Source organism: Trachypithecus francoisi, unplaced genomic scaffold (assembly GCF_009764315.1).
Source record: "Trachypithecus francoisi isolate TF-2019V2 unplaced genomic scaffold, Tfra_2.0 Lachesis_group0, whole genome shotgun sequence".
Taxonomy (NCBI): Eukaryota; Metazoa; Chordata; class Mammalia; order Primates; family Cercopithecidae; genus Trachypithecus; species Trachypithecus francoisi.
Genome location: NW_022681453.1, coordinates 165201506 through 165314468, shown reverse-complemented (window position 1 = coordinate 165314468; position 112963 = coordinate 165201506). Strand labels below are relative to the sequence as shown.

The 112963-nt window shown below is 42.7% G+C and overlaps 1 protein-coding gene and 1 long non-coding RNA gene across 2 annotated transcripts; one reads left to right on the top strand and one right to left on the bottom strand.

Moving 5' to 3' along the window:
* Window positions 1-6172: 6172 nt before the first annotated feature.
* Window positions 6173-105305, bottom strand: LOC117078814 (raftlin-like). The gene is made up of 4 exons (XM_033202305.1): window positions 105161-105305; window positions 85174-85329; window positions 13491-13677; window positions 6173-6254 (listed from the first exon to the last, which is right to left on the bottom strand). Exons 1-4 carry the CDS (start codon window positions 105300-105302, stop codon window positions 6173-6175), a joined length of 567 nt encoding a protein of 188 aa, XP_033058196.1. The 5' UTR covers window positions 105303-105305.
* Window positions 66922-76880, top strand: LOC117084216. The gene is made up of 3 exons (XR_004437352.1): window positions 66922-67004; window positions 68255-68358; window positions 76792-76880. It is a non-coding gene; the product is annotated as an uncharacterized LOC117084216 (long non-coding RNA).
* Window positions 105306-112963: the final 7658 nt, after the last annotated feature.

The window sequence follows — 112963 nt, the reverse complement described above, 5'->3', positions numbered from 1 at the left end:
TGAATAAAGCAGTCTGCCTGACATTTACTGGTTCAGTAAAGTCACATATCTGCAAACAAAAATAGCAATAATAGCTTTTTGCTATTATTAAAAAACACACTGATAATAATTAGCAAAGCAACATAGGAATGATGTTCATAAGACTCTCTCATGGGCCCGTCCAGTTAGGTTACAAGAAGCCTCTTCTCTATGTGCATTGAACACACATGTTCCACATTAAACTTTGCTGATTGTTTTCTTCTTTTCCAAAACATCCCACCTATACCCCCTGACTGAGTTAGGTGAGAGAAATGTTCTATATCTGTACAGTTCAGTAAAATAGCCACTACCCATGTTTTGCTACTGAGCATCTGAAATGCAGCCAGTGCAACTGAAGAAATGAATTTTTAATCTTACTTAATTTTAACAATTTAAATGGCTATACATGGCTAATGGCTGTGTTACAGGAAAACACAGCTTAATTCTGTTCTCAAACTTTAATGTGTGTACTAATTATCTGGAACCTTGTTAAAGAACAGACTCTGATTTGACAGGTCTGGGTAGGCCTGAGAGTCTCCATCTCTAAGAGCTCTCAGGTGATGCTGATGCTGCTGGTCCATGGATCACACTTTGAGTAGCAAGATTCTGACTGCTTCAGGAACCACCAGTTCCAGTGAGTCTCAAATGCTGAGTGGATCAATTGTCTCCAAATTTTTCTGATCACACAGCCTGCCAGAAAAAAATTCCTGAGTACCACTGTACTAACATCTTACATATGTTATAAAACAAAACATACAAAACAGAAAATTGTAAACATGAGAAATGATGAAATAAGCAATATTTTATAATGATGATCACAGTGAGTTCACACTATTAATAGCTAATACCTCAAGGCAAAATATACACTTGAAATGAGATTCATTGTTAAGAATAATGGAACTATAATCCACTTTTCTTTTTTTTTTTTTTTTGAGATGGAGTCTTGCTCTGTCGCCCAGGCTGGAGTGTAGTGGCATGGTCTCCGCTCACTGCAAGCTCCACCTCCTGGGTTCACGCCATTCTCCTGTCACAGCTTCCCGAGTAGCTGGGACTACAGGCACCTGCCACCAAGCCCAGATAATTTTTTGTATTTTTAGTAGAGACAGGGTTTCACTCTGTTAGCCAGGATGGTCTCGATCTCCTGACCTCGTGATCCACCCACCTTGGCCTCCCAAAGTGCTGGGATTACAGGTGTGAGCCCCCGTGCCCGGCCCGACATTGTGTTTTAATCTCACACTATGTCCCACAAAGCTCTTACAGGGAGAGATGGGTCAGTGTAGCCATTTCTACATATGTGCATGAGAGAGAGAGAAGGATTTGACATTTACATCACTGGTATTCCCTTCAATCTGCAATCATTTCACAGATATTTTTTAAAGCCATGTTAATATTTCATGAGAGTTAATTTAGCTAAAACTACAAAAAGCGATCCATCAATTCACCTCACTAAGATCTTAGTTGGAAGTGCTTCCCTGAACCCAGCTCTTTTGCAGTCCCTCCTGCTCCATACAGCACAGGTGACCTCTGACGTACACATCAAGCCAGGACACCACCTTCAACCTGAATGCGAAATATTATGATACATCATCTCTTTCCTAATTTTTCAATAAAATATATAAAAATGGACACCTCAGTTCTCCTTCAAGATTAAATATGTCTACCCCACTTTGGTAACCACTGTTTACATAGTACATAGAATTTTCCAGAATTATTATGAAGTTCTGAAATAAAATTTACCTCCAACAATAATATTGAACATTACGTTCTTGAAAACACAAGGTGGAAATTCTTCTTAAATTAGTATGTTAATGTAACTACAATTTCAACAGAGTTTACCAGGAACTGAAGAAAATTACTTCAGGCTTTATATGGAAAAATCAATGTCCAAAAGTTGTCAAGATCCTAAAAAAGAATAGTGCCCTGGCCAGGCGTGGTGGCTCATGCCTGTAATCCCAGCACTTTGGGAGGCCGAGGCGGGCAGATCACGAGGTCAGGAGATCGAGACCATCCTGGCCAACATGGTGAAACCCCGTCTCTACTAAAAATACAAAAAAATTAGCTGGGCGTGGTGGCACGTACCTGTAATCCCAGCTACTCGGAAGGCTGAGGCAGGAGAATCACTTGAACCTGGGAGGGAGAGGTTGCAGTGAGCCGAGATTGCGCCGCTGCACTCCAGCCTGGTGACAGAGCGAGACTCTGTCAAAAAAAAAAAAAAAAAAAAAAAAAAAAAAAAGAATAGTACCCTACTAGATGTTAATATACATTACAAATTTATTATCAAAATAACATGGTTCTGGCACAAAAATCAATAAGTAGATCAAAGGAACAATAAAGAATCAGGAATAGATTGGGATGTACCTATAGAAACCTAACTATAACAACAATAAAGGTGGCATTTCATTTAATGGCAAAGTTATGTTAACTTAGTAAGTGCTGTTGGCAAAGGTGGCTACCTAGAAGAAAATTAAAGTTAGATTTCCTGTCCCACTCCCTAACTAACCCACTGACTCTCAAATGGGGGCAGTTTTGCCTGTCAGCAGACATTAGGCAATGTCTGGAATCTGTCACAACTGCAGAGATGGGGGGTTTGCTAGTAGAATCTTGTGAGTAGACACCAGAGAGTCTGCTAAATGTCCCACAATGTACAGGACAGTCCCATACACAAAAACGTCAATAGTACCAAGGCTGAGAAATTCTACCCTTACCTACCTTAGCCCTCATAGCCAAACAATTAAAGAAGAATGCTATTAGAAGACAGGTGCCAATGTGAAACCTGGTTTCTCCACTCACGAAATGTGTGGACACTGGCTTGGACAAGTACCACTCTGAGTCTCATTTCCTTCATCTTGGCTTTTGGGAATAATGATAATGCATATCATGAAGCAATGACCAAGGACTCCAGCCAGTCACAGCAGTAAATAAATAGTAGCTATGACGGCTGTTATCAAAAATGAGAAATCATATGAAGAAGTACCTGCAAACACATAAATGTTATTTACGAGAAAAGGGGGCATTATGTTCCTAAGAGATCCAGGTTGCTTGACGGAGCAATTTTGGAGACATAAACTATAGCAATATATTACAAATTCCCTGCGAGCAGGAACTGTGTCCATCTCATTCTCTCTAACAAAGACTGCTACCTTAGAGGACCCAATAGACATGTAATAAATACATTTTTATTTAGTTTTTAGGGAGCAGAGAGAAAAAAACACACTGATAATCCTAGAACCATTATTTACATATAATCATTTGGTGCAGAAACTGACAAGACCCAGCCAGCCTGCTGAATGGGGCCATGTGGGGAGCTCTAAGTGGTTTGCACTAGCAGCCCTATATTCTAAAACCAGCTGGGGAATTAGCAAAGCCTCTCACCCCACAGTGTAGCCATGGGGACTGGGGATGCTACAAAGCCCAGAAAATTCTCAGAATTCTCTGAGGATGTTTCTATAAGCTCTGGGGCCTCTGAGTTGAAAGACGATGTATTTCTGTGCCATGAGTCTCAAGATGGAACTTGAGTTCTATACTCACCACACACTCCCACTACCCACTCTAAACTTCAGAACTGAGAAGTCATTAAGAACTTCTTCAGCCTCATTTTCCTAGACATAAAATAAGAAGTGGGGAATGAGGGAAGACCATGGTACCTTTCAATTACAAAAGAGTGCATGTCTAAAACCTCTGCTGAAAGCACAATAATGTTTTTGACAAATATTAACAACAAAAACAACCATGATGAGGACATAGTGAGAATTAATTATAATACTGAAAACATACAGGAATGAAGCAAAGTGCTCTCAGACTCTCAGAAACAGGTGTTATGTGAATACAAGTTGCTAATTTGGTTTTTAAAGTCTTTGTAGCCATTTTAAGTTGCAACTCATGGTCGATGAATAGGAAGTGAATGAAATGATGTACTCATGTTTATCATATCTTCATATACTTATAGCATTTTTATAGCATTTACATCTTTGTAAATAGTTCAATCTTTCAATCATTTAAAATGTAAAATTTGGATAGATTTTAGAGACAACCATTATATCAAAATCTCAAGAACACTTAAATCACTAATAATGTACTTACATGCATCTGAACATTACATCTCACCTACTTCTGCATTCATATCTAAAAGTGTAAAACTCTATTACTAGTCTTATCCAGGACCCATCACTGGTAATGCCCATTATATCTTTTCAGCTTGAAAAACACACACACAAAAATCTAAGTTACTTCTGATTGACAAAGAGGAAAAAATTTCAATTTTCAATTCAACAGAGTTGAATAGATAGACTATTCAATACAAGACTGCCACAAAGATTTAAAGTAAGACAATCTGGGTTCCTATATTTCATATGAGATAGACATGTAAATAGAAAACTCAAATGCTTTAGTAAAATTATTTGCAACTAAATTACCTACACTGTATGCATACGATTCTCAAAATCATGTCTCAGTGTCCCTGTAGTCTACCTTGCAATGCTACCAAATAAATCTTTCTAGAGAGTCAATTTTTATTTAAAGATTGTATGTACATGTGGGAAGAGGAGACCTCTATTTTATTTAAAAAACAAATATAGACATTTCATGGTAGTGAAGTATTCACCCGAGTTTTAAGATTAACAGGAAATTTCAAAGAAATTTAGTGCTTTTGCTTTTGTTTGGGTACCTGCTCGCTGTTCTCTGTCATTTCAAAATCGTTCTGGGGAGAGGTTGGAAATCACTAGTGTGCTAATTCTTTCAGAAGAAACAAAAAAATAAAAATAAAAAATAAAATGTGGGGAAAGACACAGGTCAATCAAGGACAGCTATAGAACAGCAGTGGGAAAAATGAGCTCTCACACCAACCATGCACGTCTCTCTCGTTCTCTCCACCGGGATAAGGCCGATGCTTTGGAGGAAGAGAATAAGAGTAACTTGGCAAGCCATTTAGGAGTGTGGATTGGAAAAAATTCTTTCCCCCAAGAGAATGTGGCTTTACGCTGGCATATTAGATTGGAAGTGCAAACACAATAATTAACGGTGAATCCTGAAACTTCAACACACCAGAAAAAGGGTGTCACTCCACAGTGAGATGGGAAAATAGGAGGAATAAATTGAGGTAGTCTTGGTGATGCTGGACAGCTCCTCAGGGGGTACGGTGGCAGCCCTGAGAGCTAATCAAATCCTCCACACCCCTCAGGAAGCTCGAGAAAACTGATGAGGAAAGATAGGACACCAGAAAGGAGGGGCAGCTGCCAGCAACGGGTGTTTGCCCTTCCTAAATCGGAATCCAAAATAATGACCCACTAGCTAAACAAACACCTTCTCATTCCCCACTCTGCCTTAAGCAAGCCTCTGAATTCACCTTCCTCAGTGTCTGCTCTCTGGGAATAAACCAGTGGCTGCAGTTTCCCATCACAGTAGCATGCATCAATCAGTGCTAAACCCACCGTTACTTTCTTCCCCACGTGTGATTCCAACAATCAGCGCACTCCAGGGCTGATCCTCGGCCTCGCGTGTGAGCATTTTCTAGGGCACACCCCAGTAGGCGTTACCACCCGCTGTGTATTTCGCTTAATTATGAAACCTTTTTCTAGAAGCCCTATAATTCTCCCAAGAGTCAAGGTAATTGGTAAAAATTAGACATGAAGAGACACAAGACCACTTAAAGAGGACACTTTCGACTATAATTTTTTAAAGGATTTTCTTTTTAGTTTCAATATAATTTTGTACTTTCCCAATTTTGCCCTTTTCAAATGCCAAAGAAAATGTTCATATTATCTTGTAGGCTATAAAAAAAAGGCAATATAATGCGTTTGTACTTCACTTAAGGTCTGCAAAGATTTCCTTTCTTTGAAGGCCATCCTTTGAATGTCTTTTAAAAGAAAAAGAAGAGTGAAAAATAATGGACATCTATTCTTGTGGCAAATCACTGTTATTTTGGCAATGAAAGGATTGTGTGTGTGTGTGTGTGTGTGTGTGTGTGTGTGTCCCATTACTTGAGGTCTGTGCTATGTGGCTGCATTATCAAGATATACTTTTGTTACTGATAAATATGTAAACCAAAGACAGATCTATCTTATAATGAATTTAGTCCTTTAGTGAAAATCTGTAGCAAAATTCCAGGGCATGGTTTTATCCCACTCAATTCATGCAAAATCTATTGAGCAACATCTATTCAAGGCCTGGCACTCTGAGCAAGCAATCCAAATCCAAAGATGGAAGAGGATTCAGCAAAGGGAGTGGAGGTGGGCAGACATCTGAAACACAGTAACAGGAGAGACTGAGATTCCAGCAATTGCTGTGTGTCGAAGGCAGGATGAGCAGCTCAAAGGGTGCATGATTACCTCTACTGATGTAAGCATTACACAGAAATCTCAGAGGCTGCAAGATGGCAGCCAGTGGCATGGGTTACGGGCAAACAATGCTACTTTGGAAAAGTGAGGCTAAAAGAGAAGTTTTCACATAAAAACCCAGATTTCTGGCTTTTCTTGAAAAAAGTACAAGACCTGGCAACACCTGATAACCATAGGACAGAGGTGAGGCATTGACTCACCACTTCCCAAGAGTCCCCATTCAATGAGTCAGGCCGCTGTAGGGATCTGATTTTGCAAGCTCTGTCTTAGAATAAAGACAGAGTCTTCAGGATTTTAGGTTCTGGGCCTCAAGAGGAGGAACAAAGGATAAGGGCTGAGCATTCTCTGAGATTTACTTTCCTGGAAATAAAACAGCAAAAGCCAAAAGAATTGTTTCTCTTGCATCACTTGACCCTGGGTGGTCAAGCCTGACTCAGTGAGTCATCTGTGTTGCTGAGTACAGCTTGCTGATATGGCCTAAGAGGAAACATTTCACAGACTCCAAGCATATGGTCAATTTGGGATGCAGCAGCTCACTGTAGCTCTCAGCAACCCACTGCATCTCTGCTAAGGATCACTGGAGGAATCTGTTCTAGAACAAGGACTAGAACAAGCCTTGGCTAAGTCAGCAGCTATAGAAGTGGGCCCCGGCCTGAGGGGCTCACCACAGCTCCACACAGAGCCTCCCCCAGGCTTGTTTCCAGCATCAGGCCCCCAGACTTCTCATGCCTGCCCTCCCACTGTTTCCCTTTGGACACCACGTTCCACTTGTTCCACAATGTCAATAATGGGGAGGCCCTTCCCACTATTTCTCTCCCTATTCCTATCTACCCATCATCCCCAACTCAGAGCAAATGAGAGCCACAGAGCCTCCTTTTCTAAAACATTCTTACTAACAAATTTCAGGTTAGAGATTCAAACCAAGACTTGTAGACTTAGCTGGGCAATTATATAATTTGTATATATATTTTTTGCAGTGCCCTAGTAGATAGATACGTTTCTTGAAATCTAGGAGCTCCTTAGAGTCATCTTTGCATGGTGAATTACATACACATGCTTACCTTAGAAAAATCCAACTAAAAGGGATAAATGTTTACCACTTAAAACAGTGCCAGTTATTCTATTCAATAGGCAGATGTGCCCCAGAATGAACTCGAGAAGGGAGACGTGCAGTTCCTGTTCTCTCAATGTCAATTCCCACAAACACCTCCCTAGGTGCAAACATTTCACCACCCTAGGTGTGATTCCAATGAATACTCACTATAAACCCAAACCAGCTTACCTCCCCACGGGGTTCACTGTTGGAAAAGCAATCTGATCCAGTCCTGAAGGACAACATGCATCGGTCAGGTAGAGAGATGCCACAGTATTACATTTTATGGGCATTTCAAAAGATTTTCAAGGGTAACTTTGATTGTATACATTTTCCACCTTCCAAAAGAGTTTTAGAATTGCAGCCTCTGCATTAACTATAGCTCCTCCATGTGCCCCCATCCAAGTCCTAGGCCAAAAGGTGCCTGATAAATGTCCACAGAGTTCCTTAGTGTCCTGGTCCCTGGACCATGTAAGGCATTACTCTACGAAAGCTATAGCCAAATGACTTCAACTCATCCATGATGAAAAACACACCAATGACACCCTAGCTCCATGTGTGAACAATGACAATTCAACAGCTGAAAAATGACCAGCACTATGCATTTTGGTACTGCACTTACATCTAAAACCATGAAACAACCTAGAATTAAACCCACACTCGTGAAACATCAGAAGTGACGTTCTAATAACTGACTTCTCCTAGCCATCAAGTTTCAAGATCTTTAGCAACTCATTCTAAGGAAAACTGCTTGAAAAAATGAAGGATCACTTAACTATACTTAGAATTCAGAGTGAGTGCAACTATATTGTCTATTAAAAATCACTAAGTGTTCCAAAGAAAGAGTTGCGAAAATGAAGTACAAACTCTCTTTCTACTTGTTCGCTAAGTATTTCATATTCAGCTATTCATTCTTGAGTCAAAGTAACTTGAGTCAAAGTAACTGACTTGCCTAAATTCAACGCACTTAGAATTAAGAACAATTTACAGTTAGATGTGTGGCTAGGCCTGCCATGGTAAAATGAAATGGCAGTTATTAGAATATTCAAAAGAAAAGATCAGGTAATTTTTCATGGATGTAAGTGAAATCTGTCAAAATGGCAGTGAGCTCAGAGGAACGTTACTGCTTGAGAACTTGAGAACTACTTTTGGAATGACTCATTAATAATTTAGTTAGACTGTCAACGATGCTCTCCAATTACTCAAATACCACTAGAAAACATTTCATTAGGAGATTTAAATAAACTCTTCCTGCCTCATGCTCATTACTCCCCACGTCTGCCCAAAAGAAATCAGGCCCAAGTTAAAAGCTGCCCCTCCTGAAACATTTCCTTGGTTTCCCTTCCAGTGAGAAGTGGCATCTCCTTCTCCCAAACTCCTGTGGCATGAGACACACATCTCATTTACTTAATTAGACTGCAAGTGCCTGGAAGGCAGGCTCCACATTCAACTGAGCCTGGTACTTGCATCCTCTAACTTCCCACGACATAGGGCTCCTAGCACAATACCCTGAAAAGAGTACACACCCAGCAAGTGTTCGTGAATGGGTAAGGGAATAAATGCAGGCTTGAGGGGTTCTGTTTGGTGGTTCTGACATATCCCAAAGCCCAGTTATTTGCTAAAAATTTTATGTGAACCCTTCAAACACATTAGGTTGATATCGAAGTTTCACACAGTCATCTCATGGTGATTCTTGGTAATGAACTTCATTTGGACCAACAATAATTGAGAACGTGTATCTACATCTCTTTCAATGTGTGCCACTTGAAAAATGTTAGCCAAGTATTTCTTTCTCTTTTAACAGCTAACTCATTTCATTTAACAGCATCTATAGCTGTCAGAACTTTGGCAGACTTTGTGAAAAGTATCACTTTAACTGTCTGAATTAAAAATTAATCACAAAAGTCTTCCTTTGTTTTGTTTTTACCACTTAAACTCCCTATTGATAAAGAAAAAGTACTGTGGGTTTTTTTGCTTTTGTTTGTTTGTTTGTTTGTTTGTTTGTTTTTTGAGACAGGATCTTATTCTGTCACCCAGGCTGGAGTGCAGTCACACAGTCACATCCCAGGAGCCTCCAGCTCCTGGGCTCAAGTAATCCTCCCACCTCAGCCTCCCAGGTAACTGGGACTACAGGCATGCGCCACTACACCCAGCTAATTTTTAAAATTTTTAGTAGATACTAGGTCTCACTACATTGCCCAGGCTAGCCTGGAACTTCTGAGCTCAAGAGAATCTTCTGCCTTGGTCTCCCAAAGTGCTGGGATTATAGGTGTGAGCCACTGTGCCTGGCCCTGATTTTTTTTGTTTGCTTATTTTTAAGATCGTTGAGGTCTTTTCCTCACAATACAAAAAAAAAAAAAAAAAAATGCAGTTATTGCATTTGCTAGGAGAGAAAATCCTGTACTTTAAAATTATATGTTACAATGACTCTGCTTCCAACCTCCACCACTCCTCCCATCCAATACTATTGGGGCTAGAAGTGGGGGTGATCCTCTTGATTATTTTTGCCTTGTTTTACATGATAAATTGTCAAACTTTTGCTTTTTTTTTCTTTTTTCCAAAAAAGGCGGTTCCAAAGACCCAACACAAAGTTACCCAAGGAATTTCCTTCTCTGGATCTGCTTGTCCAGGAGCTGAAATGTTCACTGAGGTCACCAGGCAGGCAGTTCAGGAACTCTGGACGAAAGTGAGCTCAAACCCAAGGAGACTGCCAACTTCCCTTTCTTGAAAATCCTCCTGCATACAATGTCTCATTCCTCTCAATAGTTTGCTCATTTTTGTCTTCTGGAGAGTAAGTTCATTTGTTCACGCTACCTCAGTGGAAGTAAATAGCCCCTATTGAGCCCCCAGCTTCACTGCTGGCTTGTGATGCACTATTCCCCAAAGTGGTGGTTCTTATTTCTGAAGAGGGGCTTCCTCACCCATCTTGTCCCATCAGATAACTCAGAGTTTGGTGCAAGCCTTGCAAATCATGTAGTACCAGCCCCTCATTGTAGCAGCTAGAAAATGGAGGCCAAGAAAAATCCACTGATGTGCCCCTTGCACAACACTAGTTACTAGTAGCCAAGTGCAGCCTAGAATGCAGGCTCCTGGCCCCGAGTCCTGTGTTCTTTCTTACGTAGCCTGGTGCTTACAGCTCTCCTAGGAGTAGAATGGCAAGCCCCAGCAGTGTTGCTGAGTGCCAGGCATGAAGCTAGGCAAGAATTAGGTCCTCTACACCCTTGCTACTCAAAGTGCATGCCACGGACCATCAGCATCTGCCCTATCTGGAAACCAGTTAGAAATGTCGAGTCCCAGGCCTCCCCCGAGACTTGCTGTATCAGACTCTGCTCTTTAACCATATCCCCAGGAGACTCACAGGCACATTAAAGTTTGAGAAGTGTTGCTCCACAGCAGGGAGAAAAAAAAAAAAAAGATACGCCTTCACTTTCTGAGTTAAGCTCAGACCATGTCCTGAGCTCATGTCACCTCCTATGGCAGATCACACTGAAGGACGCGCCGGTGATCTGACCCAAATGGACTTGTCTCCTTTAAACGCTAAGGCCGCTTGGATAATCTGCAGAATAGAATCCCGGGAGCCCCGTGGATGCCTTATGTAGTCCATACAACACATCTGTCTGTTTTGTTTCCTTGCTGAAAATCTGATTTACTTACAGACTACTGAGGGGTAAAATGGGGGAAATGTTGAGTAATAAAAGTACTTCTTTATGGAAGATCAAATATATCCTCCCCCACTTTTTTTTTCCTAACGTGGTTCTCCGTAAGAATTGTGGGTAAAGGAACTCAGCACATGCTTCATGCCGATTAAGAATGCAGGTACCGGAGTCAGCCTTCCTGGGAGCAAGGCAGAGCTCTGCTGGCTGCCATCCGTGCGACCTTGACAACTCAACCTTTGTGTCTCAGTACTGTGGGTTTTTTTTGCTTTTTTTTTCTCTTTGTTTGTTTGTTTGTTTTTTGAGACAGGATCTCATTCGGTCACCCAGGCTGGAGTGCAGTCACACAGTCACATCCTAGGAGCCTCCAGTTCCTGGGCTCAAGTAATCCTCCCACCTCAGCCTCCCGGGTAGCTGGGACTACAGGCATGCGCCACTACACCCAGTTAATTTTTAAAATTTTTAGTAGATACTAGGTCTTGCTACGTTGCCCAGACTGGTCTGGAACTTCTGAGATCAAGAGAACCTTCTGCCTTTAAAATGGAAACAAAAATAACACTTTTGCTTTTCATCGCAGGATGCTAGGAAACCTCATAGGCATATGATACAGATGAAATGATAATGATCAAGCCTGGCATACAGTGAGTGCTCACTAAATATAAGCTACTGTCATTATACATATCCTATGTGTCAGTGTCATTTAAAACCACTGCGGCCCCCAGAATAGTTTCTTCTCGTGATTGACCTAGATAATGATCAACAGCCAATCAACATAAAGGAACCAATAATGGACTGGGTGTGGTGGCTTACACCTATAATCCCAGCACTTTGGGAGACCTATGTGGGAAACTCTCTTGAGCTCAGAAGTTCCAGACCAGTCTGGGCAACATGGTGAAACCTGGTCTCTACCAAAAATAAAAAAATTAGCCAGGTGTGGTGGCATGCACCTGCAGTCCCAGCTACCTGGGAGGCTGAGGTGGGAGGATGGCTTGAGCCGGAGAGGCAAAAGTTGAAGTGAGCTGAGATCATGCCACTGTGCTCCAGCCTGCGTGACAGAGTGAGACCCCATCTCAAAGAAATAAAAAAGAAAATAAAAGAAACCAATATGCAGCCAGGCTCAGTGGTTCACACCTGTAATCCCAGTGGTTTGGGAGGCCAAGGTGAGAGGATCGCTTGAGGCCAGGATTTCAAGACCAGCCTAGGCAACATAGTGAGACCTCGTTTCTACGGGGAAAAAAAAAAAAAAAAAAAGAGAGAGAGAGAGAAAGACAAACTAATACATATAAAAGGCAGACATTGAGAAAAGTCTCACCCTACCCAAAAATGTGTGAATTCTGGGTTTGAGCAAAAACATGCACCACCTTTCACTTCAAATTCTAATGTGTGTTGATGTAGTCTAAGAGCCCCAGAGCTTGATCAACCATGAAGAAATAAAGGAAAGGAAAGAGGAGTCAGTCTTAGTCATGCAACCTCATGCCTCACAGCTGTCCCTTGTGAGCACACCAGCCAAATGCTTTGTCTACCTGCAAAGTGACTTTAAAAAGAGAGAACAAGGAGGAGCTGCTCTGCACTCCCTTTTAAAAATGTGGCACATGCTGTCATTCCTTCTATGATAGTTGGCCAAAAGACAAAATTGATTTCCTTTCCCAGACTTCATTTTAATTTTAATTTTTATGAAAGCAGGAAAAACATACTGCTCTCTCCATCCCACCCTCATTGTTTATTTTAAGAAAAACAAAATTAATATTGTTCCTTTTGAAAGACTAACCCCACTTCTTTTTTCTTAATTAGGCTCAATTGAAATATAGGCATAAACATTCAACCGGGCAAGCCAATCGGAAAAACATCCCCAAGCCCTGAAAATCTAAATCAAGACCAAACCAATTATAGCATTTCATTTAGGCGGTGTTTATTTTTTGTATTTTTTTAACTGTCAAGCGATTGACAGAATTTATGGTAGGCGCAAAATGTTCAAGTATTTCTAGACTTTGGGGGAAGCCATTAAGTTTGTATATAGCCTCTAAACAAAATCATTGTGTTTTCCGGCCATGCCTTTCAGTTTAAGAGTATTGCACTTTTACTGGCCGCATCATTCTGGGTATACACTTCTTCTAAGGAGACATTTTTCTAGCTGAGTTTAATCCAGTGAGTTAAAAGAGAGAAAGAATGCAAAATGGAACTCTCTACTTGCAGTTGGACATGCATTTGCTTTTCACCGCAGGATGCTAGGAAACCTCTCTGGTTGTCTAACTTTTTGCCTCATTTGTCTGAGGGCTGAGGCTCTGAGGACAGCATGCAAATTTCAACCCCCAACCTCATCCTCTCACTTCCCTTCCTCTATTGAGCATACCTTAGCCACAACAGGATGCTACTCATTCACCCATGGAGCCTTACCTGTCAGTTTTCTTGATCAGGATGGCTCTAAAAATGTGCTCCAGGGGCGTCTTCTCCCGCTCATGAGTGGGCTGCACGAAGGGGTGCAGGGCTGCCAGAGAGAAGCCCTGCTGGTACAGCTCCAGGAGCTGGGCGGGCAGGTCACGTAGGGAGGCCAGCCTCACCGCTGAAGACGCAGGGAGCTCCGCTGGAGTGGAGAGAGGAGAGGCTCATCAGAAACCCACCACATCGCCCACCCAGCCCTGCCCAAGCCCCGCTTCCCTTGCCCTCGGGGAGGATCCTCTAGGTCACTGCTAAAATGAGTTTGTCCCAGTTTTTACTGTCTTCAAACAGACTTTATAAGCAGCCTGTCATTTTCCAAATCACCCAAAGGCATTAATAATTGGATGTTGACCAGGCATGGTGGCTCAGGCCTATAATCCCAGCACTCTGCGAGGCTGAGGCAGATAGATCGCTTGAGCCCAGAAGTTTGAGACCAGCCTGGGCAACATGGTGAAACCTGATTCTAAAAAAAAAAAAAAGAAAAAATCCCTCAAAATTAGCTGGTGCTTGTGGTCCTGGCTACCCAGGAGGCTGAGGTGGGAAGATCGCTTCAGCCAGAAACGGGGAGGTTTGCCGTGAGCCATGATCGGGCCACTGCACTCTAGCCTGGGCAACAGAGCAAGACATTGTCTCAAAAATGAAATAAAATAATAATGGAGAAAGATGGCCGAATAGGAACAGCTCCAGTCTCCAACTCCTAGTGCGAGCGACACAGAAGACCAGTGATTTCTGCATTTTCAACTGAGGTACTGGGGTCATCTCACTGGGAAGTGCTGGACAATTGGTGCTGGTCAGCTGCTGCAGCCCAACCAGCGAGAGCTGAAGCAGGGCGAGGCATTGCCTCACCTGGGAAGCGCAAGGGGGAAGGGAATCCCTTTTCCTAGCCAGGGGAACTGAGACACACAACACCTGGAAAATCGGGTAATTCCCACCCCAATACTGCGCTTTAAGCAAACGGGCACACCGGGAGATTATACCCACACCTGGCCAGGAGGGTCCCACGGCCACGGAGCCTCCCTCATTGCTAGCACAGCAGTCTGCGATCCAACCGAAACGGCAGCAGCGAGGCTGAGGGAGGGGCGCCCACCATTGCTGAGGCTTAAGTAGGTAAACAAAGCCACTGGGAAGCTCGAACTGGGTGGAGCTCACAGCAGCTCAAGGAAACCTGCCTGTCTCTGTAGACTCCACCTCTGGGGACAGGGCACAGCTAAACAACAAAAGGGGAAGCAGCAGAGGCCTGTGCAGACGTGAGCGACTCTGTCTGACAGCTTTGAAGAGAGCAGTGGATCTCCCAACATGGAAGTTGAGATCTGAGAATGGACAGACTGCCTGCTCAAGTGAGTCCCTGACCCCTGAGTAGCCTAACTGGGAGACATCCCCCACTAGGGGCAGTCTGACACCCCACACCTCACAGGGTGGAGTACACCCCTGAGAGGAAGCTTCCAAAGGAAGAATCAGACAGGTACACTCGCTGTTCAGCAATATTCTATCTTCTGCAACCTCTGCTGCTGATATCCAGGCAAACAGGGTCTGGAGTGGACCTCAAGCAATCTCCAACAGACCTACAGCTGAGGGTCCTGACTATTAGAAGGAAAACTATCAAACAGGAAGAACACCTATACCAAAACCCCATCAGTACGTCACCATCATCAAAGACCAGAGGCAGATAAAACCACGAAGATGGGGAAGAAGCAGGGCAGAAAAGCTGGAAATTCAAGAAATAAGAGCGCATCTCCCCCTGCAAAGGAGCACAGCTCATCGCCAGCAACGGATCAAAGCTGGTCAGAGAATGACTTTGATGAAATGAGAGAAGGCTTCAGTCCATCAAACTTCTCAGAGCTAAAGGAGGAATTACGTACCCAGCACAAAGAAACTAAAAATCTTGAAAAAAGAGTGGAAGAATTGATAGCTAGAATAATTAATGCAGAGAAGGTCATAAATGAAATGACAGAGATGAAAACCATGACACGAGAAATACGTGACAAATCCACAAGCTTCAGTAACCGACTCGATCAACTGGAAGAAAGAGTATCAGCGATTGAGGATCAAATGAATGAAATGAAGCGAGAAGAGAAACCAAAAGAAAAAAGAAGAAAAAGAAATGAACAAAGCCTGCAAGAAGTATGGGATTATGTAAAAAGACCAAATCTACGTCTGATTGGGGTGCCTGAAAGTGAGGGGGAAAATGGAACCAAGTTGGAAAACACTCTTCAGGATATCATCCAGGAGAACTTCCCCAACCTAGTAGGGCAGGCCAACATTCAAATTCAGGAAATACAGAGAACACCACAAAGATACTCCTCGAGAAGAGTAACTCCAAGACACATAATTGCCAGATTCACCAAAGTTGAAATGCAGGAAAAAATCTTAAGGGCAGCCAGAGAGAAAGGTCAGGTTACCCACAAAGGGAAGCCCATCAGACTAACAGCAGACCTCTCGGCAGAAACTCTACAAGCCAGAAGAGAGTGGGGGCCAATATTCAACGTTCTTAAAGAAAAGAATTTTCAACCCAGAATTTCATATCCAGCCAAACTAAGTTTCATAAGTGAAGGAGAAATAAAATCCTTTACAGATAAGCAAATGCTTAGAGATTTTGTCACCACCAGGCCTGCCTTACAAGAGACCCTGAAGGAAGCCCTAAACATGGAAAGGAACAAACAGTACCAGCCATTGCAAAAACATGCCAAAATGTAAAGACCACCGAGGCTAGGAAGAAACTGCATCAACTAACGAGCAAAATAAACAGTAATATCATAATGGCAGGATCAAGTTCACACATAACAATATTAACCTTAAATGTTAATGGACTAAATGCTCCAATAAAAGACACAGACTGGCAAACTGGATAAAGAGTCAAGACCCATCAGTCTGCTGTATTCAGGAGACCCATCCCACATGCAGAGACATACATAGGCTCAAAATAAAGGGATGGAGGAAGATCTACCAAGCAAATGGAGAACAAAAAAAAGCAGGGGTTGCAATCCTAGTCTCTGATAAAATAGACTTTAAACCATCAAAGATCAAAAGAGACAAGAAGGCCATTACATAATGGTAAAGGGATCAATTCAACAGGAAGAGCTAACTCTCCTAAATATACATGCACCCAATACAGGAGCACCCAGATTCATAAAGCAAGTCCTTAGAGACTTACAAAGAGACTTAGACTCCCATACAATAATAATGGGAGACTTCAACACTCCACTGTCAACATTAGACAGATCAACGAGACAGAAAGTTAACAAGGATATCCAGGAATTGAACTCATCTCTGCACCAAGCGGACCTAATAGACATCTATAGAACTCTCCACCCCAAATCAACAGAATATACATTCTTCTCAGCACCACATCGCACTTATTCCAAAATTGACCACATAATTGGAAGTAAAGCACTCCTTAGCAAATGTCAAAGAACAGAAATTATAACAAACTGTCTCTCAGACCACAGGGCAATCAAACTAGAACTCAGGACTAAGAAACTCAATCAAAACCACTCAACTACATGGAAACTGAACAACCTGCTCCTGAATGACTACTGGGTACATAACGAAATGAAGGCAGAAATAAAGATGTTCTTTGAAACCAATGAGAACAAAGATACAACATACCAGAATCTCTGGGACACATTTAAAGCAGTGTGTAGAGGGAATTTATAGCACTAAATGCCCACAAGAGAAAGCTGGAAAGATCTAAAATGGACACTCTAACATCACAATTAAAAGAACTGGAGAAGCAAGAGCAAACACATTCAAAAGCTAGCAGAAGGCAAGAAATAACTAAGATCAGAGCAGAACTGAAGGAGATAGAGACACAAAAAACTCCAAAAAATCAATGAATCCAGAGTTGGTTTTTTGAAAAAATCAACAAAATTGACAGACTGCTAGCAAGACTAATAAAGAAGAAAAGAGAGAAGAATCAAATAAACGCAATAAAAATGATAAAGGGGATATCACCACCGACCCCACAGAAATACAAACTACCATCAGAGAATCCTATAAACACCTCTACGCAAATCAACTAGAAAATCTAGAAGAAATGGATAATTTCCTGGACACTTACACTCTTCCAAGACTAAACCAGGAAGAAGTTGAATCCCTGAATAGACCAATAGCAGGCTCTGAAATTGAGGCAATAATTAATAGCCTACCAACCAAAAAAAGTCCAGGACCAGATGGATTCACAGCTGAATTCTACCAGAGGTACAAGGAGGAGCTGGTACCATTCCTTCTGAAACTATTCTAATCAATAGAAAAAGAGGGAATCCTCCCTAACTCATTTTATGAGGCCAACATCATCCTGATACCAAAGCCTGGCAGAGACACAACAAAAAAAGAAGATTTTAGACCAATATCCCTGATGAACATCGATGCAAAAATCCTCAATAAAATACTGGCAAACCAGATTCAGCAGCACATCAAAAAGCTTATCCACCATGATCAAGTGGGCTTCATCCCTGGGATGCAAGGCTGGTTCAACATTCGCAAATCAATAAACATAATCCAGCATATAAACAGAACCAAAGACAAGAACCACATGATTATCTCAATAGATGCAGAAAAGGCTTTTGACAAAATTCAACAGCCCTTCATGCTAAAAATGCTCAATAAATTCGGTATTGATGGAACGTACCTCAAAATAATAAGAGCTATTTATGACAAACCCACAGCCAATATCATACTGAATGGGCAAAAACTGGAAAAATTCCCTTTGAAAACTGGCACAAGACAGGGATGCCCTCTCTCACCACTCCTATTCAACATAGTGTTGGAAGTTCTGGCTAGGGCAATCAGGCAAGAGAAAGAAATCAAGGGTATCCAGTTAGGAAAAGAAGAAGTCAAATTGTCCCTGTTTGCAGACGACATGATTGTATATTTAGAAAACCCCATTGTCTCAGCCCAAAATCTCCTTAAGCTGATAAGCAACTTCAGCAAAGTCTCCAAATACAAAATCAATGTGCAAAAATCACAAGCATTCTTATACACCAGTAACAGACAAACAGAGAGCCAAATCATGAATGAACTTCCATTCACAATTGCTTCAAAGAGAATAAAATACCTAGGAATCCAACTTACAAGGGATGTCAAGGACCTCTTCAAGGAGAACTACAAACCACTGCTCAGTGAAATAAAAGAGGACACTAACAAATGGAAGAACATACCATGCTCATGGATAGGAAGAATCAATATCGTGAAAATGGCCATACTGCCCAAGGTTATTTATAGATTCAATGCCATCCCCATCAAGCTACCAATGACTTTCTTCACAGAATTGGAAAAAACTGCTTTAAAGTTCATATGGAACCAAAAAAGAGCCCACATTGCCAAGACAATCCTAAGTCATAAGAACAAAGCTGGAGGCATCATGCTACCTGACTTCAAACTATACTACAAGGCTACAGTAACCAAAACAGCATGGTACTGGTACCAAAACAGAGATATAGACCAATGGAACAGAACAGAGTCCTCAGAAATAATACCACACATCTACAGCCATCTGATCTTTGACAAACCTGAGAGAAACAAGAAATGGGGAAAGGATTCCCTATTTAATAAATGGTGATGGGAAAATTGGCTAGCCATAAGTAGAAAGCCGAAACTGGATCCTTTCCTTACTCCTTATACGAAAATTAATTCAAGATGGATTAGAGACTTAAATGTTAGACCTAATACCATAAAAACCTAGAAGAAAATCTAGGTAGTACCATTCAGGACATAGGCATGGGCAAGGACTTCATGTCTAAAACACCAAAAGCAACGGCAGCAAAAGCCAAAATTGACAAATGGGATCTAATTAAACTAAAGAGCTTCTGTACAGCAAAAGAAACTACCATCAGAGTGAACAGGCAACCTACAGAATGGGAGAACATTTTTGCAATCTACTCATCTGACAAAGGGCTTATATCTAGAATCTACAAAGAACTCAAACAAATTTACAAGAAAAAAACAACCCCATCAAAAAGTGGGCAAAGGATATGAACAGACATTTCTCAAAAGAAGACATTCATACAGCCAAGAGACACATGAAAAAATGCTCATCATCACTGGCCATCAGAGAGATGCAAATCAAAACCACAATGAGATACCATCTCACACCAGTTAGAATGGCAATCATTAAAAAGTCAGGAAACAACAGGTGCTGGAGAGGATGTGGAGAAATAGGAACACTTTTACACTGTTGGTGGGATTGTAAACTAGTTCAACCATTATGGAAAACAGTATGGCGATTCCTCAAGGATCTAGAACTAGATGTACCATATGACCCAGCCATCCCACTACTGGGTATATACCCAAAGGATTATAAATCATGCTGCTCTAAAGACACATGCACACGTATGTTTATTGCGGCACTATTCACAATAGCAAAGACTTGGAATCAACCCAAATGTCCATCTGTGACAGACTGGATTAAGAAAATGTGGCACATATACACCATGGAATATTATGCAGCCATAAAAAAGGATGAGTTTGCGTCCTTTGTAGGGACATGGATGCAGCTGGAAACCATCATTCTTAGCAAACTGTCACAAGAACAGAAAACCAAACACCGCATGTTCTCACTCATAGGTGGGAGCTGAACAATGACATCACTTGGACTCGGGCAGGGGAACATCACACATCGAGGCCTATCATGGGGAGGGGGTAGAGGGGAGGATTGCATTGGGAGTTATACCTGATATAAATGACGAATTGATGGGTGCTGACGAGTTGATGGGTGCAGCACACCAACATGGCACAAGTATACATATGTAACAAACCTGCACGTTATGCACATGTACCGTAGAACTTAAAGTATAATAATAATAAAAAAAAATAATGGAATGTCTTAGATCTAGAGTCATCTTCTCACTGATCACAATGAAAAAGTCATTTTCACCCTCTAAAAACAAAAACCAAACAACAACAACAAAACAGAAATAAAGAAAGAAAGGAAGGGAAAAGAAGAAAAATACATTGAGCAAATATAAAAACACTAGGTGGCAAAAAGCAGCATAAACAAAGTCAAAAGACAAACTGGAACAAAATTTCTGTGACCCTTAAGACAAAGGGCTAATTTCCTTAATTTGCGAACCCCACCTCGACCCCAAAATAATTTTTAAATGGGCAAAATATATGAATAGGCAATTGCCTTAAAAATGTAAAAGGCTAACCAATATTTGAAAAGACACTCTAATTTAGCATTAGGATTACACAAATCAAAACCAGGAATATCTTTACCTATTGAATTATTTTAAAATTTGGATTTTTAATTTACTTATTTTTGAGAAGGGCAAATAAGGTTCAAAATCAAAAGGTACAAATGTGCATTCAGTGAAAAGTCTACATCCTAGCCCTATCCTCTACTTCCTACATTTATTTCCTTAGAGGCAATCAGTATTATCTTTTTGTGTGTATATGCATTAACAATCAAATAATTCATACAAAATTAAATAGGTCTATATATTTCCCTCCTCTTCTACACAAATGTCAGCATAACACTAAACACCTAGCTTTTTAAAATCAATTTTTATCAATTAACAGTATACTTTTCAGCCAGGGGCGGTGGCTCACGCCTGTAATCCCTGCACTTTGGGAGGCCAAAGCAGATGGATCACTTGAGGTCAGGAGTTTGAGACCAGCCTGGCCAACATAATGAAACCTCATCTCTACTAAAAATACAAAAAATTAGTTGGGTGTGGTGGTGCATGCCTGTAATCCCAGCTACTCAGGAGGCTGAGGTGGAAGAATCTCTTGAATCCAGGAGGCAGAGGTTGCAGTGAGCCGAGATTGTGCCACTGCACTGCAGCCTGAGCAACAAGAGCTAAACTCTGTCTCAACAAACAAATAAACAACAAAACAAAACAGTATACTTTTCTTAGAGACCATTTCATAGCAGTACACAGAGTTCTTTCTCATTCTTTTCTACAGATCCATTGTGTGATATACCATGGAGTATGCAAACTTCTGCTTTTGTAAGTAATCTTTTAGTGAAAAATATTCCTACATGATTTCATGTGTGTGTGCTTATAGTACATATAAAAAATAAATTCCTAGATGTGGAATTGCTGGGTTAAAAATACATGCATTGTATGCCTGCATCAAAACATCTCATGTATGCTGTAAATATATACACTTACTATGTACCCACAAAAAATAAAAAAATTAAAAAATAAATAAATCAGAGGTGTAAATATATATATATATATGTCACACACATATATATGTGTGTATTGTAATTTTTTTCAGCGAGTGCTACATTTCCTCCATAGAGTAGTATGGATTTATCTGCTATCAGTGATGTATAAAGTCGTTTCTTTTCCCATACTCTGGCTATTCTCAGTGGAAAAAAAAGATTCCTGTGAGATGGTAACTTATATTTCTCTTATTATGTGATTTGTATTTTTTTCTTATTAAATATTTCATATTTAAATGCTGTGTTTCCTTGTCTGTGAACTCTCTGTCCGTTATCTTTGCCTGGTGTCCTATTGGGTCATTGGACATTTTTCTATTGGTTTGTAAGAACTCTGTACATATTAGGAAATTTAGTTTTTACTTATCTGTCCCCAATTTGGTGCTTGCCTTTTGACTTTGCATATGGTGGGTTTTGCCATGAAAAACCTTTTTTTTTTTTAGATGAAGTCTTGCTCTGTTGCCCAGGCTGGGGTGCAGTGGCACTATCCCCGCTCACTGCGAACTCTGCCTCCTGGGTTCAAGTGATTCCATGAAAAACTTTTTAAATGAAGCTGAATTTACCAATCTTGCTTTCAGTGGCTTCCGAGTTTTATGTCATAACAGAAAGACCTGGGATTACAAAACAATTTTCTTGTGAATTCTCATAGTACATATTTCATTTTTTGCATATAAATCTTTCATGGATTTGGCATTTCTCCCACGTAAAGTGTGTAGTATGAATTTAACTCCCCCTACCACAGGGGTTTATCCATTTTTTCTCATTGATTTGAGATGCCATATATCATATGCCATTTGTCATTCATTATATTCCCAAATATCAGTTTATGACTGTGATCCATGAATCTATTTGTATAAAACCCTAGTTTAAACAATTTTAATTTCGTATTGTGTTTTAATATCTGCTTAAACTATTTGTCAGATCTTCCTATATTCCTGTTTATATTTTGAATCTTCCTAATTTGTTTTTCTAAATGAACTTTAAAAATCAGCTCAGTAAATTCCCCTTCCTCCACTAAAAAAGCTTGTGGGTATTTTTTTTTTTTTTTTTTTTGTTGAGACGGAGTCTCGCTCTGTCGCCCAGGCTGGAGTGCAGTGGCCGGATCTCAGCTCACTGCAAGCTCCGCCTCCCGGGTTTACGCCATTCTCTCGCCTCAGCCTCCCCAGTAGCTGGGATTACAGGCGCCCGCCATCTCGCCCCGCTAATTTTTTGTATTTTTTTTTTAGTAGAGACGGGGTTTCACCGTGTTAGCCAGGATGGTCTCGATCTCCTGACCTCGTGATCCGCCCGTCTCGGCCTCCCAAAGTGCTGGGATTACAGGGTTGAGCCACCGCGCCCGGCCGCTTGTGGGTATTTTTATTGGGTCACATTCAAATCATAGCTTAACTGAGAATGAGTATTTTCACCATTCTGCAAGTTCCCATGCAAGAAACTGGCAAAATTTTGATTTGTTCAAGTCTTCCTTTGGGTCCCTCTGGAGCATACTAAAGTTTTCTTCACACAGATAGTACATATTTATCAGGTTTATTCCTAGTTATTCTATATTTTATTGTTATTGGAATAATATGTTTTCCTTTTACACTTCTGTAATACTCACTGCATGCAAGGGTGTTGGGGAAACATGCATGGCCCTCATCGTGGTGGCAGTGAACCTTTCTTGAGGGCAGGATGGTATTGGCCTTCAAAACTAAAAATGCACACGCTCTTTGTCCAGCAACCCCACTACTGGTAGTACTTCTATGACTGGACTCACAAATGTCTTTCAAGATATATGGACAAAGATATTTACTACTGGGTTGTTCTAATAGCAATCTTAATTGCAGGACTAGTTAAACACTGGAATACCCCAGTGATTAATCCTAGGAACCATTAAGAAGATTAGAGTAAATCTGTTATGTGCTGATACAGAAATGAGTCCAAGATACATTGCTAAGTTAAAAAAAAAAAAGTGTCTAACAGTGTTAATGGTATGGTCACTCTTGTGTAAATAATATTAGGAGGATGGACAGATATAAATAAAAATCTTTTTTTTTTTTTCCTGGAAGAAATCACAAAAACATCAGCATTGAAGAGAGGGACTGGAGTAGGGAGGAAAGGGTAGAAAGTCGTTTTTACTGTATTTTATACTTTTGATCCCATTACCACCAACAGGAGTCATTTGGGTGGAAGGCTTATGAGCCATTTTTATTTTTCTCTTTATATATAAAAACAATATTATTAAAAAGTTTTTAATGTACCTTAAAAATAATGTGCTTTTTAAATTTTCTAATTTTTCTTAAATTTATTCTTCTTTATTTATTTTGAGACAGAGTCTCGTTCTGTCACCCAGGCTGGAGTAAAGTGGTACAATCACAGCTCCCTGCAGCCTTAATCTCTTGGGCTCAAGCGATCCTCCTATTGCCTCAGCATCCAGAGTTGCTGGGACTACAGGCACATGTTGGCATGTCCAGCTAATTTTTAAATTTCTTGTAGAGACAGGGTTTTGCCATGTTGCCCAGGCTGGTCACAAACTCCTGGTTTCAAACGATCTTCCTGCCTGGGCCTTAACGTACTATTTTTTTTTGGTTTTTTTTTTTTTTGAGACAATCTCCCTCTTTGTCCCAGGCTGGAGTGCAGTGGCACAATCTTGGCTCACTGCAACCTCCGCCTCCCAGGTTCAAGTGATTCTCCTGCCTCAGCCTCCTGAGTAGCTGGACTACAGGCACACGCCAGCATGCCTAGCTAATTTTTGTAATTTTAGTAGAGATGGGTTTCACCATGTTGGCCAGGATGATCTCGATCTCCTGACCTAGTGATCTACCCACCTCAGCCTCTCCCTAAAGTGCTGGGATTACAGGCGTGAGACACCATGCCCAGTCAATGTCCTCTTTTTAAAAACAAATTTAAAACAAAACCTAGGGGTACTTAAGAACCACCTAACATCAGATACTGTAACTCTCATTTCCATACATCATGCAATAAATTTATAGGAAAAAAAAATCTATAGCAATGACTGACTCTAACACAAGCATTCAGTATCCTGGAGAAGGTTCTATTAATAACAGTGACAAATGTAGGACTGGTCAGGAAAGCAGAAAAGTATGCAATCTTTCTCCTGAAAGGTACATTCAGGATATGCTGCTAGATAAACAAATCCAAAGCTAAGTATGATAAAGAATCCCGAGCCTCTCCGTATTCCCCGTGCACGGAAACCTGTCAAGGAGTCTCACAAGCAGCTTCTTGGATGCAGGTGAGAGGGACCCCTCCTCTAAACCTTGTTACAGCAGGGGTCCCCAAGCCTGGGGCCACGGACTGTCCGTACTAGAGGCTGCACAGCAGGAGGTGAGCGAGCATTATCACCTGAGCTCTGCTTCCTGTCAGATCAACAGTGGTATTAGATTCTCTTAGGAGAGTGAACCCTATTGTGAACTGCGCATATGAGCGATCTATGAGATCTCCTTATGAGAATCTAATGCCTGATGATCTGTCACTGTCTCCCATCACCTCTAGATGGGACCGTCTAGTTGCAGGAAAACAAGCTCAGGGCTCACACTGAGTCTGCATTATGGTGAGTTGTATAATTATTTCAATATATATTATAATGTAATAATAATAGAAATAAAGTATACAGTAAATGTAATGCACTTGAATCATCCCAAAATCACGGCCCCGCCCAACCCTATCTGTGGAAAAACTGCCTTCCATAAACCAGTCCCTGGCGCCAAAAAGGGTGGGAACTGCTGCTTTAGAGCAAGGGTCCTCAAAGTACACACCCTGGTCCAGCAGCACTTGGGAACTTGTTAGAAATGAGAAAACTTACCCAGGCGTGGTGGCTCACACCTGTAATCTTAGCACTTTGGGAAGCCGAGGCGGGCGGATCATAAGGTCAAGAGATCAAGACCATCCTATCTAACATGGTGAAACCCCGTCTCTACTAAAAATACAAAAAATTAGCCAGGTGTGGTGGCACACGCCTGTAGTCCCAGCTACTCGAGAGGCTGAGGCAGGAGAATCGCTTGAACCTGGGAGGCGGAGGTTGCAGTGAGCCGAGATGGCACCACGGCACTCCAACCTGGGTGACAGAGCAAGACTCCATCTCAAAAAAAAAAAAAAAAAAAAAGAAATGAGAAAGCTTGGGTCCTACCCTAGACTTACAGAATCAGAATCTGAGCCATCTGTGTCTCACAAGCTCCCGAGGGAGTTCAACTGCCCCAAAGAGTTTCACCTTGGCCCTCCTCCACCCACTCTTCTCCACAGGCAAGAAAACCTGTTACCAGCACCCAGCTTCACATAGCCCAGCCCTTAGAATCCCCTGCCTTGCCAGCCCTGGGCCCAATCTGGGGGCCATGCAGACTTACTCCTCAGTCTGCAGGGAGGGTGGATGGTGCCCTTTTGTCTGCACTCCCAGGCCCAAGGCAGGGCAGAGACTAAGAGCTAAGAGGAGGCAAGTGAGGAGATAACTCACCACAGGTACAAACTTTAAAGGAGCACCAAAAGCTCAATATTCAAGATAAATAAATATTTAATGTAATATCTGATAAAATAAAAATCAGGGCAAAAAATTAATGATGAACAACATATCGAAATTTTTGATAAAGATCAGGCTGAATGCCAGTAGCTCACGCCTGTAATCCTAGCACTTGTGGGAGGCTGAGGCAGGAGAATCGCCTGAGCCCAGGAGTTTGAGACCAGCCTAGGCAATACGGCAAAACTCCATGTGTACAAAAAAATACAAAAATTAGCTGAGTGTGGTGGCATGTGCCTGTAGGGCCAGCTACTAGGGAGGCTGAGATGGGAGGATCACTTGAGCCCAGAGAGGTCAAGGATGCAGTGAACTGAGATTGCACCACTGCACTCCAGCCTGGAGTGACAGAGTTACCTTATAAATAAATAAATAAATAAATAAATAATAAAGGATAGGATCGGTGTTTTTTCCTTTCACCTTAAGCCCCAATACAGCTCGCATAGTACTGTCACTAATCCTGTCTTTATTTATTATAAAATGTTGCCTCACTCCCCTGCCCCTAATCCTGGCCCAGCCCAAGATCTTTCGTCCTCTTGTCCCAGATCCTGCAAATGCTGGGTGTGGACCTTATGGAAATCAGGGGCAAGTTTCATCTGCTGTCAACAGATTACAAAGCTGCTGAACCAAAAGGGCAAAACCACATGTGGCGGAGACACTGTTTTATTTGAAAAACTGAATGGACTTTTGGTAGGAGTGTAAGCCTTTATGGAGGGCAACCGCACGTTGTCAATCAAACCTAAAACTACTATCCAGCACCGAGATCCCTCTTCTTTGATAAAACTATATACAAACAGCATCTGTGAGGCATCGAATATGAGCCTTCAAACTCAGCCAGTCTCTACAGTTCAATATTCTTCAAACGTTTCAAATTTTTCAAACTCTTCCTGCTATAATAAAATAAACCTTGAGAGTTCGATAATTAATATATTTGTTTCCTCTTATGCACCACACTAAAATAAAAAATAAAAGTAGTTAATATGTTTAGAAGACAGGGTTCTTGCTGGGCATGGTGGCTCACACTTGTAATCGCAGCACTTTGGGAGGCTGAGGCGGGTAGATCACTTGAGAGCAGGAGTTCAAGACCAGCCTGGCCAACATAGTGAAACGCTGTCTCTACCAAAAATACAAAAATTAGCCGCGCATGTTGGCGTGCACCTATAGTCCCGGCTACTCTGGGGGCTGAGGCGGGAGGATCACTTGAGTCCAGGAGGCGGAGGTTGCAGTGAGCCGAAATCACACCACTGCACTCCAGCCTGGGAGACAGAGTAAGACCTCTGTCTCAGACAAAAAAAAAAAAAAAAAAGAAGACAGGGTTCTATACCAGCTGCTCTCCTCACTGCCTGCTAACCCCAGGCATGTGAACACTCCATTTCTTTGTATGAAATGGTGATAACAACATCAACCTGTCTTCCATCATAGCATCATTGTGAGGATCAAGTGGGATTATGTGCGTGTAATCTATAGAGCACAAAACAATCACAGGCGGTGGCACTGGCTGTGGCAAATGGGAGGACTGGTCATCCTGGGATGGGATGACAACATGATGTGGGGCCATGAAATCCTTCCCCATTCCCACCCACACCCCTTAACCTCCATGCTCCCAAATCGGTGCACTAAAAATGTTAGTCAATCAACCACTTTATATTTAAATGCTTCCTGAATAAAACGTAATACCTTTTAAATTTTTATCTTAAAATCTAAAGATGTATCTCCTGTCAAAGCTAAGCAATTTTATGGCTTTAATTTTTGGTATGCATGCTGTCAAAGTAAGTTTAGCTTCATGGTTGAAAGAAACAAATAAAAATGAATCTCAATGATCTTAAAGCAATAAAAAAAAAAAGGCTCCTATTGTAAGTATGATTAAAGGCCTTAATCTCATGTTTCTATTTGAACCCTAACCTTAAAAATACAAAAGAAAACACAGTTCTTACGAAGTGACCAATTCCCCAGTGTTGCTCCTAGGCAAATAAACAAAGGAATGGTTTCTCCATTTGGATGGCCATACCAATTGTAGCCTGTTGGTCTCTTTCTCACCCTACTTATCAGAGTAACCTCTCCACTATTTTGTTTTGTAATAGTTGCCTGATTTCATTTACAAATTATGTAACCTTGGGCAAGCTATATAGCTCCCTCCCCATCTCTTGGGACCCTCATTTACAAAATGAAGACTTTGAATGGGCAATTGCAAAAGGCGCTTTCAACTTTAAAATGCAATAATTTTAGTATTTCAATTTGGAGGCTAAGGTACCAGTTTCTAACTGAAAAGTAACATTGGATAATATAACAAATGTTTTCAATGTTCACTGAAAGAGTTCCCCCAAAGCAGAGCTAGAATTGGAATAAGGAACACCCACATGGCATGTGTGGGTGGCTGCAGTGAGGAAGGACAGGCTGGAAGATACCCGCTGCCAGTGGGCGGGAGAAACATCGCTGCTGCCCGAGGGTTCCGGCCTTCTGCCTGCCCAGGCACTAGGGATTCTGGTTAACCGTCCTCCGGGGCAGTGTGGGGAGCTTTTCAGAGGAGTTCCAGGGAAGAGAGGCCTGCCCGGTGGTGGGAGAGAAAACGAATGTTTTAAGTGTCACTGAGGATGATGGGTCTCCTTCATCCTAGAGGAGAGCTACAAGGAAACGGCATGAGTTACTCTGAAGTTACTTTGGCTGCCTGGCCTTTGACCAGGACCTGACTATACGGCTGAACTACATGAACTGTCTCATGTAGTTAAATAAGTTAAAATGTCTAATTATAACGTCATAGTCTGAAGACAAGGGACACTGGTGAAGCTGTCTTAGCCACCGTTACCCTCCAAAAAGAGAAAATGCCAGCCTACTCAGAGTGGGCTGCTGCCGTGAGGGCTGACCACACCTTCTTCTCCACTTTCTAATCCGTCAGGTTCTGTAGTCTATCTATAGTGATCCCACTCGCCTTATCTGGGAAGGACACCCACGTGCTCCCACACTGCCACAATCTTGGCTCACTGAAACCTCCGCCTTCTGGACTCAAGTGATCCTCCTGCCTCAGCCCCTTGAGTAGCTGGGATTACAGGTGTGTGCCAACACGCCCCGCTAATTTTTGTATTTTTAGTAGAGACAGGGTTTCACCATGTTGGCCAGGCTGGTCTTGAACTCCTGCCCATCTTCATCCCATACCAGGGCTTCGTCCTGCTGCAGTGCAAAGGACAGTTCTCTCCTGGCTTCTCCCCAACCTGGGCAGGGGCAGAGTCTCATCTCCTTACTGGACAGAGGGCTTGGTGCAAATCCCAACACCAGTAACAGAGATATCTGCGAGCCAGGGAAATAAAGTAAACAAGAGACACGAGCCAGGGGGACAGCAATGAACACCCAGGCCCCATCTTGCCCAAGGGGGCAGCATCTTGTCCTTCTTGCCTGGTTGCTGCTAATAGGCAAGTGGGCCCAATGGTGCCAGAACTTCTCACTCTTACTTTCAAGAAGTCTGAAATCTTAATCTTCCTAATCTTCAAATGTGGCAAGTAATTATAATTTTATTTTCAATCCCATATGGCCAAAGCCAAGACCTGGCAGCCTGCAGAGTATGGATGGGGGCATTTGATAAAGATGGGGGATGGATGCCCTGCACTCCTTCCTATCGCTGACCCTGGCACTGTCCAGGCACAGTGTGAGCATCAGTCATCATGCATGGAGGAGGATGCCATTCTGTTCATTCCCATATCATCACAAAGTACATCAAAAACTTCAAGGACACATCTGCAGGTATTTGACACTGGCCTCTATTTCCTAATTCCTCTTTTTTCTGTATTGGCACTGAGATGAACAAAAAGTTTAGACTCACATGATTGCATTTTGAATCTCTGGGAAATCTTTTTTTTTTATTCTGGACTCTATTACCAATAACAGACTTTTCTAAAATCAAAATATAGAAACTACTGCTGAAAAGGTATTTTGGGTGGCATGAGAGTCCAAACGTCTTTTGAAATAAGTGTTTTGTTTTTCTTTCAGAAAATAATTCCATATAAATAAATAAACCATTATTCCAAGAACAAAAAAAAAAAAAAAAAAGGAAAAGAAAGGAATGAAAACAGAGAAAAAACATAATCCACAAAACCACACATTTCTTAACACTCCTGGGATAAAGTAAATTTTGTTTTTGCTATGACTATGTTTTGTTTAGCAAAAACATTCTGCAGCCCCGTTTATTCCCTGGAAACGAAGCCCTTCAGACATTTGCAAAGGGCCAAAGTGAGGTCTTTGCTATTTCAAACTTTATTATTGGGAAAGTATCAGCCTCCAACACAAGAAAGAAATCACTGCATACAGCAACTGCCCATTTCACTCAGCTCTGTAAAGCAGGAAACAGCAGGCTGAACTGCAACAGCTTCTATTATTTTGCCCAGAAATCATTTGTGACTTTAACCTAATTACTCAAAGTCCAACTTTGCTTTTCTAATTACATTTGCTAATGGATCTGTCAATACGAAGGAGTGCAACATGAGACAGACACCGTCTCCCTCGGGAAATTTCCCTCACAGGTGAAGCTGATAATGACACTGCTCAACCAAATCTCTCTTTTTAAAAAAGTTCCTTCAAGACTGCTGGTGCTATAACATCAATCTGCCTGGGCTTTGCAGTAGATCCAATTTAGCAAAACACTAAAATCCATCACTTTTCGATGCAGGACTTTTTATTGTATAGGTAGGAAATAGGAGTCCAATTTTTAAAATAATGTTTGCAGAAGACAAAGCCCATGTCTTCTGTATACGTCATTTCTAAATCTGTGGAATAAGTTAAAATGTTTGTTCCAGGGCTTTAAAAATTTAGACTTCTGTCATTTTCTCATTAAACAAATTCATGTTTCTGAAACTTAAAACACACACACACACACACACACACACACACACACATCCAGGCTCAAGAGACCACATCATTAAAATACTATTTTTTAAAATTTGAAGTGAAATTTCCATAACATAAAATTAATCATTTTAAAGTGAACAATGTGGTGGCATTTAGTACATTCATGATGTTGCATAACCATAAACTCTATCTATAGGTTCTGAAACATTTTTATCACCCTCAAAGGAAACCCCATGTCCATTACGCAGTTACTCTTCCCATTCCCCTCTCTCCCCGAGCCCTAGCAATCGCCAACATGCTTTCACAAAAGAACTATTCTTTTTTTAAATTTTAATTGATTTTTGTTGTGTATATTTAAAGTGTACAACATGATGCTTTGATGTACATATACTTAGCTCAAATGATTACTACAGTTAAGAAAACCAACATAACCATCATCTCACACAGTTAGTTTTCTTTTTTGTGTGTGGTAAGAGTACCTAAAATCTATTCTCTGAGCAGATTTCCAGTATATGATGCTATTAGCTATAGTCCCCGTGTTGTACATTAGATTTCTAGATTTACTTATCATACACAACTGCAACTTTGTACCTTTGACCTACATCTCCCCATCTCCCTGACCCCCTAAACTACAGCTCTACTCTCTGTTTCTGTGTATTTGATTTTTAGTTTAAGATTGCACATATATGCGAGATTATGTAGTATTTTTCCTTCTGTGTCTGGCTTATTTCACTTAGCAGAATGTCCTCTAGGTTCACCCATGCTGTTGCAAATGGAGGATCATCTTCTTTTTTAAGAGTGAATAATATTCCATTGCGTATATATACCATAGTTTATTTATCCAGTCATCTACTGATGGACATGTAGGTTGTTTCCATATCCCGGCTATTGTGAATAATGCTGCATGGAGCACAGATATCTCTTCAACATACTGATTTCATTTCCTTTGGAGAAATACCCAGTAATGGGATTGCTAGATCATATGATATCTCTATTTTTAATTTTTGATGAACCTCCATATTGTTTTCCATAATGGCTGTGCTAGTTTACATTCCCACCAACAGAGTGCAAGGGTTCTCTTATTCTCCATATCCTCACCAGCACTTCTTATCTCTTGTATTTTTGATAGTAGCCATTCTAACAGGTGTGAGCTGATATCTCACTGTGGTTTTGATTTGCATTTCTCTGACGTTTAGTGACATTAATAAGCATCCTTTCACATATGTGTAGGCCACTTTTATATCTCCTTAGGAGATATGTCCATTCAGGCCCTCTGCCCATTTTTCAAGTTGGGTTATTTGTATTTTTGCTATTGAGCTGAATGAGTTCTGAAACACTCTTCTTAATAACTTAATTAAACCATGGACGAACACACAGGGAAATCTCAGTAAGACTAAAAGAACTTCTTCAAGTTTATATAAACCTAAGATTCTGCAGGTCAATTAGGGAGTAACTGGCAAAGCGACAGATGCCTCATCAAATGAATTAAGTTGCCAGACACCAGACCACAAATGACTGTTAAAGCATCAGGCTGTGGTGACAATGGGAGGGCAGGGAGAGTTAGATTGTTATTGGTTTGCTTGTCATTTCGGAGAATCACACATAGTCAATGAATTACACACACACACACACACACACACCCCACTGTACCATAAAAATTCAGTGTCCAGGTATTTGTAAGGAGACTGCCTCAACAATTTCCATTGACTGTATCCATTAATAAAACCCAGAAGATAGCATTATTGCTCATCTCACCAGTACATTTTGTCAGAGAAGACACAGGCTAAGATACATCAAGAAGCCTTTTTAAGAAACACCAGGTCCCCTGATGCTTAGATTTACTAGTGGGTACTCAAATATTAAAAGCAACCAGCTAGAAATGGAGCCTTGAGTATTAATAAAATATTTCATACATTTAAAAGTACTTTTGTTAGAGAAGACACAAAGGATCGCCAATTATTCAGAATCGGTAACCAAACTCATCCATACCAAATCCAAGAAGAGCTTTTTGTGAGTCAGAAGAAAGCAAATTATGATGTTTTAAGCCATTTTCCTAATGAATATGATAGCTGACATTCTTGGTAGTTCTCCTGATTTTGAGAGTACATTATGCTGACGGCATCAAAGACTAACCACTAATGAATATGTACAAACAATATAAAAATTAAACTACTGTATTTACAATGTAAAATGATTTGTCATAGAAATCCTGTATGGATTTTCTATTATAAAATCTCAAGACTTAATTTCTCCATGTCCTTATGGGTTTTTTCCAGGCACTGCGGCTTCCTCCCACATCCCAAAGATGTGCACGTTAGGTAAACAGGCATGTCTACACTGTCTCAGTTTGAGTGATTGTGAGTGTGTGTGTGAGAGTCGTCCTGCAATGGAATGGCATCCTGTCTAGGGCTGGTGCCTGCCTTGCATCCTGAGCTGCTGGGACAGGCTCCGGCCACCCAAGACCCTGAACTGGAATAAGCGAGTTGGAAAATGAATGAAGGAATGAATACAAATAATTGTAAAATAAAAATGTGTAAAGTCCATGATAATCACACAGATGCACAACAATAAACAATGTGGAATGAAAGAACTTGGCGAGCCCACCAAATTTGTTATGTTTTTGAACTTCGTGTTGGAAAGAAGTGCTCCTTACAAGTTTCACTTTGCAGACATTTATTCCTTGATTTAACCCACCACCGCTACAACCACCATCACTCACTGTTTTACCAAAAATTGGGTAAGTCAATTCCTTACTTGTTTTTATTAATCTTTCTTAACTGTATGTACAGCTCACATTTATTTCCATGTTTAGCATTAGAAATGTTTTGGTCTTTATGGAGAAGTTTGGTAATGTTTTTGTGGCCAGAAATATGCCATAGGAATTTAACTCTTGATTTTCTCAATTGCCTATGGTAAAGTTGGTTTCATTATACACTGTTTCACTTACAGTTGCAGTTTCCAAGAACCTACTGACAATGTTAAGTGAGGACTTACTATGCAGAGGTAAACAGTACCAAAAACAATGCTGTTGCAGCCAAGCTCTTAGAGAAAACATATAAGAAAAATAATGCATCTTTACAAGGCACTTTTGAGGAGTCTCAGATTCAACTAAGAGTATGATTGCTCTGATACCTCCTCAGACAGGTGTGTTGAAGGCAGAGGATCCCACTAAAGGAGCGCCTTTGATGGGTAGCAGGTGCTGAGGCTGCAAACACACTCTGACCCTCGAGTCCACAGAGCCCCTCACAGCCCACATATATTCTCACCTACCCACCATCTGAAAAGTCGAACTAGGACCCAGGCAGGCCATCAAGTCTTTCGGAACAAGAAGAGCCATGGCAGATTTTTCAAGTCTGAAACAACCAAGCACCATTTTAATTCCCCACATCCAGGCAATACCATTCATCAGCAGTAGAACTGCTAAGACACTACAGCTCATCCATATTAGACTATTAAGTAGAAATACTGAAAATGAGTTGGATCCATAGCTTTGACCTGGAAGAATATCCAGCACAGATTGAGAAAAACATGAGGCAGAGTGACACACATATTCTATGTGCTCATTGTTAGAAAACCAAACCGAACCCCTGTAAATGTGTCTAGGTACGCAGCGGGTACAGGGAAGCTATAGAAGGAGACCCACTTGGAGGTCAACATTATTAAATCAGGGGGTTGGGGACTGGGGCTGGGGCAAGTAGAGATCAACGGTTTTTTTAATAACTTACTTTCATGGTTTCATTTCAAAATAACAGAAATAATGTTAATGAGACAGAACTGTATAAGGGGACAATGACAATGGAATAACACCATTAAGTGTTTCAACCACCAAAGTCAGGGCAGGAGTCATCCTCTAAACTTCATGGGCCTAACAAATTCAAGGAAGAGAAAAAGAGAGAGAAAGAGAGCGAGACAAAAAGGAGATACAGGGAGGCTTTCTTTTTTTTTTTGAGACGGAGTCTCGCTCTGTCGCCCAGGCTGGAGTGCAGTGGCCGGATAGGGAGAGGGAGGCTTTCTTTATCCACACCATCTAAAAATGAGTCCCCCTCCTTCATGCATACAACTATCTCTCTTCCTCTCTCTCTCTCTTCCCCTCACTCTGTCTGTCGCCATTCTTTCCCTCTCTCTCTCTCTCACACACACACACACACACACACACAAACACACACAGATCTCTACCTGTGCTATCCAAGACATGTGGCTATTGAGCACTCAAAATGTGGCTAGTGTGAATGAATGTGCTATAAGTATAAAATGTTCAACCAATTTCAAAGACTTAGCATGAAAAAGAGAATGTAAAATATCTAAGTAAGAAGTTTTTTATATTAATAACACTGAAACAACAATACTTTGGATATATTAAGATTAAATAAAATATATTGATATTAATTTCATGTGTTTCTTTTTACCTTTTAAAAATGTGGCTTTTAAAAAGTTTAAACTTACATATGTGGCTCAAAGTATATTTCCATTGGACAGCTCTGTTCTGTATCATTAATTACCAATCATTTGTTTCATAGCATCTATCACAACTTTTAATTCTACAAATTGTTCATTGAAGTTTTTTTTTTTTTTCCTGTCTTCCCTATTAAATAAGCTCCACCGGGCCAGAACCCATGCTGAATTTATTCACCAACAAGCTGGCCAACCCAAGAGTACCTGGAGAAGGCTCACTAGTAGCCATCATTAAATGAAGAAATTCTCCTCTGATAAGGCCACAGTCCACGTCAGGACTGCAGTAGCACTCTCTCCGTCAAAGAAAGTCCAATGCAAACTGCTATCTGCAGTCACTCTGGTGGATGGTGAACTCTGGGGTCCCCATACTCCCTGGGCCCTAAAGCAGATTAGCCACAAGGCCAAGATGAAAGAACTATAATGAGTCCTGGAAAAGAGCCAACCAGTGTAAAGCTCAGAGGAAACCTAGAAACCTTTTTAAAAAAAACGTGGTAAAATATGCCTAACATCAACTTTATTATTCTAACAATTTTAAGTTTCATTAGGGAAACTGACATTGTCGTGCAACCATCACCACCATCTATCTCCAGGAAATCTTCATCAGCCTTCTCTCTCAGTCCACCTCCAACAAGCAGAAGGGACACCTCACTTTCAGGTCACCAACTATCCTTCTCTGTCCCTGCTAGTGTGAGCAGGAGTTACAAAAGCAACAGGAAGAAAAAAGAAGCTGCTGAGTTCGGATAATTCAAAAACATGCCACTGGGAAAATCAAAGGTTGATATGACAACAAAAGCAAAGGAAGAATGTAAAAATTTCACTTTGTAAAGATGACCAAATAATAACAGGACAAAGACCATGGTTATATACAAGAAAGTGACTGTAAATCTCAACTCCAAACAGCAGAAAATGGAAAATAAGAGATTTCCCAAGAAGTATGATGCCCGAGGGTATGAGCACACTTGAGTTTGGCATCTACACAAGAAACGAGGTCATGTCTTTTTTCTCCTGACTTATCATCAAGGTCTCAACTCTGTAACAAAATTTCACACTGGTTTATCAATAAAGTCTTAGGTGCATTTTCCAAAGTTTCTGAATAATATAAAATGATGAATTATGGAAACTGGAAAGCATAAAGACCACATGCAAGACCAGTTTCAAGAGACTTATGACAGAATAAATTCCACACTCTGGGGGCTTGGCACAACTTCTATCCACAAAAGAAGCCCACTCATTTGTTCAAAGGCACCACACAAAGACACATCAGCAAATTCCTGTCAGTGGATTCTCCTTTTCCTCCCTGTAGTGTAGACACACCATATATTCAGCAGTGCAGTCACATAACCATTCACTAAGTCTACACAAAGTTCTATGCATTGTAACGCATCTTAACAAATAATATTCCTCTGTCTTATGACATCACAAAAGATTCAACAAAACTCAGTCAAATGAGAACAGGACCAGACAGTTCTTGTGCTCTAAAACAGGCTCCCACACCTGCATTTTCACCTTTGCATGAAGGATTACCACCTTCCTGTGTAAACTCCCAAATTGGTGCATGGAAATAGAAAATCATACACACGAGTTGAGCAGCTCTGGCTCCATTAACCAATTTGCATGCAAAATCGACATCAGCACTCTCTGGTCTATTTTGTGCCTATGTAAGAGATGGCATTTAGGATGCCTGGGAGTCTGCTTTTCAGAGGCATTTTGGTTCCCATTAAAAAAAAACAGGGTCCCTAATGGTGTTTGGGCGCACGTGCACATGTAACTCCCAGCTGCCTTCTCAGGCATTCCAGTGAAAAGGAGAAAAGTTTGAGAATGAGATCAAGTAAACAATTAGGTGACAGCCAATGGTCGGGGGATGCTCTTCAGACTAATACAACGAAGCAATCAGGTGAAAATCATTTCTAATTATACCCAGAAGAAAAATAAATCTATCAACAGTTGGCACAAGAAGGGAAAGAAGGATTTTTAATCAGGCAAAGGAATGTACTTTCTGGACTTGCTAGTGATCATTTACTGAGATGGACCATGGAGAAGTTTGGCCTTTGAGGTTGCGTATGAGGCATTTATGTGCTTATAAGGAATCTTTAGATTTTCTCTAATATATTATTTCTTCCCTCTCTTCCTCTCTCCTTCTTTTCTTTCTTTATGCTTTTCTTCCTCCCTTCCACCCAGGGAGCCACCAGCCACGTGTGGCTATTGAGCATCTGAAATGTGGCCAGTGTGACTGAGATGTGCCCAAAGTATAAATACACAGAGGGTTTCAAAGACTTGGAAAAAAAAGACGTCTCCCAATAATAATTTTTTATTGATTCCATATTGAAATGATAAATTGTCTAAGATATTGGATTAAATAAAATATATCTGAATATTAACTTGCCTGTTTGTTTTTATTTTTTAGTGTGGTTACTAGAAAATTTTTCAATGGCATTCACAAGTCATATTGTATTTCTATTGGACTGTCCTGTTCTAGAACCTTTTGTTTTAAATAGATGCATTTTCTTACAGTCCAAAAAAAGCATGATCCCGTGTTGACTTTTATGGAGGTGCCAATTTAATTACTTTTTCAACATTCTTTAGCTACAGCTACAAGTTGAGGTCACTTCTCTTTCCCAAAATAAATTCGTAACACCAAGGAATGGGGACAAGCTGTCACAACCCTTACAATGTGGGGTCAAAAGAGTAACCTTCCTTGAGGCACACTAAATCTTTGTGTTTTTTTTTTTTTCTAACTGTCGCTATTCCAAATTGGAGGAAAAAAAAAAGTACAACTTTTTACTGCCTTTATGTTTGATGGTTTGCTCCCTGTGTCCCTTAAATGCCTGCTCTTCAAGAATCTCTAGTAACACAATCACACGGCTTCTAAAGTGTTTACCTCTCAGAAGCCACTGCGTTCCCGATCTTCTTCTGCCCCGTTGGCAGGCCCCAAACATCCTCCTGAGTCACATATCTCACCCCATGCGGGGATTACAGGCTGCGAATCACTGCTCTAGCAAAACTAGAAATAACTGCTGGAGGCAAGCAGCCAGCCGGCATCCCACAGAGATTATTCATAGCAGAAATATCAATAGACAGTAGGCCCTCCAGTTGGTTGTGCTGAGTCCTTGGAAATGCTTTGTACTGAATTTTCTAGATGATTTATGTTATGCTCCAGAATGGCAATGTCTCCCTCACACACTTAATAAAATGTATCCGTGTGGTATTAATGTTTCAACTTAACATAGCTTTCGCCTTCCTGTACTTTCTGGTCTGGTTCCTTGGGGAGTGGAGTGGGAAGGTTTCATGATATCTGAAATCCCCACAAATTCATAAGAAGTGAGTAGGATTATTGCTTTGTTTTAACCAGAGTGCACTTTATCTTAGTTCTAAATTATGCAGATCCTATTAGGCAAATAAAGAACAGAAATCTGGAATTGAATTATAGGAGAGAAAGTTGATTATTCACCAAATCTGGCTCAGGCAGATGGGTGGTATATTGGCTCCAGTTCCTGATCTGGGGCCAGATTACCTGGGTTCAAATTTCAGTGCCATCCCTTACTAGCCATATGACTTTGGATGAATTCTGAATGCTAATGGGCCTCATTTTTCGTCTACAGAGGATAAAAATAACACCTTTCTCATCGGGGCTGCTATGAGGATTGAGATAATGCACATAAAGTACTAGAACTGCGCCTGGAAATGGTAACTCCTCCATACATGGGAGCTGCTAAAATCATTGTTGTTACCACCATTATTCATAACCCTAATCACCTCACACATTGTTACTAAGAGTGACAGACTGTCACGTCCACGACTTGATCCTTGTGTCTTGAAACCACTCCAGCTTTGCATCAATATTCTTCAGGTTTCACACCTGACTTTAACTTCTCAGCCATTTCTGAATGTGAGCCAAAAATGGTCTAGAACATCAAAACTCAGAAAAATCAATGAGGCAAAAGCCATGTTGACGGACTGCTGCCTCTGACTTGCACCAAACTCCACTACAGGCTGCTGAAATACTTATGGAAAGGGCATGAGGAGGAAGGGGCAGGGCATGTCTGCAGTGGAACTGCAGAAGCCTAGAGAGCTGGTTCTGGAAAACAGCCCCATCTCTAGAAGTGACCAGGAAGCAGCAGGAGGAGGGGTGCAGGAGGCCCCAGGGAGGCGCAGCAGGGGAAAGAAGTGGAATCGTGGCAGGAATACATTTAGGACACAGCACACAAAGCAAAGGCAGAAGACTTGTCACCCCCATCCTGACCATTCTCCACGCTGTCTCAAATCCATCCCAATTTGTAAAATTAAATGTGCAAACAGAAAATATTTCTCTGAAAGAGTCATAAAATGTCAGCTTTTCCACTTTCCTTCCTAACCCACAATTTTTAATTTCCTCTACTAACTGCCAGAACAAGGGCTCATATCTTAAATTGTCCTCCCACCTTAGGCCTGCCTTGCCTGCAGCTCTGTCTGGGAGCATTTCAGGCAAAACATTTAAAATGAAAAAATAAGCCCTAAATGTCTATCCTTAGCTATGGCATAGAAAGGGAAGGCTGAAGAGATAGCGTCTGGCCACATCCAGGCACACAGAGGTGGTGGCCTCAGAGAAGGAAGGAAGGCAGGGTGAGAACCTGAGGCCCGTCCAAGGGCTCTCCCACTGCACCATGATGCTGCATGACCTGAAGTCCACCAGCATCCTGTTCAGGTTAACATGTCTCCCATGTCTGTGCTCCCTCAGGTGGCTTCCACAGGCAAATTAGCTTCATCAAACAACACTAGGTAGGCCTTGGCCTGTTTCTCCCTCCTGTCTCTAACTGCTCCTGAGGCAGGACAGGTACTCCTAACCCAGGACTAAAGCAGTTAGTTTAAGAAACGCTATAAAACTAACCTAGTATCTGTTCCACATGCATCAGAGAAGGTGTTATTTTGCCTTCTCTTACCTTTTCATCAGACCCTGTTCTCAAGTCTCTTTCTTTCTTTTCTTTTTTTTTTTTCCATCATAAGAAAACAAAGCCAAAGAGATGGCTGGGAGATGAGGGAGAGGACGGCAAAGACAGCTCCTAGGTCTTTGGTTTGCATGGACCTGAACAGATGATGGTGACTTTCACCACTTGGTTTTGGTCATGTTGACTAAAGGGCCTCTGTGACATCCCAGAGGAAACAGTAGTCAGGCCATTAATATAGGATCTTCAACTCAGAAGGAGAACTCTGGATTGGGGATAGAAAACTGAGGCTCGTGTACCCATGCATAAATGCTCACTAAGGTCAGAGGCTTGGATAAACTCTCCTTACAAGAGAACATGCAGACAGAGGAGCAGGTCTCCAACCAAGAATTATCAAACTCTCAATATTTAGTGGCCGAGCGCAGATGGGCAGATCTGCAAAGGGGGCAGAGGAGCAGCCCAAGAGGCAAGAAACAAAACAGAAGAGTGCTGTCCTAGAAGCCAAGGGAAGACAGAACAGCAGAACATCTTGCCAGTGACCTCCCCTTACCCACCGTGCCAGATCCCCTAAAGCCCTTCATTCCTTCCAGGACACACGGCAGATGCCCCTGTACGCTGGACACGAAGTCTAATAGGTCTCCAGTACACCCATGACTTTCTGTTTCACTAGCTGGGTTGTGGGCTAACCAACAGCTGGCTAAGTGTAGTCTCAATCCTGTTTAGGCCAGTTGCACTGGTTATAATGAATAAGCCTGATCAAATATTATATGAATACAAACTGAAAGAGAGTGGTCTCCTCTTCTCCACAGGGGATATGCCTGGAACCACATAGCAAAGAACCTGATTGCTGCCAATCAGAGCACATTTCTCTTCATGTCTTCCACCTACAAATTTAATGCCTTTTTCATCTTCACTAAGCACTTGTCATGCACTATGGCCATAACTTTTGCAGCCTGAGGTGTGACAGCAAAACTACTAGCAAGATTTTTTTTCCCTTCCTCACAATTTCATAGATAGAAGATTCATTCTTACTGTAGATCTTAGCAACTTCAGCATATGAGTGTTTTTTTTTCTCACCTAAAGGAAGCACTTTACAGTTTCATTCTGGCATATCTGAATTGCCAGCATCACTAGCCTTGTGCTTTGGGGCCACTGTTGAGTAAAATAAGGGTGACTTGAACACAAGCAGTTCAATCCCAAGACAGTGGAACTGATGGCTGAGTGGCCAGTGAGTTAACGGGTAGGTATTAAGGACAGCACGGATACACAGGATAAGGAGATGATCCGCGTTCTGGGCGGAATAGAGCGGAATGGCACGGAATAGAGATTTCACCATGCTGCTCAGAAGAGTGAGCAACTGAAAACTTATGCATTATTTCTAGAATTTTTCATTTCATATTTTGGAACATGGTTGACCACAGTTAACCAAAACCACAGAAAATGAAACCAAGGATAAGGGGGAACCACTGTACAAACAGTGAATGAGAGTTGTTCCTAAGAAACCAAAGATTCTAAAGAAAACTGTAAAAAAAATAGCTGTCAAGGTAGATGAAGGTAAGGATATAACAGAAGGGGAAGGGAAAAGTAATTTTAAAATGTGCGGGGTTACACTCAGATATTTTGTACACATCTAAGGTCTCCCTTCATCTTCACAACGTTGATTGAAATGCTTAGCTGCTGTATCATAGGTTTACGCCAAAAGATAACGCAGATCGAGTCAGCAGAAATACTGTCAAAGTCCACAGTTCTGCACCTAACGATGGGCAGATGAATGTTTTCAATGAATTCATTGTGAAAACACAATCAGTTTTTGTGTTTTAAGCTAAAATAAAATGTTTACAATATATACTTTTAAAAAATAATTCACTGTTCCAACCAACCTTTTTCATTTACTGACCAACTATGGTCTTGACTGTGACAGTGAAGGAGTGGTCAGTGTTGCCAGGCCCTTCAGTAAGATGAGGAATGGAGACACTTGCTGGATTGAGAGATCACCGGGAGTGGAGAAATGCAATCAAGTCAGGCTCAAGACAGTCAGCTGTTATGTGACAATGTCATGAGTCATTCTTCTCTATCAAGTTCTTTTGCACTTAGTGTTTTAGAATTTAAATGCTGCTTTTTAATCTCCTTTTTTGAGCAATGGTTTCAATGTATTTTACAGTGGAAAAAGCCCTTAAAAATGAGAATGAGGATGATGATGATGAAGATAGAAGTATTATGGAAAAATAGTAACAACAGTAACAATGATAGCTAGCTTCCACTGGATATATATTGTCCACCAGACATTGTTTTATATGCTTTACAAGCATCCTTGCTTAATGCTGAATCTCTCAGCTGTGTACTATTATTACTTCCATTTTAAAGATGAGAAAGCTCTGGATCAGAGAAGTTGAGTAACTTTCCCAAGCCCGCAGAGCCACTAACAGTTGATTCTGACTAAACTATGAAGTCTCCCTAATTAACTAAGCTAATGTTCTCATTCTATAGATCATAAAATGATGTCCAGAGGGATTAAACAATTGGTTAAAGAAACATAGCAGCACCAGGACTATAGAAAATGCCCTCAGATCCCAATCCTATGCTTTTTCTACTATACCACAGTAGTGCAGCAAGTGAGTGCAGCGAGATCAGAACAAAATGCTGTTAATCCTAAAAAACTTGTTGATCCTAAAAACCAACAAGCACTGCCTCCTTGCTTCTACACAATTGTGTGCCTCCAAAGTGTTCCTTGCTAGGCTCTGCTTTTTGTTTAAGTTCCATCAATAGTCAGCTTCTTGGGCTCAGGTTTTCCTCAAAAGGTTGATCACAGCTAAGAAAAAGAAAGTCTTTTAAAAATGTAATGTTTCTTTCCTCGGTGAATTTAGTGGTATAATTGTAATTGGAAAAAAAGCATGAACGTGTGTAACATGTTTACTGCCAAGGGAGTCTACAATGGAAGAACCAGAAAAATAAGAATAGTTACACAGTGATTACAAATATCCAGCATAAACCAGACATTCTTAATTTCAGGGTATGATGCAAGAAAATAAATGAAGCAAATATTTAAAAGCAAATTCAACTTTCCAATTTTAATTTTAAAAGTGTTATTCAAAGACATTTATAAAGAGAGAGTGACCTAATTAAGGCAAGCAAAATGCAAATAACATGTTATTGACCTTCTCCGTGTCCCAGGACTTCCTTCCCACAGTGCAGAAATAGAAGGCAGAAGACAAAAGTCAAAGCCGGGGGTGAACAGGGCATCATGCCAGACCTCTATGAGGAGTATGAGCTCCACCTGATCTCAGCTTCCCTAGATGACAAGGCTGCCACTGTAACCAGGTCTCCTTAGTCACCTCTCTGCTCTCCTAATGAGAATCATTTCCATAGTTTCCAATAGTTTCCATCACAATGATGCTTTTCTAAAAACCCACTCTTATATATCTTTACAGGGTCAAATTTAATTGGAATTGCCAAATTGCCCCACATTGGTCTTATCAATTCACAGTCCATCTACAGAGTGAGACCATGCCGCGCTGACTTCTCAGCAAAGTAGCAGCTGCTGAGCACACCTGCATCAGGATCATCCAGGGGTGGGAAAGGTGTGTTTACATTAGGAATGCGGGTCCCAGGCTATCCCCGGATCTACTACATCAGACCTGCATTTCAATAACCAGGGCCATTGATTTGTTTGCTCACTCAAGTCTGAGGAGGATTGTGTGAGAGGCTGTCTGGAGCCAAGTCTGGAGAAAGACTGTGAAGCCAAAGGTGAGCTCACTAGCAAACAGTTCCCAATCAATTCATAATGCCTGCATGGTGGCAGGAATGGGGGAATCGGGTAGATGGATACATAAGACACCAATCTCTACTTTCTCCTCTCCTCCTCATCCCCTGACTGCTTGGAGAACTCCTTCTCATCCTTCACAACTCTTCCTAGCAGACACTTCTTTAACCTACACGCCAAGGCCTCCCTCCTTGTGTCAAGGCACCATCTAGCACTCACCATTTCTGGCGTGTCTCCCAGGGAAGGCAGGGACTTTGTCTTGTTCATTTTGTTCTCCTCACAACTAGCTTTTTGCCTAGTCCATAACTAGAATTCAACAAATCCTTAGCAAATGACTACGTGATTGAAAAAACAAAAACAAAGGATAGAGCAAATACAGAACCAGTTACTGGGTAGGACAAGATGGAAAACCCCGGCCTCCTCCTCTCCACCATGCTGTCTCCCATGAAGATTCCAGGTCTTCCAAGGGTAAGGGAAAACAGGCTGATAAATGAGGTCTGGCAGCCAGCAACCCTCCCACTGCAGCCAGGCTTTGTCTCCAGGCCATAAACACCTTCTTGCTCACAGGAGTTGGACCTTGTTGGGATTAGCAAACAGCTGCAGCAACAGCAGCACATGACCCGTGCAGTTTGTTTAGGTGGCGTGTGTCTGTGAGGAAAACTTGCTCTGTGGTGTTTTTCTATAACGATTACTTGGAGAAACGATGTTATTTTCAGGGGGTGAGGAATACCAAAGAGGCTTATTTGGCAAAAGCCATCATCTGTTCACTTCCACTTTGTGTGTTTATGTGAAAACCCTCACACTAGTAGCCAGGAGTTTTCGAATCCACTGGGAAGAGACTCTAAAAACAGGTTGGAGGCAGGAAAACAAAACCCTAGGATGCCAAGCGTGCAAATTAACACTGAAACCAGGCAAAGGACTAGTGCTGACAGATAAAAACACTCAAGCCAGCTCTATGTAAGGATTAGGAAAATTCTAAATAGGGAAGCATTCTGCCCACAAGTTTTGTTAGGAGAGGACATTAACACCAGTCATTTACGGTCCTCAAAGCCCAGTATATTCGTATTGGGAGTGGAGGTGTCTGCTGTGTTCACAGGACAGTGGCACTGAAAACTCAGAGACACTCTCCTCTTACCTCCTCAAGCTCTCAGATAATCAACTAGTAGAGTCAAAATAATCTAATCATGGACTATTAATGCACATGGCAAAAACTCAACTGATATCCTAGTCAACAGAATTCTACATTGGCTGTTCTGTCAAGATGATAATGAAACATCAGACAATCTGTGAGAACACGATGCCAAGAAGAAGAAATACAAATTGGGCTCCTCCATTCCTCATGGAAATTAGAAGATTCTAAACTAATCAATTAGCTTCACATCCCCCGCCACCTACCCCCGTCTCTGCATTATCATTCCACTTCATGAAATTTCCTAGGAATCCACTTACTATTCTGTGATCATGGACAGCAAATGAAAATCAAGTTCTCTGCAGAACATGAGAGAAACTTTACATTGTAATGTAAAACGAGCTGATTAAGGGCACTTAATCCAAGAACAGCTAATTCTTAAGACCTCTAAGCAGAGTGGATGAAATGTCAGGAAGGAGGAATGCAGCCGGGTTCTGATCACACAGAAAAATGGATTCCGGCACTCGACAGGCTGCCTTATTAACAATTACAGTAACTAGGGTTGTTCTTTTCAAAAGAATGCTTTGCACGTTAGGATAAAGACCCATCTTTGGAGATCTGTGGTAGAAAGAACAACCCTCTTTTTAGAAAATAAGTTACTCCGGGCTTTGGGAGCATCCTAAAAGATGAGAGGAAACTCAAGGAGAATGGTTTATCTTTCTGAATGTTTTATCTTTCTAATTTCATCTCATTCAACTTCTTACACATTGGAAGGTGATTGTAAACTCAGGTATGTTAGGAATAAGTTTATTATTAAAAAGTAATAAACAACCTCTGCTGACCAAACTCTTAGAAAAGGATGACAGAACCACTTTTCACTTTGAAAAATTCTTGAGGACCTCCCTGTGAACTTTCGTGTATGTGGGTTACATCTATCTATATTCATCACATTAGAACGTTGAAAACTAAGACATTTTAAAAATAAGAATATCCAAGCACATATTAATTAGTGATGATGCCATTATGTGTCATGTAGCCACTGGAAAACTCCATTGCACGCCTGTCAGAGAATAAGAGTGGAAAAGGCAAACAAAGGTCTTAGTATCATTCTGAAAATAGTTGGGACCTTAAGAACTCCCAGGGGTCCCCAGACCACTCTGAGAACCACTGACCTAGAGTCATGTCTGGTTGACATAGAAATGTGTGAGAGTTATACAGATGTCAACTCTTTCAAGAACCACTTCTGTCAGAAAAACAAACACTCTGTGTATTATGTGTCAATAAAAAGGTATTTTTAACGACAGATGCCATTGCTATAAGAACTTTAATAAGTGTATGTGAAACTTTCTGGTAGCTGGCAGGAAAACTGGCTCTTTAATCTTTTACAGTTCACCACATTTGTTTTACGGCCTCTGCAAGTACAGATGACTAACTGCTTCTACGCAGAGCTGTGCAGTGTTTCTACCAAGGGCCAGGCCTCTCTGGGTAAATCCATTCCCTTCAGTAAACACGCAGGGAGGCAAGTCACCTTAAGAAGCAGTTTAACCCAGTGGTTAAGAGCCCAGGCTCTAGATTTAGACTTCCTGGGTTCAAATCCTGGCTTGGCCTCTTGCCAAGTGACCTTGGGTGAGTTCTTAATCTTCCTCCAAGTATAAAAAGGGAGAATAACAATATTTACCTGGTAGGATCTTCATAGGAATCCTATGAAGGGTTACATTTCTAGGACATAGTATTATTCAATAAATGCCAATTATCATTATACCTTCTTTTACGATATACAAGGCATCCCAAAAGCCTCAATATGGTTTTATGCTGAAATTTCAGAAATATAAGCATTACAAACTTACCTCAAATACCATTTATTTAGTTCTGTAAATTTTAAGTCATAAAATTTTAGTTTTTTGTTTCGGTGCCTCTGATTGAAAGTGGCAAGCGCTGCCTGAAACAAAAATTACATTATTAATCTCATAGTGGAGCAGGGAATAAGTGTGCACACAACTATTAGACAAAGGAGACTTTTTACCATTAAGACTTAATTCGATAGACATGGTTGTGGTCTGAATGTGTCTCCCCCAAATTTATGTGTTGGAAACTTAATCCTCAATGCAATAGTGAAGGGAGGTGGGTCCTTTTGAGAGATGTTTAGGTCATGAGGGCTCAGCCCTTATGAGTGGATTAATATGATTATAAAAGGGTTTCACAGACAGAGTTTGGTCCTTTTTGCCTTCTGCCTTCCACCATGTGATGACATAGCATTCCTCCTCTCTGGAGGATGCAGAAACAAGGCACTATCTTGGAAGTGGAGATCAGCCCTCACCAGACACCAAACCTGCCAGCAACTTGATCTTGGACTTCCCAGCCTCCAGAACTGTGAGCAAAAAAATCTCTGTTCTTTATAAACTACCCAGTCTTGGGTATTTTGTTTCAACAACACAAAGTGGACTAAGACAGCCATTCACTGAGCACCTACTATGTGCCATGCTTGTGCTAGGTACCAGAAAGATAAAAGGAAACAAGATGAGATGATTAGCCAATAGAGGTGTACAAAGCCAGCAGGGGCAAGTGTGGAAATAGATTGTCACAGCATGTGTTCTGCTGTATTATTCAGGTCCAGGTACACTAGGGGTGCTGGGGTTTTAGGCAGTAGGGTGCTATGCCCAGGATACAGCAGAAAGGAAAAGGAAAAGTGATCCCCTCACTGACATTTGGAAGACATTTTCCCTCCTCATCATGTGAATTTTTCCTTTCACTTGTCATTAATTCTGTTCATCTGCAAGAAGCCCATCTATCTATAGCTTTCCTTTCACAGTAGCTTTTCAATAGTGGATCTTTATTGAGCTTTTCCATCTTTGCAAATCATAAATTGTCCTTTCAACATGCATAATGACAAGCATTTCGACCCACACACTCTATTTACATATCATAGCAACAGCCTCTTATTTAGATGTCAAATTCCAGCAACTAAAAACTCAGATCCACAAAACAGCAAGAAGCCAAATAATTCTCAACGCCATGATACTTTCCATAAACTTCAGTTCCCTTTGGGCAGTCCTTCAGGCCATATAGCTGTTCTTTTTAAATACACATTTATAATGAATCTGTTCATCTGTTTTTCTAGCAGATTAGAAGTACAAAAATCAGGGAGTCATTTGAAAACATGGTGCTTAGCTTCATGAATTCCCTAAAAGTTACAACCCAGGGCTAATGGGTTTTCCTTTCTTTTCTTTTCTTTGAGACAGTGTCTCACTCTGTCACCAGGCTGGAGTGCAGTGATGCCATCACAGGTCACTGCAGCCTTGACCTCTCAGACTCAGGTGATTCTCCCACCTCAGCCTCCTGAGTAGCTGGCACCACAGGCATGCGTCACCATGTCCAGCTAATTTTTTGTATTTTTTGTAGAGATGAGGTTTTGCTGTTGCTCAGGCTAGTCTTGAACCCCCGGGCTCAAGTAATCCACTCGCTTTAACCTCCCAAAGTGCTGGAATTACAGGTATGAGCCACTGTTCTGACCACTACTGTGTTCTCTGAAGGAAATTAGTTTTAACAGAACCAGAAAGGACTAAGTAGTACCCACAAAGTATATCAGACACCTAAACTCTTACATGAAGAGTTATGTGCCCTAGTGAAAAATGATTTTCCATTTTCTCATATCTCAAAAGATTGAAAATTACAAATCCTAGCACTTTGGGAGGCTGAAGCGGGAGTCTCTACTTTAAATTTAAAAATTAGCCAGGAATAGCAGTGTGTGCCTTTATCCTAGCTACTTGGGAGGCTGAGGTGGGGCATTGCTTATTAAGCTCAGGAGTCCAAGCTCAAGTCCAAGGTGACAGAGCGAGACCCTGTTTCTAAAATAATAATAATAATAAGTAAATAAATGAAAATTAAAAATAAAAGTCAACTCTACAGTCCATGTGCAGAATTCACTTGTTTAAATAAGCTATCACTTATATCTAGTCAATATTATCATGTTATAGAAAAAAGTTGAAAAAGGAACATATTATAGAATTATTGGCCATTGTTGTTTATTTAAATGCTAGAAAAAGCCTCTAAGATTTATATACAATAAGTTTTGAGAGAAGTTTATCATTTTTTGGTTCCTATAATTTTTAGTTATTTGACATTTGCAAACTAAACTGGAAAACTGAGAAAATTAAATGTGATTTTTTTTTCTTCTCAGATAACTGAAGCCAAGACATTTTTGAGAACATGAATTTTCCATATGATTGACTTATTTCAATGCTTTGAGTGGGCATAGCTTTATTCTAAATTTTTATGAATTTTAGAGTTGATTCAGAAATTACAATGTGAATACTATATAAAATCAGATAATAATGTAGTATGTAAAATACGCATGGTGGAAGGAGTAAACTGTGTGGATTATTCTGGCCCTGCAAAACACAGAAGTGTCTCAATTTCTCTTTTTCCACTGTGATTTTTATCTATTGTGCTATTTTGACATTTGTACATTTACTGGGAGCTGGCAGGATGAGTTGCACATGGGTAACATTTATATTAACTAAATTTGGTTTTCATTTTAGAAACAAATGAAATTCCTCCGCTCTTCTTTTTTTCTGCTGCCAAAGCCCAATAGGCTTATAAATAAATACACAGCCTACAGGAAAGACTTGAGGAGGTTCAGGTAGACATTTCATTTGAATTTCCTAACCTTGGTTTTATCTCAACAGCCCTCATACTCTTTGGACCACATCTGGGCAAGTAAAGTGAAGTGGGAAATAAAATAGTTGGATCAATGACGTCAACAACCAACGCTGCTGTCCAAAACCAAAACCTCACATTTCAAGCAGAGACTAGGTGGGGAATATGTATTTTTTTTAACCTAAATCTTCTTCTCATTTTCTCCTTTTTTGGTGAGGGTAGAAATATCATGTAAGAGGCGTGTTACACAGATAACTAATGTGAGAGACACGTGATCAGACATCACTTGAGCCTCATTTTCCATGCCAAAATTCAGGATTTAAGGTCTAAAACCATAGAGAATATTTTAGAGCCAGATGGTTCCAGAAAATCTGAGACATGTGGCCACCACAGCTGTGATGTGGCCCACTCTCTCCTACCTACCCACCCCAGAGTTTCTTACCCCTTAATAAGGCAGCCTCTACTCGAGGCTGGCCAGATTTCTTCAACAAATGAGAGACAAAGCAGGCTTGGTCCCAGTGTAAAATGAAGTCTCAGAACCCACTGCCCAGCCGTTTTGGAGAGTGAGATGAGGAGGCCATGCGACAGAGGCCCTCGGGCAGCAGAGCTGCCGTGACAGTATGGGCCGGTGCCAGGAATAGGAAGGATCAAGTTAAATGTTTGTGATCCAATAACAAGATCACAACACGGGCCCCATTAAGCAAGGTTTAGGTAGAAGCTAATGAACTGAATCTGATTTTCTTTTGACCATCTTTGACAAGGAATAAACTCTGCTATAATGAGTTTCCTAGGCAATGCAAATATAGACATTACAGTGGGGCTCAATAAAAAACAAACAAAAAAACTCTCACAAAGGAGCCGATCTCCTCAAATAGACTCTAAGGTGGTTTAACTTGGAAGCATATATTTCTCTAAAACTCTTACATGAATAATCAGGAATAATCATCCATTTAAAAATACTTTTTATATTTCCATTGTTAATTAAAATATATACACATACATAAATACATACACATACATGTACGAATTTTCCACCAGGAAACCCACACTAAGTACCTAGCGTTTGTCTGTAATAATTGAACACACTAACACACTATAACCCAATGGCCTGGCCACAGACAATAGCAGATGCTTCAAGAGAAAGAATAGAGCCCTTTCAGCCAATTTTACAATGACACGATATGACCATGTTTACATTATCAACGGGAGGCAGACCAAATTACCTAGCTACTTCAAATTAATAACCCCATTTACCTCCATTATCTGGCAGGCAGGGTCTAAATAACCTGAGTAATTACTTCAATTCATTCATATGGTATACATTTGGCCTGTGTGTCCACAAGTAATTTTTCCTTCCAGTACACACACCTTAAACCATCAGCAAATATCAAAATGCACAACGGCAAACTCCTATCAGTTTCATCTATAAGCAGTGTCAGCACATTCTCTCCATTATCTGGCAGATTAAAATTTGTTATACTCTTAATAATCCAGGTTGAGGTTTTCTTTTCTGACAAAAACTCACTGGACCACAGAATTTTAGAGCTAGGAAGTACCATCCAGGGCCCATAGTGTCTAAAAGCCAGCTCCTGGAAGCAGTCCAACCAGAAATCCAGTCTGCTCACTCATAGCACATAAGGCAAGGAGGTCTGATGTCCAAATGCTTGGGTTCAAATCCTGGCTCTGCCCCTTACTAGCTGAATGGTCTTGGCAAGTTCCTAAACCTTGCCAAGCCTCAGAGTCCTCTTCTGTACAATGGTGGTAATAAAGGAACCTGATTTATAGAGTCAGAACAAGGATTAAATGAGACAATCCACATAATGCACTTAGCATGCTTCTTGGCACATAACTACTATTGTTAAACCCGTACTATTATTACTCTTACAGCAGCACCACCTTTTATAGGTTTCCCCAAAGGATATGTCCATGTCCTAATCCCTAGAACCTAAGAATATTACCTTATATAACAAAGGATGTGATTAAGTTAAGGACCTTGGGAAAAGGTACTTATCCTGTTTTATACAAGTAGTTCCTAAATGCAGTCTCATGGATCCTTATAGTAGACAGGCACAGAGAATTTTGAGACAGACACACAGGAGAGGACATAGGCACATGGAGCAGAAGGCAATATGAAGACAGAGCAGAGAGCTGCAGCTATGAGCCAATGAATGCAGACAGCTGCCAGATGCTGGAAGAAGGAAGGGATAGATTTTCCCTCTCGAGCCTCAAGAAGGGGTACGACTCTGTTGACACCTTGATTTCAGACTTCTGGCCTCCAGAGATCCAAGAGACTACATATCTATTGCTTTAAACCACCACATGTGTGGTCATTTGTTACAGAGAGCAGCCCCAGGAAACTAATACACTACCTCAATGGGTGCAGCTCTTGTTTGACCTTTAAACTACAATTTGCAGATGTTAACAATGACAATGATAAGGCCAAAGGTAAAGGTGCCTAAGAAACGAGAAACACCAAGGGCTGGTGTTATGAATTGAGCTTAACAAAGTTGAGCTTAACAAAGTAAAGAAGCAGAAGAATGCAAGAGACAATGAGCAAAGAGGTTTGGTTGAAGGATACACAAGGGTTCGGGGAAGGAAACACAGGAAGCATGAGGCTAGAACCTCATCCTGTAATGGGTCTCGTCCACTAGAGACAGAAATCTACAATGCCAGTGCATTGTTTGTTTCTAAATAACATGTTTATCAATTTCAGTACTCTATGCTTTTTCTTTTTATTTATTATGCTTGGAGTTTGTACAACTTCTTGAATGTATGGGTTGATCTCTCTTACAAATCTGGGGAAATTCTTAGCCTCAAGCACTGCTTCTGTCTCATTCCTTTCCTCTCTGCTCCTTCTGAGACTCCAGTTATACATATCTTAGACTTTTCATTGTGCCCAACTTGTCTCTTATGCTTTTTTCTATGTGTCCCATTTTCCATTTTTCCCTCTGCAGTTCAGCTTAAATCGTTTCTATTAACCTTTCTTCCAGATCGCTATTCTTGTCTTCTGCTGTATATGATCTTTCTGTTAAAACCCCATCCAATGAGTTCTTAATTGCAGATATCTTTTCCAAGTAATAGAAATTCCATTTGATTCTTTATACATTCCAATTCTTTGTTTAAATTTTTCATATTTCATCTATTTTATCCATTAAAAATTTATTTTCTTGAACATATTAATTAGTTATTTTTAAATCCCTCTTTCGCTAAATACAATTCTATTCACTCTGGATCATCTGTGAATTTGTTTCTGTCATTTGTTTTCTCTCATTTTTAGGGAATGGTCACATTGACACACCTAATAATTTTTTATTGAATACCAGACATCATGTATTAGAAAGATACCTTCTGATGAAGCTATTTTCCTCAAGAGATGGCTCTCCTTTCTTCTCTCAGGAAAATAGAGTTGGGGATGGGGGTGCAGGCTGATGACCTAAACCAATCAGGCGCTATTACAAGACGCAGGTTGCTCCTGGCTTAGACCTTTTGCCAGGACTTAGCCCTCCTGGCAAGGAGGCCTCACTGAGAGCCTGGAGTGTTCACCATGCCCCCACCCCTCCCAACCTCCAAAAGCCAGTCCTAAACTGTAAATCCTTATTGTCTCAGCACCAGAAAATTACTCAACACCCCTTTAGATTTCCGGAGAGATTCTGCTTATCTTTTGAACCTCTCGTCCCACGCAGTCCAGAATTTAGCAACTATCTTCAAGGGAAAGCCAACTGTGCATTTCCGGCTCCTCAAGTCTCCAGTTTTGTCTCTCCACTCCAGTCCCAAGAGAACACCAAAAGCTCTGCAGGTTTATTTTTCCCAGAGCAGCAACATTCCATCCAAGCAAAGCCTAGGTCCCCATTATTTTGTCAGCACTCAGAATTAGAAATCTCCCAAAAATGAAGTAGCTACAGATCGTCAGCTCACCTCTCCACAGTTCTCTTCTTCCTGATATTTTAACCCCCCTACTCCTCATTGTTTCAGCACTTCCCAGATTTAAACAGAATGTTGCTTTCTATAGTCTATACAGTTTCTGTTGTTCTTCTTGGGATCATTAGTTTCCCTCAAACTACCCAATCCTAGCCAGAAACAGAAATCTCTTGTTTATATTTTTCAAAGTGCTTTCATAGTCATAATTAATTTCCCCCTGTATACACCAATAATAATAAGAGGGCAGTATTTTTTACTCTAATCTTTTAGACCACAGTTTGCCAGTCTTGGGCAAACTATGGCCCACAGGCCAAGTCCAGCCCACTGCCTGGTTTTGTAAATAAAGTTTTATTGGAATACAGCCATGTCCACTAATGTGCATATTGTCTATGGCTGCTTTGGCACTACAGAAGCTTTTGCAGATTTGAGTAGTTGTAACAGAGACCACATCACCCACAAAGCCCAAAATATTTACCATCTTTCCCTTTACAGAAAGTTTGCCAGCCCCTGCTTCATCAGTTAAAGCTCATTTAAACTGAAGCTCAGACACATTCAGTGACTCGCAAGTTAACTTTGGAGCGAAGACTGCATGTAAGGTCCCCTGATTCTTATTCCAGCCATCTCCCCACTCTTCTAATTTGCTTCCCATTGCAATGACTTATTACAATTATTTTTTAAGATTAACACAACAAGGAGAGAGATAGAGGGGAATGAGTTTGAAGCAGACAGTCCCCGTAAGGAAAAGGGAGGTGTCTCAGCGAACACAATTAAGGGTCTTTCTATTTCTGGAATATTTGGGGAATTTTGGCAGTCACCTTGGAAATCTGCTAACACAAATAATGGAAGGCAACTATTCAAGGATGCCACATCAAGGTAAAAAAAAAAAAGCCTTAATATTTCATAGAGGTTTTTGTTGTTGTTGTTCAGAAAATGAACATGTAAGGAAGAACAATGAAACGGATCCTGAAGAATGTGTTCAATTTTTATCCATTTGATTGCTGAACGCTTTCATCAAGGCAATTCTCTGAGCAGAGGAAAAAAATATCCCCAACAGAGGATGGCAGCTCAGAGGGACATACACACATACACACACACACATGCCTGATTAAACAAAAGAATTTTTAAAAATCCAATACAGTTCCAAACTTCACAATAACTTAAAAGAAAGGCCAATTGTTTCATCTTCCCTTTTTCCCTCTTCTGCTTAATACAAGTACATGGTAATTTGCTTCTTTTTAATAATTTGTACAATCTGATGAGTGGTGCAATTTAGCTCCCATGTCAATTATGGATGCTAAAAATTTCAGAATTACAAGATCACCAAAATTATCACATCCACCAAAGAGACCTGCTGGGGACAGCTAGGTCTTTTTTTCCTCACTAAACCTTGTGCAGAAGGCTGAGCAGGGCATGTCTGCATCTTGCCAACCCTGGAGCCCCATTTTCCCAGGGACGACTTGAGCAGGAAAAGCAAGATGTAGGATAGAGAAAGACTAATTCATAAAAGTAAGGGAGTCATGCTCTTAGAAGAGAAACACAAACTCCTCTAAAAGGTGAGAAACCAAAGGCTCTCGGGCCTCCCTGACAAGATTCCATAGTTGTTTCTCTCAGCACTTAGATTTCTCCAGAGGCAGAAAGGCAGAAGCAGAACTTAGCTCACATTTCTTTGAATGAGCCATTTAAATGCCCATCACTCCATGCCACTCCCATGCTCCGAATTCTTCTGTGGCTCCCCATTGCTCAATTTTGGGGTCCAAGTCCTTGAATGCAGGATACACCGTGTACCACAATCTTGTATCTCTCATCACATTCAGTTTTCAGCCACTGTCTACCTAGCATGTCCTGCTCTTGCAATGAAGAACACTTTTAACCTGCATCATCCTGTCATCCCAGCTTGCAAAGGAACAGGTACCCATGAGGATTGCATTCCTACTTCAGGGATTTACGTGGGGTATAAAAATCAGTGTTTTACTTTACTTTTAAAGATGTAATATCTACGAAATCTCTGTTGTCATTTACCTATGATAGTAAAAATACTGCAAAAGTTACTGAATTATGAAGTGTGAAGGGACCTCCAACATCATATACTCAACTGGTGGTTCACGAAGCTCAGAAAAGGATGCAGAGGATTCCTTCTGCTCTCTGATGAACACTCAAAGGCCGTTTGAGAGAACCAGCCATTACACCCCTTTCCTTCTGGGCCTGAACTCAGACTCCTTCCTGAATTTAAGGAAAAAGTAAAACACCAACCATCCTCAGAAGCCAACTTTCTTTACAGGCAGAAGTTTCTTCTAACCTGTTACCTGAGAACTTCAAAATCATACCTCCTGTCTGCCAAACAAGACTGCCAGCTTCTCAAAGCAAGAACTATACTGAGGAAGGTATAGACACTCATGTACACGGAGACACACAAAGACACACACACAGACGGACACACACCTACACAGACACACACATGCTTCTCACAGTTGAAAGCATGGAGGGCAGTCCAGGCATTAATTTGAGCGCCTATGAGACATAATCCTATGAAACATAAAAAGGGCCTCTGAGCCCAAGAAACTCATGATGTAGCTCAGGAATTAAGATATTTTTTAATCCTGAAATTTAACTATTGTAACATATAATAATTTAAAGAACATCTTAACTATTGAACAGAGGTTATTATGAGAGCAAGGAGTTCAAAATCTCCAACATATAAACAACTTCAAAAATCAGTAAGCAAAATTCATGCATCCCAATAGAAAATGTTGAAGACAAAAAAAAAAAAAAAAAAAAAAACAAAACCCAGTCATTTATTTTTAAAGATACAAATGGATGGTTAGCAACCAGATTAAAAAAAGAAAGTTCAACCTTGCTAGTCAGCAGAGAAATGCCACCCTGGAAGGAAAAGACTCAGGGAAACAGGCACTTCTGTGGCCTGCTGGAGGTGGATTAATCTCTAGCACCTCTAGTTAAATCTTTAACTTTTCTGGAGGACATCTCAGAAAAAGTGCACATCCTCCTCTGCATAATACCTCTTCTTGGGACATAGTAAGTATTTAACAAACCTCAAGTAAATGAATGAAAGCATACTACTGTGGTTACTGAAACCATTGGTATTGTATTAATACTGTCATACCTGTCAAAATTAGCTGCCCCCACCCCTTCCATTCCTGTATGCTCTTCCCACCAAGAGGTGAAGTCTATTTCCCATTCCATTGAGTCTGGGCTGGCCTTGTGACTTTCCTTCACCAATAGAATAGAATGGTGGTTGAAGTGACACTGTTCCATTTCCTGGCCCAGTTCTAAAATCATGGCAGCTTGCACTTTTACCCTCTTAGGAGCCAGCTCAGGCTGGACTACTGAAAGACTAGACATTCAGTCGAGAGAGAGACCATTTGGAGGAGCAACAAGAGGCCACAATCAACAGTCAGCATCAATTGTGTGCAGGAAGCCATCATGAGCCTTCCATTCAAGTTCCCAGCTGATGCAGTCATGTGAGTGACCCCAGCTGACAACATGTGGAGCAGAGGAAGGGCCCTGCTAAGCCCAGCCAACCCATAGCATCATGAGAAATAAGGCATTATTTTAAGCCACGAACTTCGGAGTCGTTTGTGACACAGCAAAAGATAACTGCAACAATATTTATCATGTTCTTTCTAGACAGTGAGTGTCTAATATAAGTCAAGACACAGTAATTACGCTACAGAGAAAGGGAGGGAGGATAAAAAGGAAGGTCACTCTGATTGAAGGGGAGATGGTTAGTAGGGGGATGGATGCAAAGGCCAGATGCGGGGGGGAAAGAGAGTGACAGGCCTAAGGTCAATTCTTATCTTGTCAGTGTGGAGAAGAACGTGTTACCAGCAGCGTTTAGCCTAATGGTGTGTGAGAGATGCACAAAACAAAAAGGGGGTGAGGGTTTTGGGTAGAAGGAAATCATGATCACAGTCCACTCCTGAGCTAAAGGCCTGAGCCTAGGAACCAGTGGGTGGAATGAAACAGAGGGATGAATAGAGAGATGCTGGAAAGAAGAATCAAGTGGATATGATGGCATTGGAAATGAGGGAAGGGAGGAGAATAAACCACAGCGCCTTGGTCTTTCAATTTTGAGGAACAAAGAGCCCAAGGTCAATAACACCTCACTTACGCAGAGGCCCCTTGGCTCACAAACTCAGCCGTCTGGACGCAGCCTCCTCCTTCTCAGACTGCTCCAGTGCCATGCACGACATTCCGCACAGGCCCTACACACAGGACATGGCCCCAACTGCCTTTGCTGCCCGCCACTCATCCTCATCTCTACTGGATCCAGACACTTCACTCCTTCGTGATCCTCAAACATGCCAAGCACATTCGCGCCCCGGAAGGAGCCTTCTGTAAGAGAGTGGGCAGGACCTGAGCCTCGGGGAATGCCCAGGGTTAAAGGGAAGCAGAGAAAAGCCCTCAAAGAGGAGTGGCCAAAAGAGGTGATGACGCTGTGCCATGGAAGGGAAACCAGAGATGCAAAAGCCAACAGCAATTCATGCACATCAAAAGCTTCAGGGGCATACAAGTGAATGGAAACAAAGTTCAGTTGAAGAAAAGAACAAAGAAAGGAAGGAAAGAAGACAGAAAAGGGTAAAAGCCTTTCACAGCAAATATCTGTGGCAGACAGAGCAGGGAGCAGACCCCCAGAGGAAGGAAGGCTAAAAGAGCTTCGTCCCTCACCCCACCCGCGCGTTTCGGCAGCACTCACCCTCTTTGGGGAAAGAGGGTGAGAAAAGCAGGCTCGCTCTTACTACTACCCCCAAATTAATTCCTCAGCAAGCCTTTCCATTCATTATCATCATCTTTTCTTCATAAATCAAGACTGCCAGACTCAAAGACTGGAACATTCAGGAAGTGCTTACTCAAAACATAGAAACATCAATATGGAGACTGCAGACCCCAGAATGATAACAGGGTGAGCTATATTTACATCCCATGGCTGGTGATGCCTCAGCACACTTCATTCTCTAGAAATTCCGTCGGCTTAATTTATGTGGCTCATTCCTCATTCCCTTTCAGCCGACAGGCTTCTTATCTTTTTCATTTGGAAACTTATCTGTAGGATTTCCCAAACCCTCACTGTCATTCATTTTTGAAGTACCTGCATTCTGTCTTGAGTTTCTGGTAGATAAGCAGGGCTCCCTTAGATGCTGTCTGCCTACACCCCATGACTGTCAAAAATGTCCCCACCCTGTGATCAGGCATCAGATCCTAACAGCACTGACAGAGTAAAGGGCGCGTTTCTCCTTTTGGTGGGATTTTCTCTTCCAAGCCACTAAAACACTTTAAGATGCCTTTTCATATCTTTCCTATCTTTAGATTAGATGCTTAATGCATAAATCAACCCAAATAGAGTGATGGAGTAGTGAGGAGAGGCTGAAGCATTTCCTCACATACAACCCAGCATTTAAGTTTAAAAAAAAACAACAAAAAAAAACTTTACTCAGAAAAAAGATAAGGCTAAAATCAGATCTCAGATTAAAAATGGTAAGGAAATTGCAACTAGCTGTAGCCAATTCAAGCTGAGCCAATTATCACCAATCGTAAAAGATGACTTATAAGAGGCCCTGTGCCCCAGTACAATAGAGCGATTAAATCTTTACAACTGAGACAAAAAATGCCACATAATTAGACACAGCCAGAAAAGGGTACGTACGCTTCCCCTTCCTGTGGCTGGCCCATTAGGGCAGGCATGCAGCCATTTCTTCACTGCCAAAAGGCCAATCCATTCCCCCCATCACTCAGCCTGCCTGAATCACATCTGACACTGGCCACTAAGGTGGAGTTTCCTTTGGCCACAGGCCACTAACAATCCTTGAGTTCCCTGCCTATCCTGTATCCAAATAAGTACAAGAATAACAGTGTCCTTATCCCACAGGTTACATGTGAAAAACATCTAGCTGTCTATTGAAGAAGTTAAGGGCATAGCTTCCGGAGCTAGGCACCAAGGTTCAAATCCCAGCTGCGCAACTCCCTAGCAGTTTTCTCATCTGTAAAATGTGCATAATCATAGTATATACTTCGCTGAGTGTTGTGAGGGTTAAAAGAATTAATATACACGAAGAACTTCGAAGCGTGACTGGCATATATTAAGTGCTATCTGACTTAGTTGCTGTTGTTATTACATACTTCCCAGTAGTATCATTATCATCATCATCATTATTATTAAGCACTTCACAATAGCAAGAGATGCCGTCAGCAGCCAGTTGTGAGGCTGTTATGCTTATCCAGGCAGGACAAATCTGGGCCACCGGTTAGAAGAATGGAGAAGACAAGCTGACACCAAGAGACAGTGCAAAGGCAGGTGCACGACCTTCCACAGATGCCTGGTGCAGGTGGGAAGGGACTGGAGACGTGAAGCGGGACTCCAGGATGCCACACCAGGGAGCACGGTAGGGCGTGCTCCACAGAGGGAAGTGGGGAAGAGAGAGGACCAGGAGCTTGGGACAGACACGCTGGCCTGAGGCCCCTCCAGGACTTCCACAGAGGATGGCCTTGGGCCCAGAGGATGCTTGCTCACCTTGAACATGAAGCTGCTTCTTTTTCCCTCCTTGCACAACAGCACTGACTGGACACAAAGCCAAGGTGTTGCAACCCCAGGGGAAGATAAGACAAATAATCACAGCAAGTACATCCCCAGTGACCCTTTCTGTTGACACAGGGACATTTTCTGAAGGTTTACTCTGCCCCAGCCACTCCAGACATGTTATCTCATTTCACCCTGAAAATAACCTAGAGGAGAGGAGCTGAGTGCTCAGAAAGGGTTAAGTGACTTGCTCAAGGTCATGGGGTTAGCAAGGAGCAGAAGTGAAAATTGAACCTGGATCTGTCAGAAAGAGACAGGGGTCCAGGCTACAGACCCAGAAACTTGTGCTCTAACACCAGAGATGGGATTTCTCTGGGCCTTAATTTGTCTATCTTTAAAATGGGGATATTTATCCTTCCTGCTCCACTTCTGGTATGACTGAGGAAGCTCCTATCAGATCAAGTCTCCTGCAGATAACAGATAACAACTATAAACTCTGCACACACACACACACACACACACACACACATAAAAACAAAACAAAACAAAGCAAATTTCTGAGGGCACTGGAGAGGAAGCCAAGGCAGGCAGATCCTGGAGCACATCAACACTTGCAAGAAAGGTACTGCACTGGGCGGGGTTTTGTCTCTGATGGCTTTTAGCCAAAGGGCAGGCCCAAGTTTGTACTACAGGAGCAGCTAAAACTCAGACAGTAACCCACAGTCTTACTGGCTTGAAGAAACAGAAGACAATACAGGGCTACTTCAGCTGGTAGAATATGAAGAAAAAACCCCAAAAAGGAGAGAGCCACAGAAAAGAGCCCCAGATTCTGTGTATAAACTCTGCCCAGATCTCTGGCAGACTCCTGAACCATGTATGCACAAGGTACTCCCTAAGCAACCCAGCTAAGACTAAAAGAACAAATTTCAGCTGACACCCAAGAGACGGAGTTGGCAGCTGGAGTCCAACCGCTTGTTTGCTAAAGCAAACAAACAAAATCAACAGTCATCAGAAAAATATAACAGAATCCAGAGTCTCCACCATCACAGTCACAATGTCCAGGATACAATTCAAAATTACCACAAAATGTCATAAAAAATGTTACCCATTTTCAAGAAAAATGGCAATGAAGACCAATCCCAAGTTACATAGGATGCTAGAATTAACAAACAAGGATTTCCAAATAACTATGATACTAAATTCAATATCAGTCCAACCTACCTCACAGAGTTGTTAAAGGTAAAATATGCAAGCAAAAAGTGCTTTGAAAAGTTTCACATACACTACATCTAAAAAATAAAAATAGAAGTGGTCTCCACTTTTTATATCTGTTCCCAAAAACCATAGAATAAAGCAAACCATTTTAATATGCATCACCTTTCTTCTAGGAATAAGTTATACTCAAGGACTGATCAAAACCCTATTTTTTTTTTTTTTTTTTTTTTTTTTTGAGACGGAGTCTCGCTCTGCCGCCCAGGCTGGAGTGCTGTGGCCAGATCTCAGCTCACTGCAAGCTCCGCCTCCCGGGTTCATGCCATTCTCCTGCCTCAGCCTCCCGAGTAGCTGGGACTACAGGCGCCTGCCACCTCGCCCGGCTAATTTTTTTGTATTTTTTAGTAGAGACGGGGTTTCACCGTGTTAGCCAGGATGGTCTCGATCTCCTGACCTCGTGATCCGCCCGTCTCGGCCTCCCAAAGTGCTGGGATTACAGGCTTGAGCCACCGCGCCCGGCCAAAACCCTATTTTTACATAAATCACGAAGACAAAAATGTGTGATTATAAATCAAGGCCCATAATGCCTATTATACCACAAATCATTTTAAAATGCAAAATAGGCCACATGTCACAGTCTATTTTATGCAGTGGGAGGAGACAATATGCATAGTGGTTACCACCATTGGTTCTGAAGTTAGACAACCTGGGCTCAAATCCTAGCCTCATGACAGGGAAGCTTTCTTCTAAGTGAGTTACTTAGCCTCTCTGGACATCAGTTTTCTATTGGGACATATCAATATTAATGGTCCCTGCCTCTCAGGATTGTTGCAATAATTCACATACAGACCTGCATAGCAACTTGGTGCATAGTCTAGTGCTAAATAAATAGCAGCCACTGCAAAGGAGGTCAGGGAGAGAAGGGGACTTGCCCAGTATTGTCCAGCCAGGCAATTACAGAACAGGCAATAGAACCTGGATCTATTTTTCCACTTTTAAAACTCTTCTTCTCACAAGTTCTTAAATAGACACACATGCACTATAAATTGGTTATCCCAAGTTCCTTAAGCATTCTAAAACACACACATAAAAACACAAATTATAGCTCTGTCATGGCACAAGTTTGATCAAAAAATTATGATTTTAGAAATCAGAATATTTTATTTTTTAAACTATTTTTTATTCCTTTGAATTTGGAAAGTCTTAAGATGTGGTTTAAAAGGACACACTCCTTTTTAAAAGGTGACCCTGAAAATTTTACATGAGTGCTTTTCTATTTCCAATCACTTTCACCAGCACCCACACCAAGCCTCAGAATTCACTCACACATAATCCTTGACAGCATCTTCATATGGGGGGGTCTCGCTACAACCTTTGTAAGCAGAGACCAAGCACCTCTTGAATATGGGTCTTTGCATTCACCATTTTTCTTTTCTCTTCCTTCCCATTTCCCTAACAGCTGACACAGCATTAAAGAAGTTAAGCTGTTAAAAAAAAATGCTTTAGGAGTTACAGAGGAAAAGTCACATTTCTTTGCCTGAATAATGTGAGGATTGTTATACCTGTTTGTGAAACTTGGGACTTTGTCGTTAAAAAAATATAACAGGTGTTGGGATGGAAAGCCACTGAGAAAGGCAAAGTGTTCTTTTCTGCATAGCCCAAAGCTCCCCGTGACCAAGTGAAGGGCTTGAGAAATAAAATACAAGTATTGATTAAACACTAACTGTAAAGAAGAAACAGAGATCATCCAAATAGGCAGATCCAAACCTAAGCCAGGAGCCTCTAGCCCAGTTCTTGTTTTGTGAGAAGAAATTAGAACTTTAAAAAGTTTTCAGAATAAGATCCCAAACAACCAAGCCAAGGAAGAGGACAGAAAACCTGGAGGAGCCCAAAGGGGTACAGGAACTTCTGACAGGTGTATGGTGGGAGGACCAGACCAGGAGGCACTGATGAGAACTCAGCCAGAACGTTCTAGAATTACAAGGAACAACGGGCCTGATTAATATGCGGAAACTCGGCAAGGCAGAGACAATTCTCAGTTATGTTTCCCACTCCAGGAGAATGTGACTTCCTGTTTAAAATAGAGGAGGGCTCTGTCCCAACACATGATGATCTTCACAGGCCGACATTCTGGTCTCTTCATTACACAGGAGTAACGTCGGAAGCTGAAGCGATTAACACAATGTTACACGACTGAAAGCTGAGGGAAAGGGCCAGTGTGGAGCCATGGTGAGTCACCAAGAACTCTGGATTCTTTCAGGGGCTGGCACTACCAGATTGACTGGTCCTGAGAGATTTCTTTCTCCATCAATGGCTTCAGTTTCCTCATCTGCACAGAGTCAGACAGGTAGGGTGACCCCAAAAGTTCATCTCCTTTCTAAATGATACCAGCAAATCTATTGGCTATAAATGAACTCATTGATAACACTCATTTCCCATTTAGATTTTCTGAGGAAGTGACTTTGGAACACCATGGTGTACACACATGTACGTACATACACAAACAGTACTTTCAGTCTGCAATTGACTGTCTATTCCTTCAGTACAATTAGGCCAACGCTGTTGATCAGAGTACACTACCTCCACCCCAACACTGGGCGAGCCTCCATGATACCAGGTGACTGGGTGTGCTGTGGGGTGCCAAATGTCCACATACTGATCATCTTATCACACCTATTGATAAATCCAGTAAGACTGGAAGTGCCTCCCTATCAGATGATTAAATAAGGTCCACAAAAATACTCTGTATTCTTTTCTCTTTTTTTTTCCTGAGATAGAGTCTGGCTCTGTTACCAAGGCTGGAATGCAGTGGTGTGATGTCGGCTCACTGCAATGTCTGCCTCCTGGATTCAAGCAATTCTCCTGCCTCAGCCTCCCAAGGAGCTGGGACTACAGGCATGTACGGCCACACCTGGCTAATTTTTTTGTATTTTTTTTTAGTAGAAATGGGGTTTCACCGTGTTGCCCACGCTGGCCTGGAACTCCTGAGCTCAGGCAATCCACCCGCCTTGGCCTCCCAAAGTGCTGAGATTACAGTTGTGAGCCACTGCACTGGGCCAAATACTCTGTATTCTTGAAAGCATTCTATTAGTACAAGGCATTTTTACCTTCTTCCACCCTGCTGGCTACTACCTCAGAGAGGGAGTGTCCCTCAAAGTCCTCCCACTTCTCCCTGTCCTTTCCTGTCTTAGAAGTACGAAACTTGCATCTCTGGGCTGCCCTCGCTCTTGCGAACACTGACTTCTCTGTGTCAGTGTTCACCACAGGGCCTGTGGCCCTGGTGACCTGGGCTGTGTCACATTCCACACTGTTCTATCGTGCAATTGCCCACCCAATATGATGCATAACAGCCCTTGGAGAGGGATCGATCAGGACAAACGTCCTCATTTTGCAGATGAAGAAATGAAGGTTCAAAGGAATTCTTTTTTTTTTTTTTTTTTTTTTTTTGAGACGGAGTCTTGCTCTGTCGCCCGGTCTGGAGTGCAGTGGCCGGATCTCAGCTCACTGCAAGCTCCGCCTCCCGGGTTTACGCCATTCTCCTGCCTCAGCCTCCCGAGTAGCTGGGACCACAGGCGCCCGCCACCTCGCCCGGCTAGTTTTTTGTATTTTTAGTAGAGACGGGGTTTCACCGTGTTAGCCAGGATGGTCTCGATCTCCTGACCTCGTGATCCGCCCGTCTCGGCCTCCCAAAGTGCTGGGATTACAGGCTTGAGCCACCGCGCCCGGCCAGGAATTCTTTACATTGTTCCCATCTTGGGGAGGATATCTTGTCCTTACATTTGACTCTTCTTTGCATTTGGTATAATAAAAATAGCTATCATTTACTGAGAATTATCTAGGGGCCTAACTAATATCTTTTCTGATGACTTTATTCAATTCTAACAACTCCAGGAAATATACTGCCTTTTACAGATAAGAAACTCAGACCCAGAGGGCCTAAGTAACTCATCTGAGGTCACAGAGCAAATGAGAGAGCTGGGTCTCCCAGCAAATCTGCAGGCCTCGGCCCAGATCTGTGCCACACTAAAGCCCATGCTTTTAATCACTCTGCCAGCACTATTCCCTGACGTGCAGGGTGATGGACTGATACACAGCTGCTGATTAATTAGTGAATGCTGCTGCTATTTGCCCTCCTCCCCCAAGATAAACAAAGGCTGACCATGAGAAAGATACCAGTACACTCCCAGGAAACCAGCCAATTCTCTGGTGATGAGTGATGCTGGGAACAGCAGACTGGACGTCTATGGGCATCTGATGGCCCTTTAAAGCACTCAAGGAGAGGAGAAGAAAAAAATAGGCTCCCCTCCAATGCAATTTTTCAACCACTGATTCACCATGCAATGCAGTTTTTAAGTCACAAGAGCCTTAGCCACCACTGTATTTGCAAAACTTCTGTACTTTGTTTTAAAAAGCACCATTTGTTAGCCCAACGTTCCCCATGGAGCCAGTTGGGAGATGACATCTTGACAAGTTGAACTCTTTCAGGACAAGGAAAACGAGCTACATCAGTTCTATTTCTTCCCCAGCCAGAATACACAGGACTAGCCATCAAGGGGTAGAAGCAAAAATGGCTCCTCTCCTCTTAAATCTAGTGATATGATTTGGATATTTGTCCCCTCCAAATCTCATATTGATATTTGATCTCCCATGTTGGAGGTGGGGCCTAGTGGGAGGTGTTTGGGTCATAGGGGCAGATCCCTCACTAAAGGCTTGGTGTCCTCCTTCGAGGTAATGAGCGAGAACTGGTTGTTAAAAAGAGCATGGCACCTCCTCCTCTCTTGCTTCCTCACTCACCATGTGACACACCAGCTCCAATTCCACTTACACTATGTTTGGAAGCTCCTGGAAGCCCTCACCAGAAACAGATGCTGACGCCATGCTTCTTGTACAGCTGGTGGAATCATAATGCAAATAAACCTTTTTTCTTTATAAATGGCCCAGCTTCAAGTATTCCTTTATGGCAATACAAACAGACCAAGACACCTAGTATGCTTAGAGTTTTGCTTACCAGCCCCACAATTTTTGAATCTGCAGATTTGGAGCTGCTGGTTCCTGAGAGGAATGTTTCCTCCAGGGGACAATGCAATGGTTTTACTGAACTAGAAGTTGAAATTGCCCCTTGGCCATTTTAGATGACCAATGCCACAGAAACACAAGGCAAAGAAGGCAATTACCCTACTGCCTGGGGTGAATGATCCCAATTTCCACAGGGAAACTGGACTGCTGCCATTGCTGCCATACAACAGGGGCAGAGAAGAGTATGCCTGGCACCTGGAGAGTCTCTAGAGTGCCTCTTGGTACTTCCATGTCCAAGACTAAAAACCAATGGAAAACTAAAGCAACTAACAGACATACAGAGAGAACCACTGAGGATTGAGATCCCTAGGTTATTCTACCAGGTAATAAATAAACCTCTGCCACAGAAGGAGCTGGCTGAGGGCAAAAGCCAAGTCCCAGCAGTCACGGTTTCCATATTGGAGCAATGTTAATTCCTCCTCTCATTCCACCAATCCCTGATAAATATTTCATATCCTACAGATTAAACCAGGAAAATAATTCATGCCACCCAGAGACAGACACCATGCCAACTGGGACTTTATGTCTTCCCTTAAGAGTGTAAACACTGTATGAAGCGTAGACACATCATAGGCAGCAACAAAGCTGTCCTGCTGTTGTGCCAAGTTGAAAATGTTCAGGAGGATATGTGAATGCTGAGGATCTGAAAGGTTGGACCGTGCTGGTCATTTAGTTGCCGTCTTTCTGATCCAAGTCTGACCTGTGTGGTGGGGCAAAGACTGCGCAAACTGCATCCTCGCTTTGCCAGTTGAATTTCTATTGGGTTCTGCCAGTAGGGGCTCAAGATGGAGAAGGCAGAGGGGAACCTCAAAGTCAATATACCTTTACGGAAAGCTGGTATGCATGTGCAAGAGTTTTAAATTATTCTGAATTATGGCATTTTCATATTAATCATTCTCTCATTCAGTCCCTCAACAAGCATCCTCAGCACTGAGGCCCTAAGCATTTAGCTGCTTAGAGAGCAAGGACAAACCATGCCCTCATGGAGCTTACCATTATGGTTGGAGGACGTGGTAAATATCACATAAACATAATATGATTTCAGATGATCGTAAGTTCCACAAAGAAAATAAGATAGAAAGCAGAAGTTGACAGTGAGTTGGGCAAGGAAAGAGGCTGTTTGGGGCAAGGTGGTAAAAGAAGGCCTCTCTGAAAAGCTGGCATTTAGGTGGAGACTATAAGGATGGGAGGGAAGAGGGAGTGAGCTGGGAGAAGACCTGGGACCCAAAGCTTCTAGGCAGAGGGGCTCCGTTACCAGATCAGAGAGAAACACTCTGGGTCACGTGCTATAAGAGGTATTTGGAGCAATGCCACAGTCGAAGGAGACTCACCATCGTGGGGGAAACTGTCTGCTTATTTCCAGCAAATCCTACAAATCAGATATAGCTTAGTGGTTGAGTTCATGTCCTCACTCTGGCATGTGGTTATTTTTCTTTACTTCCAATTTACATCGCAAGCTGGAGAGAAATGAATTACATCCCCCTGGGTTTCTCTGTTCCGTACAATTAAGAAAAGCTATTTCTTAGTCATAAGGCGGATGACGACATCAAGATTTCCCATTTTCTCTCTGCAGGGAGGCTGTCATCACTCAATATTAATTGATCCTACTTTTCATCCATAAAGCGGGGGCTGAAGCAAGTTTTTGGTCACAAAAATGGCAACTATTACACTATTAAGGTAAATTATTAATGGCGCCTCCATTAAAGCACACTCCTGCTCACGTGGCATCAGCTACCTCAATGCATGGTTGTTTCTTTAATGGGGAACAAGGAGTAAATTATTTGATTTCTTCCTGAAACTGGATTAATCACCTGCATCTATCTCATTTAAGGTTGCTGGGGATTTTCCACCATTTCATCACAACTGAGAACACACAGATAGGGCTGTCATATGTCTTGAATTCCCAGCAGGAGAGCGCATCAATAGAATGCAATTTTATTTTTCTGCTAGAGAGCAGATAAAGTGAAAACAGCAAGAAGACACAAGAAACTTTCACAAGTTGAGGAGAGCTAGTATCATTTAAATAAATGTTTCCCTAGACAAATAATTTGATGCTTATTTTTAGAGAGGTGGTGGTAGTGCTGAATTAGGGAAACCTAGTTTGAAAAAAGAAAAGAAAAAGGAGAAAAACAATCAAGCCATATCTACAAATAAACAACCCGCAATGAATCAGGGACATATGGGAAGAGCCGAACCTCATTACTACTGACAGCAGCAACCAGATGCTGGCACCCAGTGAAAAACAATTTTCCTATTCAAGGGAAGGCTCTGCTGCCCACCCTTTCAATTCCTTCTCCTTTATTTACATGAGTGCTAGGGCCTTGTGGAAGGCTAACCACAGGACATTTGCATCTCATCAATATGTTTAAATGTCACAAATCTTGACTTTCACAGCTGGAAGCCAGGCTTAGCCACTTACAACCAAGCTAATGAATAACTGTAGTTGACGCAGAAGGCATTTCTTAAACATATAATTTAATCTTGAGAAGTGATGAGCTCTGCTCAACAGGCCCAAGGCATGAAATTAGAAAAACATGCTAAGGATGTGTCTCCATGGTATCAAAGAAACGACAAAAATGGAAAAATGAACACAGTGATCATTTGCTTCTAGATTAGCAGAAGAACATCGTAGGGACCACTCTTGTTGATGGTCTTTAAAGGACCAGTGCTCCCATCTCCCAGGTGCTGTGTGGTGGCTGCTAAGCACTCACAGCTGCCCCTTCCTCTGGAAAATTGTCCCCAACCAAACAGGAGTTTCCTGGTCTGGGAGTTTAAGTGATTAAGAGTGTCACAAAAACTATTAATGTGACCCCTTTGTTATACTCACTGTGACACAGACTGTGGACTGTGTCAATTAAAACCCATTTCCACCCCTTTCTAGCTAATCTTCCTGAAATATAGGGCCTGGGGGCAAAAGCTACATTTCTCATCTCCCAATGAGGAAACTGAGGCACAGAGAAGTTAAGTGACTTTCCCAAGGTCACACAGCTAATACGCAGCAGAGCCAGAATTTGAAGGTAGGTTGGCTCAAGAGTCTGTGCTCCCAACAACTCCATGATGTTGTCTCTCATATAGGAGCAAGACTTTTTAACATAAACTGCCTGCATTATTAATATATAACAAATTACCACAAAATGGTGGCTTAAAACAACATTTTCTCACAGTTTCTGTGAGTCAGGAATCCAGGTGCAGTTTATCTGGGTGCCTCTGGCTCAAAATATTTTATGAGGTTGCCTGAGGACATTGGCCAGGGCTGAAGTCATCTCAAGGCTCCACTGGGGGAAGATTCACTTCCAAGCTCATGCACACGGCTGTCGCTCAAGATTCAGATTCACTTCCTCCAGGGCTATTGGGCTTAGGGTCCCAATTCCTCACTGCCTGTTCACAGGAAGCCTCCCTCGGTTCTTTGCCACATGGGTCTCTCCACAGCTCAGCTCACAACATGGTAATGAGTTTCCCTCAGAGGGAGTAATCAAGAGAGAGCAGAAGAGCACAAGATGGAAGCTACAATCTTTTTGTAACCTAATCTTGGAAGTGATAACCCATCACTTTTGCTGTATCCCGTTCACTAGAAGGAATTCACTAGGTACACAAGGCTGTGAATACCAGGAGGCAGGGGTCACTGGGGGCCATCTTGGCAGATGTCCACCATGCTACTTGATATCACAACACTAATGAGCAGGAAAGTTGAGTTGAAGTTGCTTTTTCATTAGATAACTTGGCTCCCAAACCCAAGCTCTGTAAAGTACTCTGACATTCCTTACAGGTAGGAGAACAAAACCTTAGCTGGTTCACCCCTCAGGGCCACTGGTCCCCATCACTCACCTTTAGCCACTTCTGAATTCACACTTTATATCCAAGAAAGTAAATGGTATTAAGAAAAAAGACATTTTCTTGGTTTTTAGTTGTTTTAGGCTAATTCATTAAATGAAGTCCACAATAAGAAACTACTTATAGACATGAAACTAAGTTTTTGTTTTAATTTACATCTCTAGATTGGCAAGAAACAGTGGTAAGAATAGAAACAGTTGGATCACCAGTCTGAGGGATATGGAAGGCAATCCCGAAAAACCTCAATGTCCTTCTCCCCATTCCTTGCACACCTTTATAGCATTATTTCAGCCTGGGCTATTAGAAACATCAGTCACTTTTCTTTCACATGCTTCATCTCAACCTTTTCTCACCAAGCAAGCCATGATGGACTGAAGACCTGTGAGTCTTCATAACACTAATGCCCAGGGCATCTTCAGTGCATTTATTAAGGCCTTAAAAGCTCAGCCTGCTGGCATCAGCAGCCCTGATGAGTCCACTCACCCCCAGGAAGCTCGTTTGATTGAGGCACCTTTTCCAAGCTGCAGTTTGGTTGGTGGGCCCAAAGATTAGATTTAGTTTAGGATTTCCAGGGCCTCCTGCACTTTCCAAACAGCAGACAAGTCTCTAGCCATGCAAGGTGCAGCAGGCCAAAGGCAAATAATGGCCAATCATGGCAGATGCTTCTCCAAGATAACACACAGACTCTATTAGGGCTATTAGGACTCAGCTGGCCTGGTTTCCAGATATAGGAGAACAGACACCAGACTAGGACATTAAAAACTCCAGAATTTGGTGGGATGTTTCAGACACTGTTTCCTACATTGAGAGACCTCACCATCTTGTTCACTATTGCATGCACAATACAGAGCCTGAAAAAGAGTAGATAATCAATAAATAGTGAATGGATCAATTTTGTTGAGTAACTTTGCCATACAAGACTGCTTTCTCCAAAAAGAAAAGTCCACCCACAAGCTTGCCAGCTCCCTTGGGAATATATTATTATAGCTATCTTGTGTCAAAGCAACATACATTCCTCATAGTGCCATGTTGTACTCATGCTTACAAACTAATTCTGAGCTTACACTAGGGATGCTCAAGTGAAATAATCCCTTTCCTCTCTTAAGAGGCCCAATGAGGCTGTCAAACTAATGTATACTCTTCCTGGTAAATCATGTGTATGCACCTGCAAAGTATGTTTATGCAACAGAATGGAAAAACATCTCAGTGGCTGCTAACTGTAGCAGGTACTCCTGGCCCACGTAATTTTTATTTATCAGGAGACCTGACCTGTAAACAAAGAAGAGCACGCCTGAAACATATAACTGAGGAAATGACCTTCTAGACTTAATGACAGTGGCATGCAGCTTGAGGCCAGAATCACCTACCTTTTCACACCAGAATTGCTTTTGAAAATATTTCGTAGATAGAATTCAACAGGACTCCTGTCTTCTGAAGCATTGGTGAAATCTGGTCAAACTATAAAATGACAGTGGACCCAGTGAAATTAGAGAAATCTTCGTTATAAAATTCTTTAAAGCAATATTGCTAATAATAATTAGCAGGGTGCATAGAATATTAACTTGTTTTCTATTCTGCTTTAACCAAATTAGATAACAATTATTATCACTACCTCAAGGCTGCTTTTATGAATCCCTGCAGAAAAATAATTTGGTTTTACTTTGACAGATAACAGTCATCAGCAAGGAATTTCATTTTACTGAAGGCAGCCTTAGTTGCTGAAATTTACTGCCTGGGTTATACACATACACACACACACTCACACACACACACACACATACACACACACACACCTGGGCCCATTTTCATACAAGACTGAGTAGTGTTGCTTCTTGGTCTGGATTTAGAGTAGCTGGGAAAAGAGCATGAAGAGTTTTTACATTCAGAAAGGAATGCAAAGGAATGTAAAGAATGCTTCCTTTCTTTTAAATCTGATCTTATTACTCCCACTAGTGAATATTTAACAATAACATTAACGCTAATAGCAGACTTGGTTGCAACATCAAAAGCAACAATACCAAAGATGTATATAGCAGCTTTGCTCAGAAAAACTTAAAGCTACGTCACACATATTATCTCATTTATCTTTAAAAATCTCTTCAAACTGTAAGAGCATATTTATACACTTTGAGACATGTTTTATGGGAACCGATTTCCTTATTACTCTTTGCATCTTCTGTTTAAAAACAGGGTCTGTTTTTAACACACCTCCCAGCCAGAACCTCAACTCATAACTCATGCCATTGACTTCCTTGCCTGAATCTCAAAAACAAAAACCAACTCTTAGCAATTATAGAAACCGGAAACAAAAATGAAACACAAGTGGGAAGTTAAATAACTTCACTGCACCCAACAGTTGCTGTTGCCTAAACTGAAATTAAATAAATAGACACACACACACTCTCCATAAAAACTCTGCTACACAATTTGTTGATGAACAGTGAAAAGAAGCAGAAGCCAAAAGTGGGTCAGGAGAAACTGTTTAATCTAATAGTCTGGAAATTTTATTGGAAGGAACAGATGGTTTCATAGAAGTCAATGTTACCTACAGGAGCAAGGAGCGATTTTCTAGGAAAGAAAAATATTTCCCTACCCTACTGCATATACTATTTTCAGCAAAGGAGGAGTCTATATTCAGCACAGGATAAGTTCTGATATTGGCACACTTACAGAACTGGGACTAAGTGGCAGCCATCCACACATACTCAAGCTCAGACTTGGCCTTCTGAATCTGAGCTGGAGGTCAAACCTGGCCCTATTTTAAAGCCGGGAACAACAGAAGCCAGCACTACACTCCAGTGGGTTATTGACCAACACTCATGTTCTTGATACTTAAGGAAAGTGGTTCCCAACAGGTCATAGGCAGCATGAGCTTTAATGTGGCTCCCGACCCTCAGAGACTCTGTAGGTTCAAGGTAGCAGCGAGACACACAGGGCACATGGAGTCGGAAGACCTCAGTGCAAGCGGCGGCTCGGCAAGACAGGACCACCCTATGTGTCAGGCTCCCTATTTGTCAAACAGAAGGAAAAACATCTCTAGACTTGTAAGGATTAATTGAGCTAAAGTGTATCAAGCTGCATTGCAAATCACACAGCATAAGACAACACTCAACCATTCGGTTGCTATTCTCGTCCCCACCATCTATGATTCGTCAAAACATGCAGCCAAATTCTCCCTAGAGTAGGACTCAATCAAAAAGAGAGCCATCAAAGCTGGAGTCCTTGAACGACAGATCACAGCCCACCAGATCTCAAAGCCATACCCGAGGGACCTTTGCTATGGTCTGCAATCCTTAAGAGTAAAGAATTGAAGAAGGCAAGCCTGAGTTCTGATTCCAGCTCATCGCACATTCGTTGCAGAACCATGGGCACGTTAGGTAATCTCACTGAGCCTTGTTTCCTCATTTGTAAAATCAGAATCCCTATAAGGATTAATTGAGACTGAGCACCATGCATGCCACGTTAGCTGTTATTACTGTTGCTACTGTTAACAATGATTATATCAACACCAGCAGCGTCCAAGTCCACTGCTCCATCACAATACATCATCTGCAGGGATCCCCAGAGAGGCCAGGAAGGGCGCAGGGGCAGAACAGCCTTTCTGCCATGAAGATGAAGGGCTGTACCAGGAGGAGCCTCCCTCTGGGGTGAGCTTAAATTTGTGGGAATATAGAAAGTCCCGCCCCACCCAACTCTGACCCTGGGGCCTCTTGCAGCAATATCAAGGGCTGCTTAGAGCCTCCCTTCTAGCCATCCACCTTCCTCCTCCAGGGCTTGTGACATTTTGCTCCAAGGTTTGTTTGTTTGTTTTTACTTACAAAAAGTGCTATTAATGTCAGTGGCTGTATGCTCAGTTCTGCTGAAGAGCTGCAAATGTTATAGATGGATTTGTTATGGTCTAAAACTGCAGGTATCATATTTAGAGAGAGGTAATAAATATCTCATTAAGGAAAGGCAAAACAAACACTTCGGAGTACTTGAGGCTCTATCTAAAGGAACCCCATGGTGAAACCCACTTTAAACCAAGAATCCTCCTGTAATGCAAATAAGTACTCATCCCCTCCAATTCTCTTCCTTCCTTTCTATAGTTTGCTATCTTGGGCTCCCCTGTAAAGTGCCCCCGTCCCACCCAGAGCCTGCAGGCACCAGCAGCCAGGTATCCATCTTAGCCAGCTCCCTGAGACATCACAGACTTAAGCCGAGTCTGTTGACACCTGTTCTGTAGTGTGAACTGTAGGTGGGGTGGGGACAGAGAACCAAAACCACAACACCAAGACTAACTAAATTGGTCTGGTGTGCAGCCAGGCATGGGAACTTTTTAAACAAACATTGAGAATCATTGCATCATCTTTTTTTTTTTTTTTTTTTTTTTTTTTTTTTTTTTGAGACGGAGTCTTGCTCTGCCACCCAGGCTGGAGTGCAGTGGCCGGCTCTCAGCTCACTGCAAGCTCCGCCTCCCGGGTTCACGCCATTCTCCTGTCTCAGCCTCCCGAGTAGCTGGGACTACAGGCGCCCGCCTCGTCGCCCGGCTAGTTTTTTGTATTTTTTAGTAGAGACGGGGTTTCACCGTATTAGCCAGGATGGTCTCGATCTCCTGACCTCGTGATCCGCCCGTCTCGGCCTCCCAAAGTGCTGGGATTACAGGCTTGAGCCACCGCGCCCGGCCCAGCATCATCTTGTATTCTTATTTTTATTCCTATGACCTGTCCTCCCAAATATATTCTAAGCCACCCAAAGGAAGTAAGTTATGATTTGGTCATAATATATAGGTGGGTAAGTATTTATTGAATTTATTTTACACTCAAAAAAATCACACTAGTATAATTTTATTCTGCCATCTCCACTCAAATTAAGAAAAAAAATCATACTCCACATGGTCTTTTAAGGTTCTCCAAGTGTGATCCCCAGACCAGCAGCATCAGCATTGCCTGGGAACTTATTACAAAAGCAGATTCTCAGGCCTTGCCCTAGACCTACTGAATCAGAAACTTTGAGGATGGGACCCAGGACTCTGCATTTTGACAAACCCTCCAGGCTATTCTGATTCACTCTCAAGGTTGAGAACCACTCCTTTAAGTTAATGATTAGTTTTAAAGGCTTTTCTGGAGATTGACATTATTTTAGGTGAGGCCATGGAGCTGGCCTATCATCTCCCTTCATGAAATTGGAAAGGCTGATAGTGCCAGGATTTATAACTAGCCATTAGGCAACCAAACACTTAGCTCCCCACAACATTCATTTCTTAATTTTCAGAATATAATGTAAATCATGATCCATTTTTTTTAGATTAGTTTTTTCCCAGCCGTGAAGGGAGACTGAAAGGACAACTCTTATAAACAATGATTATCAGCTGCTTCTGTAGTTGTGTGTCGGGCTAACATCACCCAGACTAGAGGTCAAAGAAAAACTAGACCTGTAGAAAATTTATTGCGCAATGTGCATGTCTTGAATGAGGAATGTCATCCTGTTATTATCATGACCACCCAAAATTTATATACAGAGTTTAAGGCTAGAATGCTGGTGGCTGAAAGCCAAGTATGAGCCTGGTCAGCACAATGTCGAAGAAAACATCCCGAAAAATCAGTTCTTAAAGTCCTCTTAGACAGGAAAACCACAAAGATGGGAATTTGTAAAATGCAGCAGCGTGGACTGATCCTCAAAATTTTAATGCGTGTCATGGGAATGTCTTATAAGGAGGAACTTAAGAACAGAAATAGAAGACAAGCTTGAGAAAGGGGCAAAGGTGAATACGTTACCTTTGAACTTTTTCATGTTGAAGCCCTTCAATTTAGTTTAAACCCACCACAGCACACAGAAGATTCAGGAACCAAGAAAGTCAAAGTGAAGGCTTTGCTGTTCAGTACGACCACAAGATATCCTGCAAAGCTCCAACAGCTTGGTGGCCTAGAGCAAGTTTCTTTTATAACCACTCCAAACTCAATATCTCAATGTATTCTTCTCTACCATGGGGGTAACTCCACCTACCTTATAAGATTGTTGTTAGTTTGTTTATAAGAGATTAATACAATAGTAGGTGCTGAATAAAAAGTAACTCTGATTATTACCTAAAAAATTAAGCTACCCACTCTCATATATTGTTATCGGAAATGTAAAATAGAACAAACACTTCGGAAAACAGTTGAGCAGTATCTTATAAAGGTAAACATGTATTTAGCATACAGCCCAACAATTCCACTCCTACATATTTCCCTAACAGAAGTGAAAACATCCACACAAAACAGTTGTTCATGAATATTCATCTTTGTTTTTTCATAATAGCCCCAAACTGGAAATTTCCCAAATGTTCAACAGGAGATGGATTCAACAAATTGTGGCATATGCAAACAAGGGAATATTACTCAGAAACAAAAAGGAATGAACTCTTGATATACACAACAGCAAGAACTCAATACATACGACAGCATGGACTCCACACATACAACAGCAAGGACTCCATGCATACAACAGCAAGGACTCAATACATACAACAGCATGGATTGAACTCAAAGGCATTAGGCTGAGTTAAAGAAGCCAAAGGCACACATACTGTACGATTCTACGTACATATTATTCAAAAAGAAGCAAAACTATTCAACAGTGACACACAGCAGATCAGCAGTTGGCTGGGTCGGGGCGGGCACCTGAGGTAACTTTCTGGGGTGATGGAAAAATTTTATCTCTTGAGTGTGGTGATAGTTGTGCAAATGTTTACACTTATCAGAACTCATCACCCAGGCACTTCATATGGGTGTGTTTCATTGTATTTAAATTACAGTTCAATAAAGTTATTCAAACAAATATCACTGCGACACCCTTCAGTGGACTGGCGGTTGGCGCTGAGCTCTCTTTCATGTGCAGTGGATAAGCTTTGAGTGGAAAGAACTGAAACACTGGATTCTGGTCCCACTTACTACTTATTACCTGTCAAATCAATTTCTCCATCTGAAAAGAAAAGAAAAACAATATCTTCTTTCCAGCTTTCAGGGCTACTTGAATTATCAAGTGAGACTATTATTGGAGAATGCTTTAAAGCAGACTCAGCATCTGGCTGTGGGGAACTCGTGCCATCCACCCAGGTGCCCAGCACACCCACCTCCTCCTCTGCTTCCTGCTCTCCTTCACCTGCCAGGCAGTCCCTAGGACCACCTCCTAATCTCTCTTTCCCCCACTCCTTTTCTTGTCCCCACTGCCACTGTCTTGACTGAGGCCACCTTTACCTTGCCTGTTGATTGCAATGGTTTCTATATGGTTTCCCCTCCCCCAGTGTTGCCCCTTCCATCCTTCTTCATTCTAAATCCAGAGAAATCTTTTCAGAATGAGAATTTGACATCACCTGCACCCCCTCCATCTTAAAAACCTTCAGTGCTTTTGAGCTTAGACTCCTCAGCCCAACACCTAAGACCTTTCATCATCTGGACCTACTTCCTTCTCCCCCAAAGAACATGTTCCAACCAAACTGAATTGCCTGTGGTTCCCCACATATGCAGTGTTATCTCTGCGTTTTGATCCCTCCCACAAGTTGTCTCCTCTTCGTGAAAAGATTATCTTCTTCCACCCTCTTCTCCCATCTTTTTCCTGACTAACAGCCAACTGTGCCTGATACCAAATTTGCATAAAACTCCAAATCCACCTGAGGATTTCAAGTCTTCTTGACACACAGACTCCTCCATCAAGCCTGGGCCGCCACCATCCCATCTGTCTCCATTACTCTAGCATCAAGTACTGCTTCTTCATCTGTAAGAGAGTTTGAACCAAAGTAAAGTACCAATCTATAGTCTGGTGCTACGGACTGAACTGTGTCCTTCCAAATCACCGTAACCCCTAAAGTGACTACATTTGGAGTAAGAAAGTAATGAAGGTCAAATCATGTCATAAGGATAGGGCACTAATCTGATGGGATTAGTGTCCTTACAAGATGAGACACAAGAGAGCTTGTGCTCACTCCTGTTCTCTCTTTCTCACTCTCTCTCTGTCTTCCCCTCAAGTCCCGTCTTTCCTCCCTCCCTCTCTGCCATGTGAGGACACAATGAGAAGGCTGTTTTCTGCAAGCCAAGAGAGCCCTGACCAGAACCCAACTATGCTGGCACCTTGATCTCCAGGGTAGCAACTTCTAGTCTCCAGAACTATGAGAAAATAAGCATCTGTTGTTTAAGCCAGTCTGTGGTATTTTATTATGGCAGCCTGAGCTGACTAAGGCAACCCAAGAACGCCTCCTGTCTGGTTCACCCACATGTCCGCAAGACATGGCATCTGTTCCAAGGTTGACCTTCAATAAATATTTGTGGAATCAATGAATCCTCCTATGGTCACTATGAACCTAAGGGCAAATCTTCATGATAAAATAGTACATTGTTATGAGTTAGAGACACAGATTCTGACCTGAAACCGAGTTTTCCTCTCTTGAAAACAGACTAGAACGGTGCTATCCTATAGAACTTTCGACGATGATAAAAACGTTCTCTATCTGCGCTGTCCAATAGCAGTCACCAGCCACACATGGATGCTGAGTGCTTGAAATGTGGCTAGTGTGACAGAAGAACTGAATATTTCATTGTTTTGATTAATGATTACATATAAATACCATGTGATGGTGGCTCCTGTACTAGTCAGTGCAGGACTGCGCCGTTCAAGGAAGGCCCAAGCCCTGGGCACTGGCCTCATTACACAGATTGCTCTCCGTGCCAACTGTCCCCGGCACCAAATGTGCATAAAACACAGTCGATTTTCACAGAGCTGACACAGGTAGCTTTCAAGTGGTGTTAGAGTGGCCTGGCACAGAGAGGCTGGCAAAACGCTCACATAAAAGGCATAATGGGGTACCGTTTTGCAGAAATTGTGATGCTTTATGGGCCTCCGTCTGTGATGAAACCCATCAAAGGGCAGGTTCATCCCTCGGTGACCAGAGTTAATTGAAAATTTAAGACCCAATCAAATCACCCAGAATTGAGATTTTTGGCAGCTTATGTGCTTCACTGTAAGACTCCTGCTGCTTTTGCCTCTGCCAACCCCACAAGTGGGGCTGCATGTTCCAGTATCTTCAACAACAGCACTGAGCTTTAGGCAAGGGACAAACTCAACAGTGTTAACTGTGATCCTGACTGTTTTTTTTTTTTTTTTTTGAGATGGAGTGTCACTCTTGTTGCCCAGGCTGGAGTGCAATGGTGTGATCTCGGCTCACCGCAACCTCCGCCTTCCAGGTTCAAGCAATTCTGCCTCAGCCTCCTGAGTAGCTGGGATTCTAGGCATGTGCCACCACGTCCGGCTAATTTTGTATTTTTAGTAGAAATGGGGTTTCTCCATGTTGGTCAGGCTGTTCTTGAACCCCCGACCTCAGGTGATCCACCTGCCTTGCCCTTCCAAAGTGTTGAGATTACAGGCGTGAGCCACCGCGCCCAGCTGATCCTGACTTTTTTGAAAATGCACATGGCGGCACCCTTCCTACCTAAGCCATCAGGTGGACATGGGCTGATACCCTTTCCCTGACTTGTATTTGCCTAAGAGTCAAATAATCATCTTCTCCATGAAAAATAAGTGTATAGAGTGTCATTTAAAAATCTGCTGGGGTTAAAATCTTATGGGAGAGGAATCGTCTTATACCATTCTACATGATACGTTTTCTAACAACAACATTCCAGTTGGTGTTAATGCCTATTTGTGTAGCATCTTGCAGTCTGGCATCACAAGAGCTTTGATGCCCAAGATTCTAGAATTCTATATTCGAATTCTTGCCCCTGCCACTTCCTACCTCTTTGGGCAAGTTACTTAACCTCACTGAGCATCCATTTCCTTGTCTGTAAAAAGAAATGAGTTTATCCACCTACCTTACTGGGTTACTGCAAACGTAAAACGACATAAGAAGCCACACAAAGACAAATGTCCACAGCAACTTAACCTGTGATAGCCAAAACTTGGAAATGTTTATCAAGAGGTGAATAGAAAAATTAACTGTGGTACAAGTAAACAACAGAATACTACTCAGCAGTAAAACAGAAAACACACCAAACAACATAAATAAATCTTAAGTGAGTAAGCTGAGTGAATAAAAAGAGCTAGGTTTTGAAAAAGAGTACATACTATTTGATTCCATTTATATAACATTGCGGGAAATAAACTCAGTGATGGAGGCCGGGCGAGGTGGCTCACACCTGTAATCCCAGTACTTTGGGAAACTGAGGCAGGCAGATCACCTGAGGTTAGGAGTTCAAGACCAGCCTGGCCAACATGGCAAAAGCCCGTCTCTACTAAAAATAAAAAAAAATTTGGGCATGGTGGCAGGCACCTGTAATCCCAACTACTCGGGAGGCTGAGGCACAAGAATCCTTTGAAACCAGGAGGTGAAGATTGCCGTGAGCCGAGATTGTGCCACCACACTCCAGCCTGGGCAACAGAGCGAGACTTCACCTCAAAAAAAAAAAAAAAAAAAAAAAAATCGGTGACAGAGAGGAGATTAGTGGTTGTCTGGGATTGGAGGGATAACAAAGGGGCATGAGGAAACTTCCGGGGCAATGGAAATGTTCTGCATCTTGATGTGGTGAGGGTTTTATGGGTTTGAACACTTTAAATATGTGCAATGTAGTTTACTTCATTTATACTTGGATAAAGCTGAAAAAATTCAGAAACATGAGATCAGGCCAGTGCAGTGGCTCATGCCTGTAATCCCAGCACTTTGGGAGGCCGAGGTGGGTGGACCACTTGAGGTCAGGAGTTTGAGACCAGCCTGGTCAACATGGTGAAACTCCGTTTCTACTAAAAATACCAAAATTAGCCATGTGTAGTGGTGCATGCTTGGAATCCCAGATACTCAAGCGGCTGAGGCATGAGAATTGCTTGCACTGAAAGGCAGAGGTTGCAGTGAGCCGAGGTCATACCACTGCACTCCAGCCTGGGTGACACAGCGAGACTCCGTCTCAAAAAAAAAGAAAGAAAGAAAGAAAAATGAGATCAAGATGTAATGTCCTATCACAGGACTGGGCACATAGTAGCACTCAACAAACGTCAGCTCTATTCTGGAGAATAAAGAATAATCTCATTAGAACTCCTGGAAGAAAAACATGAGAGACCGCCAGGGAAAGGAGTCAGCATTTAGTTCTAGGTTTACTAGGACCCAACTATGCAGAACAGGCTCATCTCAGCTAGAAAGCTGAACAAGGAAGACAAACAGAAAAATAAACAAGGCTTGGTCCTTGCCCCCAGGGAAACACAAATAGGTTTAATATATGATATAATCAAAGTGTCAAAAGGACGGTATTGACAAACTACAGGCGTGCACAAGAGAGTAATTCTTATAGAATGGTTGTCAAGAAGGAACAAATCCAGGTGGGTGGGGTCCTAGCAAGCAGGAAGAGGTGGGGGCCTGTGCAGAAAGGGCTGCCTGCACTGAATCAGAGAAGCAGAGAAAAGAGGGTCCTGGGCAGGGGTGGCAGACAATGCCGTGACACACCGTCCTCCAGGGAACAATAGGGAGAGGATCTACGAAGGGCAAGACCAAGCTACAGAAAGCCCTGAGCTCTGGCTTGAATCTCAACTTCATCCATCCAGGGAAGCCCCCTAAAGAGTTGTGCAGAATCAGATGTGTGTTTTACACAAGCAGGTCCTATCTACAGGGCAACTGGGCAATTTATCAAGAGTGCCGACATTCGCATCCCTCAATTCAGTAATTCCTGAGGAAATAGTCAGAAATGTGTACAAAGATTTATGGACAACATTGCTTATCACAACATTATTTATAATAGCCCAAAGCCCAAAATAACTTAAATGTCCAATAAAAGGGGACTGCAAAATAAATTATGGTATACTGAGTGATTAAATCATATATAGCCATTAAATCATACTTTCCAAGCATAGGCATGACAGGTGCACACCTCACTGTACAATGTTAAGTCACATAAAAGCAGGATTCAAAAACATACGGTGAGTATTCATTCAGCAATTATTTGCTGATTATCTATTAAGTGCCAGGCACTGTCCTAAGCACTGAGGAAGCAGCAGAGAATAAGAGAGAAAATCCCTGCACTCATGGGAAGGGATTCTATCTTCTAATGAAGGAAGGCAGACAACAAAGAGGAAACAAACAGCAATAAGCAAGATATATTGCAGGCTGCATGGTAAGAAGTGCTATGGAGAAAATCAAGAGGGGAAAGACATGGGGAATTGGGAAGAAGGTAGACATTTTAAAGAGGTGGTCAAAGAAAGTTTCAGAGAGAAGGACCCTGTTCTCTCTGAAGATGAGCAAGGGGATCCTGGGGGAGGACTTCCAGGCAGAGGAACAGGCAGTGCAAAAGCCTGGAGGAGGACTGGCAGGTTCACGAAAGAGCAAAGCAAAAGCAGCGGAACACCAAAGACAAGCAGTGGGAGAATGCGGTCAAGGGGAGCTGTGCCACTCTTGGTGTGGCAGCAGCCACAGGAAAGCTCTGAGCAGAGGACTGGCAGGATCTGTAGGAGGACGAGGGCAGGAGCAGGGAGGCCATGTGGGATATCCGCCAGTGTTGTCCTAGTCCATTATAATGGGTATATGTTTATTTCATAATCAGAAAACAAAAGATAATTCCATCAAGGACAGCACAATGCACAAAAGCAGTGTGGATGCTGCAGCTGAAGCTCAGGGAAACAAACAAATAAGGAGGTCAGGGAAATCATTCAGAGACCAGCTACGAAGCAGTGGGGGGACAAAGCACTGCATGGAAACTTCATGTGTTTGTGAAGGTGCTTGGGAGCAAAGCTATTCTTCATCATAATTAAAGACATATAACCACGATGAAAAAAAAAACACAACTGCAAAAGGGAGAAAAAAGAATTCACCCATCATCTCAGCATCCTAATACTTAAATACTTCCTTCCAATCTTTTCTCTTAAACATGCTTCTGTTTTTCCCTAATCCTCCCACAAGGCCCAGCACATTGTAGGCACTTAACTATTCACTGAACAAATAAATGCATGACCAAATGCTCCAAATAATTGTGTGTTACATTAGCCATATTAGAGGCATTTACAGACATGGTTTTAATAGGCTTGGACGAAGGAATGGCAGTTACACGCAGGGGGAAACCATGGTCATAGGTATCTGCACATTTAAGAGGATGGTGGTGGCATGACTGACTCATCAAGGGCACTGGAAGGAAGCAATCTGAAAAGGAAGATGCTGGCTTCAGTTGTGGTGACTTGTTGCAGGGGATGCACAGAATGTCCCTGCAGAGACACTCAGCCGTCCTTTCTCAGAGCTCAAGAAGCAATTGGAGCCTCAGTACGGAGATAGTCACAGCAGAGAGTAGTCGGGGAGGAGGGGAGGAAGAGAAACATTTGCAGACCCTACTGCATGCCAGACACTGTGCCACGAGCTTCATACATATCTACCTTTCTAATCTTCACAACTGCCCCATGAAGTGGACACCCGTGTTCCTTCTATGGATGAAGACACTACAGGACTGGGAAGCTCAGTGATTTACCCAGTTATTCTGAAGCAGAGCCAGGACTCAAATCTATGAACTTGAGGGCTTTTTCCACTCATTCTCCTTTCCAATCATAGAAGCTTAAAGTATACCCAGAAGCCCAGGGAGAAAATGTGTTCAGATGACTTTGTTACATAGTGCCCAGTTTTTGCTCTCAAATTCCTGGTACCCAAAAAGAAGAGCATTTTCTTTCTCTTCCAAAAACATCCAAAAACATGTTTTCCAACTCACTATTAAAACCTGTGGAGTTCTTTTTGTTTTTTCATTTGTATGAGTCTTCTGTCTCCCATCAGATAGAACACTGCAAGATGCCAGGATATGCCTCATGACTTCCCCCCTCAACACTGGCCCAACACTGCACACAGCAGGTGTTCAGCAAATGCTCTGATGCTGACGCTGACCATCCCTTCCCAGTCTTCATGGGCTATTCCCTGCTTCCTTAGTCCTTGGACACTCATATGGGAGGTGACCCGACTCCCTCTGGCTCAGCCAAGGCAAAGCCAAGCCCAGATGGATGAGCCCTCTTGAGAGATGGCAGACAACAGGCAGGTGAATTTGGGTGGACAGGAAGTTTCATACGAGGAGAGACAGCAAACCTTCCTTCTCCACAGGGCTTGCTATGAAACAGTCTGCAAACTGGTTGGCTCATGGGCCAAATTCAGTCCATCCATATGTATTGCTTGGCTCACACATGATTTTCATTTGTTAAAATTGTAATTAGTTGCTTTTTTTTTTTTTTTGAGACAGAGTCTCGCTCTGTCTCCCAGGCTGGAGTGCAGTGGCACGATCTCGGCTCGCTGCAACCTCTGCCTCCTGGGTTCAAGCAATTCTCCTGCCTCAACCACCTGAATAGCTGGGATTACAGGCGCCCGCCACCACGTCTGGCTAATTGTTTGTATTTTTAGTAGAGATGGGATTTCACTATGTTGGTCAGGCTGGTCTTGAACTCCTGACCTCAGGTAAGCCACCCGCCTCGGCCTCCCAAAGTGCTGGGATTATAGGCGTGAGTCACCGCGCCCAGCCACTATTTTTTAAAAAGTGAGAGATTTCACATAAAAATCTGGATCTCTGTAAGCTGCCCCCTTGAGACAGGCCTGCCCTTTTCATTTCTTCACAGCCCCTACCCCATCCAGCTCTCCCAACAGCACCCCCATCCCCTGTAGGCCCCTGCTGGAGACCCCACCTGCCCGTGTCTGTGCACAGCCCGTGTACTCACCGGCACTCAGAGTTGTGAACTCCAGGAAGCGGTATTCATAGGACACATCTATCTTGGTTTCCACCTGAGGCCTCTTCAAAGTTGAATAAATATTCCCAGGCCGTTTTTCGTCACGTTTCTCTAACTTGTTCAATCCGCAACCCATTTCAGCAGCTGCTGGCCAAAGGAAAAAGGCGGGGAGGTGATTTTTTCCTGAGATTTTGTCTTTAAACACCCTAGTATAAAAGACGCCATAATTTTCCTGAAGAATACATGGCAGACCTCAGCCTTTATGAAACTGAGGGTATAATTTAATATAGGACCTGAACACAGACGACTGCGCTCAGTACCCAGGCTGGCTTCTCCTTCTGCTAAGATACTATTACCAGCCGTCCTGAGATTTTTAAAAATGACACCAAAAGCATACCTGTTTTATATCTTTTTTTCCCCATCTGAGGAAAATAATACCTCCCACTGCCTCAGTTCCACTATAATCTGTATCCATGAATAAAAAATGGGATCTAAAAAGCAATACAGTGCATTATAATGTCAGCCCATGTATAAAAAACAAGAGACGTGTCACCTTCACTGTGGTTGCTAAGACAGAATAAGTTGTTGTTACAATTTCAAAACTCCAAGTCCTTTCTACCCTCAACAGTAATTATTTAGACAGGAAATTTATATTCATAAAACATCTCTAAAAGTAGATGGTGGTATTTTTATGGGCCTTGTCTGAAGGTCCCCTTTTTCTTCATTTTTAGACCAAACTGCAGGAAATAATAGTATGCTTCCAAGCTCTTAGAGAGTCATTTTAGACCAAAATGAAAACTGACTGAACACTAATAGCAGGGATAGAGCAATTGGAAGCAGAAATCCACGTGTATTAGAGCAAAAATCTGTAGTTCCAGTTTGAAAAGAAAATAAAGAAATGTTAAAGTAATGGGCACATTAAGGTGAGCTGAGCTTCCAATCTTCCATGGGATGAAAAACAATGAAGGCTCTCTGTTTATTTGGGTAGAATGACTTTCATGAAATAGCTTTTCATCCACTCCTCCAACTTCAGCAGAAGAGATTTTGCTTTTGTGCACAAAGCGTAGCGGATGCTTCCCTCCTCTCTGGGGCACCGCTGCTGCCAGCAGAACACATTTCACAAAAATATGAACCAGCCAAGAGCATCACACACAGAAACACAGTGACCACTTCCTTTTAGAGATAAGAATTTCCTTTTGCTTAATTCATTTACAAGGTACCCAGCTTCCTAAGGCAATTTGGCAAGTTCCAGAAAAACAAACTGAATCTCAAAAAAGCAACAAGGGCATGGGGTGGGTGGAATGGAAGGAGGTGGTGTAGCGACAACTAGGCTCTACTTTTCAGTAATTTAAAAAAGTCTGAAAGAATGGATGAGAATAGGAAGGCTTACTTATGCCTTAATAAGGGAACATTAGTATCCAAAGGGCCAGAGCAGACATGATTTATGTGCAATCTGCATGAACTGATTACTTGTAAAATACTCTGTAGTTCTGCAGATGAAACAGCTGATATGTAAAGGGCTGCATATTTAACTGCTGAAAAGCAAGCCGGCTGGCATCCACTGGGACAAAGCAGAAAAGAAATGGACAAGGAAGCTTCTAAGTGTTGGGAAGAGGTAACCCGTCGAGATGTGCACTATTACTCTCTGCAAAGAGCCCAAAGGCTCGCCAAGTCACTCATTCATGCAGATTTACTCATGCCTACTATGGGCAAAGCATTATCAGCAATTCAAACAATGTGGTCTTTGCCCTCAAGGAGGTTAGCCTACTACAAGAGGGAGGACATTCAAGCTATAACAAGATGGGAAAATGGCAGGGGCCTGGATTGGGTATCTGACATGGGCTTTGCTGGACAGACTCCAAATGTGATGACGTAGAGATGGAGGCACAGCAAGAGCAAAGGCATGGAGGCAGGAAGCTGCTCCATCTGAAGGGAAAGGGCAGGCAGTGCAGTCTGGCAGGCCGGAGAGGCAGTGTGGGGTTTAGGGTGTCAGAGATCTGGGCCCACCACTAGCCCATATGGTGCCTTTGTGAGAATTCGAAAAAGGTGCCCCCTCCTCTAAGGAATGCACTCTGTCCCAGCCACGTCTTACTGAGCACAGCAAGGTCTGGATCTAAGCCCCTGCATCCCTCCTTGGAAACAATCTTTATAACTGTACGTGGCAGTGCTGCTTCAGTAGGGGGGAAGTTAAGCAAAATTGATTATGATTAGCTAGCCATATAAATAAATATGGGGGTGGAGGCAAAGATTTCTTAAAGAGGACACAAAAAGCTCTAACTACAAAAGAAAATTTTGATAATGTAGGCTATATTAGGATTTAAAACTTCTGTTCCTCAAAACACACATTAAAGAGTGAAAAGGCAATCCAGAGACTGAAATAAGCTATTTGCAATGCACTTGTCAAGTGGTGCACTGGTAAACCAGCTCTCCAAGAAAGACAGGAAACCCCGATTTGTAGTTTGCCTATTTCTATGGTGTAAACACACCCACCATGGCAGATTTCAAGCTGCCAAACATGATGCCACGGAAGGCAGAGTCGGGAAGAGATGCTAAAATCAGCTCTCAAAAGCCAGTGTGTGTTGGCTCCTGCACACTAACGCATTCATGCAACAAAGGACTCACATCCACCATGAATCAAAGAGCGCCTAACAAATCGATAAGGAAAAGATACACTACCCAACAGCAAACAGGTGGAATGCCTCAACAAACACCCATGAGGATATGCAAATGGCCAAGGAACACATGAGAAGAAGCTCAACTTCACGACTCATCAGGGAAATGAAGGGAAGACCACAGTGAGATTTAACAGGCATCTACCAGAATAGTTCGACATTTAAAAAATTGATAATACCAAGTGTTGGCAAGGATAAGAAGCAAATGAAATTCCCCTGCACTGATGGTGAGCGTGTGAATTGGTACAACCACCTTGGAAAACTGACAACATGTTGGAAAGCTGAATGCATGCCTATCCTGTGACCCAGAAATTCCTCTCCTGGGTATATACCAACAGAAATGTGCACACATGGGCATCAAAAGACACGTATGAGAATGCTAACAGTAGCATTACTCATACCAGCCCTATCCTGGAAACTGCCCAAACACCTTCCAGGGGAAGAGATAAATACATTGTGGTATACTTACACAATGAAATATTATAAAGCAACGAAAACATGGAAACTAGGATTATACACTACATCAAAGAATCTCAAAAATCAAAAAGGAGTGGGGGTGGGGGCAGCCAGACACAAAAAGTACATTCTTTCTTACTCCTGTTATACAGAGTTCCAAAACAGGCAACACTCATCTCCAGTGTTAGAAGGTGCGGTGCCGGTTACCCTTGGGAGAACAGTGACTGCATAGAGGATGAGGGGGCTTCTAGGGTACCAGCTTTGCTGTTTCTTGATCTGGGTGTCAGTTACACCGGTGTGCTCAGTTTGTGACGATTTACTGGGCTACTGAGCAGTCTCTGTATTGCTTTGTGTGCTTTCCCATAGTTATACTAAAAGGTTAAAAAATAATAAATTTGTGACCTTACAAATGCACAGATACATCTCCAACAGTAATGTTAGGATGGAATAAAGGCAAAACACAAAATCATCTACGTACTGGGTCTCAATTCTTCTAATTAAAAACTGAAGCAACATTTACAGCAGGCATGTTCATCTGATGCTAGCTTATCCAATAAAGCCACTTGTGTATACACTACAGAGTCCTGGGGAGGAGAAAGGACTCTTCTCTCTATCAGGCTGGCAGCAGGTTCTAAAGGGTGGCAGCAGTTTCTCCATACTGAGCCCTGCTGGAGACCTTGATGGGAGCAAGGCTGAGTGAGGAGTGAATAGGCTAGCAAGCAAGGGAAGGCACTCATGCCCACACCCCTCAGACTCAGGCAGACCTGCCTTGCTCTGGAAGGCAGGGTGTTTGAAGACCTCCAAGAAGGAACCTGTTCCTCAAAAGTCCTCCCACTTTTGCTACCTTATTATGTAAATTCTCATATTAGAGGTTCATTCCTTTGAATCAGAATGACTTTCCTAAGTATCTCCTTTGAAATGACAAATATCTCCATGGGAAGGACAACAAGCTAAGCTCCTGGTAGCCACTACCACTCTAGTATGATTTTGTTTTGTCTATAATTTTTAATTTATATTTAGTTTATTTACAGTTTCCTTGACAGTAGAAAGGAGAAGGTTACCAGGATGAGAAGAAAGATTTGGAAAGAGTTGGGGTGGGGATCAGGAGAGTACCAAGAAGCATTAGAAAACTCTTGGGATTCACAACTTTGAGTCTAAAGTTTCAATCAGACTGTCCCAACCTTGAGGCTTCTGCCCCAGCTCATTTCAAAGGGCATTGTGCTTGATATCACAGGACATAAAGGGGCTCTGGGCAAATTATCCATGTGATCAGACACAGAAAAGCTGAACAGTGTGTTAAATTCAACCAAATTTGGCTTGCAGATGCCTCCACACTTGAGTCATTACATAGGGAACTGCAACTTAGTTTAGTAGGTAAACTAAGTGAAAGCCTAACGTAGGATGTATACTTCTGTAACAAATAGCTGAGTCTCAGCCAATCACAGCAGCAGAGATGCAGTCAATCACAGGCAGCGAACCCAAGCCAGCTGTCCTCTGTACCTCACTTCTCTTTTCGGTACACAAAATACTGCCAGGATGTGTTTCAGGCAGGTCACTGAACCTGTTCTGGTTCTGAGGCTGCCTGATTTACAAATTTTTCTTTGCTCATTCAAACTCTGTTACATTTAATTTGTATCAAGTTTTTATTTTAATAAATACCAGCCAGCACCAAAACTGTAATATCACTGAATGCTTGAATCTCAAATTTTAGAGATTGATTTCTCTGGAATGCGTGCAACCCTAGTTTAAGCAACTGTTTCTAAAGCAAAGCCCTCTTTGGAAAGGCAGACACAGGAAGTAGTTGCTGGCCATCAAAACCTTAGTGTGAATTAGTTCCTCCTACTCTTTTGTGTAGAGGCAGCTACCCTGCTCCCTGCTACCACACCTACATTCCTTTTGTTTCTCCCTGGATTTTATTCCTCTCCACCAACTCCCACCCCTGTCAAAATAGGAAAGACTTTTACATCATTCCAAAAATGTCTATAGTATGCTCAAAACAAGTCAGAAAAATCTAGCTTACAAAAAGTAGGAAAAATAAGCTGTAACAGTGACTTGCACACTATTACAGAGTTTTCTAGGCTACACTGTTTACCATGTGACATTCCCAAACCATGATCACATTAGAATCCTGCAAGAGGATGGAGGCAAAAGATGGGTATGTTGCTTTTGAGGGCAGTGGGAGGGAAGGCAGAGGAAAGGGTCTAAGGAATGGTACTGCCAGATGCAGACAGAAGACACGGATGTGCTGCACATTCCCTCACACAGACATTCAGGGAGTGTCTCGGTGGAAGAACATCTTTCACATGTGTCAAAGTCTCTAGTAAGGTGGAAGGTAAATGGTAAGTAGGATGGTTTTTAAATGTGGCTCCAAAATCCACTGACATTCCTCCTATTGAGCCTATTGAGAGGTGAGGTCTATGTCAATTACCCTGAGTCTGGGCTCCACGACGGCTTGACCAATAGAATCTGATGGAATTTAACACAGTTCCGGTTTCTGGACCCAGCCTTAAGAAACTTGAGAACATTTGCTTGCTAACTCTTGGCGTGCCTGCTCTTGGAATCCAGCCACCACGCCATGAGGAAGCTCAAGTAGCCCCAAAGAGGGGCCCATGTGGAGAGGAACCAACAGCCAGGACCAACTTGCTGGCCATCTTGCCAGCAAGCCATGTTGGAAGTAGATCTTCTGCCTCAGTCAAGCTGCTGATGCCATGTTAAGCAAAGACAAGCTGTTTCGCCAAGCCCTGCCAAAGCTGCAGATTCCTGAGCAAAAGAAGCTACTGTTGTTGTTTTAAGCCTCTGAGTTTTGGAGTGGTTCATTTATACCATAAGCAACTTATACACCAAGTCTGCTCAAAACGACCATGGCCTGCCGCTTCCTTGGCACTTGCTGAAGTTGGCCTGCTTTTAGGGCCCCTGTTTCAGCCATTCACCCTTTGAAGGGTATTTGGGTTGTTTCTGGCACTGGCTGATTATGAATAAAATGGCTATAAACAGTTGCATAGAGGTTTTTAAATGGACATAAGTTTTCACTTCTCTAGAGTAAATACCTAAGAGTGGGGTTGTTGGGTTATATGGTAAGTGCAGGGGCCCTGTTAATGAAAAAATGTTTCCCTTTAAACACACAGGATGTCCAGATACTGCCCCCACGAGAGGTGTATGGAAAGTGAGACCTCTCAAAGATCAGCTAGCCCCTGCTCAACTGGGGCATCAGCTCACCAGGTGGAATCATGCCCAACGGTGCTATTCACTGACTTTTTCTCTGGTTGTTGTTTTTGTAAAACACACATGCTAAAAGTCACCTGTGTCTAGTGAGACTCCCCTAGTACTTCATGTAGGCTCCACCCTGCTCCCACAGCTCCACCCTTCCAAACTCCTATGCTCACCTCATATTGACACCTAATGTCGATCAGATTACCTATTTTATGTGTGAGTTCATTGTTGGATCAGCTTTGATTGACAGTTGTTCAGGCATTTGTTTCTCTTTTTATATTTTTGTCTTCTCAGCAGACATCCCTGAAACTATGTGTATAGGTCTCCCGAGCATCAAGGTACCAAGAAAAACTTTCCTAGAAGTCTTCAAAGGTAGAGGAAACAGAGGAGGCCTTTCCCCATTCCTATGGTGAAACAGTGGGGAAATAATCAAAATATACATACAGTTCCCCAGCAGAAACTGGTAAGGGTAATTAGGAACTAGATGCTTTCTAAAGAGGAAAATAAAGAAATCAGAAGAAGGTTCTGAGACCCGAACTGCAAGAAGAGGATGGTAGACATTGCAAATGATCTGGAAGCAAAGATCCCTTGAATGGTGATGTTCTGGAAAAAATTGGGGCTGAATCAAACCTTAAGTGGGATGTCTCTTTGGTACACGGTGGACCAGCTTCTTACAGGAGCTATTAGTTCCATGAGGGAGGGAGCTTATGTTCCAAATTCATTCATCCATCCATTCATTCAACTCACATTTATTAAGGTCTGCTTTGAGTCAGGCACTTGGTTAGGAAACACTAAAACTGGGAAGGCCAGGCCCTGCTTTCAGGGAGATCACAGAGACGATGACGAGATACCCATGGTGCAGTGTGGCTGACTGTTCCAGAAGTCTGGACAGAATGCGGGAGCATTCTGAACAAATCACTGTTATATAAAACACAGAGACGGGTGTGGTGGTGTGCACCTGTCGTCCCAGCAACTTGGGAGGCTGAGGTAAGAGGCTCTTTTGAACCCAGGATTGCGAGGCTGCAGTGAACTGTGATCACACCACCTCACTGCAGCCTGAGTGACAAAGCAAGACTTATCTGTAACAAAACACACATATGCGCACACACACACAAACACAGCACATCGCCAAATACTTGGCTCCAGAAGAAGCTGACCAGCAATGGGGCACAATGTCCTGTGTCATTTTAAATGTTAAAATGTTTAAATTATTATTTTAAAAGTATCCTAATTTGTTTCTGAAATGCTTCCCACGATGCCCATAAAAACACTGGAAAACTTTGCCGGGCGCAGTGGCTCAAGCTTGTAATCCCAGCACTTTGGGAGGCCGAGACGGGTGGATCACGAGGTCAGGAGATCGAGACCATCCTTGCTAACACAGTGAAACCCCGTCTCTACTAAAAAATGCAAAAAACTAGCTGGGCGAGGTGGCGGGCGCCTGTAGTCCCAGCTACTCGGGAGGCTGAGGCAGGAGAATGGCGTGAACCCAGGAGGCGGAGCTTGCAGTGAGCCGAGATCCAGCCACTGCACTCCAGCCTGGGTGACACAGCGAGACTCCATCTCAAAAAAAAAAAAAAAAAAAAAACACTGGAAAACCACTTCAAAAGGATCACCTTCTTAAAAGATTATTTTTCAGCTACAATGTAGAAAAGCCTTAGTTTAAAAGTTCATTTTTACTATCAACTAGCATGCACACATTTAAATAATGGGGGCAATAAATGTAGTTATATTTTCAAATACAAATTAGTTTCATTAAGAGTAAGCCCTCATTTGCCACACTTGCTGCTAATCTAAGGCAGCCTGTAAAGCTAATTTTAACAAATGCCAACAGCTAGTGACAAGCAACCAGAGATGGGGCAATTATATGCAATGATGCTGGATCAGCTGGCAACCCCATTTTTTATTTCTACACTCAAATTCTGAATTTGAAGACACAAGCATGTTTATTACTTCATTCAGTCATCCAAAGTAAGAACTGATCATCCAAATTAAGAAGTCTTTACATGATGACATCTCTCTAGATCCAGAAATATAAATTAAACTTAAAAATGCAGTAGAGTATTCAGATGGTGTCAGATTTTTTGCTGTCCTGCAACAGAGTCTAAGAAACTCTAAAATGTACCGGTTGAAAGTGTTCCTGATCCAATGTCAAGTGTAAAGAACAATCTATATCAAACCGTATTAATGTATGGTATCGCTTTTTAAAAGTGCTTGTGTATTTGTTTATAAAATCCTTATTTTTGAAAAACTGGCAGTTCATAAACCACCTGTTAGCAGAACTTTTTTCGGGGTCATGACACTATGGGCTACATTTTCAAGTTTTCTTTGTTGAGCATGCATTATTTTCATGGTTGAAAACAATCGGGGCACTCTGGGAGGCTGAGGCAGGTGAATCACTGGAGCCCAGGAGTTCAAGACTAGCCTGGGCAACATGGCAAGACTCTGTCTCTACAAAACAATTTTAAGAAGAAATTAGCCAGACATGGTGGCATGTGCCTGTGGTCCCAGCTACTCGGGAGGCTGAAGAGGGAACATTGCTTGAACCTAGGAGGTTGAAGCTGCAGTGAGCCATGATCTCACCACTGCATGATTGTGCCACTGCACGCTACTGCCCAACCTGGGCAACAGAGTGAGACTTTGTCTCAAAAGGAAAAGAAAATAAACTAAAACACTATGGATATCACAGCCAGCCTCTAGGACGGTCCTCAATGATCCTCCTGGTATTCACACCCTTATGTGGTCCCCTCCCACACTGAATAGGGCTGACCGGCGTAATCAGAAGAATATGGTGGAAATGAGTGTGATTTCCCAGACTAGGTTGTAGGAAACATTGTGGGTTCTACCTCGCTCTCCCAGATCTCTCGTTCTGGGGGCAGCCAGCTGCCAGGTTGTGAGGACACTCTATCAGCAGGATGAAGTTCCACTGCAGGGCAATGAGGCCTCCTGCCAACCATCAGCACTAACTCAACACCCATGTGGAAGTAGATCCTACAGCCTTTGGCCCAGCTGACATCCTCACTGCAACCTCATGAGAGATCCTAAGTCAGAAGCACTCAGGTAAGCCACTTCTGGATTCCCGACTCAGAGAAACGATGCAAGATAGCATGTTTGTTGTTTTAAGCCTCTAGGTTTTCGGACAATTTACCACGCATCAATAGATAATTAATCCAGGCAGTTCATGTTAAGAGTCTTGCTCCTATATGAGAAGTGGCATTGTGGAGTGGTTGAGAGCTGACTCTTCAGCTGCCAAGTTTTGGCGTAATTTGTGACACAATAAAAGATACCTAATAAGAGTGGTGTTTGCATTATAAGAAGAAAACACTTGCTTACCCCCACTCCTCCAACCCCCACAACCTACCACCATCTCAGTCCATCTCAGGAGGGGTCTGAACCCGAGTCCATCTCTGCTCTGCTGCTCTCCAGCCACCCTTCGCTAAAAATAGCTCCCTCTCAGAAGGTGCTACTCAACATGTGGACCTCAGACCAGCAGCAGCATCCGGGCTCTTGTCAAAAATGCAGAATCCCAGGCCCCATCCCAGACCTGCTGAATCAGAATCTGTATTTGAGCAATAAGTGATTCCTTAAAGTTTGACTCACAGTACAGTTTGAGAAACGCTGGGCTGTGGCAGTGGCTCTTAATCTTGACTGCACTTTGGAACCATCTGGAGAGCTGTGAAAAGCCCTGATGCTCAGGCATTTAGGGGTGGGGCCAGAGCACCAGTATTTTGAAAACCCCCAAGTGATGCTAACGTGCAGGCAGGGTTGAGCATCAGTGCTCTAGGAGTAAACCCAGTCCTTTCCCACTCCTAACCCTCTCTAATCTCCTAATAGCCAGGAATTAACAGGGCCCAGGATCTCTCCTACAGCCTCACATCCAGGACTGAGAACCACAGTTCAGAGCTCAGCCACACTGATCTGCTTAGTTCCACATCCCTCAATCTCCTGAATCTCTTTCTACCTCAAACACCCCTTCCCAGTCTCCTCTGCCATCCTCCCAGGCAAGCACAGGCACCTCCTACATTTCTGTCCTCCTCCATCCTCTTGCCTCACTTTTCCAAAATTATTTTAATTATAAACCACTTCAAACATATGGAAAAGTACAGAAAATGAGATGTCTATGGATCCACCACCTGGATTTAATAAGTGCTTACATTTTTACCTTATTTGCTTCAGATATTTTATTTTTGGATAAATAGACTTCTTGACACAGTCCTCACGCCATTCCCTTTCTCCCTATCTTTCTATCCCTGTGTGTACTCTTTTACAATCTATATATAACATATAACACCCAGAACAACATATGGCAGAGATTCTGAGGATTTCTCAGTTTGTAGTGCCCTTAGTTCCTCTGTACATTTTTTAATGGCACACCCTAGATTTAAAAAAAGTATCCAATAGTTTCTTTTACTAAGTAGTTAGGTCCAAACAACTTAATACTTATTCACAGCCTAACAACAGTAGCCTTTCAAAAAAATTAGCACACATAAACTGAAAGAAGAAATATTTTTTCTTTCATTCTTAACTAACCACAATCACTCACTAATGGGATGTGTGCATCTGTTGGACACTGCGCAACTTCTCAAAACTTGGAACCACACTGAACACCACCACCCTGATTCCCACTTCCACGCTGATTTTCTTAGCAACTACCCAAAATGTAGCTTGTAAAGATATGACATCATCAAGAGTAATGTGGTACTGTCAGATGTTGATATTGCAAAGTGCCTCAAGCTAGTACTTAGCGTGGTATCTGACAGATGTTAAGTATTGCTGCATTTCCCTCAAAAATGTGAAATATCCCTTGGCCACCCTGTGCATTTGCTGCAGTGCTTTGGGGTATCTTAGCCCAGAATTTGGGAACCACCAATATATAGTATTATGTATGTTCAAAAAAGTTACTTACATGGTATTGTCTCTCCCTTAGCACTCACACTCCCTCTCTCGCCCTAACTTAACCTGCTCCAGGCAAGAGCTCCCCAGTCTCCTTCCCAGCCTGTCTGTCTTCTCTCCAGCCGCAGGCAGACATCTCCAAGAACTGTTTCAACATTTCCACCTGGAACTTTCTCTCTTCACCTGAGACTTTCTCAGCACTTCTGGAAGAAGATGCCCCACAGAATGCAGCACCTTGCCCAACAAGCCTGCTCTTTCTCCTGCATTTCTCATCTCTGGGTAATACCACTGCCCTCCTAACATCCAGGCCCAAAGCCCCAGTATCAGCCTGCTCCCGCCACCATCCTCACCCTGACATTGGCCCACCAAGAACTGGTGGATGCTATCCATCCCCCCACTTTATTCTCCAAACCAATCTGAAATCTCAAGAGCAACCAATGCTTTCCTGGAATCTGGCTCCCCCTCATCCATCTAATTCCTATCTCCAGCTCTTCCCACCTTAACCATTTTACACCACACAAGTGGCTCAAACAGCATAATCACATCCGCTGTGCAGCTCGGAGTCCTCAGCCTCAATCTCACTCAACCCTCCCTCCTTTCCAGTCTTACCTCCCATTGTTTCCCTTCACAGTTGACCCTAGAGTCAAGTCAGGCTAAGCTACTGCAATCTTTTGTACATCCTCAGAACTCTCCAGGCACCACCATTTTCCTCCAGTGAACTTCCACCTGACATTGCTTTCCTGTACCTCTCATCCTCTGTATTAATCAGGGTTCTCCAGAGAAACAGAACCAGTCAGATACGTGTGTGTGTGTGTGCGTGTGTGTACGCCCAGATAGAGAGAGACAAATAGAGGTATTTATTATAAGGAATTAGCTCATGAAATTGGGGGGCCAACAAGTTTAAAATCTTCAGGGAAGGCCAGAAGGCTGGAAACCCAGAGAATAGTTGATGTTGCAATCTTGAATCCAAAGGTGGTCTGGAGTCAGAATTCCTTCTCGTGGATCTCAGTATTTTTTCTTAAGGCTCTCAACTGAATGGATGAGGTTCACTCACATGATGGAGGGTAATCTGCTTTACTCCAAGTCTTCTGATTGCAAAATTTATCATGCCTAAAAAATAACTCACAGCAAAACCTACACTGGTGTTTGGCCAAAAACTAGGCACATAGCCTAGGAAAAACTGACATAAAATTAACCATCACACTCCTTCAAGGCTGAGCTCTAACAGGATTGCCACTTTAGGCCATTGATTCATCCAATAAATAAGTAATGAGCACTTACTATATGCAAGGTCCTGTTCTAAATGCTAGTGATACCAAAGTAAAATGAAAGGGATTCACACAATAAAAGAACAAGCCTGCCCTCGTGGACCTTACCTTCAGAAGCCGAGAAATAGGCAATAGACAAACAAATAAAAATAATACATGAAATTCCATTTTTAAAGTATGCCAACTAGAACAAAAATAATGCAGCAGGGAGGTGTAGCAATCACAGGAGGAGGTACAATGTTTTAAATACAGGATCCAGAAAGGCCACACCCAGAAGGTGACGTTTAAGCAAAATCATGAAGAAGGCCACAGAGCAAGCCATGGTATAAGGGGGAGGGTGGGCTAGGCAAGGCAGTGGCAGGTGCAAACAAACTGGAGTGTGGCGCCCCCGGGAGGCTGACCGGACCTCGGGGTGAAGTCAGACAGGGCTTGGGAGACAGAGCGCAGGCCTGGCCGGGCCGTGAGCACTTCAGCTTTACCCTGACTGATCTGGAAGCCTCTGGAAGGTTTCGAGCTGAGGGAAGACATCAATTACTCTAGCCATGACAGACCATGAGAGCGGAGAGCCCAGATGACAGTAAGTAGACGGGTAAGCAGTGGTCAAATTCTGTATATGTTTTGAAGGTAGAAAACGGGATTGATTGATGATTTAGAAAAAGGGGATGAGCAAAAGAGGGCATCCAAGGCACCGCTAGGGTTGGTCACCAGGACCTGCAAGGCTGGAGTGGCCATCTTCTGAGATGGGTAGAGGAAGCCAGAAGTTAGCCATGTTAACTCCATCTAAGCAGAGGTGTGCAGTGGGCCACTGGATGTACCATTCTGAGTTCAGAGGAGAGCTCCACAGCTCTTAGTAATGCCTCATCTCCCCACATGACAGTAAATTTCTGGAAGGCAGCAAGCAGGTCTTCTTCATCCCCAACAGCAGCTATTCCAATGCCCTGCCCATAACAGATGCACAATAAATACCTACTTAGCAGCATCTTTTGGGAATAGGAAAGACACTTATCTGGTACAGGATGGTAAAGGGCATTTGGAATATTCCCTGTGTGGCTCTCAAATTCACTTTCTTAACAGTACAGCACAGGGGTTGGTCATACAGGCTCTGGAACCAGACTGACTAGGTTCAAATCTTGTGCCCTTATTTCTTACCTGTGTGACCTCAAGGAAGCCATTTAACCTCAGTTTTCTCATCTGTAAAATGGGGACAACTGCAACATCTACTTCTAGAGTGAGGACTAAATAAGGTAAGGTGAGTTAATATTTAACAGGGCTCAGAAGAGCTCAGACACATAGAAAGAGCAGTATAAATATTAACCATTTTAGTCCTCTACTAGGATTACTTGTTGCCCATTATGAAGATGCCTTTGGACCTATTCTGGCCTATAGTCATGATTATACCACACTGAAAAGGGTATCATAAGACGCTGGAAAATCCCAAAAGACCTCTCTGAATTAAAGAAGTGTTTAAACAAACAACCTGATTTCTTGTGCTTTATATTTCCAAAATTTGCTAATACATGATATGATCAGGTTCCATTAACCAGAGTCTATGATTAACCAAATCTCTTCCTACCCAACTTTCTAAGTAAAATCTATTACAACAGTTCCCCCAAATCTAAGGAACTTGAGCGCTATTCCATAAAAGTTGAAGGATTCCTCAGGACAAAGGGTAAAAGGCAAAGTAGGGAGTTTCAAAACACACACACACACACATATACATATACACACACACACATACACACACGCGCACATCCACAAACACACACATACATACACACACAATACACATAAACATACACACACACACACACATACACATACACACACACACATACACATACACATGTACACACATACATACACATATACATACACACACACACACACATATACATACACACACACACATATATACATACACACACACACACATATATATACACACACATACACACACATATACATACACACATATACATACACATATACATACACACACATACACACACATATGCATACACACACATACATACACATATACATACACACACATACATACACATACATACACACACATCCACACACATGCACACATCCACAAACATGCACATAAATACACACACAATACACATAAACATACACATACATACACATACACACATACACACACACATACACATACACATGTACACACATACACACACATATACATACACACACATACACACACATATACATACACACACATGCACACACATATACATACACACACATACACACACATATACACACACACACATACACACACATAACATACACACACACCATACACACACATATACATACACACACACATGCACACACATATACATACACACACACACATACACATATACATACACACACATACACACACATGCACACATCCACAAACATGCACATAAATACACACACAATACACATAAACATACACATACATACACATACACACATACACACACACATACACATACACACATATGCACATACATACACATACACACACATACACACATACATATACACACACACGCACACAAATGAAAGCTGATAGGCCCCCATAAAGAATAAATTCTAACCCTCAAGGAGGTCTCCCTATGGAACAACAAGATGGGACATTTCAGGTGTAAACGCCAGAGAAAGCTGTCAGTGAGGTGCATCTGGCTTCCTGGCTGAAGAAGTGTGGCAACCTCCAGTGCGGGATCTTAAAGTAGCATAAGAGTTTGTCGGCATCAAACAACTGAGCCAAGCATAGCTTATGTTGATTTCCCCCTTCCGGCTGGACTGGCTGCTTGCGGACACCTGAGGAGTGCCTTCCTCTCTTCTGTGAGGCTGGTTCTGGAGTACCGTACACCACAGCAGAGGCGACAGCCCCAGGACCAGTCCTCCACTGTCCCATGTAAATGGGACACCAAAGCTGCCAGCCTTCTCCATCATTCCCTGTACCTCGGAGGCAGGTCAAATCCAGGAAAACCCCAAATGAAGCTTTCAAGTACCCCAAATGGTGTCTCCTCCGTCTCAGTCCTGGCAGGTAGCCATCGCTGCAGAATGTGACCTGATTTTCCAGCTCTTTGGTTCTGGCCCACTGAGAGTGATTTTTCCTCCTGAATTCAGCCCAGGTAGGGAGTAAGTCACACAATTGCATATTTAAAAGCTGAACGGAGTTCTTATTTGGAGAGCAAGGAATTAGCCGGGTTCAAGCAGTGGCCATCTCTTGCCTGCTGTACCAATCTTTTATGAGAAAGTGTCTTGATAAAATATGCAATGCTAATAATGAAAGCCCCTTTGGGGCCCAGGAGAAAAGGGAGACTCAAATGTATGTCAAAAACGGAATGTGAATGGGAGGAAAGATCACATGCACGCATGCACATACACACCTTTAAAAGGTAAACATAAAAGCAACATCTGGCTAAATGTATCCCTTTGTCAGTGAAAAATAGCATAAGCCCTGGCCAAGTATGTTACCAATTCTTAAACCGAAGGGTAAAAAAAAAACACTTACTATAGAGCAGCACTATCAAACAGAACTTTCAGCAATGATGAAAACACTACCTGCGCTAACCAATTCAGTAGCCACTAACCACATGTGGCTCTGGGCCACTTGAAATGTGGTGAGTGAGACTGAAGAACTGAATTTTACATTTTCTTTTATTTTAATTCATTACATTTAAATGTAAATAGCCACATGTAACAAGGGGCTACTGTATGGAACAGTTCAGCTGGCAATATCTTTCTGTTCCTTCAATAAAACTGTAATCCTAATCAACCAATAGTATTTTAAATTATCATCAAAATCAGTATAAGCCCCTGGCTATGCCAAACTCAATAAGCTTAAGACAAAATGAAAACAAACAACAACAACGACAAAAAACTAAAGCAAATGATTGCTGTGCATCATTTCCTGTAACTCTGTTCTGACTATCTAGTTTACATTTCTGTTATACTATGCCTTCGTGTATTTGGAAATCCGTGATTGTAGACAGATTTTGCCTTCAAAAAACCAGAGTGTCACAGTCTCTTCCCTTAAGGTCTTAGAAAAATGAAAACGTGAACCTAGGGAAAGTTAACCTCGCAGGCTTCAGTTTCCTCAGGGCTGAAGTGAAGATAATGTAAGTACTCGCCTCTTATGAGGATCAAATTCAGATAATGTGTGCAAAGTGTACAACAGTGCCTGGCAAAGGGTAAGCACTCAGCAACTGGCAGCTGTAATTATGAGTATTTTATTAACAATACTAAAATAGGTAATAAAGAGAACAGTGCTAATACAATGAAAGTTTACACTGAGCAAAATTTTCCTAGGCCCAAACCCTTTGAATGTGTTTTCCAAGCCATGGTAAAGTGCCCTCTAGTAAAATACATCTTGGGGCCCTGACAATCTTGACACCCACCATCAACCTCCAGAGACGCCATCACCCAGATGGGTATCACGAGTCACGAAATCACTCAGCCCATGTTTACTGTGCCCCTACCCTCTGGCAGGCACTGCGCTAGGCTTTTAAGGAGGAGGGAACAGTCCCCAAACACAGTGCAATGTCTCAAGACTCTGAGCTGTCTGCCACCTGACTCCCGCAAAGCTTGGTCAGCACTGGGACACCTTGATGAGATGCAAAAAAATTCATCCTGGGGTCCCACTCAGACGGAAAGGTTCACTTCCTATTTCCTAGACCAGCCAAGGGCAAGCTTTGGCTGCTGGCACCACAGAGAGGGACTAAGTTATTAGGGGACCTGAGGGGCACAGGCCCATTTTCTCGGCCAGGACAATAAAAGAGGTGTTGACAGGCCACGTTTCTCACTGAGAGGCCAGATCACTTTCACAAGAGAGTCATTCTCTGAGTCTTCACAAAGCCAAATCTGACCTGCCCCTCAAAACAAACACAACCCCTTTTAATAGCCGGCTGTCCAAGCCGGTGAAATCCAAGGGGGATCTCCACCAAGTTAATATCAACCATACCAACAGACCAGAAATCCCCCGGGAGTCTCTAGGCAGAAGCTTACTAAAATTCTGTAGGGCTTGGGGTTATTTTTCTTTTTATAGAAAGCACTCAATCAATCTTCTTTCACAACCAAGAGTACATTCCCCTATGGAATTCCCTTCTCTGAAAATCTCTAAAAATAAAATATTCATCTGATCGTCTGCAATGATTTAAGCTTAAACCCATTTACAGGCAGAGTCAGGACTTCCTATGGCCCCTCCACCTATAAAAACATGTTCCCCACTGCCTCAGGTTCCCTCTGGCCCCAGAAGAATACTAGTCAAACCATGCTCTTGGCTTTAAGATAGGAAAGACAGGGTTGAAGTATCTGGAATCTCATACTCATATTCTTTGCTGGTGAGAGTATAAAATGGTATAACCATGTTGCGAAAAGGTCTGGCAGTTTCTTATCAGGTCTCCATATACCTCCTTTCTGACCCAGCAATTTACTACTAGGTGTTTACCCATGAGAAATGAGAACACATGTCCCTAAGGAGACCTGTACACAAATGTTCACAGCAGCTTTGTTCACAATAGCCAAAGAAAGAAAGAAAGAAACTAGAAGAAAGAAAGAAACTAGAATAATCCATGTGTCCATTAACAGAATATACAAACAAACTGTGGAGGAGACATGCTCCAGAACATAAGTCAGCAATAAAAAAAGACCAAATCATGGATACGACATGGATCTCAAAAACATGGTGAGCTTTACACAATACTGTAGAATTCCATTTACAGGAAGTTCAAGAACAAGTCAAACTCACCTATGATGAGATACAGCAGCGGTTGCCACTGAGAGGGTGAGGGCAGAGAATGACTGAGAATGAGGATGAAGGCACTTACTGGGGTAACAGTAATATTCTCTGTCTTGATAAGGACTAGGGTTACACAGGTGCATGCATCTGTCAAAACATTATGCAAATGGTACTCTCCAGATTTGCACATTTCACTATATGTATATAAATTCTATCTTAAGGAAACCATGAACACATATTGAAGTCTAAATAGTAAAATGTGTACTAAAATGTTTAGGAATGACCTGTACCAACATCTGTAATTTACTTTAAAATGCATAAAACAATCAGCTGGACTTATGGATGGATAGAGGGATGGCTGGATGGATGTGTAGTTAAGCAAAGATGGCAACATGTGAATTAGACTCTAGGCGTGTATATTTAGGTGGTCACTGTTCTTGCAACTTTTCTTATCTTAAAAAATGGGATGGGGATAGAGTCACAGTGTCCTCTCCTTAGTCCACCTAGTTAGAAATTTGGCAAAGCACCGATGCCCCACCAAGCCATGGGACCACAGAGTTTCAATTCTGCTGAAAAGAGAAGACTGGAAGAACACAAGTAGCTTTACAGGAACTCACATCACTCATGCCAAAGATTTTCTGCTTGTTTCCCTACAGACAAAGCAATTATTTGAATGTAAGCCAAAAATTCCTGCTCAAGAGGGAGAAAAAGAACTCACTGACTTGTATTCCCAATTTATTATCTTTCAATTCCTGTACCAGATCTACTAGCGAACTGCACAACACTCCACTTCCATTTGCCCCATGTCCATACAGCCAAAAAGCAAACAAAGAAAAACCAAGCCAGTGACTTGATATACAAATGCAGCCAGAGGATGACGTGCCAGCTCTGGGGCTTTGAATTACTCAGGCCGGCCCGAAACCCCACTGAAGGCAAAAGAGGATGTAGAGCTCTGCCTGAGGTTAGAGTGATTTCACTGAGGTTAGCGCACACGCACCAAAGAGCCCCAAACAGCTTGCTTCGTAACCCCTCTGTGGGGTTTGGTGACATCTGGGGTCACTTGAACTTCGTTGGGATTCAGCTGTTCAGAGGTACAAATTAGGAATCCCGGCAGCAGGGGGTAAGGGGGGAGCAGAGTGGCCCTACCCACAGGCCCAGAGGTCGCTCACATTACACCCGGCTTCCTTCCTGGCAAGGCCTTACTTATCCTGAGATGACACACGACGGCAGGGGTTGGAAGATGCGTGGTCTAATTGAGCGCCCAGCTCCTGAAACAGCTGTACCGACTACAAGGGTTTCAGCACATGAGTTGCTGGAAACTGGGGTGGCCACTGACAGAGATGGAGTCAGACTTTTTTTAAAAAAGTACTTCTTGTTTGTTTGTTTTAAGCCCCCAAAGAAACTCACTGACACCACCCAGCGTCCCAAGGGATCACCCGCAACCACACAGGGCAGCTAAGGGCAAGCACAAAGGCACTGGAACAGCAGGGGGCGCGCCTACCTCTACAACCTTCTCCTCCACGCGTTTCTTGCTGCCAAAGGCAGCCACACCGGAGGTGAAGGGCACCAGCCCTGGCCTAGGACTGGGGTGCGCGTGCCTGACCATGGTGTTTCCTAAAATACATAACTACCTCCTCCTCGCCCAAACCCATATCCATCCTGGGGTCCCTTGAGTCTAGAGAAGTGGGTTAAGACAAGGGAAGAAAATCTCTTATAGAAGAGGAGATGCCGGTTTTCAGTGCTGGGGACTCTCCGCACCCCGCGTCCCTGTGCTTCTAGTGGTTCCGGCGCTTCCTCGAAGCGCGCGGCATGTCTGCTCTTATCGGTCCAGCACCTCTGTCCCCAGAGCAAACCCATCTCCTAGGGCACACGCTGAGGGGCAGTCAGGCACCGCCTCCACCCTGCCCCACCCCAGCCGCGCGCACCCCTGAAACCTGGACTCCGCGACCAGCTCCCGCCTGTTCTTTTCCGAGGACCCCAGAGGCAGTGTGTCCTGGACCCACCTGTAGCCTCGAAGCTCCCCCACCTCCGCGTCCTTCCTAGGCGCTTCTGAGCCTGCAGAGCCCACGACCCCCAAGAGGCTGCTCCGGAGTGCCTCTCCCTACATCGCTCCAGGAATGACTCCCCCACACCCGCCCTCCTCCCCCAAAAAAGTTGGCCCAAGATCCAGGCGTCCCATGGATCAGCCCAGGTCCCCATCCCACGCGGGCCAACGGGGGCTGCTCTGGCAGCTCCGGAACCCCGGCACAGAGCAACCTGCAGGGAGGCGCCACGCGGGGTTCCCACTATCCGCCAGGGACCCGGTCCCCAGGGCCAAACGGAGGGGTCTGTGCCGATCGACACGCCAAGCCCTGTCGCGCCCCCACCTACCGTATGGGACCGGCGGAGGAGAAGGCGCGGGCGCGGGCTCCCTGAGACAGCGTGTTCCGTCCCGGGAGGAAAGTTTGTGCCATACAGAGGAGGCGGGGAGGACGTGGGCGCCGGTGGGTGGAGGCGGGGGTGGCGGCGCCGCGTGCTCGTATGTCTGTCCCTCCGGCGATCGGTGCGTCGGTCCCTCCCCGGAGACCGCGGCCGCCGCGCTCTCGTTCGCTGCGCCCAGCGCCCGGCGCGCTCCGGCTCCAGCCCCGACGCGCCCCCGCCGCCGCCGCCGCGCGTCCGCCGGCTACACTTCCTCTTCCTCTGAACTCATGTGCAAAATATGCTGCGCTGCATCTTCAGGGAAAGCCTCGCGGCCCCTGACAGCAGCCGCTGGAGCCGTGGGCCCGCCCAGCTCTCCCTGCGCCCCCTCGGAGTTCCGCACGGTCACCTCCACGCGGCCCAGCTGCAAGCGACCCTGGCAGCCTCAGAACCCAGGGGTCAGGGGTACACCGATCCTCCCTCCCAGCTCCTCCTAATCAAGGTTGTGGGCTGTCAGGAGAGTGCCTGGGAGACTAGGATCCCTCAAGATTTGAGCCGGGATGCTGAAAGGGCGACTGCCATTAAGGTGCTGATGGCTGGGGGTGGGGTTGGGGCAGACTTGAGAGAGAACCATTTCTCGATCCCATTCCACAGGTGGGAGCATCCCCAGACATCTCAGGTGATGCTGAAATTATCTCTTGCAAGTTAGTGCTTCAGGGAAGGGTAATGCCACTGTCTCCCTTGCCATCCCCTGGTCTACCTACTTAAGATGTCCAGAGGTTTGAGAAGATCTGGAGAATCACCTTGCGTGGCAACTTGAGGCACCTGAGGAGAAAATTATATAAAGAATGAATGAAGCACCAGTAAACCAGGCCGCATTCATAAAGTGAAGATATGAGGCAAGGAGCCATTAGAAAATATTTTCTTCCTAAAACTAAACCAAGCAGAATTACAGTGTAGGGGTTTAAATGGTCAGGGTTGGATTCCTGGCTTTGGTACTTATTGGCTGTGTGACTTGGGGTAAGTGACTTAACTGCTCTGGGCCTATTTGTCACATGGCACTTCTTCATGGGTTATTATATGTAAAGTGTTTAGGAACCACTCTATAACTTAGCTATTATCATTGTATAAGAGACTAGAACAAGAAGGGTGTGATAATCTAATTAATTATCTCCATTTTCTAACTGGGCAAAGAAGGCAGTGGAGCCCACAGGGTGGAGGGCTGGTTTTGGGGCCCAGCAGTGTTTCCATGACGTCTTTCTGGTACTAATGACATTCTTCCAGCAGGTAAGGAAGCACTATTTTGTTTTCAGGGACTCTTCCTGTTACCACATCTTCTCAGAGATTTTCTTCCTCGTTTTCTCTTTCCATAGGCTTCCTAGTTCTGTTTTGCTCCCCTCCCCCACAACACTGTTTTGTTTTTATTTTTTTCTCCTTTCCCTTTCCACCCCACCTTTTCCTGGTGTCACACTCACCACCACTATCCCCAGTGTCCCCCATTTTCTCCCCTACACTTGAGCTTGCCACATGAAAGAAAATAAGACAGGTGACCACCCAAGTCCAAGTTCAAACAGTAGAGGGTGGGGATATATGTTCAGGGGCATCAGCAGAGGTTGTGAACACCCATTTATGAAGCCAAAGGGAGGGGTCTTTATGCTATCTATCTGCCCGAGGCCTTGAATTGCTGCAAGTCAGGGTCCATCCGAAATCTTTCTGATCCTTTGCTGGTCCCTAGGCCAGAGAAAGAAAATAAAATTGATACAGGTATTAACTGGTAGGCATTTAAAAGAAGATAAAGAAAAAAGGAGGATGGGGGTGGGGGAGTGCAGCATAACCTAGTTGCAGTGTGGTTGATTTCTTTTAAGCAAATCATTTTCATTCTCTGAAACTTTTCTACACCATTGTGTTTTTTGTGCTGTTTTGTTTCTTTTTAAGACACCAGTCCTTGAAGTTAATATGCTATTCTGATTGTTTCCATTTTCTTCCACTCACTATTTTCCTGAGTACTAATAATCGTGGGCAAATGTCTTAAATGACTTTTTTCGCTGCTTGGATCTGCATTTTTTTAGGGTTTTCTAGCACTCCTGATCTTGATATTCTGATGCTTCCTACTGGCACATAGTAGGTGTTCAGTAAATATGTGTGGAATGAATGGATGAGCCAATAGCATCCAGATCTTTTAAGGCTCTTCTTAACCTGCATTCAGCAATTATCCAGAGTGTTCCAATTCTCTTTCACCTGGAATATTTAATGAGGAGCCAAATGTTGGATTCACTTGTGTTCTGTAGAGAGCTGCCTGGATTTTCCACTTGACTGCCATGGACTGGCCAGCCATGGGAGAGACCCTGGGCAGCTGGGTCTCACCTCTAACTGACCTTGCCTACCCAGCCCCAAACCCAAAGATGCTGGGACTGTATCCTAGTGGGTTACCTTGGCAACCTCACAATGTCATCTGTTAGAATGTCCTAGGGCGGCAGCTTTTAATTCTATCACAGCGGTCTCATCGGGGGTCATGTAATAGTGCTGTTTTTCCTCTGCTCACACTTCCTCCCCCTGTGATTTAACACTAAGTACTCGGAGAGGAGCTGAACACGGGAAAAATCAAGCTATTACTGCATGACAGGTCACAGATGGCCCCAGAACTGGGGTCCCGAGTGTTCACAGTCAATAAGACGCAGGTCCCAAGCTAATGGGGAAGCTGGATCTCCTCACACCCCCTGTGGAAAGAAGAGGAGTTAAGCCAGCCTAGGCAAGTGTAAGAAGCTGCCATGACCAGACTGCACAATTCTTGTAAAAGCTCAGTTAAAGGAGCCCCCCGCTGGAGTAATTCTTTCTCGGACTCAGCAGCACCACCCCACTCTGGAGATGATTAAGGCCATGGGTACCAGCAGCCAGAGCAATTTTGCTGCATCCTAACTACGCTGAGGCTTGGAGGGAAAGAGAATCCCAGCTAACCTATTCTGCTCACCTTCTTCCCACCCGACCCCATCCCCACAATTTCATTCACTTAGGTCCACCCTGCTCCTAACTTAGCCCAAAATAATTCAATTCCCCCTCTCTGCAGAGAGTAATCACAATTCATAGCAGAAATGGATCCAACAAAAGCTTTGGAACCTGAAGAGCTATTGTTCTAATTGTTTATTTACAGCACCATGAAACCCAGACCTTATACTCGCCAGTTGAACAGCAGAGTTTCAGGGCTGGCAGGAGACAGAACTAGACTCATCTATGCCCTGGAGGTGCAAGAACCATTCATCTTTATCATCACAGTTAATATTTTAAGTGGGTTTGCAGCCATCGTGAGCTCACAGTTTGGTCAGCTGCTCTGTACTAAACGGTTAGAAGAAGCTGGCCCTGCATCAGGTGACAATCGTGCCGGTAAGGAGCCACGGTGGCAGAGGCCTGAGCTCTGTGCCCCAAGCCAGTGGTTTTGGAGGAGCCCCCTGCCCTTTGTTCATGGTGACAGGCACAGCCTGCACAGGCACGCCCCTAGGAAGACCATGGCACCCTTGGCCACGTTAAAGCAGAGCACACTTGTGCCAGTGTCAAAACATGCTTTTGACTCCCCCGTACAGTGGAGATGTGAATTAGGGTGGGGGCAGGGAGCTGGTTAGGGCAGTTTTTGCATATGCATTGATCAGCCAAGGCTAGGGACTTTTGTCCAAAGTATAGTCAAAACAATACTTTGAAAATGCCACCCACAGACATCACCAATTTGAGGAAATGTTGGATGGTAGCCAAATGTTCCATTCACTTCCATACAAAAAACAAAACACACAAAAAAAACCCACCCACATTTATTGTTATTCTGCTCCTGAATCCACTCATTTTACCTCTGAATTCCCAGTCTGAGTCAAACAGTTCAGGGGAGCAGGGGCCCTCCTGTGGCTGAGATGGAATTTGTTCTCTGGAGCAAAGAGCCACTGGAGACTGAATTTCAGGAATACTGTGTGCAACACATTGCTATTTGTAGCTTTGTTTCCTTCACTCAGCCTAAGGAATTGTCTGACTTTACCAAAAGCCATCCACATCCACACCCCTTCACTGGTTATTCCATTCATGGGACACATTTGTTGACTTGCACTTGAGAACTTTATTACCAGAGATAATGGGGGAAATGTGTGTATATGTGTGTGTAAGAAGCCTATACATTCCACAGATGTCAAAATAAGGAGATCATAAAAATAAATCATCATTAAATGAATGGCAGGATAATATTTTGATATATTAATTAATCCAATTTCCCTTCCACCATCATTCCCCCCGCCCCCACTATATTTCTTGCTACACTGTACAACTCTCTTCCCATCAATTTGGACAGCCAGAAGCGTTGTCAGAAGGAGAGTTATCATAACAACACCAGAAAAAAGTCAGATTCTTGGCTTTCGAGTTTCAGAGATCAATGTCCTGGCATAAAACGAAAATATATGGAAAAATAGGAAATTAGGCAGAACCAGTGTCCTGCAGCATATCTCCCTTCCTTTCGCTATGCACCTACCATCCTGTACACACATACCTTCAAAGGATCAATCAAAGCTTCACAACTGGAGAAAAGTGAGGAAGGAAAGGCACAGGGGATATGTTGATGGCAGCAACTGGTAGGACATAGTGACTGACTAGAGTCAGAATTCAGAAACCCACCACCCTCCACTCAAGTGAAAATCATCCATCCATAATATCTGGGAACCCTATGGACAGCTGTTCAGCTCTTGGAATTTGTGCAGGAGGAGCATTATAGACCTTCAATAGAGGAAGGAAACATGCTGTTCATCCTTCCTATTGACACTGAACAATGAACTCCCATCAACAGCAGCCAGAGCACAACCTGTGGACCATCCAGAGAGACTAACTCCTATTCCATGAGTTCAACCCTCATTTAATAGCCCAGAATGCTGGTAAGCTCTTGAGATGGACAGTAGGGCCCTGGAACCCTGAGAAGATCCAAGGGTATGAAAAGATTCTCCCACCTACTTCCCATCACACCTGTACATAGAAGAACCCAAATGGATCAGTTCACTATCTGCCTTACAAGGTAGCACTGTGATGATCATCAATGCTGTTCCTCAAATATTCCTAGTCCTCCCCTTCTGGACCCACAATAATGGCTCTCCCTGGCTCCTGTAGTTGGGAGGGGCTATAATTAGTTCTGGCCAATGAACTGTGAGCAGAAGCAAAATGCATCACTTCCTTGACAATTAATCAACTATTAGGACAAGACCATCCAGGGCTTTCTCTTTCTTCTAGCAAGGCCACTGGCAACTTTCCGTATGATGGCTGCTTATCTGTCTAGATCCCTGAGTGATTGTGAGAAGCTGAGCCATCTGACCTGTACTCTTTACATAACATGAACAAGAAATGACTTGTTTTTAAGCCATTGAAATTACAAGTTGTCTGTTTCTGCAGCATAACCCAGCCTATCCTGACTGATACACCTTACTAGAATCCATTGAATGTTCTTAAAGGCATTATGAGCATACCTAGGAGCTGGAAGGTCAAAAGAAAAGATCCAGTTAGAGAAACATTTTCCACATTAACCTGGAATCATAATAATTCCCAAGGTTTCCAGTTAGAGAAGCTCATGATCAAAAAAGCTATAAAGAGCTGTTATTTACCATTCATTTAAGGAGTATTTTTTAAGGATCTACTCTGTGCCCTCACTGGGTGCTAGGAATAAGGGATACAGCAGGGAATAAACAGACACTGCTCCCAACCTCAAAAAGCTTTCAGACTAGTCACACTTGGCAGTTATTTATTGCATGAAAATGAAACTATAGACTAGAGAAATTGAGAGACTTGCCCAAGGTGACATCGTTAATAAATGGTAAACTGGGACTTCACTTGAACTTTATGAGTCTAAATTTTGTGTTTTCTTCACTCTTCTAAGCCACCTAAAAATAAGAGAATCAGTATAACTTTGAGTTTGCTCCAAAGAGTAGGTGGAATGTAATTCCAGGCTACCTTATGTCTCCTTCCTTAATGTTTGCTGATACCTGAAACCTCTTTAATAAGCAAAACTTTTCATTCCATAATTAGTGCCCAAAACAGGGTCTGACAAATAACAGGCACTCTCTAAATGTTTGTTGAATGAGTAAAGCACGCATAAATAAATAAATAAATAAGTGGGCTTACATACTTGTAACTGTTGATTGAACTATCAAATGCACTCTATCTCACTCATGCTAAACCAGAGGCCAGCAATCGCTCAAGATAGGTGTTATGCTTGATCTTGAGGAATACTTTTCTTGAAATCTTAATTGATGGTCTTTACAATCCGAACATTTCCTATTGTTTTCTGTTATCACTCTCCTTTCTTCAATTTGAGAACCAGCTAAACTATGTGGCATGCGTATCTCAGGGAACGGTTGTTTCAGCAGAAAAGTCTTTAAGGACTCAAATGCTTGGATGTTTGAGTTTCAAGTGTCCAAGGGGACTCAGAATTTAGAAGAAAAAATATTAAAGTGCCAGAAAAATGTTTCCCAACCTCTTGGAGAGCATAACACATCCCCAGACTGCAGGGAGGGAGAAAGGAGTGTGAAGGGAAGCAGGAGCGGGTGGACGCTGTAAGCCCCTGAGGAAAGATGAGCTAATATCCTGCCTCTACCATTTATTCAAAAGGAAGGGCAGTAAATGCCACTCTGGCATAGGAGAATATATCAAACCAACTGTCCTACAGATGAACTCTGGACAAAATCTAAAACACAACTCTCTGAAGGCAGTGCTGGACAACTACAAATAGGCGGGAACTAGGAGAGAGGCGACACTTGGAAACATCAAGGGGTGGATTTTGCATTTTTTTACAGCTGCTTTCACCTAAGGGCAGACCTCAGAGAGTGCCCTACAGGGCATCCAACACTTGGGCAGAAACCCACAATCTTCCCAATGGAGGAATCAGAAGACAGAGTTCCTAGTGACCACAGCAACTGAACAGATGGGCCTGAGGGAGCCTCCGGGTTCCCTGGCCCCTGACACACTGTGGAAGAGACAGAATCAATCCTGGGCACTGAGGGGGAGGCACAGAAGTCACAAGAGACAAAGGGCCGCAAACAGTCCCACAAAGATTTTTGTAGTCAGTGAAGGCACTAAAGCAGCCAAGTGCTCTCATGTCCTGTGAGGAGCAAGGG

What these genes read in the sequence shown, in the direction of transcription:
- LOC117078814 (XM_033202305.1), bottom strand. Translation starts at nt 105,302, where the DNA reads ATGGGTTTGCTCTGGGGACAGAGGTGCTGGACCGATAAGAGCAGACAT. An exon ending in AAACCGGCATCTCCTCTTCT is followed by an intron (nt 85,330 to 105,160) that starts ATAAGAGATTTT and finishes TCCTTTGGCCAG; the next exon opens with CAGCTGCTGAAATGGGTTGC. An exon ending in GTTCACAACTCTGAGTGCCG is followed by an intron (nt 13,678 to 85,173) that starts GTGAGTACACGG and finishes TCTCCACTCCAG; the next exon opens with CGGAGCTCCCTGCGTCTTCA.